Raw genomic sequence first — 144179 nt, 5'->3', positions numbered from 1 at the left:
CAGGTGCTCAACAGAATCCAAATTTTAGGGGCACCTGGGTGGCTCAGTGCACCTTAAAGAAAATTCAGTCTATCAGATTGAAGACAGAAAACAAGGAACTGAGAGATTTCAATTATAAGGTTGATGGGATAAAATTCACTATATAAAGTAAAATTCACTATATAAAGTAAAATTCACTATATAAAGTTTTAAGACTGTTAGTCTACAGAGTTTTTGCAACAATAAGAAGCAGACCTAGATAATATAGGCTATTCATATACAAAGGAATGGACAAGTCATAACAGGAAGACATGACCAAAAAGAAAGTTATGTAATGGATTTTAATATCAAAAATAAAAATGAAATGGTAGGAAAAAAACTATCTCAATAATGCAAATGGTGTGGGAGAGATACTTTCTGTTATAAAACAATAGCTCATATAATATTGTAATAACATATATAAATATAGCAATATATAGTGTCACAATATTTAAAGCAGCAATTTTATAACAGAGAAAAAGAACAATGATTACAGATAAAGAACATAAAGTTCCGTCTCTTAAATGAATAGCAACATTTCTCTACCATTCTCTGCGCAGGATCTCCATATTTGCATCCAATTTCACTTCATCTTACTGAATGAAATCATCATCATAGCAATTACTGTTTCCTCCAGCATCAGTTTTTGTTTTTTTTTTTTTTAAATCTGGTAGAGCATCCCTGTCAGCACAAAAAAGCTTTTTTTTTTCTCTCATAATTTCAAAATATTCTCAACACTGTTTTCTCATTATGTACAACTCTATTTTTTTTTTGTTCTTATTTGCAACCAAACTCCTCACATTTTATCATAATATCCATTTGTCTCTAATTCCTTGTCACCCATTTTCCCTGTACCACCACTCTAATCAGGCTCTCTTTGCAGGTAACCAACAGAAACTCTAGCGTTAAGATAATAATGTGCTTCTATGTTGCCATAATTTGATGCCAAAATTCAGTCCTGATGTACTTCTGAAATTAACAAGGTGATTCACTCCCTTTTTTATAATAGACTCTTACCTTTGCTTGTTAGATACCACAATTTTCTCATTTTCTTCCTTTTCTTAAAAAAAAAAAAGAGATTTTATTTATTTATTCATAAGAGATACAGAGAGAGAGACAGAGGCAGAGGGAAAGACGTAAGCAGAGGGAGAAGCAGGCTCCATGCAGTGAGCCTAATGTGGGACTCCATCCCAGGACCCTGGGATCATGACCTGAGCTGAAGGCAGATGCTTAACCGCTGAGCCACCCAGGCATCCCTTCTCATTTTCTTCTTACCTCAGACTACAATCCTTTATTTTATTTTTGCTAGCTTCTTTTCTAAATATAATGATCAAATCTTTGCTACTATTCTCTGTATACATTTATGTTTTTGGTAAAGTTATTCAGTCTCATAAATTTAAATACTGTTTTTATGCTAATAACACTAATTACTGTAAACTCAAACTTTTCCTTGAAAATATTCTTGATTCTTGATTCTTTTTATCTGGGTGTCTAGTAGACAACTGAAAAGAATGTCCAAAAAATTCTGATTATTAGCCTCCAAACAACAACTTACTGAATTTTCTCATTCTCTTATACCTCCTATTGAATTTATCAACAAATCTTATTGCCTTTACTTTCATAATGCAGTTAGAATCACACCAATCAAACATCTACCCCTGAAAACTACAATATCAGAGATGAAAAGTATACTGATTAGAATTAACAGTAATTTAGATATTTTAGAAGTAAAGATGAGTGAACTTGAAAACATACTATCCAGAATCAAACACACAGTAAAAAAAAAAAAAAAAAAAGAAATGAATATATAAAAAGAAAAAAAATACAAAGAATATTTGTGAATTTTGGTAGAAATTCCAAAGACCTAATATGCATGTAATTATAATCCCTGAAAGAGAAGAGAGAGAGACATGAAGTAGTGTGGTGGTTAATTCTGTGCCAACTTGAAATATTTTGGAATTAGAATAACATTTAAATAGTTGATTCTAAGTAAGAAGATTGTCTTTTATAATATGGTGGACTTCATCCAATCACTTAAAGGACTAAAGAGAACAAAAAACAAAAAGATCTGCCTCTAGGGTGCATGGATGGCTCAATGATGAGTGTCTGCCTTCAGTTCAGGTCATGGTCTTGAGGTCCTGGGATCAAGTCCTGCATCAGGCTCCCTTCAGAAAGACTGCTTCTCCCTCTGCTTATGTCTCTACCTCTCACTCTATGTCTCTGAATAAATAAAAAATCTTAAAAAAAAATCTGTCTTTCTCAGTAAGAGGAATTCTTCAGCAGACTGACTAGATTTTATTTATACCACTATCTCTCCTGGTTCTGTCAGGCATAAATATATGATATTGCACTACTGACTTTCTTGCATCTCTAAGGAGTTTAATGAAGACCACTAGAAGCAGTTGCCTTTAGCTGGCAAGATAAAAAAAAATACACATTTACTGTTCTATCTCAGAGGTATATCACCTCTCTACCCTTATGTGATAATTTAAAATTTGCAGAGATCTTGATTACCTTCCCTTTCACATGGTGTCATACTGGTCCATTACACTGAGGACATACTGATTGGACCTAGTGAGCTAGAAACAACTACTCTGGACTTATTAAGATATCCCCAAGGCTGGAAAACAAATCGAACAAAAAATCAGAAGTATTCTACCTCAGTGTAACATCTAGATGTCCAGTCATGTGGGATATGTCAAGATATCTCTTGTAAGGTGAAGCATTAGTAGTTATATCTGTGCCCTCTCTACCCCTGCAACCAGAACAGAGGTACAACACCTGTAGGAGGCCTCTTTGGGTTTTGGAGAATAGCATTATTCTTCATTTGAGTGTGTTGTTATTGACCCTTGATTGAGTGAAAGGCTTCTAGTTTTGAGTGCAATCCAAGATAAGAGAAAGGTCTGCAAAATGTCCAGGCTGTTTCACAAATTGTTCTGTCATGTGGGCTACATGATATAGTGGCTTCAACAAATTTTTTTGTTTTTATTCAACAGTGTTTAAAGTGGCAGTGACAAATAAGGATTCTCTTTGAATTTTGACAGGCTCCTAAAGATGAATCAGAGTACAAGCCCTTAGGGTTTTGGAGCAAAACTGTGCCATCCTCTGCACATATATATTCTTTATAGAAACAGCTTTTGACCTGCTACTGGACGTCAGCTGACTGAATGCTTAGTCATGGGCCACAGAGCTTCATGTGATCTGAGCTGCCCATCACCAACCAGGTGTTATAAGACTCACTAAGCCATAAAGTTGGCCACACACAGCAGCACTCCAATGCAAGTTAATCTATACAAGATTAGGCCAAAGCAGACCCCAAAGACACAAGTAAATTATATGAAAAGTGATTCAAATGTCCATGGTCTCCATTCTTGCCACATTATTTTCTCTATTTCAGTGTCTTAGATCAGGTATTACAACAAATTATTGTAGATGAGGTGACTTAACAAACATATTTCTAATAGTTCTGGAAGCTGGAAGCTGAGATATCTAAAATAACGGTGTAGGCAAATTTGATTCTGATAAGAGCCTGCTTCAGAGTTTGCAGATAGACATCTACTCCTTATGTCTTCATATGGCAGAGAATGAAGAGCAAAATCAAACTGTCCTTTTTCTTATTTATTTATTTATTTATTTATTTATTTATTTATTCATGAGAGACACAGAGAGGCAGAGACATAGACAGAGGGAGAAGCAGGCTTCTTGCAGGGAGACTGATGTGGGGCTCAATCCCCAGACTGGGATCACACCCTGAGCCCAAGGCAGATGCTCAACTACTAAGCCACCCCGGCATCCCTGTCCTATCTTTTCTTACATGTGCATTGATCTCATTCATAAAGGATCCACTCTCAAGATCTATTTACCTCCCAAGGAGCCCACCTATAATATCACAATGGGGTTTAGGATTTCAACATTTCCATTTTAGCGTGACACAAACGTTCAGTTCATAGCACCTAGTCTGCACTTATGAAATCCTTCTATCAGTTGACCAGGAAGAGAAAACTTGGGCCTGGTTTACAGATAGCTCTGCATGATGTGTATGCATGACCAAAAGGAGAATAGACTCGAACTTTAGCCACTTTCTCTAACATTCCTGAATGATACTGAGGAAGGAACATTCTGCAAGAGGACAGAACTCCAAGCACTTCACTTTGCTTAAAAGGAGAAATGGCCAGATATGTTATTTTATACCATGGTATGGCCATGGCCAATGTTGCAGCTGGATGGTCATGGACTTGAAAGGAAAATTATTGGAGAATTGGTGACAAGGAATAAGGAATTCCAGGTAAGAGGTATCTGGATTGACTTTTCTAAATGGCAATATATATATATATTATATGCCATATATAATGCCATGCCATATATATATGATATACATGTATATATGAAGATATGTGTGCCCCATATCATTGCTCACCTGTGACCTCATCAGAGGAAGATGTTAATAATACAATGGGTACCCCGATGAGCTTATGACAAAAATGGCCATCATAGCAAGGATAGAGGTTATGCAAGGCTCAGTAACAGACTTCCATGCACCTGGCTACAACCACTGCTAACTGCCTAATTTGCCAACAGTAGAGACCAACAATGAATCTTCAATATCACACCATTTTCCAGGATGATCAGCCAACTACCTAGTGGCAAGTTGATTACACTGACCACTTCTGCTGTGGAAGGGGAAATCTTTTGTTATTAATGGGATAGATATTTACCCTGGATATATATTTGGCTTCCCTACATGCAATACATAAGAACTGCTATTTGTCCACTTGTGAACACAATGTCCTATCTACTATCATGTTATTCTATACAGTATTTCTTCTGAACAAGGAATTCATTTCATAGCAAACTAAGAGTGAGAATGGGCCCAAGCTCGTGGAATTCACTGGTTTTATCTCATTATCCTCCATCTCAAAGTATCTGGCTTGATAGAACTGTGAAATGGATTCTTGAGGATCCAGGCACAGTGCTACCTAGGGGGCAATATCTTGCAACGCTGGGGCAAGATTCTCCAGAAGGTTCCATAGGCTCAGAATCAGTGTCCAATATATGGTAGTTTCTCCTGTAGCCAGGATATGCAGGTCCAGGAATAAAGATCTGGAAATGGGAGTGGCCCAATCACTATTACTCCTAAAGACTCACTAGTAAAATGTTTTGCTTCCTATCATTGCAATCTATGCTTTGCTATCATAGAAGTCTTAGTCCCAATATAGTAAAAGTTGAGACTACCACCAGGCTATTTTGGACTCCCCATGCTTCTAATTCAATAGGCAGGGGAAGGAGTTACTATATAGGCTAGGGAAATTGATGCTGACTTCCAAGGTGAAATTGGAGACCCCTGGGTGGCTCAATGGTTGAGCAAGCTGCCTTGGACTCAGGGCATGATCCTGGAGTTCTGGGATCGAGTCCCACATCCGACTCCTACAGGGAGCCTGCTTCTCCCTCTGCCTGTGCCTCTACCTCTCTCTCTGTCTCTCTTAAAAAAAAAAAAAAGGTGAAATTGGATTGCTGCTGCACAATGGAGAGTGGGACTATGTCTGGTGTACATGAAATCCCCTCGGGTATCTCTTTGTATTACCATGCCATGTGATTATAGTTAATGAATGAAAAACTACAATTCTATTCCAACAGGACCACTGTTGGCCTAGACACCTCAAGAACAAAAATATAATCTTCAGTTAACTTAGGAAGGCTTAGTGTCATTTTAATTTTAATGAATTTCAACTATTAGTTTTTCTTTTCATAGATGGTATTTTGGGGGTTTTGCAAAAACCCAGTAGCTAATCCAATGTCATAAAGATTTTCTCCAATATTTTTGTCCAGAAATATTATGGTTTTACATTTTGCATTTAGGACTTTAATACGTTTTAAGTTAAATTTTAAGGTGAGAGATGTGTATCTAGGTTCCATTTCTACACATGGGCATCTAGTTGTTCCATTTGTTGAAAACTCTGTCCATTGAATTGCCTTCATCCTTTTTTCAAAAATCAGTTGACTATGTTTAGGTGAGCTCCCTATCATGTCCTATTCATCTACTTTTTGTTTATTCTTTCAGCAATATCATGTGCTCCTGATTATTATAGCTGTATAATCTTAAGATTGGGTAGTGTAAACAACCCAATTTTGTTCTTTTATGTTGTATTGACTATACTGTGTCCTTTGCTGTCCCATATACATTTTAGAGTCAGTGTATGGATATCTTCAAAATAGTTTTCTGGGATTTTGATTACTTTGAGTCTATAGATCAATTTGGGAAGAATTGACATATTAAACATATCAAGTCTCCTAATCCTTGCTTCAAATCTATGCTTCAATATGCAATCTACGCTCAAATCTATACAAAATATATCTCCATTTACATAGTCTTTTAAAAACTTTTCTTTCTTCAGTGACTTGTCATTTTCCACATGAAAATCCTATGCATACTTTTTAGATTTAATGAATGTTATCATTTTTTTTTAAATTTCAAATTCAATAGTTTACTGCAAATGTATAGGAAAAGCAATTGACTTCTATGTTTTCTTCATTGAAAAGTGTTTCATGTACAATAAATACAATTTTTATTCTTCCTTTCCTATCAGCATGCTTTTTTTCCCCCCTATTGCACTAGTTCAGTCTTCTAGCATGATGCTGAATGGGAGTAGAGAAGGAAGTCATCTCTCCTAATTCCTGTTTTAAAGGCAAAAGTGGCAGCTTCTCACCATCAAGTAAGATGTGTGTATAGGATTTTGTGTGTAACCCATTTTTTATGGTAAGGAAGTTTCCCTCTATTCCTAGTATTTAGGAATTTTTTTTTTTTTTTTTTTAGGAACTTTTTATCACAAGTAGTTTTGAATTCAGTTGACTGCTTTCTACACATCTTATTATTTTTTTTTCTTATAAAATCTGTTAACATCATGAATTACATTTATTTATTTAATTATGTTGATCCAGGCACTTATTGAAATAAACCACAAATGGTCATTATGTCTTCTTATCTTTTTATGTGCTACTATATTTTTGATATTTTGTTAAGGATCTTTGCATTATGTTCATCTATAATAGCACTTGATAGTTTCCCTCTAGTTAGAAAAATATTTATTACTAATATATGAAAGAGATAGTATTGAATACATTTATGTACTAAATAACAATATCACCATGAAAAACATATTATGAATCAAAATAATTTTCAATAAAAATTGGGTAGTACATTATGTATGAATGTCTTAAATTCAACGAGTATTTTTAATGTGTCTATTATTTAAGAATACTATTTTATGTAGTGTGTAAATGTATGGATTGGATGGATTACCTTACTAAGGTAAGGTGATGTAGTTTGGTTAATCGTTACTATTTCCAGAACAAAAATCATTTTCTCTGGAGTCAGAACATTTAAGAAGCATTTAAACCATTAAACATTTACATCCTGACTTTAACACTGTATGAACCTTGGGAAATTCTTTGCTGTTTCATCTGGCCAATAGAACAAGCAATCCTGTTTCACTTATAAGATTTTTCTGGTATTATTTAACATATGTATTTAAAACACCTAACATGCATCTGGTACATAATAAATGTATATTCATTTATTCAGCAACCACTTATTGAGTGTCTGTTCTTCTGATATAGTTAATAGGCATAAATTAAAAATAAAGAAGCCATTATCCTAGCTCTAAAGATGATGATGGTTAGTAATTACAAACAGGTTAATTTGATGAATAAATTTTGTAGCAATTAATCAAAGCCCTTTATGATTAAAATGAAAAGGAAAGATATAGCCTCTTTCCAAGGTTTTGGCAATTCACCTACCACAAACTGTATTTATAGTATTAGCTCTGAAATTTGTGAAAATATGTGTTTGGGAAGATGTTACTTACTGACAGAAATTGTCTTTCTCCTAATCTAGATGAAAAATACGTTTAAAGAAATGAACTGTAGGCTCTTTTAGTTTTGATGCCGTATTGTCATAATTGCCAAACAAATAACTGATTGACCGTATAGCTAAATCTTTTAAACACTTGTAAATGACAAGTTTAAGTTATCTGAATTTTAAACAATATATTGAACTAAGTATACATTTTTAAGAGCCTAATAGTTCAATGAAACTTGAAAAGAAAAAAAAATAAATGATCATTTAGTACAGTTGAAGGATTATGCTACTGTACAAGGGAACCAATTTAATAATTCTGTTGCTATGTATTTTTTGAAGTTCCTTTATATTGTAAAATTTGAATTTTAACAAGGATTTTTATCTAATCTCAAATCCTTGAATTTTAGAGTTGTAAAATTACATATAATAGTATATTTATTTTTATAGGAACGGAAACCTAAAATGTAAGGGGACTTAGAAAGTAGGAAATAGATTAAGAAACTGATATTGCAAAATATTAAGTGAAGATCATGAAGGAATGTACACTAAATCTTTCCCATGCTTTTTGATCAAAATTTCAGGTGAACTTTTATCTATATGTTTTCATATAAACCACTGTTTTCATATATATTTAAGTAGCAGGAATAAATGGAGACATTGTTGTTATCAGTGTATTGATCTCCCGTGGGTGGCTGCATACAAGCAGTAATGCATTAGACGAGAAACAGGTTGTTTTTCTGCATTAGCTACGAGGTGTCAGGACAAGTAAAACAATGACAGCAATATTAATATATCACCTCCAGGTGACAGTAGAAATAAGAAAGCTATTGATTTTATAACATCTTTAAAATCAGGAATAAATCATTGTCTCATGAAGAAAGAGACATATTTATTTATTTAACACCTGGCATTTTACATGATTTATATGTCATTTATATGAATGCATTCTATTTTCCACATTTGCAATTTAAGAGTACAAATAGAGGCTTCCTTTGCAAGATGATAATGCAAGCAGATGAATTTTATCACCCATAATTTTTTAAAAGTTTAAAGGAAATGAACATAATAGGAAAGAAAAAAACAATAATAGATAAATGTATAGCTTGAAATTCGGAAAGAATATTGTCCACAGAACTGTGATTTCTAATTATTTCTGTAAACTATCAGAATTGCATTTAGGGAGGGGTCTATTTGACTAAAAACAAAACAAAGCACAAAAGACAAGACATTAAGGTTAAGGACTTTCAGCAAATGCAGGACATTCAATACAGTTCAAATAGAAACTCAAAACAGGAGAAAACTTAAGATAAATTTACATAAAAATATAGGCAACTGCTTTGGTGAGAATTCACAAGTAGAGATAAAACTGTCTGTGTCATGTGTAAGGTTATTACAAAGTAATACTTAAGAGGAGTTTTGAATTTCTCTACCAAAATAAATGAATAAATGAAAATGAAGCTATTTCTACAGAGTATAGGAAAATATTACAACTTAAGTTTTATCTAAACAGATTTTGAGTATGATAATAAGCAGAGATGGAAAACAAACAACCAAAAACTCCAACTGAGGGAAAATATAAAATCAGAGCTAAAGTGTTTGTTGTTTTCCTTCCTCCTCTTCAGATGTCAGTAATGAAGGACAGTTCAGACTGATCTAGTGTTTTCCTAGGCTAAGTGGAGAGAATAGAAACAAGATATTTTGACCATCACCTTTTGTTAGCAACCTCATGACCCTGGTCATATTTGCTGAACATGGACCCATTTGTGCACTGGCTTTACTCTAACTCTGTCACTTGGAACCTGTTTTATGTTTTCATAGTACTACAGTTGTAAAAACAATGGGAGCCTATATCATGATAATTGATCTAGTCATTAATCTGGGGGAATTTCCATATAAATGTGTCTTGAAGTAAAACTAGATGTGATTTCGATCATGAGTATAAGCAAGGCATTTAATTTAACAGGAACAGCATAGGCAAAAGCTCTCTGACAGGCAGACAAGACTTCTTAAAGAGAAAGGAGAGGAAGATCCCTGGGTGGTTCAGCAGCTTAGCGCCTGCCTTCGGCCCAGGGCATGATCCTGGAGTCCTGAGATCGAGTTCCACATCAGGCTCCCTGCCTGAAGCCTGCTTCTCCCTCTGCCTGTCTCTCTCTCTGTGTGTGTGTGTGTGTGTGTGTGTGTGTGTGTGTGTCTCATGAATAAATAAATAAAATCTTTAAAAAAAAAAGAGAGAGAGAGAAAGGGGGTGGTGGTACAGAATTTTTGCATGTTATAGAACAGAAATTTTCAGAGCCAGGAAAACCTTCAGGAGAATTTTCTATAACTGATTAATATTCTGACCTGGAAAATTGACAAGACAAGAATTTTGCCTAGACCACATAGAAAAACAGCAATAACTACACTGTTTTTGATTCCAAGTTTAATATTTTTATAGTCTCACCAAGGTAAAGATCATCAGGTGACCTGTGTTTTGCATAGCTATATACAGATGACTTAAGTGTTTTTCCTTTATAAATTCTAAGACTAAAGCTTCTTTATGAAATGTGATCTTAAACTATATTGTTAAAAAGGAAATATCAATTCAATGTATTTTTAAGAAATGTATATTTTTCAATAAATATCAATAACTAGATGAAAATGAACCTCTCTTCTTCCATTGCCTGCACCATAAGGTTTGCTAACTCTCCACAGCTGTAGAAATTTAAATAACTGGCATGTGGGGACAGGGTGAAATTTAGCCTTTTCAAGCATATTTTTTTTTTTTTTTTTTTTTTTTTAGCAATGACATATTGTCTCATCAACACATCTAGGAGCTTCTATTTTTGAAATGCTTCACTTATCACTTGTGGAGTGTTGAAATGGAACCTATTTTTTCCCTAAAGAGAACATTGCTTGCAAAGACAGATTGTCTCATCTGCATTAAGAAACTGTCCCTCATGAACACTCTGTCTATTGAGACAAGCACATGCTTTCTCTTTGCAAAAATTGAATATTTAAAAATGGGAACTTTTACTTCACTCTTGAATGATGATTTTTGTTAGACGCTAATAATTTATCTGTTTTGCCTTATACTCCTTATGAAATCTAATTGTTGTCCTTAGAAAGAAAAGGTCATACTTCCATATAAAGATGATTTGAGATGGGCAATGTAGAAACCGACTATTGAGATTGCAGGTGAAACTTTCCTTGGGCAGTTAGTGCCCTCTCTCCCTTAGACCAAAAGAAAAAAAAAATGTATTCAGAATCTAGTGACAAATTATTAAGGCATGTACAAATGGGGAGAAGCTAAGGGACTTTGGAACACTCTAGTCAATGGAGTTGCCCCTTCTTGGCATAGAAATGGCCTGAAATACAATGGAGTGGGAGCAAGCGTGGCCTCTAGTAGCAGGAAGTCCAGGCTCAAACTTCAGATGAAAACTCATGATATAGTCTATCACTATAACTCTCACTCTTTGTGTGTGTGTGTTCACCACCCCTCTCCAGACACAGAGGTTTTGTGAGTATTAAATGTGCTTTAGCATACAAGGTATTTAACATATGCTTCTTAGGAAAGAGTAAAATATTTGTATGGCTTTTTAGCAGAAAGTTTTTTATTTAAGTATGATATTAATTCTGTAAATTCTGAAGGTATAACTAAAATACTCAATATATTTTGACCAAATGAACCTCCATGTAATCAGCCATATAACCAAATTCAAATAAAAATTCCAAACATTCCCAGTACCCTTGTGGAGTGTTGAAATGGAACCAATTTTTCCTTAAAGCCTCTTTTATAACTTCTTGGAGTCCTACTCCTGCAAGCTTAACCACCATCTCGACATCTATCGATTTCCTTAGCCATATAATAGAATGAATAAATAACTTTAGCAAAGTATCAAGTTATATAAAAAATTATGCTTAAATACTTGCCTAAAAACGTAAATGTTACATATACTATAGGTGTAAAATTTCAATTTGAGAAGTAACCCTTGGAAATCAGAGGAGACAAGTAGAGTCAGTGGAATAATCTCATTTTTTAAATTTAGAGATTAATATAAGTCATGTAAATTTGTTAAAGTAAATTTAAAAAATAAAATAAAAAATTAGATATTAAGATATTTAACTCAATCATATAAGCTCAAAATAATTAACCAGATGACTTAAAAATATATAAATATTAAAAATTAGGAGTTAGAAAAAGGATATACTTTTACCAACCTATTTATAGTGTCTGTTTAAAATCACTTAAAAGTTTTATATATATATATATATTTTTTTTTTTTCTCCTGATTTCTATTGGGATGGAAGTTTTTCCATTCATTTTGCGGATCATTTAACTAATTCCTTTACTCTATCAGAATCATTGGTTATATTTTTATTTTATTGATTGTCTTTAAATTTTAAAACAAATGTTTAGCTCTAAATATTCTAACAATTGTATGGTTACTTTTACAATTAATTAATATTAAACAATAGGTCAGTTTTAGCAGTGGGTGACCTATTGTTTACTGTATCTCAGGAGTCTTCCCAATATTTATGTTTCCTTTTCACCAAAAGCTGCAGTTAATATTTTGAGGGTTTTAGAATAATGAACAATATTACATGTGATAGTCATATTTGAAACCTGTGTCTGGACTGAGACTGGCTTGATCATTTAGTAGCTCTGCGAACAGAGGCAAAGTACTTAAAGTCTCTCTATACTTTGATTGTTTGTTTTCTTTTCATTTGCAAAACAAAGTACTTATATCAGAGGACCATAAGCTATCTTCCATGTTTCTTAACTAACTCTATGCTTTTGTCTGTCTGTCCTCCTTTAGAGTGTATAAATTCCTCCAAATTTGTGTTTTTGTCTATTTAAATTGTGAATGTGCTTCATTCACTCTATCTTTGTAAGAAGACAGAACATTTTTAATTTGTAGAATATATAGGTAAGATGGAGATACATGTGTAGTTGCAAAGACAGACATATATGAATATATATTTATATCTTCCAATGTTTCCATTGAGTTATTTTTCATAGATATCTGTTCTTTTTTTTTTTTAAGATTTATTTATTCATGAGAAACAGAGAGAGAGAGAGAGAGAAAGAGAGAGAGAGAGAGTCGGAGACATAGGCAGAGGGAGAAGCAGGCTCCCCGCAGGAAACCCAGTGTGAAAGTCCATCTGGATTCCAGGATCAGGCCATGAGCTGTGAACTGAAGGCAGCCATTCAACCACTGAGCCACCCAGGCATCCCTAGATATCTGTTCTTATGTTACTTTTAATTATTTTTGTTTCATGAAGCCTTTTTCTGTCTTAGTCATTATCCCTTAGTTATATTTTTGGTTACCTTAAATGAATTTCTTTTAAAACTATTGTTAGATGCAACTAATTAATCTATAATTAATTAATCTAGGCTGAAATTATGTCGTGGTTATTTATTTGCATTGTTGGCTTTCATAACATTAGATTTTTTTTTCTGGGAACTTAATTTATAAGTTCCTATTTAATGAGAGAAGGTGTTGTTATTTCTCTCTGAAAGTGTTAGATAGTTGTCTTCTCTCAATCACTAACAAAGAAATAGATGTTATAATACCAGTTGATGTTCTTGTAATTTTATGATATTAAGTTATTAAACTGTCAGTTAGGAACTGCTACTAAGTTATTGTTGTAGTTTGGTTCACTTTTTTATTTCTCTTCTCTTTTCCCTCTCTCTCTTCCTTCTTACCATCACAGGAATCAAATCTTTATTTCAATCTGACAGCTCTCATAGGCTCTTATAGTTCTCTTTCCCTCTTTTTTTTTTTTTTTTTCATCTTTAGCCTTTTTTCCAGTAAATCTCTTGTTCTGCTAATATAATTTTGGTATCTACTTCACAGAATATGAGGACAAATGCATTGGATATTCCTTATGAGGACAAGTTATTGTGTCTTGTATCTTCTACCTCTAAGAATAAAACAGTGATTGGCAGGTCTCTTTGATTTATGGATTCACAATATATTGCACTTGAGACTACTATCTCAGCGCACTTAACAAATCAAGTGAAAGAATGCCATTTTTGAGTGGCTGCCAGAGGAATAGCTAACTCTGTAGCAGGTCCTGGCCATAGTATAAGCAGTCCTAGTCTAGGCCGAGACGATTTGACATGATCTTATACTGCTAGAGAAATCTATGGTAGATAAGATTGTCTTTCCATCAATTTACACTGATGATTTCATGGAGAATACTTTATGACCAATTGTTAGAGGAGAAAAATAAACCAAATCTGATTCATGTGTAGATCATTTCTGTGTTTGTACAAGTTGACAGTCAATTTCTTTTGTGCTGTAGCCTCACCACTGGTGGTTTAAAAGAATGTGATCAGAGTGAATTTTCGTGTGTGGCAATGGTAATCCACCCCACGTGGAGGATGAATTGCTTCAATTTAGGTTATACATGGACTCCTCTACTGTCCAGAAGCCTCTGTATTAAACTACTCTAGGTTTTGCACAGTGAGTTAATGGATCTCTTTGCATGGTGGCAGATCTCCATAGTCATGGTGGTAAAGACAAAAACAGTGCATGTGCCCAACACCATAAGCTTCTTCTCACCAAGGCCTATTTAGGGACTGCTGCTGAATGTTTAATATATCAGTAGCAGAGATCAATGTTGAACCGTAGTAAATATCATCTCTCAAGGAGATCAAGTAGACCATTGGTGGTAAATTGATTGCATCAAATGCCATACAACTGAAAAATATTCCCAATGTGGTTTTGCTTTTCTGATATCATAGAAAACTGCTATTGGTACCACAATAAGAGATGGTTCATGAAATACAGGACATTAATTGTCTTTGGAAAAAAATAGTAGGTAAAATGTTTGAAGAGGTCATGTGACCACAGAGATGGCTTCTAATGTATTGGTAATATAGTGGATACAGGTCCATTAATTTTACTACTATTTTAAATGGTATATACTTTTATGCTTTTTTATAAATAACATGTAGAAATAATATTCACTTTAAAAATTAATTTAGGGTACACGTACACACAGTATATGTGTATATTTTGCTGTACAGATTCCCTTTAGGACTGAGATACTCTTTGCATCAGCTACACTAGCAGAGTAGGTATGTGATTGATGGCTCTCAGTTGGGTGGCTCTTTGTATAACTGCTCCATGCAAGGTCATGTCTTATCTATAAAGGGAGTTCATATTCATGGACTGGTCTATGTGGAGGAAAGGGGAATCATATAAAGATCTGGCCCCTTTGCTTAAAGCCATCAGAGTTCCAGAGCTCCTTGTAGGCTCTGCTGAGAATTATTGCAATGAAATCGCCATTCAACTTCTCCATCTTCCCAATCTTACTTCCTTCTCTTCTTTCAGGAGTTGATCCGTAGGGCAGTATCCAAAACACTTCCCGCATGCAAGTCTCTACCCTAGAGTCAATTTCCAGAAAACCACCAAAGAAAATGAGGGTGAAGCCTAATTTTTGTATCCTCTGTTCAAGAAGACTTAATCAATTGTTAGATGAAACATTGCATAACTAATTAGAAATGTTTAATGAGGAGTTATCAATAAGTGCAATTGTAAATATGCCACGATCTTTTTTTTAACAGTACGAGAACATTGTTTAATTTTTCACGTACTTCCCTATTTAAGATTTTGTTTGTAGAATGAGGAACAGTCTAATATGTTTCAATCAACTGTATAAATTATAGGTATCATAGATAAATTATTAATTCCCAAAGAGTGTTAAAATGCAAGACAGTTTGGAGGGGAGAAGGAGTGTTAAATAAATCAATGGTGATTTTAATAAACTAGAAGCTTTTAGGTACTAAATCTGTCTGCATCTGATCTGAATTGCAATTACCTGTCAAAAATTCATCCATCATCACAAGCTCCAAACAAACTTTCTTGGCAGCAGATGTTTGAGGAAAGCTATTTCGTATGGGAAATTTTTCTTCTGGTTTACAACATCCTCAAGAATGACAGAAATTTCAGGGAACATTTCAGTACAACTCAGCAATAATCTGTTAGGTGAAAAAAATCATGGTTTACATAGTTTATATGATTTATAAATACATGTTTTATACATAAGCCATTTATTCTTATATGAATGGTTTGATTTCTGTTGTTTTTTTTTTATTTCTGTTGTTTCTAATATCCATAATCTTTTATTCAAATATTTTAATATTTTCTAGGAATACCTGAAAATGTATATTTTAACAATGGATTTGAATAAAAAATTTTCATTTCATAGTATTTCTCATGTTAAAATTTTTAAGTTGTATTTTGATAAAATCAATTCACCGTATCAGTATTTTACAATCTCTATGCATAACTTAGTAGAATTTAGGGGATGTCATCTTCAGTTACCTTTATAAAAACAAGATCTAGAGACATTATTGGTTAAATAGCAAACTACTATTGTTTTTCTTTTTACTATTGTTAACCTTAGTTCCTTCAATTTATTCCTTTTTTTGAAAAAGAGTATTGCCACTTTGAAAATTTTGCCCCCGGAAAGTGCATTTCTAAGTCAATTTTTAACTAAGAAGTTTTTTTTTTTTTTTTTTTTACTACAAAAAAGTTTTGTGGGATATATATATATATATATATATATATATACACATATAGTTTGTTTACATGTATATATGTATATATAAACAAACTGCCTGCTACATAGTAGATTTTAATAACTATTGGTTCTTTGGTATATCCACACATTGAATGAAAGTATGCTGTTGCTGCTACTGCTGCTTCTTCTTCTTCTTCTTTTTCTTCTCCTTCTTCTTCTTTCTTCTTCTTCTTCTTCTTCTTCTTTTCTTCTTCTTTGCCCACTTGATTGCTTGTGATCACATATTCCTGATAGTATTTATTGCTTTGTGAGGAAAACCCTAATATTTTATGACATTAGGGCAAAAAATATTTTTCTCAGATATTAATAAAAAAATATAAAGTATTTTTCTCAGATAAGTCGAAGAAAGGCATATGCGTAAATTTATATAAAGCATGTAAGTCTTCATAATTAAAAACTTCTGTTTATCAAGATATAGCATCAAAAAAAACAAATACACATATGACAAGTTGGGAGTAAATGTTCACAAAACATAAAAAGAACTAAAGTTAAAAATTAAAGACAACAAAAATTTCTAATAAAATGAATAGGAAACAATTTTAAATAACATTTGTAAAGAGTACACTAGTGTCCAATAAACACGAAAAAATACTTAACCTTATTAGTTTTAGAACATTATAAATTGAAACCACAACCAGATATCACTATGGCCACCATATTGGTTCAAATTAAAAAGATTGAAAAGATAAAAAGGTGAAATGCTGGTGAGTGTGGGAAGTAATTGAAGTGCTCCATTTTGTTTTTGAGAACATGAAATATAGCAATCACTTTGGAAAAAGTTCCTGCAGTTTTAAAAAATGTATATAAAATTAAATACACAACATTTTGAGCCAGCAAGTTTGTGCCCAAGCTTTCATAAAGATAAATAGACGTATTTGTACAAAAATAGAAGAAAAATAAAAACCAACACACCAGCATAACTCATAATATCTCAAAACTAGATATTGGGTAACTGTCAATCTACAGAGAATTGGTAAATAAAACCTATGGTATATTTATACAATAAAATAGAAATATAAAGGAATAGACCACATATTAAATTTTGCTTGGTTTTGCAAACAAAGTCTTAAATAAGGAAATATGTGGTTTAAAGTCAAGCAAAAGTCTTCTGTGGTAGAAACAATCAAAATGATGATTGCTTCAAGGTGAGTGAGCAAGGTAAATGACTGGAAAGGGACATGAGGAAGCTTTCTGAGGTGACAGTAATATCATTTTATTGTGTCAGGGGTGTAAGTTACAAAGGCATATGCTATTGTCAAAACTGGATATGTATCCTTAAGATTTATTCAGGAAACTATATGTAATTTCATCTAAAATTCTGTGCAATATATTAAATTCTATTTAACAATATGCATGGTAAAATATTTAACAGGTGTCTGAAAATTACTTAGAAAAATATCAAAAAGGAAGATGAAATGTTAAATGAGTAGCAGGATTAATAAAAATGTGATAAATAATGTAGTAAAAATTAGTAAAAGGTGATTGAATGCTTGTTCTAAACTCTTTCATCTTTATATAAAGAAGTTAAGGGACTGTGGTTTCACCACATGGAGTAACCAATCCATTGCTTCCGGACCCTCCCTTTTATAACCCAAAATGCCTTTACACAATAAGCAACAAGTGTAGAAAGACTCTGAAAGTTGGAGAGCCGGTAGACAGCTCAAGGGTATCAGCACTTGAAAAACATGCTTATGAGTTCCCCAGTTTTCTTTATTGTCTTTCATATAGTGCAGACTCTGCAATAGCCTCCATCTCTGTAATGACAAAGGACACACGAAAAAAGAAAAACAAATTGTAAAAACCTTTGTGCTCCAGTGAAATTACTTAAAAAAATGATAGCCTAATAATGGAAAACCATTTTTGACAATAACTGTCCCACCCCAGAAAAATAGCACAACCCATTCTCGTGGTTTCAGCCAGGCTAACTAAGTAATAATTATGTAATAATTAATGTAATAATGAATATTGAGGAGAAATAGATGACAGACAAGTGGTAAAGAAAATTAACAAAGACAAAAATTTGTTCCTCAAAATATCAATATAAAAGGTAAACAGCTAACAATTCTGAGAGAAAAAAGGAGAGAAGAAAGAGAGGAATATATGGATCACTTTATGACAAACACATTTCACAACTTAGGGAATATGAATTTGAGATAATACAGAAAATTTAAAAACCCTATATTTGCCAAACAAACAAATCCTTAATTCATTATCAAAAGTATTGCCACTAAAATCTATAGGCCCAAATAGCTTTCCTGATGAATTACTAAAATAAGTAATATAGAAAATGTCCTCAAAAGAGAGAGAACATATACACACTACATTCATGAGATCTGCATTAACATTGTACAAAAACTTGATAAAAGGGGTGTATGCTATTTATAAATCAATTACCTTCACAAATACAAGTATAGGTTTTTAACAAATTATAGAAAAATCAAATCAAGCAATATGGAAACAAGATAATATGTCATAGCTAAATGCTGTTTTTCCTAGGAACATAAATTTGGAATAGCATTAAAAAAGATACTTAATGCACTTTGACGTACAAGTAAAAATTTTTGAAATTGTAGATTATCTCAATAGAAGAAGATGAATTTGATAAAATTTGCTATCTATTCATAATAAAAAAAATTCTAAGCAAATTAGGAAGAAAATGAATTTCTTCAATCCAATAGAGTCCATCTATTAAAAATGTAGAGCTATTGTTATGTACAATGAAATGTTAATGTTTTCCTTAATAAAGGTAACAGGTCAATCAGATCACCTCACCAGTTCTTTAACATTGTACTGGAGCAGTTATCCATTGCATGAAAGCAAGGAAAATAAGTGAAAGATATATACATAAATATGGACAAAGTAAAACTCTCAGAAATGAAATGATTGTCCATATAGAAATACCCAAGGAATTACAAGAGAAAAAATATAAACAAATAGGGAATTTAGAAATGTTTCAGGTTAAAAAAAAAAGTGAACATCTAAACATATATTTTATTTATATAAATTAGTTTTAAATAATTTAAAATGAAAAAAATTCTAAATCTCTTGACAATAGTATCAGAAAATCTAAGAATTTAAGGAACATATTTTGCAAAATATTTTCAAGATTACTAAAACTATAAAACATTGATGAGAGAAATTAATGAAGACCTAAATAAACAGGAAATTATACCATGTTCATGGGTTGGACACTTGATATATTTAAGATGTCCATTCTTTCCTAAATGATCAATGTTTTTGATCACTGAACATTTTTCTTATTATGGAAATGAATAATCTTTACATTTATATTAGAATTGTATATGTCCTAGAATTTCTAAATGAAGTTTCTAAAATAAACATGAATTTGGAGGATTTATACTGCTACATGTCAAAACTTTCTACAAAACTGATGTGCTATATTTTCATGAGAACTAAAAATTGTTAATGTAAGAGAAGAGAGTTTAGAAATAAACCAGCAAATATATGGACAATTGATTTTGACAAAGGTGACAAATAATTCAGTGAAGAAATTAAATATCTTTTTAATTGTGCTTGAATAACCAATGTCTATATTGGAAGAAGATTATACTTTTCTTGCACCACACACAAATATTAATTTGAGCAAACTTATAAACCTCAGTTCAGAGTTAAAAATTATTCAGCTTCTGTAGAAAAGTAGACTTTCTTTATGGCTTCTGATTAGGCACAATTTCTGAAACTGAACCCAGAATGCAGCAATATTAAAAATTACAAACAAGTTCTCATTGAAGTAAAAATTTTCAACAGAAATTTTCATTCGTTGTTGGTGAGAATGCAAAATGGCACAACTTTGGAAGACAGTTCGGGTATTTCCTACAAAACTAAACATACAATCCCACAATTGTACCTGAAAAGATCTAAAATCTTAGGTCTACACAAAAACCTACATGTAGATGTTTTGTTTTGTTTTTTTTCTTTTTTTAGGTTTTATTTATTTATTCATGTGAAATGCAGAGAGAGAGAGAGAGAGAGAGAGGCAGAGACAGATGGAGAAGCAGGCTCCATGCAGGGAGCCCAACCAGGGACTCGATCCTGAGACCCCAGGACCATGCCCTGGGCTGAAGGCAGGCACTAAATCACTGAGCCACTCAGAGATTCCCTGCCTGCAAATGTTTATAGCAGCTTTATTTATAATTACCAAAACTTCGAAATAAACAAGATGTATTTCAATAGGTGAGTGAAGAAATAAACTGGGGTACACTCAGAAAATGGAATATTATTCAGTCCTGAGAAGAAAATAGCTTTCAAACCAGGAAAAGTTACGGAGGAATGGTAAATGCATATTGCTAAATGAAAGAAACCAATTTGAAAAGGCTAGGTTCTGTATAATTCCAGCTATATGACATTCTGGAAGGACAAACTGTGGAGACTAAGGAGATAGTGTTTGCCAGAGTTTTAATGAGGAGAGAGGAAGGAATAAATAGGAGAAACACAGATTTTTAGGGCAATGAAACTATTTTGCCTGATACCACAATGGTCAATATATGACATTACATACTTTTCCAAACCTATAGAATGTATATAGCACAAAGAGTGAACCCCTAATGTAAATTATGGATTTTGGCTGATAATGAAGGGTCAATCAATGTTAGTGCAGGGATATGATAAATGTCCCACTCCGGTGGGGGATGTTGATGGTAAATGAGGCTAATGTAAGATGAAGAGAGAAGTGTTGGAGAACATGGGGTATATGAGAACTTTCTGCACTTTCCACTCATCTTTACTTTGAACCTAAAACTTCTTTTCAAAAATTAAAGTATATTAATTTAAAAAATCTAAAACTTCTACTAATCAAAGACTCTACCAAGTAAACGAGTAAGGTAAAAAAAAATGCTAAATATTTGTGAAACACATACCAACAGAAGGGACACACTTATAATACATAAACAACTCCTCCAACTCAGAGTTGAAAAAAACAAAAACAAAAACAAAACAACAATTCAGACTGTACCTGCATTATCTTTTTGCTCTAGAAAGTAATGGAATCCTCAAAGAAAGGCCAAAAGCACAAAGAAGCCATCTTGAACAGATTTCCTCTGACTTAATCTAGGATAATATGAATATCAAAATATACAATGACAGAATGAGACTAAAACCCACTGAATTGGGAAAAAAAACCCCTATCTTTATTTATGTAGATATGTCAATAATAAAGAGAGGAAAAATCTTTTAAGGACGAATGTCAGGTATATAATCAAAATATCCTAAAATCAGTGGATGAAAGATTGTTAAGAAACGATATGTTTCCATAGTTTCAAAATGGACTCCCCGATAGTAGATATTAATTACAAAGAGAAAAATAATCTCATGACAGTGGTAAAACCATGAGAATAATACCTTAATCAAATCACTAAATTAAACATCACCAATAATAGGATGAATCAGATATCATTCTTCTTGATATGATGTACAAAGAAAGATAGACAATATTATTTTTGCAAAATGTGTATAAACTGAGTTGAGTATAAAGGGACATTTTCTAAAATTATTGCCAAGATCAAAGAAGATGAAGAAAGGCTAAGGAAGTGTTTCAGATCAAAAGAAATTGAAAATACATAGCAAATAACTGTAATTCATGAGCTAAGAATGAATCCTTGGGGGAAATTTTTTAAAAGTTCTATATTTTACATGAGACCGTTAAAATTAAAATGTAGTGTAGATTAGATAATATTGTACCATTGTTAATTTTTCTGATTTTGATCATTGTGCTGTAATAGTGCATTGACTATTTGGACCACTATTCTTGTTTTTGAAGAAAAAAAAAGCTACACACATGAAGGTATTTATGGTTAAATGGGTATGTTTCTAACCTCTTTTCATGGTATTTTTCCCTTTGCTGAGTATTGCCAGTGTGTGAAACTGACTCTATGAATGGAAATCACACAAAGCCATCTTAACAATCAGGAAAAATCACTAATGTCCTGTGACCTTTAAACATTTTTGTAAAAACATTAAAAATTACTTTATTCTCACTCTAAGGAAATACAAATTAGTAAAACTAATATTTATTTCATACATTTTAATTTAAAATATTTAAAAAATTACAATTAAATCAGTTTATTTGTATAAAACTTATCAAGAGATAAAAGATACAGCTTAGGGAATATTGTCAATGATATTGCAATAGCATTGTTTTTTTTTAATTTTTTAAAAATTTTATTTATTTATGATAGGCACACAGTGAGAGAGAGAGAGAGGCAGAGACATAGATAGAAGGGAGAAGCAGACTCCATGCACCGGGAGCCCAACGTGGGATTTGATCCCGCGTCTCCAGGATCGCGCCCTGAGCCAAAGTCAGGCGCTAAACCGCTGCGCCACCCAGGGATCCCCTGCAATAGCATTGTATGCTGACAGATGGCAACTACACAAGTGAGGAGCATAGCATAAAGTGTATAGTTGTGGAATCACTATGTTGTACACCTGAAACTAATGTAACATTGTGTGTCAACTATATTCCAGTAAGAAAATAAATAAAAATAAAGACCAACAATAAAAAAAGATTATTAAGAGAAATTTGAACAGTGCTTACCTTATCATATTATTCACAGTACAAAAAAATCACATTTTTATGTCTTAACAAATTGTTATTCTACTTCCTAAATTAGGATTGGGTTCTATATTTTTATCCTTTGTCCTTTCAACAGTGTGAAATACTCTGAAGATTCTTTTAATGTGACTTTTTCTTTTTTTGTTAGCCACCATCCTTTCTGGCATATCATCCTTTTTCTCACAAACACTTGCCTCATTATGTCCATAAGTTTACCTTCACTGACTTCCTCTGGCTGCATATCTTGTCTGTCAAATGTCGGTGAAGTTAACATCCCATGCTAGCTTCTTCTTCTATGACCCCATTTGTGTTCAATTTGAACTTCACTCTAGCATTATCATGTTTATTTTTTGTTGTTGCACTTTCAATTTTCTCTTTTGATAATCTATTTTTATAGAATTCACATGGTTTATCACTGGGAGATAGAGTGATACAACTACACACTTGTCTGTTTGTGAATCAACTGTATAACAGATGCACAGCCACAAACACTGTCAGATTTGAAAGAAATGACATGATTGGTCACTGATCATCATGTGCAGGCAGTATTTACCTTGTGTAGACTGGAGAACTAGCAGTAAAATTTATATTTTTTGCAGTTATACAAAGTTGGTATCCCATCATCACTGTTGCTCTGAATTGCATTGTTTGGAGACTGGTACGTTTTAATGAAAACATGATACCTGAAATTCAGTCTCAGAGAAACCATAAAGCACAACTGCTTCTGTGTGTGTGTCCAAATGTGTTTTAATTAACAAGGAGAGAGGGAGAGAAGCAAAATATAAGCAATTGTTAATCCGTAATAATGTCTTTTCTTAAAATTTCCTTTAAGTCTCAAATTATATCCTAATAAAAAGTTATGATAAAGAAATAAACAAAGGAAATGAGATACTACTTTCCTGTTTAAGAACTTTACTAATGCGGGGCACCTGGATGGCTCAGTGGCTGACATCTGCCTTTGGTTCAGGTGGTGATCCTGGGGTCCTGGGATCAAGTCCTGCATCAGGCTCCCTCCCCACAGGAAGCCTACTTCTCCCTCTGTCTATGTCTCTGCCTCTTTCTCTGTGTCTCTCATGAATAAATAAATAAAATCTTAAAGAAAAAAGAACTTTACTAATGTAATGGGATATTTCTAATATTACAATTTGAAGAATTTTTCATATTCATCAATTGTATTGCCTTTTTAAGAATATTTTATTTATTTATTCACTGATCTAGTTTCTCAGGACAGAATTTACAAATTTACTTGATTCAAGTAGTGATAATCAAATCATTTATATATATTAATTCTAAATTACCAAGTGACTGGGTTTATCTCCATTGTGGACTGTCTTATACTGACATATGGATGTATTATATCCTGAAGTTACTGTGTAATAGCAATCTTGCATTTAAATACCAAAACTAAAAATTCCAGGAAGAGGTGAAGAGCATAGAAAGTTAAAGTTTTAGTAGAGATCCCATATGCAATTAGAGATATCATTACTAAAGTGCTAAAATAATAAAGCAGTTGCTCAAAGTATAATATTGATTGTCAATTAGTGCTACCTTTCTATCTAGCCAAACAGATTAGATGTGTAAGAAGTCTTCCATTTTCTTAATATTTCCTAGGGGAAAAGAAAGAATTTTTGATATTCATAAATTGTATTTCCTTTTTGTTCCAAAATTGGTTTGTTCCAACTTTTTCTAAAGTAGTTTTTCAACTTGATCATGTTTTCTATTTTTATTTTATTCATTTCTTTAATCCAAGTATCCAGCACTACAATCGAAGACATCTACCAGAATCATATTTTTATGAATAGAAAGCATTGATAAGGCTCATATAAATATTTGTCCATAGTGGTGTTAATTTTAACTAATAGTTTTTATTTCTTCTGCTTTATATTATTTATAATTGAAAGGCCTAAACATTTTTATACATAAATAATTGGAATTAACTTGAACTTAGTACAAATTGTAAACATCTCAATTATTTTATGAATATTTTAACTTGTACCTTTGCTCATCTAAATATATTTTTCTTTTCCATTTTGTTTAGAACTTTTTTTTTGTAATGAAAACAAAACCAAAAAGAACAAATGTATAGAAAGGGAACATATAGTCTTGTAACAACTTAGGAAGTAATGTGCATGCCATGAACACTCTTTTCCTAACCAGGTTTCCAGTTGTAGGAATGGCTGTGCAGTTTGTACTAACTCTATTTACAGAAATTAGATGAAGGGACATATCTTGTCAGTATTTTGGTCCTCTGGGAGGAGAACTGGCATACAATGGCTGATTGGAATGGGAGAGTGTTGAAAGGACTGAGTATCTTGCTTCTAATTTATATACCTCTGGAAGGATTATCCCATCTCCAGGGCTTAAATAGGATTGTCTGAGGGCACAATTGTGACTTCTCTGTAGTTTTATTTCTTCCTCACCCAACCTGCTTCTCTCAGGTGTTATTCCATAGTACATGCCATAATTAAACCACCTTAGCACAAATCTCATTCTCAGAACCTGTTTTTGAGTGACCCAACTCAAGATGAATAAGGGTTAGATCCCTGAGAGACAATTTAACTAGTATAACTGTGTTCTGGCATTCCTTAAAACTCCTTGATGTTTAAAGCTGTTGTCCATCTCTCTATGCAATAAATATCATGACTATGAGATATAGCAGAGTGATGTATCATAAAGATGGGAGAAACTATGCTAAAGCAATGATCCATAATTTTTTTTTAATCAAAATCACCTGTAGACCATGATAAACCTCAAGTTGTAGGAATTCACTCCCAGAATTTCAGATTCAAATGATCTGTGGTGGGAGCCAAAATTTGCATTTCTAACAAATTCTCAGGTGATGCTGATGCTGCCATTTTGGGGACCACATTTTGAAAAACACTTCTTTTTTTTCAGTGTAAAAAAATTATTTTTTTATTTGTATTTTATTTAACAAGGTTAAAAGAATTAAAAATATCCATCAATAGGACAACAATTACATGTCTTTCATCAATGAGATGAAACTATGTAAGATCACATAAGATATTCAAGGCATATTGTGTCATTAAAAAGTATCTAATAGGGGATCCCTGGGTGGCGCAGTGGTTTGGTGCCTGTCTTTGGCCCAGGGCGCGATCCTGGAGTCCCGGGATCGAGTCCCACGTCGGGCTCCCGGTGCATGGAGCCTGCTTCTCCCTCTGCCTGTGTCTCTGCCTCTCTCTCTCTCTCTCTCTCTGTGACTATCATAAATAAATTAAAAAAAATAATTAAAAAAAAAAGGCAGAATGCTGTGTATATATACTGGCTATTCCCACAGCATTTACAAAAAAAGTAATAAATACATATCCCTCAACCTTATATCAGTGATACACACTGAGAAAATCTACATAGTTTGATAGTAATCCATATTTATGAAATGCATTGATAAAATCTTAGAAAAATAAACCCCAAATCAATATATATATATATATATATATATATATATATATATATATATTATTTATCTCTGGAAAGAAGAGTAAAATTTGGAGGAAGTTACACCAAAATAGACCTTTATTTTATCTTCATTATTAATGGTTTTTATAAAATATTCATGTAATTTAAAATAAAGTTTAAATCTATCATTCTTTACAGTTTGCTAGAAATCATTTAAATTCTGTAATGTTGACTGTAGTCCAAGTGTTCAGAATGGGGTGGTACAGATCCAAATTACAATTTTATTTTGTTCTAGCTTTATTGGGGTACACTTGACAAAAAAGTAACTATATTTAAGGTGTATATATCATGATATTTTGATATATATACACATTGTGAAAAGATTACCACAACCAAGCTAATTAACATATTCATCCTCTCATATATTTACCTTTTAATATGTATGTAGTGAATATTCTTAAGATCTACTTTCAGTAAATTTCAAGTATACAATAGAGTATTATTAACTATAGTCACCATGCTGTATATTAGATCTTTAGAATCTATTCATCTTACATAAATGAAACTTTGTATCCTTAGACCTCTGATCTCCCCTTCCCCAACCCTAAGTCCCTGACAACCATTATTCTACTCTCTGCAACTATGAGTTAGCTTTCTTAGATGCCAACTTAAAAGCTATCATGCAATATGTGTATTTCTGTGCCTGGCTTATTTCACTTAGTAAAGTGTCCTGCATAAACTATAATTTTAGGAGGATCAGAAAGATGGAAAAACTGCGTTGGGAGGAAAATACTCTTATTAAAATGCCAAAAATATAATAACCATGATAGGAACATTGACCTCTAATAAAGCATTTGTCTCATCATTGAATTATTCCCACTTTTACAGGTGTGATCAAGCATGAAAGTTTGTTTTCTTTCTTTTTTATTTTTATATATATATATATATATATATATATATTTTTTTTTTTTTTTTTTTTTTGGAGTTCCATATACCAACATATAGCATAACACCAGTGCTCATCCCGTCAAGTGCCCCCCTCAGTTCCTGTCACCCAGTCACACCATCCCCCATTCTCACTGGTGTGAGGTGCTATCTCATTGTGGTTTTGATTTGTATTTCCCTGATGGCAAGTGATGCAGAGCATTTTCTCATGTGCGTGTTGGCCATGTCTATGTCTTCCTCTGTGAGATTTCTGTTCATGTCTTTTGCCCATTTCATGATTGGATTGTTTGTTTCTTTGCTGTTGAGTTTAATAAGTTCTTTATAGGTCTTGGATACTAGCCCTTTGTCTGATAGGTCATTTGCAAATATCTTCTCCCATTCTGTAGGCTGTCTTTTAGTTTTGTTGACTGTTTCTTTTGCTGTGCAGAAGCTTTTTATCTTGATGAAGACCCAATAATTCATTTTTGCTTTTGTTTCTCTTGCCTTCATGGATGTATCTTGCAAGGAGTTGCTGTGGCCAAGTTCAAGCTCAAGTTCTTGTCTCACATTTAGATCTTTCATCCATTTTGAGTTTATCTTTGTGTATCGTGTAAGAGAATGGTCTAGTTTCATTCTTCTGCATGTGGATGTCCAATTTTCCCAGCACCATTTATTGAAGAGACTCTCCTTTTTCTAGTAGAGTTTCATGCGTTGTCGAATATTAGTTGACCATAGAGTTGAGGGCCCATTCCTGGGTTCTCTATTCTGTTTCATCAATCTGTGTGTCTGTTTTTGTACCAGTACCACACTGTCTTGATGATCACAGCTTTGTAGTACAACCTGAAATCTGGCATTGTGATGCCCCCAGCTATGGCTATTCAGGGTCTTTTCTGATTCCACACAAATCTTAAGATAATTTGTTCCAACTCTCTGAAGAAAGCCCATGGTATTTTGATAGGGATTGCATTAAATGTGTAAATTGCCCTGGGTAGCATTGACATTTTCACAATATTAAATTCTGCCAATCCATGAGCATGGAATATTTTTCCATCTCCTTGTGTCTTCCTCAATTTCTTTCAGAAGTGTTCTGTAGTTTTTAGGGTATAGATCCTTTACCTCTTTGGTTAGGTTTATTCCTAGGTATCTTATGCTTTTGGGTGCAATTGTAAATGGGATTGACTCCTTAATTTCTCTTTCTTCAGTCTCATTGTTAGTGTATAGAAATGCCACTGACTTCTGGGCATTGATTTGGTATCCTGCCACACTGCCAAATTGCTGTATGAGTTCTAGCAATCTTGGGGTGGAGTCTTTAGGGTATTCTATGTAGAGTATCATGTCATCTGCGAAGAGGGAGAGTTTGACTTCTTCTTTGCCCATTTGAAAGCTTTTTATTTCTTTTTGTTGCCTGATTGCTGAGGCTAGGACTTCCAGTACTATGTTGAATTGCAGTGGTGAAAGGGGATCCCTGTCATGCTCCTGTTCTTAGGGCAAAGGCTCCCAGTGTTTCTCCATTGAAAATTATATTTGCTGTGGGCTTTTTGTAGATGGCTTTTAAGATGCTGAGGAATGTTACCTCTATCCTTACACTCTGAAGAGTCTTGATCAGGAATGGATGCTGTATTTTGTCAAATGCTTTCTCTGCATCTATTGAGAGGATCTTATGGTTCTTGGTTTTTCTCTTGCTGATATGATGAATCACATTGATTGTTTTACAAGTGTTGAACCAGCTTTGCATCCCAGGGATAAATCCCACTTGGTCATGGTGAATAATCTTCTTAATGTACTGTTGGATCCTATTGGCTACTATCTTATTGAGAATTTTTGCATCTGTGTTCATCAAGGATATTTGTCTATGATTTTCCTTTTGGTGGGCATCTTTGGTTTTGGAATTAAGGTGATACTGGCCTCATAAAACGAGTTCGAAGTATTCCATCTCTTTCTATCTTTAGGAACAGCTTTAGTAGAATAGATATGGTTTCTTCTTTAAACGTTTGATAGAATTCCCCTGGGAAGCCATCTGGCCCTGGACTTTTGTGTCTTGGGAGATTTTGATGACTGCTTCAATTTTCTCCCTGGTTATTGGCCCTGTTTAGGTTTTCTATTTCTTCCTGTTCCAGTTTTGGTACTTTGTGGTTTTCCAGAAATGCATCCATTTCTTCTAGATTGCCTAATTTATTGGCGTATAGCTGCTCATAATATGTTTTTAAAATAGTTTGTATTTCCTTGGTATTGGTGGTGATCTCTCCGTTTTCATTCATAATTTTATTAATTTGAGTCTTCTCTCTCTTCTTTTTAACAAGGCTGGCTAAAGGTTTATCTATCTTATAAATTCTTTCAAAGAGCCAACTCCTGTTTTTGTTGATCTGTTCCACAGTTCTTCTGGTCTCTATTTCATGGAGTTCTGCTGTTATCTTTATTAACTCTCTTCTTCTATTTGGTGTAGGTTTTATTTGCTGTTCTTTCTCCCCTTCCTTTAGGTGCAAGGTTAGCTTGTGTATTTGAGTTTTTTCCAGTTTTTTGAGGTGTTAGTCTTGCTTTTTTATCCAGTCTGAAACCCTGCGTCTTTTGATGGGGTCATTAAGCCCATTCACGTTCAGAGTTACTATTGAAAGATATTAATTTAGTGTCATCATAATACCTATTCAGAGCCTGTTTTTGTGGAATATTTTTGGGGGGCATCCCCTTTCTTTTACAGTCCCCCTTAATATTTCTTGCAGAGCTGGTTTTATGGTCACATATTCTTTCAGTTTCTGCCTATATTGGAAGCACTTTATCTCTCTTTCTATTCTGAATGACAGTCTTGCTAGATAAAGTATTCTTGGCTTCATGTTCTTCTCGTTTAGAACCCTGAATATATCCTGCCAGCCCTTTCTGGCCTGCCAGGTCTCTGTGGAGAGGTCTGATGTTAATCTTATATTTTTCCCCATATAAGTTAGGGATATCTTGTCTCTTGCTGTTTTAAGGATCTTCTCCTTACCTTTGGAATTTGCAAGTTTCATTATTAAATGTTTTTTTTTTGTTTTTTTTTTTCATTATTAAATGTTGAGGTGGTGAACAGTTTTAATTTATTTTGTGTATAGGGGGATCTCTCTATCTCCTGGATCTGTTTGCCTGTTTCCCTTCCCAAATTAGGGAAGTTATCAGCTATGATTTGTTCAAATATGCTTCCTGGTCCTCTGTCCTTTTGGTGCCCTCTGGAACCACAATTAAATGTAGTTTTTTCCTTTTGAGGCTGCCATTTATTTCCATTAACCTATCTTCATGGTCTTTTGATTGTTTTCCTCTTTTTTCCTCAGCTTCCTTCCTTGCCATCAACTGGTCTTGTCAGTCACTCTTTCTTCTACCACCTTAGCCCTCATTGTTAGGACCTCCAGTTTAGATTGCATCTCATTTAATTGATTTTTAATTTCGGCCTGATTAGATCTAAATCCTGCAGTCATGCAGTCTCTTGAATCCTTTATGCTTTTTTTCCAGAGCCACCAGTGGCTTTATAATTTTGCTTCTGAATTGGTTTTCTGACTTCGAATTGTAATCCAAATTCTGTAACTCTGTGGCAGAGAGTACTGTTTCTGATTCTTTCTTTTGTGGTGAGTTCTTCTTTCTAGTCATCTTGTTCAATCAGAGTGGCTGAAAATGAGTTGTATTGGAAAGAGCCAAGATGTCCTTTGACAGATGAATGGATAAATAAAATATGGTATATTATGTGGTATATATGTAATGGATATGTTACATATATATAACATATATGTTATGTATATATACATATATACATAATGTGTATGTATACACAATGTAATATTTCTCAGCTATCAGAAAAAGGAATAGTTATCATATACATTGATGTGGATGGAAGTGGAGAGTATTATGCTGAGCAAAATAAGTCAGAGAAAGACACTGATTGTATTGTTTCACTTATATGTGGGATATACGAAACAGTGCAGAAGATCATAGGGGAAGGGAAGTAAAACATAATGGGAGTCATCAGAGAGGTAGAAAAACCATTAGAGACCCTTAACTATAGGGAAGAAACTGAGGGATGAGGATTGGGAGGTGGCTAGGGGAATTAGGTAATTGGACGATGGTCATAAAGGAGGACATGTGATGCAATGAGTACTGGGTGTTATACACAACTGATGGATTATTGAACACTACATCTACAACTAATGATGTACTAAATGTTGGCTATGAATTTAAATAAAATAAGTAAATATAAAGGAATCAATATATAGATACTGGGTAATTAAAACAAACATGAGACAAAGATATAAATACCTTTCTCCAAAATGAAACAATACCTCAATTTTTTTTTTCATTATGACATCTCAGTAGTACTAACTAGGTACCTAAAAACTATAATAAACTAATATAAACTTTATAGAATTTAATTTGGTAAAATACCTTTACACCATTCATCAAGTCTCATACTAGTGGTATATAACTATTTTGAAAACAGGGACACACTTAGTGATAAATCAAAATCAACCAACCCATGGCAGTCACAAAATATTTATTGTGCATTATATAAACTATCTATCTATCTATCTATCTATCTATCTATCTATCTATCATCTATCTATCTATATTTATTTATTTAAAGAATGATGGGGTGCCTGGGTGGCTCAGTTGGTTAAGCATCTGCCTTAGGCTTAGGTCATGATCTCAGGTTCCTGGAATGGAGGGCCTCATGGGGGGAGGGGTGCCCAACATAACAGACAGATTAGAGCAAGAAACTGGATTAAATACTTCCACTATATCAAAGAACACCATTTGTGGGAAGCTGGCCAAGAGTAATACCATCAATAAACTGTACTTCACAAAGCATTATTTTGATTCTTTCAAAATAAAACTTTCAGGGAAGGAAATATGACAATCCATGGCATGAAATACCACAAAAAAATTGTGTGATTCTTTGAAATGCTATAAAATATTAATAAGATAAGCTTTCACAAAGTGTGTGGGGAGATGCAAAGAATAGGTTTTGAAACATGATTAATAGGTTCATGTCTAATGAGAAAAGGCTAAAAAAATCATAGTCATTAGTTATTCAATAAACATAATGCCACACATTGCCTTAGGTACCATGGATATATTGACAAATAAAATGGAGAAGTATGTTATCTTCACAGAGCTTGCATTCTGGTGGGAGAAAACAATTGCACACAAGAGCAGACATATACAAACACAAAAATATGAGTAATATTTGTAATTGTTTTGGAAAAATTAATATGAACCAAAACTCATAATCTCGTTTAAAAACAAAAGAAAATCAGAAGAAAAATCCACCTATTATTACGAGAATATAAGCTTAAAATAAGCATTGTGTTGTAGTTTATATCTAAAACATTGTTGAATGACAACATTGAACAGAATATCAAAAAATAAGGAAGAGTTATACAAAAGTAAAAAAATATATATATCAAAAGAAATGTTAAAGAAGAATACAAACAGAATAGATCAATCTGATAGGGTCTGTGAATTTGAAGGAAATAATTATATAACAAAGTAGTGATGATATACATAATACATTCTAATAAAATGGTAAGGTAATGTTTTTTTTTTTTTTTAAGTATAGGAGCAAAGAAAGTGTGGGTTTTTTAAGAGAAGCAATGAAGGAGCCATTAAAAATCCCATACATCCTTATAATTGTTCTTATAAGCAATTTAAAAATTTTACTATAGATATGGATTGTTAAGAAGTATTACTAAGGATTTCTTTTGGAAAAATAAATCTTTAAATATGAAATAGAATCATAGAATTTTAGTAAAACTATCTGAAACAGTAAAAATGGGGAAGTCTGATAGTAAATATATATCCCATTATAAGAGGAGAAATGATTAAAAATATAATAAGAAATCAAAAGAAAGAGTGAAGAGAATATCCTGAAAACTATGATAATTAATTTTGTCTATGAAGAAAGCTTTTACTTTTTACTTATTTACTTTTATCTACGATAGTCACACAGAGAGAGAGGGGCAGAGACACAGGCAGAGGGAGAAGCAGGCTCCATGCACCAGGAGCCCAACGTAGGATTCGATCCCGGGTCTTCAGGTTTGCGCCTTGGGCCAAAGGCAGGCACCAAACCACTACGCCACCCAGGGATCCCTATGAAGAAAACTTTTAAACAAAGGCTATGTAGATTGTTTTAAAAAGCTTAGCGTCATTGAAAATAGGTTTGGGGAGATGAGTGAAAGCCTAATTGGGGCTTCTTAAAATTTTGTTATATTAAAGTGAAACAATCAGGGCGCCTGGGTGGTTCAGTTTCCCGGGTGTCCGATTCTTGATTTCTACAGGGGTCATGATTTCCTGGGTGGTGGAATCAGCCAGGTGTGGGGTTCTATACTCAGTGAGGGAGTGTGCCTAAAAGATTCTCTTCTTCTGCTGTTCCTCCCTCTCGCATGTGTGCATGCTCTCTCTCTAATAAATAAATCTTTTTAGAAAGAGAAAGTATAAATTTGATTAATTGTGTAGTTTATTTTTCTTTAGCAATAGAGATTGCATTTAACAATATATATGACAATTAAATTGTGAAGAAATACTATTATGTAAGGAGAAATTGGAAATAGTAATGCTAAGTCTTTATTTAAAAACTATATTCAAGTTTGCACAAATTATTAAGAATATGTGTTGCATGTATTTGAACTTAGCCTCACAAATGTTTGATTAATCTTGATTTAAATTATTTTCTCCTATTTAAGGCATTTTATAATGAATATTCTATGCTCAAGTTTCAAATTATATTTTTTTCTATTGTTTGCTTTTGTAATGTGAGAGACATTTGCAAATCCTTTTGATATTTCTGTGAAGTCAGAAGATTCTTTTTTTTTTTTAAGATTTTATTTATTTATTTATTCATGAGAGACACAGAGAGAGACTCATAGACACCGTCAGAGGGAGAAGCAGGCCGTGCAGGGAGCTGATGTGGGACTGGATCCTGGGTCTCCAGGATCACATCTGGGTGAAAGGCAGAGCTAAACCACTGAGTCACCCGGGCCCCCCAGAAGATTCTTATACTAACCCTAAGGCTCTGGAATATTCACAAAATAATTTGTTTCTATTCTAAGTTATGTGTTATGTTATGATTATGTTATTTTGATGAACTTCCTTTAGGGAATTTGTATATTTGATCATGTATCTAGCAGTTGAAATTTAGTAATGAATTATTTTACTTCAATAGGGAAGATTAAAATCAAAGGTATGTCATTACTGGGCAGCCCCGGTGGTGCAGCGGTTTAGCGCCACCTGCAGCCCGGGGTGTGATCCTGGAGACCCGGGATCGAGTCCCACGTCGTGCTTGTTGCGTGGAGCTTGCTTCTCCCTCTGCCTGTGTCTCTGCCTCTCTCTCTCTCTCTCTGTGTCTCTATGAATAAAAAAAGATATATATATATATTAAAAAAAAAGGTATGTCATTACTGACATTTTATCTCTGTAATTAAAATACTAGAAATCATTTTTATATTGACAAGTTTAGTATAAGAAATGCAAGCAAAAATTTCTAACTCCTTTGTGAGGAAAAATCCTGCAGAATTTTCATTTGAACGATGTTTCTTTCTTACATGGCACAGATTGAACTAGCTGTCCTTCTTTGTGGTGGTGGGGTTAGAGCCAGATAAACAGAAGTTACATACAGAAAAAAGAGATGTTAAAAGAGACCTATCCAATAGAGCAAGTAGTCTATGTCTGTATCTTAACAATCAAACTGTAACTGACAACTTGAAAACATGTTGGCATAAAAATTTTATAAATGTTTTCTGGATCCACTGTTATGTGTCATAAAGTCTATGCCAAGCATCATAGGTGCCAATGCATCTTCAAGATAGACACTTACTTCTTGTTTATTCTTACTGATGTATAAAGACTTAGACCAGAAATACTCAGTTTAAGGGCTCCTGGGTAGCTCAGTTTGTTAAGCATCTGCCTTTGGCACAAGTCATGATCTTGGGGTCTTGAGATTGAGCCCTGTATCAGGATCTCTACTGAGAGAAGAGCAGGGACTCTGCTTCTCTTTCTCCCTCTGCCCCTTTCCCGGCTCATGCTCTTTCTCTTGTGCACTCTCTCTCTTAAATAGAGAAAAATTTTAAAATGTTCAAAAAAATAAAAAATAAATAAAAATACCAGAAATACAATATGATATGGCCAAGTCGGGTTCCATCAGGTATGCAATCTGGTTTAATATCTGAAAAATAATTAGTGCAATTCAACATATTAAAAGATTGTAAAAAGTTAAAGATTTTAAAAAAGTTAAAGATTATTACAATAATTCAATAAATATTAAATCATTTACAGTTTCATACCTATTCATGCTGAAGACTTTCAAGAAATTATGAATAAAATGGAACTTCAAGCTGATGAAGGAGATGTACAAAGCACTTGAAGTTAATATCATAATAACAGCCTGAATACTTTCACTGTGAATTCAGAAAGAGTAAAAATATTTACTTGCATGTCTGCTATGCTTTATTTTATTGAGATAATAGCAGTAATGCATGAAAAAGTATTACCCTTATGAAGAATTGGAATAAAAAATAAAACTGTTTTATAAACAGAATATAAAATTCTTTATGTGGGAAATCTGAAAAACCCACAAAAATCTTCTAGACATTATGGAACGTAGCAAGATTGCAAAGTACTAAATCAACATAAAGACAAATATTATATTACCATACTATAAATAAATGGGTGGGAATTAAAATTAAGAAAAAAAAACCTTTCAATTTACTATATCATGCCAGAGCATGAAATAATTAAGGGCATATAAAATACAGGGATTTCCTTTACAATGAAAAGTGCAAATGTCACAAAGAGAAATTAAAGAGAACCTAAATATAAATGAAATAAACAAACCCTGAAGTAGACTCATCAAAGAAGAAGAGGAGGAGAAGGAGGAAGAGGAGGAGAAGGAAGAAGAAGAAGAAGGAGAAGAAGAAGAAGAAGAAGAAGAAGAAGAAGAAGAAGAAGAAGAAGGAAGAAGAAGAAGAAGAAGAAGAAGAAGAAGAAGAAGAAGAAGAAGAGGAAAGAAGAAGAAGACTCAAAAAAATTAGAAAAAAAGAGGAGACATTACAACTGATAACATAAAATACACAAAGGATCGATAGAGACTACTGTGGAAAACTGTATGCCAACAAATAACCTAAAAGAAATGGGTAAATTCTTAGAAATATTCAATCTAATATGAATGAATTATGAAGAAATAGAAAATCTGAACAAAAAATTACTAATAAGGAGATTGAAACAGTAATCAGAAACCTTCCAACAAGGAAAAGTTTGGGATTGATGACTTCACAGGTAAATTCTACCAAATATTTAAAGAATTAATACAGATCCTTCTCAAACTCTTCCATGAAATAGAACACTTCCAAACACATTGATTGTTAAAATATTCAATACTACCCAAAACAGTCCACATATTCAATGCAGTCCCTATGAACATTCCAACTGCATTTTTCACAGAAATAGAACAAACCTAAAATTAATATAGAATTATAAAGGCCCCAAATAGCCAAAGTAATCCTGAGATAAAAGAACAAAATAGGAGGCATCACATTTCCTGATTTTAAACGGTATTGCAGATATATAGTAATCAAGATAGTATGGTATTGGCATAAAAATAGACACATTGATCATTGAAACAAAATAGAGTTCAGAAATAAACCTATACAGATATGGTCAATTAATTTAGGACAGAGGAAGCAACAATAGGGAAAGGACAGTCTCTTCAATAAATGGAGATTGGAAAATTGGTATCAAGTTGCAAAAGAATGAAACTGGACCACTCTCTTACACCTTAGACAAATACCAACTTGAAATGGATTAAAGACTTTAACACAACACCTGAAGCCATAAAAGTCCTAGAAGAAAACATAAGGGGTCAGCTCTTTGACATGGTTTTGATAATAATTTTTTTGAATCTGATACTAAAAGCAAGGCAATAGGGATCCCTGGGTGGTGCAGCGGTTTAGCGCCTGCCTTTGGCCCAGGGCGTGATCCTGGAGACCCGGGATCGAATCCCACGTCAGGCTCCCAGTGCATGGAGCCTGCTTCTCCCTCTGCCTGTGTCTCTGCCTCTCTCTCTCTCTGTGACTATCATAAATAAATAAAAATTAAAAAAAAAAATAAATAAAAGCAAGGCAATAAAAGCAAACATATAATCATGTGGGACTACATCAAACTGCAAAGCTTCTGCACAGCAAAATAAACCATCAACAAAATGAAAAGTAATCCTACTGAACAGGAGAAAATATGTAGAAATTTTATATGTGTGCTGAGGGATTAATATACAAAATCTATAATGAATTCATAAGTCCACAATAAAAAATCTAATTAAAAATGGGCAGATCTAAACAGACATTTTTCAAAAGAAGATTTACAGATGGATAACAGGTACATGAAAAGATGCTCAGTTATCAGATAAAGAACTAATTATCAGAAAAATGAAAATTAGATATCACCTCATATCTGTTAGAATGACTATTACCAAAAAGACAAAAAATAAATGTTGGTGAGAATAAGGAGAAAAGGAACCCTTGTCAGCCCTTGTGGAAAATAGCATGGTAGTTCTTTAAAGAATTAAAAAATAGAGGGGTGCCTGGGTGGCTCAGTCAATTAAAAGCATCCGCCTTCATCTTAGATCATGATCACAAGGTCCTGGGATCATGTCCTGTGTCTAGCTCCCAGCTCAGTGGGGAGCCTGATTTTCCCTCTCTCTCTGCCCCTTACCTCTGCTCATAGCTTCTCTCTATCTCTCTCTTAAATAAATAAAATCTTTAAAATTAAAATAAGAAATTAAAAATAGAATTCCATTTCTCACTCTCCAAAGGAATAAAAAATACTAACTCAAAAGAGGTATTACCCCATATTTATTGCAGCATTGTTTACAACAGCCAAGATATGGAAACAACCTAAATGTCCTATGAACGGAAAAATGAATAAAGACAATGTAGTGTGTGTATATATATATTTCCACACATATATAATATATTATATATATATATTCCATACATATATGCATATACATACACAATGTAATATGAAAATATTTCCTTCATAAAGAAGAAGGAACTTCTCCCATTTGCAACAACATGGATGGTCCTTGAGGGCATTTTGCTAGGTAAAAAATGTCAAACACAAATACTAGATGATCTCACTTATATGTGGAGGAAAAGAAAAACAAAAAATCCATAGACACAGAGAACAGTTAGGTGGTTGCTGGCGTGGTGGTGGAGGGGTGGGCAAATGGGTGAAGGAGATCAAAAGGTACAGATTTGCAGTATAAAATAAATAAGCCCTGGAGACGTAATATGTAGCATGGTGACTTTAATTAATGTTATTAATACAATATTATTGTATCGTGTATTTGAAAGTTGGCAAAAGAGTAATTCTAAAGGTTCTCCTCGCAAGAAAAAAAAATGTAACTATGTTGGTGATGGATGTTGACTTATGTGGTGATTAGTTTGCAATATATACATGTATCAAACCATTAAGCTCTACGTCTTAAACTAATATGTTTTATATCAATTATATATCAATAAAAATAAATAAGTAAATATAAAATAAATAAATATAGTACATATGTATATGTGAACTGATACCAATTCAGTATTTGTTTTTTTGTAACATAACTGTCAACTATAGTAAACTGCTTATGTACAGTTCTTTTTTTTTTTTTAAGATTTTATTTTCTTATTCATGAGAGACTGAGAGAGAGAGAGACAGGCAGAGACACAGGCAGAGGGAGAAGCAGGCTCCATGCAGGGAGCCCGCGTGGAACTCGATCCCGGGTCTCCAGGATCAGGCCCTGGGCTGAATTCAGGCGGCGCTAAACTGCTGAACCACCCGGGCTGCCCATGTACAGTTCTTTTTGTTGTGAGTCTTATTTCTGAAGTTATTTAAGCCAATAATTTTTTTTCTCTTACCTTTCTTGGTGAGATCATTTCACACATTCCTAATATGGTATATTCTCTCTCTCTCTCTCTCTCTCTCTCTCTTTTCTTTTTACAGTATGTATTCCCTCCTGGGATGCCCCAACCTCCTAATTTTTTTTAAAGATTTTATTTATTTATTCATGAGAGATAGAGAGAGGCAGAGACATAGGCAGAGGGAGAAGCAGACTCCTCACAGGGAGCCCAGTGCAGGACTTGATCCTAGACTCTGGTATCAAGCCCTGAGCTGAAGGCAGATCCTCAACCACTGAGCCACCCAGGCGTCGTCCTATTTTTTTTTTTTTTTTAATTTGTATATTATAGGTTCATACTCAGTGCTGGAAATTTTTATATGTTTCACAAAATATATAGTGTCATATAATTGCTGTTAGAGTATCACATAGGATAGTTTCATCTCCCTGAAATCTGTTCTATGATAGACCTGTTCAATTTACATATTCCTCAAACCTCTGACAACCATTGATCTATCATCTCTATAAATTGCTTTTCTACAGTACTATATAGCAAGCACACAAAATGTAGCATTTTGGAGTAGCTTTCTTCACTTAGCAATATACATTTAAATTTCATCAATATTTTTGCATTTCTCAATAGTTCCTCCATTATATGAGTGAATAGTATTCCAATGTCTGACTATATCATACTTATTTATTCACCTATTAAAGAACATTCTGGTTACCTGAAATTTTTGGTGATTATGAATAAAGATGCTATAATATATATATTCACATGCAGATTTTTGGATGGACCTAGGCTTTCTATTTATTTGGTATATCTAGAAGAGTGGTGAATTGAATTATAAAACTATATACAGTTTTGTAAGAAAATAACAAATTTATATACCATTTTTATACCCCCATACATAAAGAATGAGAATTCCTGTTGCTCCACATACACTCAAGCATTTGTATCATTAGATTTTGTTTTTAAGCCAACTTAATAGTTATGTAGTGGTATCTCTTTCTTTTCTTCCTCCCTCCCTCCCTCCCTTCCTCCTTCCTTCCTTCCTTCCTTCCTTCCTTCCTTCCTTTACTTCTTTCTTTTAAAGTGTATTTAATTAATTTATCTTGACCTTTATAAAATAGTTGATGATTTAAAACAAGATTAAAAAGAGAGAGAATACATTTTGAAGTGTGATAAGTTAACGTGTTGCTTAAGTAATAAATAGATATGGGCATGATTAATTATTTCATTAGTTTTATGGTGAATGATGAAATTTTACAAACATCTTTAAATGAAGTTTGTTATACAAAATTTTAAGAAAAACTTATTTTCAGGAAAAAATTCAATGAATTTTGTACTCAGCTTACAAATATCCCAAAGATAATATTTTCACCAATTACTGGGATTTGAGATATAAAAATAATAGCTGGGTCATCATCATATAATAAAATAGCAGTGTCATCATATTACTCATCAAATCAGGATTTATATCTTCATTGAATTTCCCTTAAAATAAAATACACAAATCCATACAGTTATATATGTCTCAGGGTAACAACCCTGAGACAAGGTGCTCAAAATCATTAGGTCATTTTACTCAAGTCTACAGAATCATCCTTTACATCCATTCCAAAATGCTGAATTATTAGCATTTCAATTTTGTTTTAATTAACATTTCTCTAATGACAGATGATATTGACCAGTTTTTCATATGCTTCTTACCATCCCTACATAATCTTCGGTAGGTTGCCTGTTCAGATCTCTTGTTGCTTTTTTTTTTTTTTTTAATTGAATTGTTTGTTTTCTTATTGTCAAGTTGAAGTGCTGTTTATATATTTTGGAAACCAGTCCTTTATCAAATATGTTTTGCAAATACTTTTTCTCACTTTCTTTTTATTCCCTTTAACAATGTCTTTAACAGAACAAGCACTTCACAAACATTTAATTTTGGTCAAATTCAACTTATTGTTTTCATGGATCATGTTTTGAGTGTTGTGTCTAAAACCTTATCTATCCTAAAGATAGATACATTATCGTTCATTCGTACATTATCTTTTAGAAACTATAATTTTGCACTTTATATTAAGGTTTATGATCCACTTGAGTTCATTTTTGTGTAAGGTGCAAGGTCTCTGAATACTTTTGTTGTTTTTATTGCATATGATCATGCTTTAATCTAGCACCATTTGTGAAAAATACATTTTTTCTCTACTTAATTGACTTTGGGCCTTTGTCAAATGTCGGGTAACCATATTTGTGTGAGTCTCTCTCTGGGTTCTCTATTTTATTCCATCATTGATCCATCTGTTTATTCTTTTAATGACATTGGGCTTTCTGAAAGGAAGTTTGTTTTGTTCATGTTCTAATTTCACACTCACAACAGTATTTTGAGACCTCATAATTTTTGTTGAAGAGGATTCTTTCTTTTTTGTATTTCCAGTATGATTTTGTGTATCTTTGGAAATGTTTTATTGCTTAGGAGTGCGGTTGAAGTTATAAAATCATCTTTGCCCAGTGTTTTAAGGGTCAAATTAATTAAGGATCAAATTTCTTCATTTACCACAGAATATTATCAAATTTGTATTGCTCCTTGAATTTCAGTTTGTAATTGCACAGTTTTAGTATTTGATCCTTATATTGTTTTTCTAGGGCTGCTGTACCAAAATACTGTAAGCTGAGTATTAAACAATAGAAATTTACTGTCTCATGATTCTGGAGGTTAGAATTCTAAAATCAGAGTGTAAGCAGTGTCATTTCCTTCTGAGAGCTGTGCAAAAAAAAAAAATCTGTTAATGGCTCTCTCTTAATAGTTTGATAAATTTTTGTTTCACATATGTATTTGACTTTGCTACCCCCTTGGAGCCTATTTAATAATGGCAACCGGATAGGCTTCCAGGTGCTTTTAATTTTACCTGGCTTAACTGTGGAAATGTAATATAGTTGCCTAACCCTTTCTGGTAGTGTGTGCTTTGTGTTTTGTTTGTTCTATTTGTCTATTTGCTGGTTTCTTTTGCTTCTTTTGGCTCAGGGTGTGTCTGTGTATATATATATATATATATATATATATATATATATATATATATATATATTCTACTTGTTTTGTAGTCACTATTTACTGTGCTTTATATAAATATTACAATATTTGAATAAAGAGTATTTACATTCAGAGAGTGGTTACATTTTAGTAGAAGGTTAGCTGTGAATAAATTTGAGAGACAGAAACAAAATGCTTAAAAAGATATAACTTATTTTTAAGAAAACTTTCACTCTTACTTAACTTTATAGATCTGAGATTTTCTCTCAGTTTTTATTCTGGGCTGTGGGGGTAATTGAAACAGAAATAGAACCACACCCTGCTCTCAAAGATCTTCCAAAATATGTAAGTGAAATTTACATTATAAACAGGTTTTAAGCAAATGTGGTATTACACCAGAGACAATAAGTCAGTCTTGTGAACATTGTAGAAAAACATTCCCGAGTTTAAAAGCATTCTAAATGTCCTATATAATGAACATTTCCATGTTTAAACAATGTCATGAGTATTTAGGAATGATGTACATATCAATCTTATTTAAGGAAGAAAAGCAAAATGGGAAACTATAGGGACTTAATCACTGTTTTTTAAAAAGATTTTATTTATTTATTCATGAAAGACAGAGAAAGAGAGAGAGGCAGAGACATAGGCAGGGGGATAAGCAGGCTCCATGCAGGAAGCCCAATGTGGGACTCGATCCCAGGACTCTGGGATTATGCCCTGAGCCAAAGGCTGATGCTCAACTGCTGAGCCACTCAGGTATCCTGGGACTTAATCATTATTGTAAAGGATTGTATCTCCTCCATTTGGCATTAACATTAGCCATAACATAACATAACATAACATAACATAACATAACATAACATAACATATGTGTAGGAAAATTCAAAAGTTCCTGTCATTTTAAATAGGATGAGTATGGAAACCTTAACTTTATTTGCTTATATTTGATTTTTTTGGATGGGAGAAGAGTATCTTGGTCTTGCATCTTGCCTGTAGGAATATTGGAACTTCGAGCCTTTCTGCCCTTACAAAAAACACATCAAAAATTATTTTGACTCATGGTATATGGTGGAATAAAAACAAGATTTTATTTTCCTTGGTGAAAAATTAAGGAGGGTCTTGAAAGAAAAATAGTGGGAATTACCAGTTAGGTTTCAAGCCTGACAGCCGATTCTTAAAAATTGAGTCCATAAAGGGATGTGTAAACTTGCAAAATGACCAGAGAGCATGATGAGATGAATCTAGACCAATAAGACTGCATTTACAGGAAAGAAGCCTATTTTTTTTTTTTTTTTAAGATTTTGTTTATCTATTCATGAGAGACAGAGAGAGGCAGAGACAGAAGCAGAATCCCTGCCAGGAGCCTGATGTGGGACTTTACCTCAGTGTTCCGGGGTCATGTTGTAACAGACACTGCTCAGCCACTGAGCCACCCAGATATCCAGAATTCTGCTTCTTCTCATTGGCATAAGAAAGGCCTTAGGGCTCTCTGTATCAGCATTTACTATTCTTTACTCACCTACCATGTCACAGGACTAACTGTGCATTCCATTGGCAGAATTGGAATTCTGATTAGAGATGGAGTTTCAGAGAAAATAGAAGTATTTAAAAAGTATCAATTTACTAATATTTGTTTTATGCTACTTATGTGGAAAATTAAATGGGACTGGAGAAGAATAGAGAATTTATTAGAATTTTTTAAAATACCAGTTCCTATTATTTTTCTATATTGATAAGTACTGAGTTTATTCCATATGTTTATTAATTCCTTGTTAATAATTCTTTAATAATTATATATAATTATGTTAATTATTCCATGTGTTAATTTATTCCATATGTAATTATATGTGTAAGGTGTGTGTTGGTATTAATGATTCAATGAATTGATTCATATAAATGATGTCATGCATGTAGTAAGTACTCAAAAAATTTTGATGTTATATTATTAGGAACCCATGTCAAATGGTCTCAAATTTTCACTTGCACACTTACTTTTTCAGGAATAATATAGCCTTGTCAAAGGAAAATTGCACTGGGTAGATTTACACAGGCAAGGAAGACTATTCAAGACCATTAAAATAGGGGAGGGATACTGGACTTTGACGAAACAAAGCAATTAAAGCTGTGGTGAATTAAATGGAGAGCACTAGAATATATTACTGGGAGTTAGTTCGATATGCCATTTGTGTTTATTAATTGTCACTTTTGGTAGTTAGCCTCCATAGACTGGGAGATTAGGGCACTATCTCCTTTGATCATTATTTTTCAAAGGAATGGCTGCCAGATCCTTAAGAAAGACATCCCCTGTTTTTGTTTGTTTGTTTGCTTGTTTTTTTGTTTTTTAATGGCAAAGGCTGGAAGAAGATTTACATACAAAAGGAGCTGAAAAAGAATTTACAGTTAAAAGTTTTCTAAAGTAAGTGCTTTGAGAAAAGGGAGATCAGGGACCTATCATCAGGAGAAGTCTGTCTACAGTTTCCTATAGGTGAGAGGAACATTAAGGCTGTTTTGGGCGCCCAATGTAGAATATGTCATGGGGGGGGGGGGGGTGTTGCTGTTTCTTCTGAACTAGCCTTAAAAGGAAAAAAAAAGAGACTTTTTTAATGCTAATTGGGATTGAAATATATTGGAATTCACAATAACTTGTGAACACAAATAATTTTAAAAGTGGCAAAGTATTTATTCTAGATAAAGTAATACTCACTAAAAAAAGTTTGCCAAATGAAAAGGTCTTTTGAGAATTTAAATATATCATTCATCTGTGTTTATTTTAAAAGTACTTATAAGTAAAAAACATGATTCTTTTGCATTCTCTTCTTTTTATTATTAAGAAATGTCAATGATAAGAGAGGAAAGGTGCAGGAGTCAGTGCAAAGTAAATAGAGCAAATACCAAAGTTAAAGCAAGGATTTTTATGAACTCTGCTGAGCAGATAAATTATACCTCTGAAGCATCTTCTATATTCATCTAATGGGCATAGCTTAATGTAATGGTTGCTTAATGTTTATCTAGAGTAATGCGAAGATATTGCAGTAATGAGCTATTTTAAAGCATTTTAATGACAATCTAAGGAACTATGCTGATATCTTTAATAGATTGGAAGTGATTAAATGCAGAATAACACTACATTAAAAGTGATCTAGAAATCCATGAGGCATGTCCTCAGTAAAACATCATCAAGCCAGTTTTCTTCAATTGCAGATGACTGAATGTCAAAATGAAAGGTCAAACTATACTAGATTTTAAACTTAAAAATACAGCCTTCCCTGGAAAACATATGTAGCAAAGTCAGGAAGGTAAAAATAATTCTAAATTCACTCAGGGAAATATAAACATGGTCATTTAAGTCTTCAAATGAGTTATTTAGCATAAAGGTCATTGTCTTCAGATCATAATGGCTTAACATATGGTACATGTTATATATTTGTGCTTTTTTCTAAGATGAATGAAATTAGGCAAAAAAAATAACATTTAAAAATGAGAATATAGCAACATCAAATTCTTCCATATTTAAGTTCTTGTATTTGTCACTACATTTAATTAAAATATGAGTACAATTAGATTTTATTTTGTAGTATTTCCACTAAAATGGGATTAAGTATTGTCTATAATCAGTAACAAATGGCAATTAATAGAAACTGAAACATATCTCATGCTTGGATTGGAATAGTCTTTTACCATTCTCAAGAAGTCATTTTGGAAGTCAGAAGACACTTAATATGGCCCCCTGCAATATTCCCCAAATCTTACTTGGTAATTAGAGCTATAAAAGAGGAATTATACATAAATTTCTCAGTAGGAACAAAAGTATGTCAGATGCTTATCCGGGCAATTTATTCCAACCATGTTTGTTTAAACGAAAAATATTTTTTTCTAAAACTTTTAAAAATAAGTAGATAATTGAAAATTAAAAAAAAAATCTTTCCACTGCCATATTCTTGTGTGGAATATTATTCATATGGAATATAAGACCAGAGAAGAGATTATAAGATGGTGTGGGTTAAAGCTGGCCTTCCTTTTGTACCCAAGAATATATATATATACTTTTAATTTTTTTAATTATTTTTTTTCTTTATTTATTTATGATAGTCACACACACACAGAGAGAGAGAGAGAGAGAGAGGCAGAGACACAGGCAGAGAGAGAAGCAGGCTCCATGCACCAGGAGCCCGATGTGGGATTCGATCTCGGGTCTCCAGGATCGCGCCCTGGGCCAAAGGCAGGCGCCAAACCACTGCGCCACCCAGGGATCCCCCAAGAATATATTTTTTAAAGGAAGAATCAAACAACCTATATATATGACAAATATAAACTATCACTGTGCAAATGATATGTTTAAAGAAACACAATAATTCTATTATGATCTATTTCAAAAATACCACTTTGAGAGCTAAAAGTATTACATTTGAGTATTATTTTTTACCCTTCTCATATTGTTCTTTCATGAGCACACATACTAACTATACTACTTCAGTCATTTAAAGATATTCATTGCCATGCATGTATTTCATATGCAGAATAATATAATCTCAATTAATTTTTTGATATAGCCATTGTACTCTTCACTTGAAGAAAAGAGACAGTTGAAAAATAAGTGACTATCCTGAGTGATTATAGCTTTTTGAAGATGTTAAAGTATAGTGAAATGAACAATTTAAAACAAAAACAGTTCTTACACTTGGAATAATAATCCTCATGCCAGGAAGGAGTAATTTTCATAGTGAGTTATATGATGATTCCAAATATTATTTTTAATATTTAATCAGTTTCCTTCACAAAATATTTTTCATTATAGAGCAAACTTACATTGGGCTATATATTTCTAAAGAATACTCAGTTTATCTTATGGGTAATAGAATTATTGAATTATTAATGTAAAATAATGTTGTGGACATATTAACCATCACAATCTCAACTACTTGCACAATGTTTTAATTAAAGTGATTTTACAGGTTATCTCAATTTAATTTCAAAATAACTGTTGGAATATCAGGTATACAAATATTCACAGGAATACATGTATAATTTCATATTTTACATACTATTTTTTTGTTTTTTTGCTAATGTAGTCTTTTTCCTATTCTTCAGCTGACTAATTCTCCTTATTCCTATTGTTAGTAAATCCTTTTTAATTACTTTATTTTTTGAGAATAATTGGCATTTAACTTTGTAAGTTTAAAGTGTACAGCATATTGATACCTTTATATGATTTCCAGTGTAGCATTAGTTGACACCTCTAGTGTGTCACATAATTATTATTTTTTCAAGTGATGGGATCAATTACGATCTAATCTCTAGAAATTTTAATATTTCTGACATAGTTTTGTTGTCCATAATTAAAGTACTGTGTATTACATCTGTGGAACTTATTCACCTACTAGTTGAAAGTATGTGACCTTAAACATCCCTCCCATTCCCCCACCACCCAAGCCCTGGTAACTACGCCAACACTCAATTTGGTCAAGTTTAGGTTTTTTAGGTTCCATATCTGAGAAAGATCATGCAATATTTGTCTTTCTCTGTTAGACATATCTTACTTGTGACATGAATGTCCTCAAGTTCAATTCATGTCACAAATGGCAGAATTTCCTTATTTATCATCGGTGAATTGTATTCCATTAATCTATTCATCTTCTTTATTCATTGATGGACGTAGGTTATTACCATATTGTGGTTACTGTGAATAATCCTGCAATAAACATGAGAGTGTATATTTTTCTTCAAAAGCCTGTTTCATTTCCTTTGCATATATACTTAGAAGGGAATTGCTGATCATATATGGTAGTTCTATTTAAAATTTTTGAAGAACCTCCATATTGTTCTCCATTGTGCTGAACCAGTTTACAACCCCAGTAATAGTGCAGAAGGGTTCCCCTCTTCACATCTTTGCCAACACTTCTTATCTCTTGTCTTCTTCATCATGGCCATTTTTACAGGTGTAAGGTGATACTCATTGTAATTTTTATTTGTATTTGCATTTCCCTGGTACTTTGTGAGTTGGGTATCTTTTTAGCTACTTGTTTGCCATCTGTATATTTTCTTTGGAAAAATAAAGTACTCATGCTCATTTTTAAAAGTTGGATTGTTGTTCTTGAGTTGTAAGAATTCTTTACAAATTTTAGGTATTAACTCATTGTCTAATATATAGTATGTAAATATCTCTGTTCCATACATTACCTTTTCATCTTTTTATTTCTTTTGCAGTAGAGAAGTTTTTAAGCTTGTTGTAGTTCCATCTTTGTTGTTTCTGCTTTTGGTGTCATATCAAAAAAATCATTGTCAAAATGATGGCTTCTTTCTTATGTCTTTTAAATAGAGTTTTATGGTATTAGGTCTTAAGCTTAATTTTGGATCCACTTCAAGTTAATATTTATGAGTGGTTTTAATCAGATCCCACCTTATACCAGTGAGAATGGTGAAAATTAACGAGATAGGAAAAAAGAGAGGATGTGGAGAAAGGGGAACTCTCTTGCACTGTTGGTGGGAATGCAAACTGGTATAGCCATTCTGGAAAACAGTGTGGAGGTTCCTCAAGAAGTTAAAAATAGAGCTACCCTACAACCCAGCAATTGTACTACTGGGTATTTACCTCAAAGATATAAATGTAGTGAAATGCTGGGACACCTGCACCTCAATGTTCATAGCAGCGATGTCCACAATAGCCAAACTGTGGAAGGAGCCATGATGTCCTTCGACATGAATGGATAAAGAAGATGTGGTCTATATACACAATGGAATATTACTTATCCATCAGAAAGGACAGATACCCACCATTTGCTTTGATGTGGTTAGAACTGGAGGGTATTATGCTGAGTGAAATAAGGCAATTGGAGAAGGACAACCATCGTATGGTTTCACTCATATGTGGAGTATAATAAATAGTGAAAGGGATTATAAGGGAAAGGAGGGGAACTAATTGGGAAAAGTAGAGAGGAAAAAAAATATATAAGAGACTCCTAACTCTGGGACATAAACAAAAGGTTGTGGAAGCAGAGGTGGGCAGGGGGATGGGGTAACTGGGTGACAGGCACTGAGGGGGGCACTTGATGGGATGAGCACTGGGTGTTATACTATATGCTGGCAAATCAAACTTAAATAAAAACAAAAGTAAAAGAAATATTTGTGAGTGGTTTGGATGGGGGTCCAATTTCATTTTTATTTTTATTTTTTATTTTTTTTTGCATGTGGCTATTCAGTTTACTCAACATCATTTGTTGAAACTATCCTTTCCCAGTGTCTGGCTCCTTTATCAAATATTAGTTGACAGCATATTTTTTTTTCTGAGATCTCTATTTTATTGGTCTGTCTTCTTTTATACCAGTATACCATTTTAATTACTGTAGCTTTACAGTATAGTTTGAAATCAGGAAGTGTGATGCTTCTGGTTTTGTTCTTCTCTCTCATGATCGCTTTAACTATTTTCCATCTTTTGTGGTTCCATATATATTTTAGAATTGCTTTTTATTTCTCTTAAAAATGACATTGAAGGTCACCTGGGTGAATCAGTCAGTTAAGCATCTGCCTTCGGCTTATGTCATGATCCCAAGGTCTTGGGATCGAGTCACACATTGGGCTCCTTGCTCATTGGGGAGTCTCTTTTTACCTTTACCCTTCTTCCTTGCTTGTGATCTCTCTCTGTCTCTCTCTATCACATATATATAAATAAAATATTAAAAATGCCATTGGAATTTTGATAAGAATTGTGGTGAATCTATAGATGGTTTTGAGTAGTATGAACATTTAAATGATATTAACTCTATCAATCCATGAATCCAGGATGTCCTTCCATTTGTTTTTGTCTTCAATTTCTTTCAAAATTTTGTAGTTTTCATCATACACATTCTTGGTTTAGTTAAGTTTATTCACAGGCATCTTAATGTTTTTGATACTATTGTGAATGGGAGAGGGATTTTTTTCAGATATTTTCTTGTCAATGTAAAGAAATAAAACTGATTTTTGCATTTTGATTGTATATCATGAAACTTTACTATTGATCAGATTCAACAGTTTTTTAAAATTTTATTTATTTTCATTTAAAAATTTTTTTACATTCAATAGTTTTTTAGCTGAGTTTTTGGGATTGTCAATATACAAGACCATGTCATTTGAAAATAATTACTATTTTACTTTCTTTTTAATTTGTCACGCCTGGTGTCTGTAAGTAGGACTTCAGTGCTGTGTTAAATAAAAATGGTGCAAAAGTGCATCCTTGTCTTCTCTCTGATCTTATAGGAAAAGCTTTCAATTTTACCCCGAGTATAATGTTAGCTGTAGATTTGTCATATATGACCTTTATTATGTTGAGGTACATCCCTCTATGCCCAATCTGTTGTGTTTTTATCATGAAAGGATGTTGAATTTGTCATATGCAGAAAAATCATGTATTGAGATACTCATATGATTCTTAACCTTCACTTTGTTAACGTAGTATATTGCATTGGTGTGTGTGTGTGTGTGTGTGTGTGTGTTGAGTCATTCTTGCATCACAGATCTAGTTAAATTCCACTTGATCATGCTGTGTGATCCTTTTAACAAGTTCTTGAACTTGATTTGCTAATACTATGTTTAGAATATTTGCATCTGTGTTCATCAAGTATATTGACCTGCGATTTTTCTGGTAGTGTCCTTATATGGTTTTGGTATCAGTATAATGCTGGCCTCTTAAAATGGATTTGAAGAGTTCCCTCTATTCAATTGTGTAGGAAGTGTTTGAAAAGGATTGGTGTTCTTTGAATTTTCGGTAGAATTCACCAGTGAAACTATCTGGTCCTTGACTTTAGTTGAGGACATTTTTATGACTGATTCAATGTCATTACCACTAATTGATCTGATAACTGTATTTCTTCCTGTCTCAGTTTCAGTAGGTTGTATTCCAAGAAATTACCCATTTCTTCCAGATTATTGAATTTTTATTGTTTTTCAGTAGTGTCAATTATAATTTCTCCTCTCCTATTTTTGATATGAGTCTTTATTGTTTTGAGTGTTGCTAGAGTTTTCAATCTTTCTTTTTGAAAAACTAGTTGTTAGTTCTGCTGATCTTTTCTATTACTTATCTTGATTTCACTTATTTATTTCCTTATTTGTGCTAACTTTGGGTTTTATTTGTTTTTTTTTTTCTAAGTTTCTTGAGATTTAAAGTCAGTTCTTTGAGAATTTTTAAATTCAATATGCACATTGACTGCTATAAATTTCTCTCTCAAATCTGTTTTGCATCATCCTATAGGTTTTAGTATGCTGTGATTCCATTTACATTGATTTCAAGATAATCTTTTATTGCCCTTTCATTTCTTTCTTTATCTATTGTTTGATCAGGAGTAAGTCATTCAGTTTCCACATGTTTGTAGATATTCCAGTTTCCTCAAGTTATTGACTTTTAGTTTGATATTACTGTGGTCATAAAAGATACTTGGTGTGACTTTAATCTCCTTAAATGTTCTAAGACTTGTTTGGTGTCCTAAACTTGGTCTGTATTTTAGAATGTTCCATATACTCTTGAGAAGAATGTGTATTCAGATATTGGATTGAATATTCTACAGATGTCATTAGGTCTGTGTAGTCTAATGTATGGCTCAAGTCCATTTCTTGCTTTTATTTAGATTAATCTATCCTTTGTCAAAAGTAGGGTATTAAATCCCTTACTATTGTTGTCTTATTGCCTATTTCTCTCTTCATATCTCTTAGTATTTGCTTAATATATTTATACACTCTGATATAGGGCATATATGTATTTATGGTGTATTTTCTTGCTGGATTGATCCCTCAATCATTATATAATGACCTAATTATCTCTTGCTCATTTAAGATTTATATTTAGTCAATTCAGAAAGCACCCTCTACTATTCTTCTATGCATTGGATGATTTTATATATATATACATACATATACATATATATGTATATATGTATGTATATAAATAAATATATATATATATATTCTCACCATGTACCATCTCCTTCTAGCCCTGATTTTATTCACTGAGATTTTCTGTGGTCCCATTATTTTCTCTAGTGGTCTAGGTTAACCAAATTACCCTCTTCTAGACATGGAGGCAATCATAGATCTGCCAACTCTTTGAAAATCCTTTTATTTCTTCTCTGGCCTGACTGAAAATTTGGATCATTCCTATTGCTCTCACCATGTTGGAAAATTGGGGTAAAGAGTGGTTCTATGTGACCCACTCTGCCTAAAATCATAAGCCATCATCTGTGTTCTACTGATTCATCCTATTATGAATAGGCACAGGGAAATCCATTAACCACAAGATCTCACCTGAGGGTGAGTTCATTTATTTTAGTGTATTACCAGCCATATCTGAGAGCTGCATCTTGTATCCACCCAGATCTAGGTTATAGGTAGGGTTGGATACAGAGTCATCACCACTGAATCAAAATCTCTCATATTCCCTTCAAACTCTTTGCTTTCTCTGGTTTGGAAAATGGTCTACAGAAATTTTTAAAGAAGTATAATATGCATGAAGATAAAAAGTCCAGAGTGTATTCTATTTTCTTTATCAAAATAACTGAAATTGCTAAAGCTCAAGAATAAAAGTTTAAAAATACTCTGGTGCCAATGTTAGTTCTTCCATTTAAATAAGAAAGCAGCTACATACAAAGATTTTGGAATAGGAGTAAGGCCTTATCTTTGGTAAGCCAGATCTTTGGGTAATTTATATGAATTCATTTCCAAACCTTTTGATGAATTTTTAGTAGAAGAGTAAGAAGCAACAAAACTAAGAATAGTTTATTCCTATGAAATAATAATACAAAAATTCTGTAGTTCTTATGTTATACAGTCATTTTTTTCAGGTCATTCATATATGAACTTATACAATAGATCTCAGGGACCATATATAAGAAGAGTACTCTTTTGATCTCCATCTTAGAGATGGGAACTGGGGCACAACTAATTTCAGCAATGTAGTCACACAGCTAAGTAGCTGGCCAAAATAATTCTATGCTAGCTTAAAGTAAGAAAGCCAAAGTATAAAGTGTTGGCAATCCTGACATAATGCACAACATATTAATGTGTATTATTAGAAAATAAGAAATCCCTACCACTCAGTGTTCCAAGTGGGAGGAAAAAAATGTACAATGTAAAAAGAGTTTTGTTGGTCCCATGGGCACAGTTATAAAAAACTAAAGCCAATCACTTACGAGGAACAGAAACAGTGGTTAGATTATGTGTATATGCTCAGAATCTCTGACAAAAAGAATCTTTAGTTTTCATACTGCTCCAAAAGGAACTCTTTCCTGAAACCTTAGAAAAATAAAATGGCTCCTTCTGATTATAATTTATGTCATGTGGCATAGTAACAGATGGTGTTGAAAGGACCTTATGACTAATATCTGTGTTTTATTATTTGTACTTTCAACTTTTCAAAAAGATTATACTTTTCAACATTTTCAAAAAGATTATACTTTTCAGAACCAAATTAAATTAATAGAGTTTGCCTCATTTGATGACCTAGTTATGCGCTTTGGGTGTTGCTGATGATTTTGGTTTTCTTTTGGTATTTTAAGATTATTATTATTATTGTTTAGAATTAGATAAGAGAGCATATGACATGCCAATATTTAGAGGAAATCCCACTTTCAGTCTCCTACCATGTCCCTGCACAAATCTGTTGATCTAAAATTTGATAGAATTTTGTTCATCTTTCCAATTCCAGAGCTAAGGAAAAAAAATCATATGATCATGTAATTCCCAAATCATGTCCCCTGTGTGTGGCTTCATGGATACCTTAATGGAAAAGTGAGAGAGAACGCATTTAGCAGGGTCATGTAGTTGCCATTTTAAACCTGATGATAGCAATTTTGAGTATAGTTATTACATAGGGCAGAATAAAAACAGGACACAACCACTGAAATAATGAGAACCGTGTAGTTCTTAAGAAGTAAGGCATATATTTTGGACCTTGAAATACCAAAGTCATGAAGGCTCAGCTATCTTATTAGATAGCCAAGGGAAAATTCATTTAAAGTGCAAAGCTTAAAAAATAAAATAAAATAAAATAAAATAAAATAAAATAAAATAAAATAAAATAAAATAAAGTGCAAAGCTTGCATTTTATCCAGGCACTTTCTTAAATAGTGAGGTGAAACATCAAAATCACCTTGAAGTAAAAATCATAGGGGATATAGGGGTAATTAAATCTGAAAGTTAAAAAGATAATCTTTAAATTTTGCTAGAGGGATTCTTAAATAATATAGATTAAATATTTTAAAATATTCTAATGATTGAAATATTCTATATTTTTAAAGTAATACATTGAAAGCATATATGTAATTTGGCTGACAGTTAGTAAAATATTTACCAAATATCTGAGGACATAAAATTATATAGAATCAATTAAAATGTATGGGGGGGGGTAATACAGCACTATTTCAGGTAATGCATCAACATATACATAAAACTAAATAATTTTTAAAACTCCACATCATTATTAGGTTCAACTCTGATTCCTCATGTACTAAAAACTTATTGAAAAACCATTAAAACAAACCACAGTTTTAATCAATTAAAAATATGACCTTATCATATACAACTATAATGTATTGCATATAGTCAATCATATTTTCAGGTAAATTTTTATTAGGAATTTTTTGGCAACCAGGTATTTGTGTCATAAACTTATAAAACAGTTTTTTCAAAGATTTATTTATTTGAGAGAGAGAGAGAGGAAATAAGTAAGTAAGGGAAGGGAGAGAAACAAACAGACTCCAATGCTGAGCATGGAGCCTAACCCGAGGTTTGATCTCATAACTCTGAGATTATGACCTGACCTGAAATCAGGAGTCGGATGCTTCACCAACTAAGCCACCCAGGCACCCCAATAAACAAAGTTTTAAAAATTGAAGTAAAATCCACAAAATATCAAAGTCACTATTTTAAAGCATATACTTAGTTACCTTTAGTATCTTCAAGATGTTGTGCAATAATCACTTCTATTTAGTTTCAAAATATTTTAATCACCCCAGAAGAAAATGCAATAGTCACTAAGCAGTCAGTTCCCATTCTCTTCTTTCCATGGTCCCTAGCAATCACCATTTTGTTTTCTGCCTCTATGGATTTAACTATCCTATATATTTCATATATATAGAATCATAAATAAATGGTCTATTTCTTTTTTTTCACAGCATATTTTTTAAGATCTGTCTTCTTTGTTCTATGTGTTACTGCTTCATTTCTTTTTTATCTGAATAATATTCCATTCTACATTTATGCCAGATTTTGTTTTTCCAATTTGTTAATGGACATTTGGATTGTTTCCATTTTTTGGATATTGTGAATAGTGCTACTGGACATATGAGTAAAGTTTGAGTACCTGTATTCAGTTATTCTGAGTATCTACCTAGAAGTGAAATTGCTGAATTATAAGGTAATTTTGTACTTAACATTTTGAGGAACAACAAAATCTCCACAGTAACTATACCATTTCATGTTACAGCCAGCAATATACAAAGAGTTTCAATTTGACTATATCTTCCCTAATTTCTTTTATTCTCCTTTTAAAAAATTATAGTCATACTAGAAGATATAGTCTCTAATTGTGTTTTTTTTAGTGATTTTATTTATTTATTCATGTGAAACACAGAGAGAGGCAGAGACATAGTCAGAGGGAGAAGCAGGCTCCTCACAGGGAGCCCAATGTGGGACTCGATCACTGGACCCAGATCATGCCCTGAGCCCAAGGCAGACGCTCAACCACTGAGCCACCCAGATGTCCCCTTTTTTTTTTTTTCATTCTTGTTCCAGTGACTGGGTAATATCAAATGACCTATTTTCTAGTTCATTGATTTTTTTTTTTTTTTTTTCTGTTTGGTCAGAACTGTTGTTGAAGCTCTGTATTGATTCATTGGTTTAGTCCTATTCTTCAGCCTTAGGATTTATTTCTATTTGTTTTTTGAACTAAATTTTTAATGCATTGTTTTACTAATTTTTAGTTGTTCATTTCTTCTATTTCTCTGAAATCCTTTAAGATTATTCTGAATTATTTGTCAGGTACTTGATAGATATCCATTTCTGCAGGGTTATCAGAGCTTTATTAGTTTGTTTTGGTAATGTTATATTTACATGATTCTTTGTAAATCTTGATTCCTTGCATTGTGTTTGCACATGTGAGAAAGTGGTATCTTTATAGGTTCACTTGAGCAGGGAAAGACCCTCACCAGTCAACTCATTTAAGGAGTACTGGATAGGTTAGCTGATAGTTTCCATGAGCAAATAGAGTCTGCTATTGGGATTCCTACTGTCCATGCTCTCAGATCATAGGGGTGCCATTGGTTGGGCAGAGTGTTCAACTGGAATCACTAGATGGACTCCCTGATCAGGTGGGGCTACTGGCTATGGTCTGCAGTAAGGTGGAGCCACTAACTGGACTCTGTAATCATTTATGGCCAGGTGATTTGCAGGCTGTGTTCCCCAATAAGGAGTCAACACTGATTGGAATCTGTGATTTAGTAGGGTCATGAGCTGGGTTCTGCAATTACTCCTTGTTAAGCAAGGTCTTTGAATTGAAGGCTGAATTCTGAAGTTGGGTTGAGGCCATAGGATGGGCTTCATAATCAGGGAGGCCTTTTGTTGTGTTCCACTGTTAGTCAAGGTCACTGGCTGGGGTCTCTTGTTGGAAGGGACATCTACATTTATCCAGCAATTGTGTGGGGCTAGATACTGTTCTCCATTGTCAACTGGGTTGGTGTTTGGTCTCCTTGCCTGGACAAGGTCACAGGCTATATTCAGCAATTGGGAGGGGCTATAGTCTGGGACCCACTGAGTGTTAATTTTGGACTGCACTAGGTTGGCTGATATCTGTGATGAAGCAATAGCTCGACAGTATCTGAATGGCTTAAAGTACCTCATCTTCATGCCTGGGGACTCATTTCTGACTGCTGGGTTTACAGGGACCTTTCTATACAAGATTTATTATTGTCAAACAGGCCATCCCTGGCTTACTCATATGGTGGTAGAAGGGTGTAGAATAGGAAGAAAAGATTAAGCCCCAGAGCATAAGCACTTGTCATGTGTCTGCTAGCATCATAATTGCTAAGGACTGTGATATAAAACAAGTCATAAGGATAAGACCAAATTCAAGAATCAGAAGTAGACTTCATCTCTTCCTGAGATAAACTGAAAAATTTTGTAGATATTTTCAATTTGCCACAGGATTTTTTTCCAATTTACTTACAAAACAACCTTAAGTAGATTAGAAATGCCATTATATTTATCTGTGTATCTGAATGTTTAAGGGTAATTGAAGGCCTAGTGAATGTAGTCTATTATTCCTGTGATTTTGAATGAAAAACATGATGCTTTTATCAAGGAAATTGCTGGCCATATATGAAAAACATTCATATCTATGTTAAAAATAATCACTGTGTCTAATGAACCAATGTCCCTAAGTTTCCAAAAAATTTTTTTCTTAATGATATTTATAAGAAATCTGCAAACCTTTTCTTTTTCCTCTTTAAATAATGGTGGACTTTGAAGATGATTGATAAAGTAAGTCTGAGTTACCAGATAAAATTTGCTGTGAATGTTTTTCCACTTTCTCAATTTCTAAATCAGTAGACTGATGTAGAGGTACATATATGGTTATTTTAAACTCGCACCATGTCTTCTTAGGGTTATATTTACACTTTTGATACTTTGAGCACAGCCATAATATTATGAAACTTCAAGTGGCAGTCATACTAGAGGAGATAGTGCATCATGGACTACTTTGACAAAATGTAAATGGAATATACACACCATGACCTAAATTCTAGATCTCATCTGTGTTACTGAATTTTTGAGTATTAATAAAGCTTAGTGAAAAGCATTGGAGCAGATTAGATAAATCAATCTATTTGAATAGCTAATATTAATCATCTAAAATGGATGCATAAAGAAATTGCCAAATAACAAGGAAAAGTCTAAATGCATTAAGCAGTGGATGGTAAAAATCTTTTAACAAAGAAAGATTAGTAAAATCGTTTAAATCACTTTATTGTCTAAAGTTGGAATTCTTAAATTGAATATTTAAAATATATGACACCCACAAGTTTGGAAAAATATATATTTGCAGATTTTTGGCGAAGTACTTGATAACATGTCAAAAATACATATCACATTGCCTGATCATAATGTAAGTTTATAAGTGGTGTTTTATAGTCTATCATGGAGAACAAAATACAATTTTTTTTACAATTAGAAAAAAACACTGAGACCAAAGGTTCTCAGATAGGGGTAGATGCAGAAATTTACAGTAAAATAGTAATGACATGAAGTTGAGATCAATGAAAAAGTATTCAGGAAAGGATCTAATAAATACTATATTGGTTTGTCAGCTTTTTCAGATGAACAAATTCAAGCATCAATGAACTCAGACTATTTTTATGTGAAGAGATATATCCATTTTTATACATGTGGACATTTGGTTCTAAAAAGTCTTTCTAGTCCAATTATCAAAATAACAGGAATTAGTAGTTGGGAGTTTTAAAATCTCCTCACCAAAGTAATTTAGCCATTTAGAAGAAAGCTGAAATCATAATTCACTTTTTATTCTTAGTTGGTGATAGATTTATGTAGTTACTCTTATTTAAACATTCTAGATTGAGTTTTTACAGTCCAACCAGGGAAGAAATTGAACTGACCATATGGAAATTCAATTACAAATGTTAATACAAATGGCAAAATAAAAATATTTATCTCTAGAGGAAATTTTTCCCAGTGTATGACGTACATGAACAGCTCCATTTCTACCTAAGTTTATAATGGTAGAATGGTCAGTCAGACTGATATATTTCATTTATACATCCCAAGTACCAAATAATTTCAAGTCTTGTATAGTTTTTATATTTCCATATTTAATTGATAAGAAAAAAATAGCTCACAGATTATTTAAAATCAGCAACTAATGACAATTATGTGATTAAATATAAGGGCCCTGGCTTTTGTTTTCTGTCAAACAACCTTGAGCTTAAAGGGCATAATGGCAACAAAACTTTGAGTGATTAAAAAAGGCCATTTGGAATGTGGTAAAATCAACTTTAAAATCAAGGTTTACTATTGAACAACTGATTTATCGTATTGAGTTTCTTAACCCTATGAATAATGTGAAGGTCTAAATTTTGGGGAAGAAGCACCTGAGTAGCTCAGTCAGTTAAGCAGCTGCCTTCGGCTCAGGTCATGATCTCAGGGTCCTGGGAACTAGCCTCATGTCAGGTTTCCTGCTCAGCGGGGAATCTGCTTCTCTTCCTCCCTTGGCACCCATTTGTGTGCCCACGTTTTCTCTCTCTCAAATAAATAAATAAAATCTTTAAAAAAATAATTGGAAGGAAAAATCCTGATGAACAAGATGTCTGACATACCTTAAAATCCATATACCACAGCATAAAAGCTCTATACTCCTGACGGATTAATGAAAGGGTTCCCATTGTGGCACTGTGTTTTAGAAAATGCATAAACCAAGTGGTTACAATAATTTTTTAATAAATTGATCTGTAAGTTACTGGCAGAAAATCAATAAACTCCAAATGAAAAATAATAATGCAATAACCACACTCAGCTTCAACCTGAAAACATGTATAATGATCAATATGATAAACATTCCATAAACCTGATTAAAAAAAAAGAGATTGAATAGTACATTCATATAGAAAGGTCATTTTGCCAGCTAAGTGTTTTCTGCTAATACTGAACATCCATTTTCCTTTGGTTTTAACATATTTCTGTGTCCTGGGAATGCAAACATTATATTTGTTTTTGGTGTTCAAAATAAGTCACAGGAATGTGAATACATTTTTATAAGCAATTATTGTACATATATTTATCCATTTTGTATATTTTCAGGGGAAATATATTAAGCATTAAATATTATAAATTAACATGTGTTTAATAGTCTGGCCTGAAAAAGTGGAAAAAAATAAATTTGCATTATTATATAATACCTTTAATTAATAGTAGGCATGTTGTAATCTGTATTCTGTACTTCATCCCTATAGGAGACTTACTTTCTCAGTAAATAACCATCAATATTTATACTTCAGATAAAAATCAAAAAGCAGTTCACTATATTCTAAATAGAAATTTATACAAATTGTAAAACAAAGCTTCATGATTTATTATTTTTAAATTTTATATTATTTTGTTTTTTAAAAAGTCTTCATCATCAAGATACCAAAGCTCTACCTCCAAATTACATTCTGTCACATATTGCCTAGATAAAGAGATGAGAGTAGAGAGGAATCTTAAAAAATAATCATGATATTCTTGATAAAGTGGTATATACCATTTGTGTTGAAGTTCTCTCTATAAAATAACACTTGAATAATATCAGAGATAAAAACTTGAAAGTTGGCATAGCCTCACTTATTCTGGAATACATCTAATAACTTCAGAGCATTTTTTCTTATATTATTGAAGTAAAGTATTATGTGGTTAAAATATACAGGTGGTGTTGTCAGCCCAACTGAATCTAGATCAACCTCTGAGTTTATGACGTTGGGAGATTTTTATTAAGCTCTTTTTCATTTCATTTGTGTAACATCTTAGAAAGGCTTTTGAGAATTACAGCTATTGCTTGTAAATCCCTTTGCTATATCATGAGTATTCTTTCAAGTCTAGATAATTTAATTATAGTGTATATGATATGAAACCTATTACTGTTAAACTCTTACCTCTTGGTCTGAGTTCTTCTCTTTGTTGGGGAACCAGTACATACTTGATGAAGAAAAAGACTAAGAATATCAGAATGAAAACATGAATAAATTCCTCCTGTTCTCACGGCCTTTCTAGCAAAAAGCAAGCAAGCAATCTTTAAACATATTTTGCTAGTAAAACTTTATGAATGTTTTGCTCAGGGAGGTATCAAGATAGTACAGGAGTATAAATTAAGTCTACCTCGGGATACTGGATTAGGCTACTCTGATGAAATGACAATTAAGTTGAGATATAGATAAATAAATGAGTTGTGAGTTAAAATATGTGGGGTGGGGTGGGAAGAAACAACAACAATATTACAAGCTGCAAGTTTCATCTTTGTCTTCATATTAGAATTAGTTGGGAGAGTTTTTAAAAATACTACTGTCTAGATAGCACCTAGGGTTAATTAAATCTGAATCTCCCTGGATGGAACCAAGCATGAATAACTTTTTAATGGTTCTAAAATGATCTCAATGTGCAATGTACAGCTTTCAGATCTACTAAGCTAAAGAAATTTTTTTTGAAAGTAAAATTTTAAAGAAACTCAGAAACTATTTGAGTTATACTAAAATATAGAATGAAAGAAGTGTTAGACAAGTGGGCACAAATGTTAAGTTTACTCTTTATTCATAAGAGTATTTCAGTTATTCAATAATGAATAAAAGGTAATATTAAAGTCTCTTTTATTGTATTTATAACTCTTAACACCTTCATATATTTTCCATTATTATACTATTTCATGTCTTTTTAATATTCCATTTGCTTTATTCTGCATACATTTGTTTGAAGATGCTTTTATATTGTATTAATCATAATATATCACAGTGCCCAAAGCAGAGTAAGAATAGCAGAGAAGAGTGAAATATATTCACCCCACTTGTCCCCATCTGACAAATGTGTGCGATACTTAATAAAGAATGTTATAATGATTATAATAAGCTTGAATCTGTAGCATACCATAGATAGAATACTGGATTTGAAGACAAGAAACCATGTCTGAAATAACACCTCACAAAGTAAATTTGGAAATTTGGACAGACCGCCCCTTTAATGTGAGATAGGTAAAGGAGAGGAGTGCTATGAAGGTCTCTTTGAGGTGGCCAAATTGTGGCCTTTCTGAGAAATTTTTGTTGTTGTTTTTTCTTAGTTTTCTTTCTGTAATATGATGCACTTTTTCTAATCTTTTTGCAATATTACAAATTTACATACAAACGGTTAACACAATATTAGCACTTAATGGGACGATAATGAAGATAAACTATAATATAAACATGCGTTCTTAATCATATCAGTTCATCTCAAACTTTATCCTGAAAAATATATTTTTTGACCTTGTGAAAGATAATTGTTTTCATTAGCTCTGACTTCGACTCTATAAAGCAATAGGCTATTAACAATGCTGTAGGAATTGTGGGATAGTTATGGAAATACTACAGTTGATCATGATTTTATAATGCTTTGAAACACACTTCAAAGAAATGTTATAAAATAGTACAGACTATTAAGTATATTTTCTTTTGTGACGTATATGATCATTATTCATGTTTATTTTATTTGAAAATATTTTTAAGCATGCTTATATTGGACACTGTTCTAAGGCTTTACATTTATTCAGTTATGTTTTTCATTAAAATTCAATAAAATAGACACTATTATTAGTGTCACTTTACAGATAAGAAAACTCATACAAGAGAAGAACTATATGTTGTCCACTAACACACAGCAGCAGACAGCATTTATTGAACTGTAGACTTCAGAGTCTATGGAGATTATTTCTTTTTTTTAATTATTTCTATTTTAAGTTTACTTTTTGCTTGAATATTTTAAACATTGGGTTTAAAAAGAGTCTGTTTGAATTATTGATAAGGAAAGATTAATTAACCTACCGTATGTCAAATGGGGTGCTAGCCATTACAGTTCAGTGATGAATATGAAAAAATATTTTCACTTTTTTCAGAGAGCCTTCATTCTAATGGGGCATCAGCCAAAAGCAAGCAAATAGATGATACATGTAGTGCAAAGGAAGTTGATTATAGGTCAGGATATAGAATGTTTTAGGTGGGAGTTTACTTGACATACAGTAATCAAGGAGATATGTCTCTAAGAAGAACTACTTAAAATGAGCTTTAAGGAGAAAAGTAGGGAAAGACTATGAGGAACAGAAAAAGGCATTTCATCCAGATGAAACATACCTAAAGGCTTTGTGACTGGTGTGGCTGTAGCAAGGTCACTGGGGAAGGCATGAAACAGGATACGGTTGAACTCTGCATGTCCTTAAAAGAGGCTCATAAAATATTTGATTATTTTCATTCCAACAGGAATCAATTCAAAGTTTTTTGTTAGTTTATTTTGTCTTATTGTTTCACTCAATAAATTGTTTTTCCTGTATTTTATAAGTTTTCTACATTGATAATTTTATAATCAGAAAAATATTTCAGGGCTTCTGATTATAGTTTAGACATATAAAGAGCTTCGGGAAATTCATTAGGATAGAAAAAGATGAATGAATTAAAAAATTAATAACTTGGCCTCAACTGAGAACAAAACATAGAGCAACTATCACCCTAAAATCTAGATGGAATGGTATATCCAGAGAAACAAAGACCTGATTATCTGGAACAGAAGTTGCAAAAAGTCACAAAATAAAACACTTAAATGGCAATTTTGACAACTTTCTGCAAGCTCCTTATAATCCAGTATGTGGCAGAGATATCCTTGGAGCCACAGCCTTAGAGGAGCCACAAACTTTTATGGACTTCACCTCCAGGAACTCCATCAGGTTCTCACAGTGAGGCTCCAATATTCTTTCAGGGCTCTGGCAAGGAGAATGGAAAAGGGGCCATTGTGAAAAATCTTGGTTTTTCTCCATAATTCCAAGGCAAGGACTTTGAGCTTAGAAAGTAGAATCCGCCATATATTATCTCTGTAGCCTTCATGTCACAATAGAGCACAAAACAAGGAACATGGGTTCAAGGAAATAGACTGGAAATGGTAAGTTAGGGAAATGAATGGGGGCAGGGGACATAAAACAAACACACTGGATCACTGGAGAAATGACAGAAGCTCTAGTGAAGACTATGACTAAAATAGCCTTAAATTCCCCTCAACCTGATTAAACTGTACTCAAGCTTCTTCCTGACTCTGGGAGTCTGACTTCTTTTTCTTACAGCATTTATTTTATAAAACTTGTAATTATACATTTTTTTTCTCTGTCCCTTTGAAATGTACATCTTAAAAAAATAATAAATTATTTAAAAAGTCTCTTGCCAGGATTTTCTCAAGGAGCTGGGAACTACTCCATTGAAATGTAATCATTATTAAATTCTAGAGAGGTTATTTAATCTCTACAAGGCTTAGTTTCCTCACAAAAGTAATAATATAACTAATTCAGTGTTTATGAATATTAAATATTGTTCACACAGTCAACTATAGGAACTCAGTAAATAGTGGGCAGTGTTATTAGCAAATATTTTAAGAGAGACAATCATTCATGTATATGAAAAGAGAAACCACAAATTTCATTGTACTTTGAAAAATAAATATATAATATATAAAATCTATATTGCAAATATAATATAGTTTTAATATGTAAAGACAGCAAGGAGGTTCAGAAGCTAAGGGGAATAGAAGGATCCATGTTTTAGAAAACAAAGAACTATAAAGAATTGAAATATATTTTGAAGTTGCTTTTCCTGAAGGATATTTATTGATCCTGGGATCAGCCAAACAGCCTCTGTAAAGAAAAATGGAGTTTTAGTAGTTTTGTTTTGTTGATTTATGTACATTTAAAATTTGCAAACTGATGGGTGAATTTCTAGAAAAAAAAATGTGGAAATGAGTCAAAATTTTTCCAGGGCTAAATCTTGGACAGAAATATAAATGAAACATAGACTCGGCCTTAATAAAACTGCTATGATTCCAACCTGTCTCTGATAGGATTATGTTAAAAATCACCCAGTATTTCTGTCAGTGTTAATCCTTCTTCAAGATCATTATCTAGATCCTCAACACTTTTTACATATGACTCCCATGATTCAAGAGTTCAATCAGTACGCCAGACAGGCCTTTACAACTCCAAGTGAAAACTTATAGTAGAAGTATACCTAGAGGTGATGTATTCATCTGCATAAGCAGATAAAAACTTTATAGAATTTTGATTAATATATTTAGGATAATATAGGAAAATATGTAGAAAATAGGCAAAAATATAATTTTACCAGAGAATTGGATTCTAGAAATAATAATGAAAATAAACATCTTTCAAATAAGAAAAATAACTACAGCTGAATAACTCAATGTGTTAATATTGAAATAACTCAATGTGGGTTAAGAATGCCAGAATCTTAGGATTAGTGAACTAGAATTCAGGTTGCTAGAAATATCTAAACTTAAAGAAAAAAACAAACAGAAAATAGAGAGCTTACTGAAGAGTTCTAATGTAGAATCAGAATTAGGTATAGTTTGGAAAGGGAAAGAATAAGCAGAAGACTTATTGGAGGAAATTATTTTCCAGGCTGAAAGAAAAATATAAAATCGCCGATGCTTAAGCACGTCTAGGGAAATTGCTTAGACCAATTTGGTCAAATAGAAAAAAAAATTATAAAACAGCAGGAGAAACAATTCTTAATAGATTCTAAAGAGTGACAATAAGATCTATCTAAATAAAAAAAATGTTATATGAAGAAAATACCACGACCTCTTTATAGTACTAAAAATAATTTCTCTTTTTTTAAAGAAATCCCTTTCAAAATGGAGGATGAAATGATTTCATGCAAACCAACTTTGAGAGAATCTGTTACAAGCAGAGCAACAGAATACTAAATACACAGTTTACTAAAAGATTTATAGGAAAGAATAAAGCGATAGCAGGAGGATTGAGGGAAACACAGAATAGAATGAAGAACAAGTAATAGGTAAATATGTGAGATAAAAATCTCTGTGTATATAGAGATAAATGCTGATTTAAATTATATGTACAAATAAAACCATATGGAATCAATAACATAAAATGGAAGATAAAGGCAGGTGGATTTTTGTGTTCTATAGTTTTAATGGTATATGGAAGTCATAAAAGTATTTTTTATACTGTAAAGATCAAGAATGTCTGTTGTAAATCCAAGGTAACCATTAAAAGAAGTAAAGATATATATAATAAGTTAATGGAGAAAAATGATAACAAATGTTCTCACGTCAAAAGAAGGCAGTGAAAGAACAAAAAGAAATTATTGAAAAATTAAAATATAAATTGATGTAATAATATATAAACACAAATTTATCAGTAAATGAATTATAAGTTATTGGATTAAATACACCAATAAAAAGATTGTATTGCTATAAGGGATTTGAATATATGGATAGGTAAAACTAGGGATGCCTGGGTGGCTCAGTGGGTTAAGCACTAAACTCTTGATTTTCACTCAGGTCATAATCTCTGGGTCAAGAGATCTAGACCTATCTGGGGCTCTGTGCTGAGTTTGGAGCCTGCTTGGGATTCTCTATCTTCCTCACTCTCTGTCCCACTCCCCAGCTCATGCTCTCTCTCTCTCTCTCAAATTATTTTTTTAAAATTTTTATTTAATTATTCATGAGAGACACAGAGAGGGGAGAGAGAGAGAGAGAGAGAACCAACACAGCAGGCCCCTCCCCCAGAAGATCAGCTTCGGACAGGGGAAAAACAAATAATTGACCAAGCAGCACTGGAAAGTTCCAGGGGAAGTCGAGGTATTTACAGTATACAGAATCAGAGGATACTCCCCCTTGTTTTTTGGTTTCTGTTTGCTTCCCCCCTTTTTTTCTTTTCTTTTCTTCTCTTCTCTCTTTTTTCTTTTTTTTTTCTTTTTCTTTTCTTCTTTCTCTCCTCTCTTTTTCTCCTTTTCCCAATACAACTTGTTTTTGGCCACTCTGCACTGAGCAAAATGACTAGAAGGAAAACCTCACCTCAAAAGAAAGAATCAGAAACAGTCCTCTCTCCCACGGAGTTACAAAAATTGGATTACAATTCAATGTCAGAAAGCCAATTCAGAAGCACGATTATAAAGCTACTGGTGGCTCTAGAAAGAAGCATAAAGGACTCAAGAGACTTCGTGACTGCAGAATTTAGATCTAATCAGGCAGAAATTAAAAATCAATTAAATGAAATGCAATCCAAACTAGAGGTCCTAACGATGAGGGTTAACGAGGTAGAAGAACGAGTGAGTGACATAGAAGAGAAGTTGATGGCAAAGAGGGAAACTGAGGAAAAAAGAGAAAAACAAAAGATCATGAGGATAGATTAAGGGAAATAAATGACAGCCTGAGGAAGAAAAATCTGTGTTTAATTGGGGTTCCAGAGGGCACCGAAAGGGACAGAGGTCCAGAATATATATTTGAACAAATCCTAGCTGAAAACTTTCCTAATCTAGCAAGGGAAACGGGCATTCAGATCCAGGAAATAGAGAGGTTCCCCCGTAAAATCAATAAAAACGTTCAACACCTCGACATTTAACAGTGAAGCTTGCAAATTCCAAAGATAAAGAGAAGATCCTTAAAGCAGCAAGAGACAAGAAATCTCTAACTGTTATGGGGAGAAATGTTAGATTAACAGCAGACCTCTCCACAGAGACCTGGCCGGCCAAAAAGGGCTGGCAGGATATATTCAGGGTCCTAAATGAGAAGAACATGCAGCCAAGAATACTTTATCCAGCAAGGCTCTCATGCAGAATAGAAGGAGAGATAAAGAGCTTCCAAGATAGGCAGAAACTGAAGGAATATGTGACCACCAAACCGGCTCTGCAAGAAATTTTAAAGGGGACCCTGTAAAAGGAAGAGGAAGTCCAAGGAAACGATCCACAAAAACAGGGACTGAATAGGTATCATGATGACCCTAAACTCATATCTTTCAATAGTAACTCTGAACGTGAATGGGCTTAAGGACCCCATCAAAAGGCACAGGGTTTCAGACTGGATAAAAAAGCAGGACCCATCTATTTGCTGTCTACAAGAGACTCATTTTAGACAGAAGGACACCGACAGCCTGAAAATAAAAGGTTGGAGAACCATGTGCCATTCAAATGGTGCTCAAAAGAAAGCAGGGGTACCCATCCTTATATCAGATAAACTAAAGTTTATCCCGAAGACTGTAGTGAGAGATGAAGAGGGACACTATATCATACTTAAAGGATCCAACAAGAGGACTTAACAATCCTCAATATATATGCCCCGAATGTGGGAGCTGCCAAGTATATCAATCAATTAATAACCAAAGTTAAGACATACTTAGATAATAATACACTTATACTTGGTGACTTCAAGGTAGCACTTTCTACAATAGATAGGTTTTCTAAGCACAACATCTCCAAAGAAACAAGAGCTTTAAATGATACAGTGGACCAGATGGATTTCACAGATATCTACAGAACTTTACATCCGAACGCAACTGAACACAAATTCTTCTCAAGTGCACATGGAACTTTCTCCAGAATAGAGCACAAACTGAGTGACAAATCAGGTCTTAACCGATACCAAAAGATTGGGATCATCCCCTGCATATTTTCAGACCATAATGCTTTGAAATTACAACTAAATCACAAGAAGAAGTTTGGAAGGACTTCAAACACGTGGAGGTTAAGGACCATCCTGCTAAAAGATGAAAGGGTCAACCAGAAAATAAGAGAAGAATTAAAAAGGTTCATGGAAACTAATGAGAATGAAGATACAACCATTCAAAATCTTTGGGATGCAGCAAAAGCAGTCCTGAGGGGGAATTACTTCGCAATACAAGCATCCATCCAAAAACTGGAAAGAACTCAAATACAAAGCTAACCTTACACCTAAAGGAGCTAGAGAATAAACAGCAAATAGATACTACACCAAGCAGAAGAAGAGAGTTAATAAAGATTACAGCAGAACTCAATGAAATAGAGACCAGAAGAACTGTGGAACAGATCAATAAAACCAGGAGTTGGCTCTTTGAAAGAATTAATAAGATAGAAAAACCATGAGCCAGCCTTACTAAAAACAAAAGAGAAAAGACTCAAATTAATAAAATCACAAATGAAAAAGGAGAGATCACCACCAATACCAAGGAAATGCAAACGATTTTAAAAACTTATTATGAGCAGCTATATGCCAATAAATTATGCAATCTAGAAGAAATGGACGCATTTCTGGAAAACCACAAAGTACCAAAACTGGAACAGGAAGAAATAGAAAACCTGAACAGGCCAATAACCAGGGAGGAAATTGAAGCAGTCATCAAAAACCTCCTAAGACACAAGGTCCAGGGCCACAAGGCTTCCCTGGGGAATTCTATCAAATGTTTAAAGAAGAAAGCATACCTATTCTACTAAAGTTGTTTGGAAAGATAGGAAGAGATGGAAGACTTCGAAACTTGTTTTATGAGGCCAGCATCACCTTAATTCCAAAACCAGACAAAAGACCACACCAAAAAGGAGAATTATAGACCAATATCCCTGATAAACATGGATGCAAAAATACTCAACAAGATAGTAGCCAATAGGATCCAACAGTACATTAAGAAGATTATTCACCATGACCAAGTAGGATTTATCCCCGGGACACAAGGCTGGTTCAACACTTGTAAAACAATCAATGTGATTCATCATATCAGCAAGAGAAAAACCAAGAACCATATGATCCTCTCATTAGATGCAGAGAAAGCATTTGACAACATACAGCATCCATTCCTGATCAAAACTCTTCAGAGAGTAGGGATAGAGGGAACATTCCTCAACATCTTAAAAGCCATCTAGAAAAAGCCCACAGCAAATATCATTCTAATGGGGAAACACTGGGAGCCTTTCCCCTAAGAACAGGAAAAAGACAGGGATGTCCACTCTCACCGCTGCTATTCAACATAGTACTGGAAGTCCTAGCCTCAGCAATCAGACAACAAAAAGACATTAAGGGCATTCAAATGGTCAAAGAAGAAGTCAAACTCTCCCTCTTCGCAGATGACATGATACTGTACATAGAAAACCCAAAAGACTTCACCCCAAGATTGCTAGAACTCATACAGCAATTTGGCAGTGTGGCAGGATACAAAATCAATGCCCAGAAGTCAGTGGCATTTCTATACACTAACAATGAGACTGAAGAAAGAGAAATGAAGGAGTCAATCCCATTTACAATTGCACCCAAAAGCATAAGACACCTAGGAATAAACCTAACCAAAGAGGTAAAGGATCTATACCCTAAAAACTACAGAACACTTCTGAAAGAAATTGAGGAAGACATAAGGAGATGGAAAAATATTCCATGCTCATGGATTGGCAGAATTAATATTGTGAAAATGTCAATGCTACCCAGGGCCATTTACACATTTAATGCAAACCCTATCAAAATACCATGGGCTTTCTTCAGAGAGTTGGAACAAATCATCTTAAGATTTGTGTGGAATCAGAAAAGACCCCGAATAGCCAGGGGAATTTTAAAAAAGAAAATCATATCTGGGGGCATCACAATGCCAGATTTCAGGTTGTACTACAAAGCTGTGGTCATCAAGACAGTGTGGTACTGGCACAAAAACAGACACATAGATCAATGGAACAGAATAGAGAATCCAGAAGTGGACCCTCAACTTTTATGGTCAACTAATATTTTATAAAGGAGGAAAGACTATCAACTGGGGAAAAGGACAGTCTTTTTAATAAATGGTGCTGGGAAAATTGCATATCCACATGCAGAGGAATGAAACTAGACCACTCTCTTGCACCATACACAAAGATAAACTCAAAATGGATGAAAGATCTAAATGTGAGACAAGATTCCATCAAAATCCTAGGGGAGAACACAGGCAACATCCGTTTTGAACTTGGCCACAGTAATTTCTTGCAAGATTCATGCATGAAGGCAAGAGAAACAAAAGCAAAAATGAATTATTGGGACTTCATCAAGTTAAAAAGCATTTGCACAGCAACAGAAATAGTCAGCAAAACTAAAAGACAACCTACAGAATGGGAGAAGATATTTGCAAATGACATATCAGATAAAGGGCTAGTTTCCAAGATCTATAAAGAACTTATTAAACTCAACACCAAAGAAACAAACAATCCAATCATGAAATGGGCAAAAGACATGAACAGAAATCTCACAGAGGAAGACATAGACATGGCCAACACGCACATGAGAAAATGCTCTGCATCACTGGCCATCAGGGAAATACAAATCAAAACCACAATGAGATACCACCTCACACCAGTGAGAATGGGGAAAATTAACAAGGCAGGAAACCACAAATGTTGGAGAGAATGTTGAGAAAGGGAAACCCTCTTGCACTGTTGGTTGGAATGTGAGCTGGTGCAGCCACTCTGGAGAACTGTGTGGAGGTTCCTCAAAGAGTTAAAAATAGACCTGCCCTATGACCCAGCAATTGCACTGCTGGGGATTTACCCCAAAGATACAGATGCAATGAAACGCCGGGACACCTGCACCCCGATGTTTCTAGCAGCAATGTCTACAATAGCCAAACTGTGGAAGGAGCCTCGGTGTCCATTGAAAGATAAATGGATAAAGAAGATGTGGTCTATGTATACAATGGAATATTCCTCAGCCATTAGAAATGACAAATACCCACCATTTGTTTCGATGTGGATGGAACTGGAGGGTATTATGCTGAGTGAAATAAGTCAATCGGAGAAGGACAAACATATGGTCTCATTCATTTGGGGAATATAAAAAATAGTGAAAGGGATTAAAGGGGAAGGAGAGAAAATGAGTGGGAAATATCTGTGAGGGTGATGGAACAGGAGAGACTCTTAACTCTGGGAAATGAACTAGGGGTGGTAGAAAGGGAGGTGGGAGGGAGGTGGGGGTGACTGGGTGACATGCACTGAGGGGGGCACTTGATGGGATGAGCCCTGGGTGTTATTCTATATGTTGGCAAATTGAACACCAATGAAAAATAAATATATTTAAAAAATTAAAAAAAAATCTTACCATCATTAACAAGGTAGCCATTTTAGCGATTTTGCTATTTTCTAAGTATTTCTACTCTGACTACAGATTCTAGTGGAGAAATATATCCTGTGATTGGCCTCTAAACACTACTAAGCCTACTATAAGTTGGGCTTGGGTAAAACTCTCAACAATTGTAGAAAGTTCCTTCTTTCGTAAATCATAGAGGAATTCAACTATCCAGAAACTAATATTGATTTAGGAGTCTTTTGATAATTTCTGATAGTTTAGTGTATTTTCCTTATGTTAATACATAAACACCTAGCTAAATTGCTTCAGGACATTTGGCAGAAGGTTTGGAGTGATGTAGCATTCTGTTTTTTTACATTTTTATTACAGAGTCTTGCTTAAATTTTTCAGCTTTACCTGGGTTCCATCTGGGACTGTGGATTGACTCAGTAAATAATTCAGATGTGGGGGCAGGATTATTTATTGTATTGGCTCAAGTCAAACTTATCTTTACATTGTCTTAAGTGTCTGATGGTTGTTTCTTCTCTTGTTTGTTATTTAAAAATTGGCTTCCATCTATTTTGTCCCAATAGTGCAAATAGATTGAATCACTCTGATACCACTAAAGTGCTGCCTGTTGTAATAATTTTGCTTTTATTTAATGGCATGTTTTTTATCTGACCATTGCCACTCTGAATTCTACTGTCTTTATTGAAAACAGCTGATTTTATTTTATTTTATTTCATTTTATTTTTTTTTTAATTTTTATTTATTTATGATAGTCACAGAGAGAGAGAGAGAGAGAGGCAGAGACACAGGCAGAGGGAGAAGCAGTCTCCATGCACCGGGAGCCCGATGTGGGATTCGATCCCGGGTCTCCAGGATCGCGCCCTGGGCCAAAGGCAGGCGCCAAACCGCTGCGCCACCCAGGGATCCCCGAAAACAGCTGATTTTAAATGACTGCCCTGTACCTGTCTCACAGCCACAAAGTGCTATTCAAAGATGATAGGGCTATCTCATAGTATGATTTTCAATGTTCTCTATATTATATTAAATCATTTTATCAATTATTTATTGAATGCTACTATATGCCAAGCTCTATTCTAGACATATTCAATAGTGAACCAAACAGACAAACAAGATGTGTTTTCATAGAGATTACATTCCTTTTGAGGAACTCAAATAAGAAAAAAATAAAGTACAGAGTAAGTCGGAAAGTTACTGTATGTATTTTGGAAATTTAAAAGAAAGCAAAAGGTGATGAGAAGTATTGAGAGAGTACTATGTAATTTTAAATGAGATGCACAGGAAAGGTCTCACTGAAAATGTGGCATTTAAAGCAAAACCTGAAGAGATGAGAAAGCAAGCTATGTGGGAAATTGAATTTTGTGTATGTATGGATGGGGGCAGTTTGTGCCAAAAGAAATATCAAATGCCAAGACCCTGAACTAAGACTTTCCTGGCATGTTTGAGAAATAATGAGTTAGGTGTGGTTGGAATTGAAGGAGAGAAGAGAAGTTAAATAAATAAGTAGAGGTTGGGGAATAGATCATACTCAGTTCATCTCAATCTTGTTTCCATTACCACCTCATCACTATCTTGAGGAGTTTTAGAAATTTTGTATTCTCCAAATGGACACTGGGACTAATGAGAGGGTAGTTTAGCATTTCAAAATCTTTATCAATGTCTTGTTGATTTGCCTCCAGTAGCCACATATGTAAACTTTTGGGTTTGACTTTTTCCTATTCAGGCTATTTTGTGTATCATCACTGAGTAGTAGTCCATGAATAGATGTCCTACAATTTAATTAGACACTCTTTGAAGAGATCTGGCTGTTTACAGTTCGGGGCTATTACAAATAAAGCTGCTATAAGCAGTCAAGGAGAAGGTTTTGTTTGGCCATGCCTTTGTTTCTCTAGAATAAATGTTTAAGAGTTCAATTACTGAGATGCATAGTATTTGCAGGTTTAATTTAAAAAAAAAACAACAAAAACTGCCAATCTGTTTTTCAGGAAATCTAAACAATTTTACATTCTGCAGAGCAATGTATGAGTGATCCATTTTATCAACAAACTTGCCAGCGTTTACTCATATTTTTTTTTTAATTAATATGTGGTTTCTGATTTGTTTTAAGTTTACAGAAAAATTGAAAAAAAAATTCGTATATCTCCTGTAGATCTTTATATGCAGATAACATTAGAGGGTACTTTAGCAATTTCCAAATGATAAATTCACTCCAGCAGCTCAGCCTCCCTAAGGCATTAAAATCCTTCCTCCACAAATTTCTAAGGAATTTCTGTTAACTTTATGTTACGGGGGCAGTCATTGAATCCACATTTACAGAACTAACCCAGCAAATATGAAATCCTTGTCGTACTACAATACTAGCATATTAAATTCAGATTTTTCAGATAAGTATACTCATACATATAACTCAAATAAAAGTATTTTTGTCTTCAGTGTGTCTCAGAATCAATTTCCAGTTGTGTTCCCGACATTTTGCCTGTGCATGAAATGTATTCCTTTTTCTGTATAACTTTTTCTATATTAAATTTTGACTTGTAATTTACACACTGATCCATGCTGGTATTAAAGTTTAGTTATAGATCTGTAGAATTGAGGAGTAGTGGAGGTGAACTTAACTTTTTGTAACCTAACACTCAATAGACAATTAGGCAGAATGATTACTGAGGCTGAAGCACCATCATTATGCAAAAAGAGAAAAAAAAAAAAAGACTGGTAAGAAAATCTCATTAATCATGTATGTCTTTGGTTTTTGAATACTCTCATGTATTTCCATTTCAATTTATGGAGTTCTGGTGTTTCTAAATCACTGCCTTATTCTTTATTTACTAAAGTTTTAAATGATGTGAATTCAACTGATGCTAAATTCTGGCTCAGTATTCCAGGTGTGAGAGAGAATTTATTTTGATGTTCTTTTAAACACCCTAGTGCCTGAGGCAGACATTTAGACACCTGAGTTTGTCATTCTCTTTAACTCGGCAGCCTCTTATGAATATATATATATATATATATATATATATGAATTTGCAACAGTCCTCTAATTCTTCACAGTCTTGATAGCCATCTATGGCAGTGGTCACTTGGTTCCCCAGGGTTTGCCTATAATAGGCATTTCATAAATACTGCTCACTAATAACATTTTAGTTAAGCATTTTGCTACTTGATGACATTTACTGAAAAAAAATCTACTCTGCCCCCCCCCCCACTGCATTACACATGCAATTTCATGGCAATTGAGCCCAAACTAGAACAAACCACCTGATCACAAATTACCTCTTCTCAAATGCCATCTGATTCTAGTTTCTGACACTTGTCTGTACTAATTTTTATATCAATCAAGCCTTTTGTGGTTAAGTAACTGAAACCAATGTTAGCTAACTTGCAGGGAAGCAATATTGTTTTACTTAGAATTCTCCAGAGAAAGAGAACCAATAGAATATGCAGAGAAACAGCAATAGACTTCTCTGAATGCCTGGGTGGCTCAGTGGTTGAGCATCTGTCTTTGGCTTAAGGGCGTGATCCTGAGGTCTGGGATTGAGTCCTGCATCAGGCTGCCCGCAGGGAGCCTGCTCCTCCCTCTGCCTGTGTCTTTGCCTTTCTCTCTCTCCTCTCTGTGTCTCTCATGAATAAATAAATAAAATCTTAAAAAAAAAGAGAGAGAAACACAGACTTCTCCAGAGAAAGAGAAGGTATAGCACATCTATATAGTCTTTGTCTCTCTCTGTCTCTCTCTCTTTCTCTCTCTCTGTCCTATTTGTGAAGGTTGCCAGTCTAGTCTGAAATTTGTAGGGGAAACCAGCAGACTAGATATTTAGGGAAGAGCTACAGTCACTCTAGTTTGAAGGCAAAAGTCCTTCTTTCGCAGGAAGCCTCAGGCTTTGCTCTTAAGGCCTTCAATTGATTGGTAAAGCCCAACCACAGTATGCAGTATAATCTGCTTTATTCAGTGTATGGATTTAAATGTTAATTACATTTAAAAAATACCTTCTCAGCAATATTTGGATTGGTATTTGACCAAAAACTGAGTGCCATGGACTAGACAAGTTGATATAGAAAATTGGCTATCAGGAATATTTTGGAATATACACATATATGGAATATATGTTCGAATATAAACATTTAAAACAAGGAGGTTTAAAAGTCAGGTTCAGTAATAAAAACTAGCTGAATACTAGAAGCTGCAGCTTGCCCACCTATGTTTGCTTCCATAAGGATTCAGGCTATCCACAACTACTAAAGGCATTATGGACTGTCACTCTGGTGCAAACTTCATCTGCTTTGAACTATCAAAGCCATCACTCAGGCTACTCTGCTCCACCTATAGGCACATTACCATAGGGAGAAACTTTGTGGTCTTAACTTTCTTTCATAATTTCAGTTATTCCTTCATTTGATTAAACTTATAAATAAATTACTTTATTTCAGAATGCTGTTGAATATTAGCATGACAGATTGAAACAAAGATCTCTCATTTTTTGGAGCTTGTATTCTAAAAGGGAGTAATAGGGCAGCCTGGGTGGCTCAGAGGTTTAGCGCCACCTTCAGCTCAGGGCGTGATCCTGGAGAACCAGGATCAGAATCCCACATCGGGCTCCCTGCATGGGGCCTGCTTCTCCCTCTGCCTGTGTCTCTGCCTCTCTCTCTTTGTGTGTATCTCATGAATAAGTAAATAAAATCTTAAAAAAAAAAAAAAAAGATTTAGGGGAAGAGGAAGATATAGCAAAGAGGCTATAAGGAGAGGTCATTTATATAGGAGCCACTTGCATAAAACAAGAAAAACTATGTTCTCTCCTTCAGTGTTACCCACACAGCAACCAGAGCGATCTTTTTAAACATAAGTCATTAAAATCCACTTAAAATCCTCAAATATAACTCCATCCTTTTCAGAGTGTATTTAAAAGAAAGAGAAGTAATAGCTCTTTAAAATGCCTCAAAGAGGGGATCCCTGGGTGGTGCAGCGGTTTAGCGCCTGCCTTTGGCCCGGGGCACGATCCTGGAGACCCGAGATCGAATCCCACGTCGGGCTCCCGGTGCATGGAGCCTGCTTCTCCCTCTGCCTCTCTCTAGCTCTCTCTGTGTGTAACTATTGTAAATAAAAATAAAAAAAAAATGCCTCAAAGAAGACAAGAACAAACATTGTGCATTGGTTGCTTTTTAGAAAATGATAGTTACTGTTGATGTTGACAAGATTGGTTTCAGTGGAAAGGCATGGGGAAAAATCCTGACTGAAATAGAGTCAAGAGAAATTGGAAAGAATTTATAGTCATCGTAGTCGAGCAAATCTATCAAGGACTTCTTTTAAAGGGTAGTAGAGAACCAAGATGGAAGCTTGAAAAGGTGAAATGCAATTAAATAAGGTTCCTTTTCTTGTGGGAGAAATCATAACAATGATCTAATAGATAAAAATTGGTGCCACAGGGGCTCTGTTAGCTTTGCTGGTGGGGCAATATTCTTGTGTTAGCAACTAGATATGTGACCTCGTGTAAAAATAGAAGGTGAGAGCTTGGTTAAAATCAACAGTTCATGTATAGAGACAGGAAAAAAAAAAAAAACTGGTGGAATTTATGGGCAAAGATGCAGGTAGGTTGCACATTAATCTCGAATCTGTCATGAGTTTGTGTGATTGGAAGAATCCAGGTCAACAAATCTTTACTAGACATGCAAGCTAGACTGAGAACTCAATTATTTTGCATTTTTGGCTTCCAGGGTGGGAACTGGTATTTGACTTCCACAGTCATGTAACAGGGAAATTGCTAAGGATAAGAATGCAGTTCAGATTCTGAAAGACAAAAATGAGAACTTTTATAGTTACTGTCTTTTGCAGAGCAGCACTCGATTTCCCAGTAGTGGTTCTTGGTCTTTTCCTGATTGGATTTAAGGTACCCTTCCAGAGCTCCTCTGCAAACATTCAGAGCCAGACCCCAGGCTGCCCACAGCCCATGGTTTTACTTCCCTAAGCTATTTTTTGGGGACCTCCTTTTCTAATACTTACTTGTTTTAACCCATGTAACTCCCTTTAATATTTATAAATTGTTTATAATTATTGAAGATTTGCTCTTCAGCTTATATTCTTTACTTTTTTTTTAGCCGAGCCATCACTTTATAATATTGAAATATTATCTGTAATTATTCTATATTTGAGACACAGAATGATTTAAAGGTCCTCTAGTGACTGGAAAATTTGCTGATTTTTGTTGTTGTTAATGCTAGATATTCCCTGGTGATAAAACTTTTCCTAACCTTAGCAAACTTTTTACTGAAGGTCACCAGCCAGAGTTTCAGGGATTCATTTATTGGCCAGTGAATTTCTTTAACATAGGGTAGCATGAATTTATCTTATATATAGGTACAGATTTTCTCTTGCTTTACTTGCCTGCTGGATCTTGCCTTGAAGCCTTGTTCAAAATATCATGTCTTTTGTCATAAGGGAACAAAATAAACATCCACATCTCTCTCTAATCTCTATTTAAAGCTAATCTTGGGGTACCTGAATGGCTTAGTGGGTTAAGTGTCTGCCTTTGGCTCAGATTATGATCTCAGGGTCCTGGGATCAAGCCCCAAATCTGGCTCCCTGCTCAGCAGCGAGTGTGCTTCTCCCTTACCCTGCCCTCTGTGATCTCTCTTGCTCTTGCTCTCTCTCAAATAAATAAAATCTAAAATAAAAACAAAAACAAAGCAACCTGCCAATCTTACCTAGTAGGGGTGGCATGGGGTAGAGGAAGGATATCAAAATGTTTTGTTTGAGATTTGGTAATTACGTTTTCTTACATTGTCTTTTGGTTTTTCCGTAGTCTGCTGTGAATCACTAACCAATGAATCCTTCACTTTCTTCTTTTTTCAACTGTTTAGTATATTTCAAATAATTCTGTGATTATCTAGAAGGTGTAATTCTCCTTCACCTGGTTTAAGCACTGATAGATTTTTCTTCATTCATTTTTCTTTTTTTGTATAACCACTCAGCATGCTTGATATCACAGAATAGTGTTATTGAGAAACTTGTGGAATGTATTAATGATAAAAATTACAGCTGGTAAAAGCCAAATATTTTTGACTTAGAATTCATCATAGGTTTTATTTATAGCAAAACATTTCATATTTTAGTGGGATTTTTCTTCTACTTTATAATTTATTTAGAGAGGGAAAGAGAGAGTGGGAAGGGGCAGAGGGTGAGGGTGAGAAGCATAAGCAGACTCCTCATTGTGAGCAGAGCCTTAAGGGGCTCAATCTCACAACCCTGAGCTGAAATCAAGAGTCAGGTGATTAACCAACCGAGCTATCCATATACCTTAGTGGAAATTTTAAGGTTTATCAAGTGCGATGCCAAAAATTCACTTTTAATTATTTACTATTATAGTCAGTATATTTTTACAGAAATGTATGCAAAATGTAGAAATTGGAAATATTTAGAAAAATAAGTTATGGAAATATAGTCTAAAATCAATGTTTTTGTTGTTGTTATTCTGATATACATTTAAAAAATAGCACTGTAGTATTTAAAGTTCACTTTTGCCATCATAAAGTCATTTTGAAGATTTCTATTGCAAACTTTTAAATATTCTTCACATTCAAGGTGATTTTAATGATGGTATTAAGTATATTTTATATAATTTGTACTTTATATTATAGTTTATAATAAAATAACAATATATAAAATTGATATAATTAATATAATATTTATAATATATGATATTTATGTTGACTGTGTATACTAATATACACACACTTATCTTAAGCAGTTTCTACAGTCTTCTATAATTTTTACTTTAGAAAATGAAATATTAAGAATATCTTAAGTGGCAATTTTAGAAAATAGAATTTTGGATAAATTATCGAGTTTCTAAATCTACACTAAAGTCTTCAATTTTCAGAATAAATTTCTTTTCCACTACAAATCAATAAAGTCATTTTCTGTTTTTCAATTTTTTAAGCAATGTGCTCACCATGATTGTTTTTCTCACCATAAAATTTTTAGTCAATGATGTCTGTAGGTTACAACTATACCTCAAAAACTAGAAAGGCCACCGAGAAATAAATAACAGGCATATTTTAAAAGGCATGGTTAATATTAAGTTTAATTTAATTAAGGTTAATACAACAGGAATGAAATATATATTTATTGAAAGGAAAAGGACCTTTGGAATGCACAGATCCTACAGCAAATATATTGATTATTCAAGATAGAATTTAGTAACGCTGCAACTATTATAGATAATCGTAATAACTAAAGCTTTTCCAGTCATTTTATGATGTATTTGTATCAACCAGGTATTTTTTTTTTAAAGATTTTATTTATTTATTCATGAGAGATGGAGAGAGAGGAAGGGACTTAGGCAGAGGGAGAAGCAGTCTCTCTGTGGGGAGCCGGATGTGGGTCTTGATCTAGGACCCTGGGATCACAACCTGAGCCAAAGGCAGATACTCAACCACTGAGAAACCCAGGTGTCCCAACCAGGTATATTTTTTAAAGAGATATTCTCAGTCAATGGATTTTACTCTGCTAGATTTCCTCATTATTGTTCATTAATTATATTATTTCACTTATGCAATAATTTTCTCACTTTTTCTATAAGGTTTCATGATGTTTCAAGTTATATGATTCATTTAGGCTAGAAGATGTAACATTAATATTACATTTAAAGCATTGCTAAATGACCTTACATATTTATAAGGTGCATTCAACATGGAAGAACTGGTTGTATCTTATATTCTGATGCAAAATGTGAGGTATTCAAATTTAAACATGTTTGAGAATGAAATAAAATATGTTCCATATTATGGATGGCATTAAAAAATAATTTTTATCTTGAAACATTACATATGAAAATAAATCCATTTACCTGATTAATTTTCTAGCTCTTCTATTAAGACATTCAGTACTATTTGATCTTTAAATGTGAGTGAATTTATGGAATTAATTAACTGAAATCATTATAGCACTCAAACATTACAGAGCACTTACCTATATAATTATCTCATTGACCTTATTTGATGTGATATAATAATCTAGCTCTTGACATAAGATTATATTCCTCATGAGAGAATTTTGAATATTTATTTATTTATTTATTTATTTACTATTTTACCATGAATGGTGAGGATAGTAAAGAAGTTTGAGGAAACACAACAAAATACAACTAAACACCAAGTCTTCTGGTTCTTATCTGAGTTATTAAAGAATATATCTTAGTATTAATAAATTTTGTCTAAGCAAATAAAATGTGCCATAGGTGTTGCTGGTGCACTCCAAATGTCCTGTCATTATTTAACTTTTTTTGTCCAATCACATTAAGTTAAAACTACCCACTTTTTATGCCTCTTTCCCCGATGGTGTTTTCTGTCTCTGCAATCTGGCATGTTCATGTCACATGGGAGTGCCAATGAGTTAAGATAGTTCTGGTAGCAGCTCTTGATTAGTTACTAATTGGAATTGATAAGTATATATCCCAGGCCCCATGCCTCCAAGTGAGTTAACTTAGCTGTGTGCTCTAAATGGAGTACCTTAGTGTCAAAACAGGATTTATCCTCAATTGTTCATGACAGTAACTTGCTTAATAAGGAACCGTGTGTTGGCTTCCATTCCTTCTCTAATTTCTTCTGTTTCCTCCTAATGTTTCCTGGACCACCTTCTAAATAAACCAATCTTAAGAAAATCCTTATATCACAGTCTGCTCCTGAGGAAACTCCAAATAATTCACTCACTTAAACCGATAAAAAAAACCACATCCAAATTTCTGTCAAATAGAACAATAAATAAGCTACTGAAATAAGATTGCTTTTTATCTAAGAGTACTGGGAGAATTAGATCAGTAAAGAACATTCTCAACTTTTAATATCTGTCAGAGAAAGTACTAAATGAGGATCCTGGTCAGAGGAGGAGATTCTCTCATGGATCTCTTTATTTCCTGGAAGTTAATGTATTCTACTCATACTTTTCCCATTTTAAACAAGGGACTAATGATAAAATCCTAGATTATATAAACCATTAATCCATCAGTAAGCAGTTTCTACAGTCTTCTATAATTTTTACTTTAGAAAATGAAATATTAAGAAATGATCATCCCCTCAAATTTGCCATTCTTTGTCTGATTCAGTATCCTACTAAGCTTAAAGTGGCTATGTGGAATTCTTAATTTCCAGCTTAGTGCAAATAATGTTTTGTCTTGTAGTAGAAATTTTTCCTCCTCAATAAAAAAAGAGACCTCAAATCTAATAAAACTTGTAAATTTCAAAGAGTAAAATTTTAAAAGAGAGAATTTAGGGAACAAAGGAAAGTGGCCAAGTCTTCTTCCATACCTTTGGTTCCCAGACCTGTGTATTCTGGCTTTTATGGGAGAAATGTACCATATATTGGTTGCTAGTTCAGGGCTTTTATGGAACATGGGATGTGCTTTGGGGAGTCTTGTCACTCAACTAATTCTGTTTCTGAATCTTCAGTAGTTGATTCTATAATTTTAGCTGCCAATTTTTTAAAGGTAATCGACCATTGCGGGCATGAGCATATTTCTTAGGCTGTACCCTTTAGAATCAGTAACATAGAGAAATATGATGGTAAATAATGTACTCAGTAATTTCAGGAACTGTGCTTGCAGAAGAACTGTGGACAGTACAACAGTATATTCCAATGAGAAGATGTTCTCTACCAAGTGAAACAATCTCCAGGCAGCTGGGAGATTCTAGATTTTCTTGCCACATTTCCATAGATTCTATCAATAAGAAATCTGAACCCAGATGGATTTAGATATTTTATTACTCATAGCACCACAGGAAGTAAGAGCTTCATATTTGTATCAGTTTCTTGTTCCCCCTCAAGTCTCACATAGTTGAATCAGAATGAGCCCATGCAAATGCTATATGCAGAGATCTTTTTTTTTTATTTTAATTTTTTTTTTTTCATGAGAGACACACAGAGAGAGGCAGAGACATAGACAGAGGAAGAAGCAGGCTTCATGCAGGAAGCCAGATGTGGGACTTGATCCAGGAACTCCAGGGTCACGCCCTGAGCCAAAGGCAGACGCTCAACCATTGAGCCACCCAGGCTTCTCTATCTTTGTTATTTTGGTTAGTAAACAAATATGTCTTCTGGCCCAGAAGAAAACTCTAGATTTAGCTTTCAAGGCTATTTGCTATGGAGACATCCTTGAAAGATGTTGCCATAAGACATGTGCAAGTACTATGAAGCATTTCCTTCAACACACTCCAAGATGGAGTCCAATGTAATTAGTGTATCACTAGGCACTGATAAATTGTGTTCTACAAGATGATTAGTTTGGTTTCTGTTTCTTAAAAGTTGGGCACTCAGCAATTAAAAGGACCAGATAAATCGTGATATGCAGAAGCCTGTATTGCTAGCCCATGCATTATTTCAATTGCGGTCCTGCCACCATTACCACTTTGTCAATGACAATATTGAGGAACGCTGGGGTGGAGAAAGAGAGCAAGTGATACTAAAAGTTTGAGTCCTATTGCTCCTTTATTATTGTTAAAGTCTTCATCTGCAGGGCATGTCTTTTTCTGGTCATCCTTATTAATCTTATTATTAAAGACCCATCTTTACACCTATTATTCTTATTATTAAAGACCCATCTTTACACTTATTTCCAGAGCCTCTTGTCACTGTGCCTACAGTCTTGTTCCTCCAACACCCTTGCTATGTAGGCTAACGATTAGTGACTGTCCATAGATTTAAGTGGACCCATAGCTCTGGTCAACTCTAATTATAAACAACCAGACACATACTTCACAGGCTTGCTCATTCTACTTTAGGATCATTGCTGAATAGGAGGATAATGTTATTGAAGTCTACATGCATGGTGCTAGCATTCCTCAGACATCTATATGTGAAAGCCACATGAGGTTAAATAGGGCTTAGTAGAAGGAAAGGTGCCAATACAAGGGCAGTGGGGAATATCTGTCAGGCACTTGATTATGCAACAGAATCTGCTTAAATCTAATTTAATCTATATTTTACTTTTACATAGTATTGAAGTGCTGCTGTATATAATCCACATTTTAGCTTACTGGATCAGTTCATGAGTGGAAGCTCAGATTTCATGGCCTTGTGGTGATACAAGTTCAGGAACTTAGTCTTTATCTGGCTCAATAGTAATCCTGGAGCTATATAATTAAGAATAGAATAGTTATCTGGAGAATTCCAGAAGCTCTGTACATTGAACATATTTGCTACAGAAAAGATAAGGGACATTGTATCTCTTGAGTTATTAAGCCAACTTGACAGAGTTTCTGCCTTGCTATCTGGTCCTGTTGAAGAATGTTCTCTTGCTTTGGGCCCCAATAAAAACTGGTAACAGTAGTCTTCCTCTAAGATCTCCAAAAGGATTGACACAAGAAGCCCAGACTACAATGTCTAACCCAAGTAAGTCCCATCAATCTTTCACTCCCCTCTGTATCTGGACAGAAAAATAAGTGAAAATTTTTGAATAGCCTTAGGCCAGGAATTACTCCATTGTGGCCAGAGAATAAGAATAAATGCTAAACACTTGAAGAGAGGGAAATGGAGTTTCAATGGTAGGATAGCTGTTGAAGTTGTGCAGGTGGGAAAGGAACTGATGCTACACTCTCAGGAATGGATATATCACCATGACTTTTCTTTTTTTTTTTAATGGCTCATTGGAGCCTGAATAGATATAAATAGATATATAGTCTATGATTTTAGTCGTGGTAATTCTAAAGTTATTTTATACATACTAAAATATATTTTTAAAAAGCCTTCTTCATTCTCCTCAAATAGATGAGTGGCTAGTGCCATGTTTCCCAAAACCTATTTTGCATAACTCTAGACACACAACGTTCCTCACACATACGCTTAATATTAACAAATTGGTGATTCAAATTAATGCATATTGCTTTAGCAAATGTTTTAAAGTCTGCTGGAAAAAAAACCTTTCTAATCTTGTTGATCCCGTAATTTGGAAAACTGATGAGAACATAGAAACTTTTTTCACTAAAATTCTTGTTGTATAACTACTAACATTGAGACACTTTAGGAAACACAGAATAATAGGAATTGATATTTTTATTGCTATATAGAATTATTCTATGAGGAAACACCTGTAAGCAATTATCCATCTGGTATTTGATACCAGTGGATATCAATCCAGTGGTTTATTAGAGTAATTTGTGGAAAATTGCCTTTGCCCGTGCCCCAGCAAATGAGTATGATTATATAAATACAAAGGTAAAAGCTAGGTTTTAAAAAATTATCCATGTATTTAATATTTACACTTATTAAACTATCATTTACTGAAGTGTGTGAGCCTTTTCTCAAGTAAAGTGAATGTTTTAATCTTCAACTAACATTTTTCCCCTTGATAAAATACATAATTTTTCAATGGAAGTTAATGCTCTAATGCAAATATACAGTGATTAATTTCCATGAATCTGAGAAAAAAATAACAGCTATTCATGATATTCAAAGCAACTGCTATGTCTTTTCTTCATAGAGTTTGTGGATCATTGGAACACAACATTCAGAGGCCTGTGAAACTGCCTTAATGATAACTGCTCATATGCTAGGGTTTCAGAATCTCTGTGAATACAGAAATCAATTATGTGAACAGATGCAACCAAGTTACTAGATTTTCTGCTCACTGGGATATCACAAACATTTAAATTTGATAAAGTTAATTCAGAAATATGTACTTTTATATGCAACAATAAGTTAACATACATTCATGAAAATTCAAATATAGAAATCAAGTCTTGGTTAGTGATTAAAATGGCTTTTTATAGCAAACTGATAAAATAATTTCATTTCCACGCAAGATTCTAGAGATGGAAACAGCATTGAAGCAAAAATAGGCTGAATTATTCTCACCAGTCATCCAGCATTTGTTCATGTGAAATCTGGTTTATAAGAAAAATAAAAGCAAAAAGTTTTCTAGAATCAAACTTTTTGAAGCCATACATGTAATATAACAAAATCTGTGATTCATAATATCAAACTGTTAAGTAAAACTAAATTTCTAAAAACTAGATTCTTGAGTGCCTGAGTGGCTCAGTTGGTTAAGCAGCTGCCTTTGGCTCTGGTCATGATCCCTGGGTCCTGGGATGGAACCTCACATTGGGCTCCCTGCTCAGTGGGGATTCTGCTTCTCCCTATCTTTCCCCCTGTTCATGTTCTCTCTTGCTTTTCCTCTCTCTTTCTGTCAAATAAATAAAATCTTAAAAAAATAATAATAGCTAGATTCTTAAGTGTTTTTAATTCTTAATTTAAAAAACACAAAAACATACCATCACATTGTAATGTGATTCACTAAAATATTTCTAAAGAGAAATCATAGAAGTAAAAAAAAATTAAATGGCATTAACTTTATTAATTTTCATACTGTTGAAGTACCTTTTGTTACCTCCTTAATAGTAATAACAATACCTCTGCTACTTTCAGCTGGCATATAAAGAAAAAAATTGAGAAAGATATTACAGCTATTATATAAATAATACAAGAATTATAACTTTACTGTCAGATGTTATCAATGAAACAATGCAATTAAAATATGTAAAGTTGGGGTGCCTGGGTGGCTTACTTGGTTAAGTGTCTGTATTCTGCTCAGGTTATGATCCCAGGGTCCTGGGATTTGAGCCCCATGTCTGGCTCCTTGGTCATCGGGGAGCTTGCTTCTCCCTCTTCCTCTGCAGGTCCCCTTTTTTGTGCTTTCTCTCTATCAAATAAATAAATAAAACTTAAAAAAATATATGTAAAGTTATTTTAGTTAAAAAGACTTTTAATTGAAATTTTCCTAATATCCCAGACTCTAAACAACTTGCCATCTATAAATCTTACTAGAGTTGACTAAAATAAAATAAAATGCCATGTCTTTAAATATCTTCAGGCCAATAATCTCTCCATATTTAGAATCAAAGTACTGTGAGACAATTACAATATTTTTAGTAATTTTCCTGACTCGGTGGGTCTAAGAAATATGGTGTTGAATTATTCCAAGGTCTCAACAAGGATCTTATATGTGTACATTTGGCATTTTTCTACTCTTAATTCACTTATTAATATGCATGACTTTTGTTGAAAGTCACAGATTGAGAAATAATTTTATTGTCGAACCCCGTAAGTCCTAAACACTTTGTATTTTCTCTAAAATCTGCTAGAGACCTAAACTGTTCTTTGCTCCTTTATCCCTCTTATTTGTATCATATGCAACAAAACAAATTAGTTGGCCTTTTTAAATGTTCTGCACAGAAATCCCATGCAGAAATCCCCAATTGATCACATATCTCCTTTTCTATGTTACCACAAGTGATAGCGTTGCCAAATGTTCTGGCAGTACATGACTTGCATCTCTTTTTCTCCAGACTCTATTAATAATTTATTCACTGTCCTTAAGTAATTCTCTAATGGCTCTTTGAAGAGCTTTCAGTTTTTATTTGCTGCCCACTCCCTAATGTCACATATGTAAATTGTCACGTCATCCCAATTCCAGTTACTGGTTTCTGTTTGAGTTCCTATCGCTTTGTAACAAAATAGCCCAATAATATTAGTAGCCTTAAAAACCAACATTTTGTTTCTCATATGCATCTCATATGCATTCTCTCTTATGCTAGATGCATAAGGACCAATATTGTACTGTTCTACTTCACAAGGACCCTTATTGTAGGGTTCCACTAAAATGAGATACCTACAGTAGTCAAATTCATAGAAACAGAATGTAGAATGCTGATTGCCATGGCTGAGGGAAGGAGGAATAGGGAATTATAGTTTAATGGCTACAAAATTTCAGTTTAAGAAAACAAAAACCAGGACACCTGGTGGCTCAGTGGTTGAGCATCTGCCTTGGGCTCAGGGTGCCATACCAGACTTCCGGAAATAAGTCCCACATTGGGCTCCCTGCAGGGACCCTGCTTCTCCCTCTGCGTATGTCTCTGTGTGTCTCTGTGTCTCTCATGAATAAATACATGAAATCTTAAAAAAAAGAAAAAGAAAACAACAACAAAAAAAATCTTCCAGGGATTCACGTATGGTGATGGTCAGGCAACAGTGTTAATATACTTATTGCCACTGAATTGCACATTTAGAAATGGTTAAAATGTTAAAATTTGTGTATATTTTACCACAAAAAAACTGAAAACATGTTAGACCTATATGTTATCACATGAAAAGATATTCAAATCACCTAGTTAAGTAAATACTTAAGATAACAACATATATGTTAAGAAGTGATAAGCTTGTAAATGTGTGGGAAGAACCAAACTGATGATAGAAGAGAGATGAGATTTTGCATTTATATTTGCTGACACATTATTCCTGATATAGTGCCACAGGATTTGTATCTCAATGATAAAGTATTTCTATCTATCCTTACATTTGAAAAGAAAAATGGCAATGAATAAATCACTATAATATAACATATTAAAAATAAAATATAAAATATAAAAATATGTTATTAAATATATTTATATTTATTTAAATTTATTAATATATTAAAATATTAATATAAACCTTTCTGATAAAATACACATAATAACAATAAAAATTTTAAAATCATGCAACTGCAGGAAAAAAAACCGTGTTTAAGGAAATTTCATCACACTTATTTTTGTACTTTCAAGAGAATGGATGTATCTCCCTCCCTTTCTAATATTCATAAGAGGTAAATATTAGAGTTAGGATGCTAATCAAGAAATATTGATATAGGGACACCTCAGTGGATCAGCGGCTGAGCATCTGGCTTTGGCTCAGGATGTGATCCCAGGGTCCTAGAATCGAGTCCCATATCAGGCTTCCTGCAGAGGAAACTGCTTCTACTTCTGCCTGTGTCTGCCTCTCTCTGTCCATTTCTCATGAATAAATAAATAACCTTAAAACAAGAAATATTGATATAAAACTGCTACTTTTTGTTTTGAAACACCGTCATGCATGACCTGCCTCATGGAACCAAAAAGTTGGAAAACGGGGAAAAAAAACAAACACTAGAAGGGAGACACTAGAGGCAAAAACCAAGAAGTGTTAGGGACTTTGGTGTCATATGAACCATGGAACACAAAATTCCAGGGAGCTTCAATATCAATTCAGGTTTTGTGTTACTTTTGTCTTCATCATGTGTTTGTTGATCTCAGTGAAATAGTTTAACACCAAAAAGAACTAATGTGCTTAACTACATCAAATTGCTCTAAACTACAGCCCTTTGAAAATGAAGATGTGAGCCCTTGATCTATTTGGATCAGTGTCTGGTTGATCCTTCTTAACCCAGTTTAATCTGAGGACATAGTTCTGTCGACTTGTCTTAGACTCCTGCCAAATCCCTGATATATTAACTCTCCTTAGAGAAGCTATCTTAAGAACTCCTGCTTCCAAAGAACTTGAAAACCTGTAGGTTCATACCTAATGTTTCTGCAGTGATGGTAACAGGGGTGGAGCGGTTCTGTAAAAAATCGCTCATAGTTTTTGTAGCTTACATTCTGCTAATCATTGTGTCAAAGAACTGATGTTCTTTTATAAAGCAGCATATAGAAATGTAGACATTTAGTTGTTTAATTTATCTATCGTAACTTTAAGAATATAAAAGACTGCCGTAGCACTTTGGGCATTTATATTATTGCGATTCATGTTATTTAATGGCAACCCTGTCCCCAGATAACAATAATGATCCATTCCAAAATATCAAACATACTACATTTAAAAGCTATTTTCTGACTAAACAAGAATTGTATGATAAGATTATTTTCCTAAAGAAAAATAATTATATTACAATAATTATTTTCCAAAATAATTATTTTCCAAAATAATTATTTCCCAATAATCCATGATAAGATTATTTTCCTCACCTGTTTCTATTTAAAATGTGGTTCTAACTGGTTAAAAGGGTGAAATATATCAATGAGGAAAAATTTGAAGTAAAAATACCAGTTTAAACTATATAAACCTGAGCGCCTGGGTGGCTCCGTGGTTGAGCGTCTGCCTTTGGCTCAGGTCGTGATCCCAGGGTCCTCCCCATAGGAGCCTGCTTCTCTCTCTGCCTATGTCTCTGCTTCTCTCTGTCTCTCATGAATAAATAAATAAAATCTTAAAAAAAAAACCCAACTAAATAAACCTTTCTCAATAGTGCAGCCATGAGGTAATTGAAAGATAGACATACAATCTCTCCTTCTCTTGCTCCCTTTTACTCTGCTCTCTGACTCTTTTGTATACAATTTTAATTTTATATAAATAAAAGATCAGTAACAGAAATAGTTATTGATATATGTGTACAACAAAGCCATTTTTCACTAACCCTTTTAACTAAACAATTTTCATGCCACATTAATATAATTTTTCCATATCTCTCTCCAAATCATGATAGTTGCTCACAGCATGCTGAATGACTATTGCATTTGTTACAAATTGGGGGAAGCAAATACCAGTAATCAAGTGGTATTTATGCCTTGGGATTTCAGACTCCATCAGTTAAATTCTGTGAATAACTAGAATCCGTTATACTTTTTCTGAAATGAAGTCTGTAGGCTTTTCAACAGCAAAAGGAATTCTGATTTTCAAAACTATACATAATGCTTCTTAAAAGCCCTTGAATGTGAATCATTAAGAGAAAGTTTATGATGTAGAAGAGATAACTGTAAAAGTTTGAAAAAAACTCATAAACGTTAGGAGTTTTAAAAACAGTTTGCAATGTGAGAGCACTTGTTCTTGTGTTTACCTTTGTTCCAAAGGCCTTGAGTAAATACTGTTAGGTGCAGCGTGATTGTAATGAGTATATTCCTCTTGTTAGTGGTAAGATCAGAAGTAAACAATGACCCATTTCTAACTTTTGGATAACATTTTGTCACCCTTACAAAAACAAATGAAATCAGCTAAAAAGCATTTTCTATCTCTGAGCATCAATGTGTAATAATGTAGCCATTCTAGCTGTCCTTGGCCATAGAGGAAGGAGTCAGGATTATGGAGGATGGCAAAGGGGAAAAGCTGGCAGTATTTGAAGACACCTTTGAGTCACTAAATTAACCAAACCCAGCTCTGCTTAATAATATCCTGATCTTTTTAAAACAGTACATGTTATATTGTTTGCATTTCTGTTACTCTGAAATGATTCTAATAAGTACATGGATAGTAGATCAACGTTCACCAAAAAGTTGACTATGTATTAGATCCACTTGGAGTGAAAAAAAAAAAAAAAAGAAAGAAAGAAAGAAAGAAAGAAAAGAAAAAGAGGAAAAGAAAAGCAATACCCCAGCTGCATGTAGCACAAGGTAAATCATAACCTTCAGAATTCAGTAATTTAAAAATTCTTCAATTTGACTCCAAGGTATAGCCAAGGTTGAGGGCCACTGAGGTAGAGAGGTAAGTTTCCTCTGCAGTTTTGTAGGTCTCTTTCTTCAGCTGCCTCTCTCTGGTAAAATGTAGGACTGGTTTGAAGGTCTGTGTAAATCATAATAGTCTTCTCTGGAAATTAGGGGAACAGAAGCTCTTTGTTGATTTTTCTTTTGGCAACATCACTAATGGACAGTGTTTACTTTTTAAGAAAATTTTAAGAAAATGTATACTGCTTTTATTAAGTAGTATATCATTTCTAACGGCTGTTGTATATGTTATATATTCTTTGGTAGAAGGGATAATCAAAACATATGTTTATTAGGAAATTATTTAATAATGATAATTATTATAAGTGCCTTGGGTCCATGTCAGCTTTTTGTATTTAAAAATAACACAAAAGAAAACAAAATCTAACATGAAGATTTACATGAGTTCCACTGAAGAAAAAACCCTACTCTTACCATTATAGAAATTTAAAATATGGTACCCTTGACTCTATACCTTTTATTGAAATCTAATCCCTGTTTTCTAGGAATGCCCCAAATAACTGATTCATTAATAGATTTTTTTTTCCTTCTTCAGAACTGTTATTTATTTTATATGTTCATTGCTGATTTTGGAAGGAGTGCTATGAAGTGCATTATATTCATGTTGGAATAATTTCATGTTTCATTGTATATTATAAAACTATAACTGTAATTATGTCAGGGATAATTAGTTATTTAACAAATATGAGTAAAACTATAATAATAATTATATATATATATTATGTGTATATCTGTACATATGTGAATATATGAAACATAAAGTAGGTAAATTGATAAGATATTCTAACCAAAGATTTTTTTTTTCCTAAGTGAGTTATCTCTTCATTTCTCTAGGTAAGTTGTTTTCACAAAAACTACTTGGGTAGATTTGCCTTGGTTCCTCTGGCTACTTTAATACTCAGATTATTTTATGCTAAGATGTAAAGTCCCAATAGGCTTTTTGATGTGTATTTACTTTACAACAGCTAAAAGCCTGCGAATACAGAAGTATTGCATCATCTTTCCATTTTTCCTTGCTGAAAACCAGGTACGGAGTTTGGACATGCCCAGCCTTTTTGGCAGAGCTGGCCACTTCATGGGGAGAGAAGTTATACAAAGCCAAATAGATGCTGACTGGCTGATGTCCCCTCTGTTGGCTAGTACTGTGCATATGTGGTGCTATTCCAGGGGCAACTGGCCAAGAAGGTGACCAGGGTAAAGGAAGAGTTTCCAAGTGTACTTCTTTACATAAGCTTTACAAGTTAGACCCTGAGCTCTTCCAAATTGGGGATTAGCATAGGGCTTTTTCAGGGTTATTTTATTAAATTTCCATGATTCAATATTGTTTTTGGTGAAGGGATAGTGGTAGTTAACTCTTGGTGACTTTCTTCAATATTCACAGTCCACCAGAAATCCTTAAACTGTACATTATGGGGGCTCAGTCCTTTAAGCACTGCCTTCAGCTCAGGTCATTTCCTTAGGGTCCTCGGATGGAACCCTGCATCAGGCTCCCTACTCAGCGGGGAGTTTGCTGCTCCCTCTCTTGCTCCCTTTGCCCCTCCTCCTCACTTGCACTTGCTCTCTCTCATCTCATAAGTAAATAAATGCTATAATTAATTAATTAACTAATTAATTGTACATTGTGAAAAGCATCTGCAGGAATTTTCCCACTTTAATATTCTTTAGTAATTTACATTGTTATTTCAGAGCAAAAAGTTAGATATCTAGGCAAATTTTTAATGACTATCTATGGTGTACTTGTGGCCATTTAGTCTTATGTGTTATTGTCTTATATTGTTTTTACTGTGTTTATTACATTTTAACATTATGTACTTTTCATTTCTAGAACTATGACATAGCAGAATGTATCATTTACCTTTAAATTTCTCTTTGGTGTAGCATGCTGTCTTCTTTTATTTAAATATTTTTAAAAAATTATCTTACTCTTCCCCACAAAGAATCTGAGTAGATTTTCATGCTTATAAGTATAATTCAGAAGTAAATGGTACACCAATCGCAACACATACCGATTAATTATAGTATAACAGTTAATATCTCAATTCTATGTTTATAAATTGTATACATATGAAAGTATTTGAATTATTTTCATCATCACTCTACATTATATTTATTTTAAATTCATGGAAAATTCAAATACACAAAGTTCAAGAATATTGTAATTAATGTTATACACATTACTCAAGTAAAAATATGAGACTTTTTATATTTGAATCCCCCATGTATCTTTCCTGTGTATTTCCCTTCCACCTCCACCTTCATATTAAATGTTTTTGTTTAACTACATAAAAAGTAATTCCTATTAATATATGCTATTGTTTTGCATATTCTAAATATTGTATATTATCATTTCATAAGAATTTTCCTGCAACATTTAAAAATATATCATTGTTGAGTAAATCAGATAACTTTATAAGATGTCGATTGTTTGTGTTGATAAATAGTGTTCCACTTTATATTGGTATGACTTATTTAACTATTTTTTTCAACATTTACCTCATTTCTCTTTTCATTTTTGTTTATTTTTTATTGAGGTACAGTAGACATGCAGTATTATATTAGTGTCAATTACAGCATAGTAATTTATATACATTATATTTGTACATTTATATACATTATAAAATGATCATCATAAATTACCATCTGTCACCATAAATTTATTATATTACTGATCATATTCCCTAAGCTGTACTTTACATCCCTGTGAGTTATTGATATTACAATTGAGAATTTGTACCTTTCAGTGCCCGGCATATGTCTCACCCATAGAGACATATCTCCTTCCTTTTTGGCAATCACCAGTTTGTTCTCTGTATTTATGAATTGGTCCCTGTATTGCCTATTCATTTGTTTTGCTTTTTAGATCCTACATATAAGTAAAATCATGCAGTATTTTTCTTTTCCTGCCTGACAAATTTTACTTAGTATAATATCCTATAGGTACATCCATGTTGTTACAAATGCAATAATTCTTTATTTTTAATGGCCGAGTAATATTCCATTATATATAAAGATACCATATCTACTGTATCCATTCATCTATCATTGAACACTTAGGTTGCTTTCATATTTTAGCTCTTACAAGTAATACTGCAGTGAACATAGGAATGCATAAATCTTTCAAATTAATATATTGTTTTCTTTGGAAAAATACCAAAGTGAAACTGCTGGATCATATGGTACCTCTACTTTTAATTTTTTGAGAATCTGCCATACTGTTTTTATAGGAGCTGTATCAATTAACATTCCTACCCAAAGGCCGCAAGGGGTCCCTTTTTTCCACATCCTCACCAACACTTATAATGTCTTGTGTTTTTGATACTAGACATTCTGACAGGTGTGAAGTGATCTCATTGTGGTTTTGATTTGCATTTCCCTAATGATTAGTGATGCTGAGCATCTTTTCATGTGTCTGTTGGCCATCTGCATATCATTTTTGGAAAAATGACAGTTCATTCAGGTCCTCTGCTCATCTTTAAATTGAATTGTTTGAGGGTTTTTTTTTTTTTTTTTTTTTTTTGGTATTGTGTTATGTGAGTTCTTCATATATTTTGGATATTAACCCCATACATTTCATGTTCAAATATCCTTCCATTTAGTGAGTTGTCATTTTATTTTGTTGATAGTTATCTTCTCTGTGCAAAAGTTTTATAGTTTGATATAGCCCTAGCTGTATATTTTTGTTTTTGTTGACCTTGCTTAAGGAGACAGTTCCAAATATATATATATATATATATATATATTGCTAAGACTGAGGTTGAAGAGTTTACTGCTTATGTTTTAAGAGTTTTATGATTTCAGGTTTTACACTTAGGCACTTAATCCATTTTGAGGTGTGGGTTTTTTGTATATGGAGTAAGAAAGTGGTCTAGTTTCATTCTTTTGTATGTAGCTGTCTGGTTTTCCCAACACCATTTATTGAACAGACTGTCTTTTCCATATTATATATTTTTACCTCTTTTGTCATAGATTAATTGATTATATAAACATGAATTTATTTCTGGGCTTTCAATTCTATTTCATTGATATCTGTGTGTGCTTATGTGGCAATATCATATGCTCTTGATTACTATAGCTTAATAGTATAGTTTGAAATGATTGAGCATCACAACTCAAGCTTTTTTCTTTCTCAAGATTGCTTTGGCTATTTAGGGTCTTTTGTGGTTCTGTCTAAATTTTAGTATTATTTGTTTTAGTTCTGTGAAAAAATGCCATTGAATTTTGATAGAGATTGGATTGAATCTCGATTCCTTTGGGTAGTATGAACAGGATAAAAATATTAATTCTTTCAATTCATTAAAATGGTATATCTTTCCACTTATTTATGTCATCATCAATTTTTGTTTTATCAGTGCCTTATAGTTTTCAGAGTATAAGTCTTTTACTTTCTTGGTTAAATTTATTCCTAGGTATTTTATTCTTTGTGGTGCAATTGAAATTTGGTTTATTTTCTTAATTTTCCTTGTCGATAGTTCATTATTATATACGAACAGAACAGATTTCTGCATATTATTTTGTATCTTGCAACACTTCTGAATTCCTTTATTTTAATAGTTTTATTGTGTAGTCTTAATGGTTTTCTATATAGAGTATCATGTGTTTTGCAAATAGTGGCAATTTTACTTCTTCACCAAATTGGATACCTTTATTTGTCTTGTCTGATTACTGCAGCTTGAACTTCCAGTATATTGTTGAATAAAAGTGGCAAGAGTGGATGTATTTTTCTTGTTCTTATTCTTAGAGATAAAGCTTTTAGTTTTTCACTATGGAGTATGATATGCCCTGGGTTTGTCATATATGGTCTTTGTTATATTGAGGTATGTTCACTTTTATGCCCACTTTGTTGACAGTTTTTATTATAAATGAATGTTGAATTTTGTCAAATGCTTTTTCTGCATCTATTCAGATAATCAGATAATTCAGATAATTTCATTCCATTAAAGTGGTGTATCACACTGCTTGATTTGCAAACATTGAAACAACCTTATATCCCTGGAATAACTCCTACTTGATCATGGTGTATGATCCTTTTAATGTATTGTTGAATTTGGCTCACCAGTGTTTTGTTGGTTTTTTTTTTGTATCTATGTTCATCAGGGACATTCACCTGTACTATTTTGTTTTGCTTTGTTTCGATTTATTTTGGTGGTGTGTTTGTCTGGTTTTGAAATCAGGGTAATACTAGCTTTGTAGAAGGACTTTGGGAGCATATCTTCTTCTCTAATTTTTTGGAATAGTTTGATAAGTTTATATATTCTTTATACCCTGGGTAAAATCCACCTGTGATGTCATCTGGTCTCGGGATTTTGTTTGTTGGGAGTTTCTGCCTACTGTTTCAGTTTCATTGTTAGTAATCAGTATGCTCAGATTTTTCATTTCTTCATGATCTTTATGATTTGATATTGGAATATTGTATGTTTCTAGGAATATATCCATTTCTTCTAAGTTGCCCAACTTGTTTCTACAGGTTAGAAAATTTTTCTATTATTTATTTGAATACATTTGATACCCCTTTCTTTCTCTTTTTTCCTTTTGAGACCCTTATACTACAAATAATTTTATGCTTGATGTTGTCCTAGAGGTCCTTGAACCTGTCCTCATTTTTTAATTCTTTTATTTTCCCTTTCGCTGTTCAGTTTGTGTGATTTCTACTACTCTGTCTTCCATATCAATGACCTGCTCTTTTGTATTATCTAACCTGTTGTTGATTCCCTCTTGTGTATTTTTTATGTCAGTTACTGTATTTGTTAGCTCTTATAGGTTCTTTCTTACATTTTCTCTCTGTTTTTTGAACTTCTAAATGGATGTGTTCAGCCATTCTTCTCTTAAATTTAGTGAGCATCTTTAAGATTATTACTCTGAGCTCTTTATCAGGTAGATTGCTTATCTCCATTTTGTTCTTTTTCTGAGTTTGTTGTTGTTGTTGTTTGTCTTGTTCTTTCTTTTGGAACATATTTCTCCCTCTCTGCATTTTGCCTGACTCTCTGTTTCTATGTATTAGGTAGATCAAGCATGTCTCCCAGTCATTGAAGGAATGGCTTTATGTAAAAGGTATCCTGTGAAGCCCAGAAGTGCAGTTACCCTGGTCATCAGGACCAGGCTGGTCAGGAGTATACACTTTGTGGGCTGCATCTGTCTCCCTGTTGTGGGTTTGCAGTGACTGTTGTGAATGTCCTGGTGGGTAGAGCCAGGCTCTGAAGTGACTGGCTGTGTGACGTGACTGACTATTGTAGGTACACTGGCAGTTGGAGTGGTTCCCCTTGGTGGGGGCCACTTTGGAGGTATACCAGTTTTTACTGGTGTGGCATGGTGGGAATCACTTTTGCAGGTTGCCTGCTAGAACAGGCAGATTGGCCTGGGTGGGTCTGTAGAGGAACACCAGACTGGGGTAAGCATTGTTAGCAAGGTAGATGGAGAGTAATAAAAATGGACCTCACCAGTGCAGGATCAGATAGGTGGAGGAAAGTTTAAAAAAAAAAAAAAACACCCTCTAGCACTTCCAGTCCTAGATCTCCACCCCCCCCCCACCTCTGCACATGCCCTAAAATAAGTCAATAAATTTCCATATATGGCCCTGGTGTTGTTCAGACTGCTGCCTTTGTTCTGGGTCTCAATAAAGTGAGTTTGTGCATCAACTGTGAGAGTGAAGTTTCAGTTTCTCTTACTCTGCCATCTCTCCTGGAATTAAGTGCCACTGATTTTCAAAACCAGACATAATGAGTGCTTATCTACCTGGTACAGGTCCCCAGGGTGTGGGTGCCTGATGTGGGATTTGAAGCTTTAGCTCTTCAAGAAGGACCCTTACACTTGTGATATCCCTCCTATTTGTGGCTTACTGCCTTATGGGCTTTGAGTCCTAACTTGACTGCTTCTCTGCCCCTACTACCTGTTTCAATGTGGCTTTTTCTTTATGACTTTGTCTGTGGTTGAGCTGTTCTGCTAGTCTCTAGATTGTTTTCAAAGAGTAGTTCTATGTGTAGTTGAAGTTTTGGTGTGTCTATGGGAGGAAGTGAGCTCAGGATCTTCCTACTTCACCATCTTGGTCCAAACAATGTTTTTTTTTAAGTTTAAAACAATGTCATTTATACTATAATAGTACATTTCCCCATTTATGCTGTATGAGAGTTATGCTAGCACGTATAAATTGAAGACTGATTTTTGTATTTAATGTATGTGTATTTATGCACATGTTAAATTTTAGTACGTTTTGCTAAATTGTGTCTTAATGTTTACAGACATTAAGCTTTGTCAGTTTTATAAGTGTAAAATATTGCCTCACTTTAGTTTTAATTTTCAGTCTTGTTACTAGTGAAGCTTGACACATATTTAAATTATTATCTATCTAAATTTCTCTTTTTCTTGTTTATTCAGAACTTCAGACCATTTTGTCTGTTTTCCTTTTTGAGTTTTAGAATTGTTACCATATATGTATGTTTGTGTTGTTTGTCCTGATATCTGTATATGTTTATATATTTACATATATATTTCTAATATCATATGTTGCAAACATCTTAACTCTGTGATCCTCATGTCTTATCTCCAGTAGTTTATAATAGAAAAGTAGGCTATTTTATTAATATTCTCTGTTTAGGTTTTTTTGCTATTTGTACTTTGCATTATCTTTTTAAGTCTAGAGCTTCTGTTTTGTTTTTCTTCTAAACATTTTAAACTTTTGCTTATATATTTTTCTGTTATGCACCATTTATTGAATCACTATTCTTGCTTCACTGTTATTCAAAGGCACTGTGCTATGTGATTTTTTCATATATAGTCAAATTTGCTTCTGGGCTTGATTTCTGTTTTGACTTCTGTTTGGTTATTTCTCTTCTAAATATTCTCTATTTTTATATTTAGTGTTTATTTTTTATGAAATTGAGATATAATATTATATTGGTTTTATTTTGTTTTCTTGAGATTTTATCTATTTATTCATGAGAGTCACAGAGAGAAAGGCAGAGATTAGGCAGTGGGAGAAGCATGCTCCCCATAGGGAGCCTGATGCATAATTCAATCCCCAGACCCTGGGATCATGACCTGAGCCAAAGACAGATGCTCAATCACTCAGCCACCAGGTGCCCTGTTATATTAGTTTTAGATGTGCCATAAAGTGATTTAACATTTATATACATCATTACAAAGTGATCACCATGATAAATCAACTCTCTATATGTCACTTTACAAAATAGTTACAATGTTATTAGCTACATTCCTTATGCTGTACATTGCATCCCCACTCATCTTTATTTTATAACTGTAAGTTTGTGCTTTTTGATCTCCTTTCCTTATTTTGCTCATATCCCTATCTCCCTCTGCTCTGGCAAACACCAGATTGTTCTTCATATCTCTGTGTGCTTTGTTTTGTTGTTCCTTTATTTTTAGATTTCATGTATAAGTGAAATCATATGGTATTTGCCTTTCTCTGACTTATATCACTTAACACAAAACCCTCTAGGTCTACCATGTCGTTGCAAATGAGAAGACTTCTTTGTTTTTAGTAGCTGAATAATGAATATCTCATTGTACATATATTCCACATCTTAACTCATGCATCTATCAATGAATATTTGTGCTGCTTTCTTTTTGTGGTTATTGTAAATAATGCTGCAATAATCATAGGAGTGCATATATCTTTTCAACTTCATGTTTCTGTTTTCTTCAGAAAAATACCCAGAAGTTTGATTGCTGGGTCATAGAGTAGGTTCTATCTTTAATCTTTTGAGAAATCTCCATACTGTTTCCTATAAAGGTTGTACCATTTTGCATTTCCAACACTGCACAAGGATTCCCTTTTGCCACATGCTTGCCAACACCTGCTATTTTCTGTCTTTTTGATACTAGCCATTCTGACAGGTGAGAAGTAATACTTCATTCTGGTTTGTTTTTCATTTCCCTGATGATTATCGATGTTGAGCATCTTTTCATGTGTCTGTTGGCTATCTGTATGTCTTTTCAGAAAAACATCAATTGAGGTCCTCTGCCTGTTTTTAAATTGGATTATTTTTTGTTTTATTTTATTTTGTTTTGTTTTGATATTAGGTTGTGTGGACTCTTTATATATTTTGGATAGTAAACTGTTATTGATTATATTTGCAAATATTTGCAAATATTTTATCCCATTCAATTAGATTGCCTTTTTGTATTGTTAGTTTCAGAACTGTCCAAAAGCTAAGCTAGAGAACTGTGTGAATTATGAAATAATTTTGAAACAGTCAGTCATTAGTTAAGAGACATTAGGAAGAGTGCTAAAGTGCCTCCAACCTTACCTTTTTGCAGAGCCTTGAACAAAAAGCTCGTTGATTATTGCCTTTAGATCACTGGCCCCTCCACAATGTAAATGGCCACTAAAGTTCTCTGCAGTGAGAACACTTTTTCTTATCATTGTCTTTAGATGTTGCCCTTGAATGGAGCTCTAGGATACAAACAATCAAGTTTTGGCTTGAACTAACATGCAAAATTTACTTACAGGGAAAGTAGCCAGGTTTGGGATGCTTTTTAAATTTTTTTTATTTTTAATTTTTTTAAGATTTTATTTATTTATTCATGAGAGAACACACACACACACACAGAGGCAGAGACACAGGCAGAGGGAGAAGCAGGCTCCATGCAGGGAGCCTGACATGGCACTTGATCCCCGGTCTCCAGGATCACACCCTGCGCTGAAGGCAGGCACTTTAACTGCTGAGCCACCCAGGTGTCCCAGGGTGCTTCTTTTTTTTTTTTTTTAAGATTTTATTTAAGTTCTGATTAGTTAACATATATGGTAAAATTGTTTTCAGATATGGAATTTAGTGAGGCATTACTCACATATAACACTCAGTAGCCAGGTTTTATGTTTTTTTTCCCTTCATCAACTGGTCACAGGGATATACCCATAAGTGCATTCTGAGGGAGAGCATTTGCTGAAAGAGTAAGAGAGTTATAGAGATAAGAGAATCTAGGTCACCTTCTGAGAAATCCTTCTGGACTTGTTAGGGGAAGTCCTATCACAGATATGCCACTATGACAGTAGCCAGAGCTCAGAGAACTCTGGTCTCATTGTTATTTGATGTGTGGTTCTCTGTTGTGTACTATATAATACTACAGTTACCTTCTTTTGTATGATATTTACTACAATGTATAGTCAAAGTGGCAGTGTCACTGTAGTGCAGACTATACTTGCTGCAGAACCTTCTCTTAGACAAAACAAAAACAAAAACACAACAAAAGAAAGAAGAATAAAAGAAAAAAAATGGTACCCTTCAAAGTAGATCAATAAATGAACTAAAAGTGTATTCTCAAGTTGGTTTGTTCTTCCTAAAAAACCCAAAGTGTTCCAATCTCAGTCACCCTTTCTTAGTCTCAAAAAATTGGTGTTGCAGTAATTGTTCTTATTTTAGAAGAAGTCAACTGCCATGCCTCAGACCTCCCAATCAACATAAATTTTTTAAAAAGATTTTTAAAATTTATTTATTCATGAGAGACACAGAGAGAGAGACAGACAGACAGAGACAGAGACAGAGACAGAGAGGCAGAGACACAGGAGAAGCAGGCACCATGCAGGGTTGGGACTGATGTGAGACTCAATCCTGGGACTTCAGGATCACACACTGGGCCAAAGGCAGGAACTAAAATGCTGAACCACCCAGGGATCCCCCAATCAACATAGATTTTATCAGTGCAACAGAATTTTGAATTTTTGTAGGGTTTACTTCCTTTGTCATACTGTTTTACCAGAATATACAGAATGCTTCTAACCTCCTATCTTCCAGGTGCAATAACATGATGTCATCAATATAATGGTTCAATTAACACTCAAAAAATGCCTAGACAATTAAATTCTCCTCAGATTTTATTGTGACAAAATGGAGAATTAACATAGCCTTGTGGCAAGAGCGCAAATGAATAAAGTTGTCCATCCCAGGAGAATGCACACTGTTTTCGATCTTCCTTCCCGATAGGTTTGAAGATAAAAAGCTTTGATGAGATCAACAGTATCACACGAAATACCTTACATAGGTTATGTTGATGTATTCCAAGAATACCATATACAGCATTGAAACTGCAATTGTGAATATAGGGATTTTTTTAAAATATACATTGCTATGTTGTGTCTTTATTTCCCCACACAGGGCCAGAGTGGTGAATAAATTAGAACATAAGAAAGATCACAGTTTCTGCATCTGTTTAGTCTGAAAATTGCATTAATATATTTTCTGTCACTCCTCTTAGAATGCAGTATTGTTTTTGATTATTTTTGTATATATGCTGTTGCAAGTGGGGTTCTTCAGGCTCTTTCAACTTTGCCTTTGCTACAATGATAGCTCTTACTCCATAAGATAAAGAACCAATATGAGGCTTCAGTAAATTCTAAGTCTTTCCAACTCAATTATACTTTTAAGAAAAGATGGAACATTGGGTGTGTCTGTGTGCCTATTTAATCCACAATAGACATCCAGGGCCAGGAATTCATTTTTTTCCTATGTTCTACTCTAATTCAGGGCCCAAGGTTAGCTCAGTCACTTTAATAGCTATAAAAAAATTAGAATTCCCATTTTACCAATGTAAAGTGGGCAGAGTGCCTTTTGGAAAAGGCCTAAAGCAATTGCTACATTTGCTCTGACATTGCAGATTTCTCCAGGGGGAAATGACCTTTTCTTTATTCATGTGTTTTGTGTCAGAACTGGCTTAGGATGGAAGATGCTTGAAAGATTTTGACTTTCCTTTGAGGCAGCCAATAGGATGACTATACTCATCCACACTTGATTTTTTTTTATTATGTAAAAAAAGCAGTGGTCTTTTGAGCTGACTTACTATCTTACACCAAGAAGGCCATTGTTTATAGCTATACTAATATAACTCTGTAGATCATGCTCCTATACTTGCCATTAGGATACTGTTGATTACCTACAAATTACATTTGCCTTGTTTTTTGGTAGTTAGATGATGTCAATCTGAGATATGTTACCCACACTTATACTAGAAAGATGTACCCACAGTATTTCTTACTATTAGCTCCAACCAGCAATAAACAATAGTGTGTCCGATTCTCAGTGATAACTATTAACCTTCCCTACCAAACCAACAACATTTCTCTTATTTCCTTAGTAAAGGAAGAATCTTCCATGCCCTAATAGTTTCTTGTTAGCATGACTACTTGTAAGCCTTTTAATTCCTTGTTCAACACTAAGAAATCACCTAATTTACTATAGCCCTTCATATTCTTCACTTGCTGGGTAGCCATCTCCAAAGCATTTTTAAGATTGGCTCTGGGTGCCCATATTATATTGTTAAACCCTTCAATTATGGAAGAGTATCCCCTTATCAACCACTCTTTTACTCATCCTTCGTGTATGCTACCCATTCCCCCTCTCTATGGCACTACTTTGCTAAGGCTTTTTCCAAGTCATGCTCTCACAGTTTCTAGAAGTACAAAATAATAACTATATTTATGAATAATCTCTTTTGTCTCTCACCAGATCTAAGATCTTGACTATTACATTTATTTTGGTTATTGGCTTAGTTGAACCTATCATTTTCTTCCACACTAAGTTGTGTTTTCCGCAACCACTTACTCTCATAGTTCTTATAATTCACATACTTTGTATCCCTTGAATGCCAAAAGTATCATAAATCCATGCAGTTCCATTTACTTCTTTCACATCCCAATTTAGCTTTACCATTTGTATACACTATGTGGAGAATATCATTCCTCTTAACAATAAAAAATCTGTTTCCTACTGTCATCTGGCTAATTTAATGGCTGATCAAAATTTAAAAATCTCATCTTTAATGTTTACTTCCTGGATCCTTTCCAGTACCAATTGTCTTCAATTATATTCCCTCAAAATTATTTAAGGAAATATTCCCATTGAAAATCAATAAAGTAGAGGTAGCAGGTTAGCAAAATGAAGAAACTAAACTATAGTGTAATTTCAAAGGATTGTCTCGCCTGATCCTGCAAGAGAACTATGAAATGTGAGCCTTTAGAGTTGTCATGATCTGAAAGTGATCCTCACATCCATCAGATACTGAATAAAATAGAGATCACATGCAGTAAATATAAAAACCGAGGGTTACTAGTTTTCTGCATTCATGAGCAAAGTGGGCTTTAAAATATGCTTCAATTCTTTTCTAACAAAAGTTCCACAAATAATTGTGGTTGAAATAAAGAAAATATTGAGGGCATTAAAAATTGTTAAAAAGCAACAAAAGCAAAAATAAAATGAGATGACATCAAGCTAAAACCCTTCTGCACAGTAAAAGAAATCATCAACAAAATGGAATGGAAGAAAATCTTTGCAAATCATATATCTAATAAGGGGCTAATAACAAAAATATATAAAGAACTCATACAACTCAATAAACAAAGCTAAAACAAAACCCCAAACAATTTGATTAAAAAATTGGTAGAATACGTGAATGAACTTTTTTTTTCCCAAAGAAGACATACAGAGATCAATAGGTACAATGAAAGATGCTCTACATCATTAATAATCAGGGAAATGCAATCTAAACCACCATGAGATATTGTCTCACACTTGTTAGAATGGTTATTAGAAAGACTAAAAATAACAAGTGTTGACAAAGATGTGGCTAAAAGGGACACCTCACACACTGTTGGTGGGAATATTAATTTGGATAGCCAGTATGGAAAATAGTATGGAAGTTTCTCAGAAGATTAAAAATGTAACTGTATTATCTAGCAATTCCACTTCTGGAAATATAACTACCCATCCCCACATCTTGGGTAAATACTTAAATCTATAATTGTTAGCACATAAGTGTTTTTTTTTTTTTAAGATTTTATTTACTTATTCCTGAGAGACACAGAGAGAGACAGAGAGAGGCAGAGGAAGAAGCAGGCTCCATGCAGGGAGCCCGATGTGGGACTGGATTCTGGGACTGTGGGATCACACCCTGAGCTGAAGGCAGATGCTCAACCACTGAGCCATCCAGGCATCCCAAGGTATTTTTTTTAAAAATAAGCCATAGGTTTATGTTTGTAAATAACTGACAAATCATTTTGTGAAGTGAGTGTAAAATTGGATTAAAAAAAAAAGTTAGGGGGCAACCCCGGGTGGTTCAGTGGTTTAGCGCTGCCTTCAGCCTAGGGCATGATCCTGGAGACCTGGATAGAGTCCCATGTCAGGTTCCCTGCATGGAGCCTGCCTCTCCCTCTACCTGTTTCTGCCTCTCTCTCTCTCTCTCTCTCTCTCTCTCTCATGAATAAATAAATAAAAAATCTTAAAAAATAAAAGTTATTCCAGATATGAATCCTACATCAGATTTTTGGTTTGCAAATATTTTTTTTTCCAATCTGTACTTTGTCTTTTCATCCTCTTGCATAGACTTTTGAAAAGAAAAAAATCCATTTTGAGGCAGTAGAATTTAGAAAAATCTTCCTTTTATGGATAATTCATTAAGATGTTCTATGTAAGTAATAGCTATCAAACTCTAGTTTTGTTTTTTTCTTTAGAGATTTTATTTATTTATTCATGAGAGACACAGAGAGAGAACAGGCAGAGACATGGACAGAGGGAGAAGCAGGCTCCATGCAGGGAGCCCGATGTGGGACTTGATACCGATTCCAGAACTCCTGGTTCATGCCCTGGGCCGAGGGCAGACGCTAAACCGCTGAGCCACCCAGGTGTCCCTCAAACTCTAGGTTTTGAAAATATTCTCTGATATTACCTTCTAAAAGTCTTTTAGGTTGATGTTTTAATCTATATATAATTTGGAGTTTTTCTTTTTTATGTATGAAATATATGGTTTAAGTAGGGGCTCACTTTTTATTTTTTAATTTTTTTTGTTCAATGAATATCCAGTTAATACAGTATTATTTGTTGAAAATAGTATCCACTATCCATTGATTTGCTTTTGTATCTTTGACTGTATATCTCTCCCCCCACCGACAATTCACAGTCTGCTATAGTTATAAGATGTCAAATCATATAGATTCAATAGTCCCACTCTTCTTTCTTTTCTTCAAAATAGTATTAGGTATTCAAGTTCCTTTATCTTTCACTGTATATTTCAGAGAAATCTTGTCAACCTCTACAAAAATCTTGCTGAAATTTTCATAGAATTGTGTTAAAAATTTATTAATCTAGGGAGAATTGACATTTTATTTTATTTTTTTGAGAATTGACATTTTAATTGTAATTTCACATAAATATAGCATGTGTCTCCATTTAGATCTTTTTAAATTACTTTTATCAGTGTTTTTGTAGTTTTTGAATAGAAGTCTTGCATATATTGTGTTTTTACCTAAATATTTTACTTGTTTAGAGTAGATTATAAATTCCTGCCTTGGCCCTGATCTTAGAGGGAAAGCATTCAGCCTTTCAACTTTATGTAAGATGTTAACTGTAGGGGTTTTGGTGTTTTTAGCTACTCTTCATTAAGTTGAGAATTTTCTTCTCTATTCCTTGTTTTCTAAAAATTTTTCTCATGAATATGTGTTAATTTGTGTAAAAATGCTTTTTTTTCTGAGAATAGCTGCTTTTAATTTTGATAAATTCATATTTTATACAGTGTACATTTTGTATATTACCTAAGAAATATTACATATCTTAAGATCACAAAGCATTTTTCAAGTGTTGTCCTAGAAATTTTATCATTTTAGTTTCACATTTAAGTATTTTTGGTTCATATTTATATAAAGTTAGATATTGATTGAGATTAATTTTTATACAAAATGAAGTCCAATTATTCTGAGAATATTTATGTAAGTGGCCATTTTTCTCCTTTGAGTTACCTTGATCCCTTTAATAAAAAGCAATTGTCTCTAAATGTGACTCTATTTCTTTGTAATCTGTTCTGTTTCATGTTGACTTGATGACTATAGCTCTATACCAAGTCTTAAATTATGTACTCAAAGTAACTATATAATACCACTGACAAATTATTTTGTGAAGGGTTGTACAATATTTTTCTTTGTTCTTACCCAAACAATTGTTTTATACCTAAATTATTCTTTTTAGAGCTTGTTTTATTCCAATTCTTTCGCTTTTCTATATACATTTTAAAATCAGCTTCTTGGATTGGTATGTACAAAAAATGCTGAGTGGACTTTGGATGTGATTTTCAGTCATAATTATAGATTCTTCCCATTTACAGTTTTAACATCCTTTCTCCCTTTCTTTCTTTTCTTTCTTCTTTCTTTCTTTCTTTCTCTTTCTTTCTTTCTTTCTTTCTTTCTTTCTTTCTTTCTTTCTTCTTTCTTTCTTTCTTTCTTTCTTTCTTTCTTTCTTTCTTTCTTTCTTTCTTTTCTTTCTTTCTTTTTCTTCCTTCTTTCTTTCTTTCTTTTTCTTTCTTCTTTTTCTTCTTCTTTCTTTGTAATTCTGTGTTGTATGTGCATTCACACTTGAGTATTCTTGATGAAATGACCCTATTCTTATGTATTTCTCCTCTTTATCTGTGGTGAAATATTCTTTTCTAAGTGAGTCTGAAGCTTTAACCATTAATCACTGGACACATTACCAATATGACAAATCAGTACAAAGTAATTAGTCATTGCTGGATTGTCATTTTTCTCAAGAATACTTTTGATTTGTTGCCATGATAATTTTAGTCTTTTCAATCATTAAAGACATAATAATTGTGGAATTATATTTCAAATTTCAATATATTTGTTAAAAGTTTTGTTGTTAGAAAATTATTCTATTTCATTAAATATAGTCCAAAACTAAGTAAATACCTAAAGCCATCAATCAAGAAATATGTATTAGATAAAACTCTATTTGGTCTCTCTTACACTTCTTTAACATTTCCCTTTTATTCAGTCATTTGAGAAAATTCCTCATTTTCCTCCTTTCTAGGACAAATATGCTGTCTTGCCAATTTTTCAGTTTTTGTTTATTTTTATTTACATTTTCCTGTTATTTTTCATCCTAATGATTTCCACTGCATTGGCAATTCTCAAATCATCTCAATATTCTGTGTTTATTTCCCTTTTTATTTACAAAGATTCCTTCATTTTATTTTTTAGAAGAACTTCAAGAAGAAATTGGTAACTTTTCTCAGACTGATGTCCCTTTAGTGTTGCATTTCATAGAACTGATCTTTACTTGCCATTTCCTGATTCATTAACACTCCTGTCTCTGCAACTTATTTTCATGAATTTCAAACTACCCTATCCACTTCCTTTCTGCTTACTAAATTACTCCCATTGTAATTTCCCTTCTCATCTTGTCCCTCTACTTTCTCATTCCCTTTCTTTCATTTGCTATATATTCTTAGGCTTCTTCTATCTTCAGATGCTTACTACAATTTTATTTTAAGGTAAGTGAGTTGAAGAGGATTAAATTAAGAATGCGTTTGTTTCCATTCAAGATATCTGCTAAAAAATTGTCCTTTTACATGGATTCTTCAGCTTGTTCTTTGAATTAGGGTCGCCCTTCTGCACACCTGATAATATCCTATTTTTTTCTCCTTTCCTATATTCTATTTAAAAAAATAAAAGTTTTTCTGACATATTCCATACATACATTAGTCTTCTGTAATTAACATCTTTCTAAGTGTTAATTGCCTTAGGACCATGACATATCACTCCTTTCTTCTCAACTCTATGTTTAAAAATTTAGTAAATTGCTTTGCTTTCTTCATGTAACAGACACATTTTAAAATAATTTGGTGTTTTTGCATCATTTTCAATGAAATGATTTCATCTTATGTTTTCCAAAATCTATTACTTAAACATTTATTATTCTTTAGACTTCTATCTTATAAATATATATCTTACTAGAGTTTTGTTATTATATTGCTGTGTTTATAAGTCTTAGGCTTCCAACAAAATTTCAAATATTGATATTTTCTTTTTCATTTAATTGACTAGAATTTTCTAAAAACTATTAAATAATTACAGTAAGATAAGCAATTGTCCTTAATTTTTTAATTAAAATATCTATTCAGGGACATAAAATGGTCCATAGGTTATTTTGAGATATTATTATATTAAATGACCCATTCTTAAATTCCTTATTAGTCCCTCCATTCGTAAAATTTGTATATTATGTCCCATAATATGCCTCAATAAGAATTAGGTATTACATTTTAATGAATATATTTCCAACCTTCTTCTTTTAAATTTTACTTTGTTTCTCAGCTACTAAACAATTTTTACAGTCATATATGACCTTTATAATGTTGATGTACATTCTATCTTTGCCCACTTTGTTGAGAGTTTTTATTATAATCAGATGGTAAATATTGTCAAATACTTTTTCCACATCTATTGAGATGATCATATGATTATAATCTTTTATTTCGTTAATATGGTGTATCATATTGATTGGTTTGCCAATGTTGAACCATCCTTATATCCCTGAAATAAACCTATTTGATCATGGTAATGACCCTTTTAATATACTGTTGAATTAGGTTTGCTAATATTTTGTTGATTTTTGCACCTATGCTCAGAGATATTGTGTGTAATTTCCTTTTCTTGTGGTGCCTTTGTCTGATTTTGATACCAGGATAATGCTGACCTTGAAAAATGAGTTTGTAAGTCTTCTCTTCATTTTCTGGAAGAGTTTGAGAATAATTCACATTAATTCTTCTTTGAATGTTTGGTAGAATTTACTAGTGAAGTCATATGGTGCTGACCTTTTATTTGTTGGGATTTGTTTTTGATTACTGATTTAATCTCTTATTAGTGATCAGTCTATTTTGCATTATTTAAATAACTTTTATTTTAGTGGATTAACATCATATAACATTCTGCCAAATTAGCTAGTATTTCGTTTCTCAATATTACATCCATAGCCATTCATATACAGTTTACAGAAAAGAGTTTTATTTTTTTAAAGTAATTTAATCGGGTTTATAATAAAGAATTTGATAGCTTTCTTTGAAGTGTAATTGACATTCAATATTATATTGGCTTCAGATATTTAAGTAGTGATGTGACAATTCTATACAGTTACTCAATACTCACCACAGTAAGTATAATCACCATTTATTACCATGTGAATTTATAATGTTGATTATATCTCCTATGCTGTATATTTCAGCTTTGTGACTTATTTGTAACTGGAAGTTTGTACCTCTTAATTTGCTTTGCCTATTTTACCCACCCCTCCACATCCCATTTGTTCTCTGTATTTAAACTACACCAAAAAAAAAAAAAAAAAAGTTTTGTACAGCAAAGTAAACCATAAAAAAAAAAAGCTAATCTATTGAATGAGAGAAAGTATTTGAAATGATAGATCCAATAAGGGGTTAAAATTTAAAATATATAAAGAACTTATACAACTCAGTACCAAAAACAAATAACAAGCTATTCAATTAAAACATGGGCAGAGAATCTGAAGAGACATTTTTCCAAAGATGTGCAGATAGCCAACAGACACAAAGATACTCAACATTACTAAGTATCAGGAAAACACAAATAAAACCACAGTGAGATCACCTCACTCTGGTCAGAATGGCTAGTGTCCAAAAAAAAAAAAAAAGAATGAAAGAAATCATTGTTAATGAAGATGTGGGGAGAAAAGGGATCCCTCATGCACTATTGGTGAGATGGTGAGAATGTAATTGGTGCAGCCACTGTGGAAAGGAGGTTCCTCAAAAAATTAAAAATAGAAATACCATTGATTCCAGAATTCCATTTCTGAGTATTGACCCAAAGAAAATGAAGATATTAATTGAAAAATACCATTGATTCCAGAATTCCATTTCTGAATATTGACCCAAAGAAAATGAAGATATTAATTGAAAAAGATATATGCACCCTTCTGTTTACTGCAGCATTATTTATAACAGGCAAATAGAGAAATATCCAAGTTTCTATTCATAGATGAATAAAGAGTCATATATATATATATATATATGATAAAGGATATGTTACACATGCATAATGAAATATTATTCAGTCATAAAATATGAATCATGCAATTTATGACAACATAGATGGATCTAGAGAGTATAATGCTAAAATAAGTATGCTCAAATACTTTTATGCTGAAATTAGTCATACATAGACAAATACCATATGATTTCATTTGCATGTGGAATCTAAAAAACAACAACAAAAATATTTTGCTAGTTTTTAAAAAGATTGATTTATTTATTTTAGAGAAAGAGAGAGCAGGGAGGGGCAGAGGGAGTATGCTACAGAGAGAGAATCTCAAGCAAGCTCCCTGCTGAGTGTGAAGTTCACAACCATGAGATCATGACATGAGCCAAAGAAGCCAAGAGTCAGATGCTTAACTAAATGAGCCACCCAGATGCCCCAATATTTTGCTAGTTTTATTCAATACAACTTTCTTTTAATCTCTGCGATAAATTACATAAGGAAGGTATGATAATGTATTAATGAATGTTGAAATCATTCACACTAAATATAATCTTAATTTGGAAATTTTAATATAATTCCATAATATCTTATTCACAATTAGCCTATTATATTTATTTTATTCACAAAATTTTAGATAAGTCTAATTTTCTCTAGAAATTAATCCAGTTATCAAGATTTTTAAATTTAGAAAATAATGGTTTTTATGAAATTTCCATATATTTATCATTACTTCTTGTTTATTTCTTCTTATGTTCTCATATATGCTTTTTTTCTTAGATCTTGTATTATTTTTATAATAAAAAATAGCAATTTGTTTTACATCCTCCTCTGCCTAAACACCCACAATGTTCTAACAAAATATATCCACATTTGGTGTTTGGATTCAAGTTAGTTTTGGATCTAAATCAAGTTACAATACATTTTTTTCCCTCTTGTACTTCTTTTGGTTTAACCCATATAAATGGAGCACTAACAATTTCTTTTTTTTTTTAACTGATTCACTGACATCATCTCATGCAATCATATATAGAAATATTTTAAAGGCCAAATAAGTACACTGGTGGCAAACTAAAATCAGAGTCCTATGAGTATTATTTCCAGTATGTTATAGCATAAAATACAGAAAGGGAGATACAATTAATATTGTCTAATGTGCTTTAGAATCTAAACAAGTACAAACAAGTGTCTTTCATTTTCAAAACAGAAGTCACAATTAACTAATTTAAAATCATAAATATAAATATGATAGTTTTATTTGTAAATCTCTAAAATTCAGTGTTAGCCAGATTTGGACTGATGTCGATTCCGAAGTCATTCAGACAGAACACTACTTATGGCTTTTGCCTGAAATACCCAGATGCTACAAGAGAAACCAAGTCTTTGCCCCAAATTATCAAGGCACTTAGAACTGTGTGTACTGGACCATAAAATCAATTAACAGATGTTTTCCTCAGCTCAATAGTACTTTCTTATTTGCATACAAAGCATTACACATTCTGTTATATAGAGGATTCTCTTTTTTTTATTACAAGAGGAAATGTATTGGCTTTAACCCTTTCTTTCTTTTATCATAAAATCATTTCTTTTTCTTTTTTATTTTTTTCATTTCTTTTTCCATTACAGTATTTACTTTTCAGTTCTATGATCATAAGCATAGCCATAAGAATATAAGTTAAATGTTGATACCTAAATGTGTTGTTCTTAAAAATTCCAGATATAGTTTGGAAGATATAAATTTCATAAAGTTTAAATGCAAAATTTTTTTCATTAAGATGTTTGACTTTTTCTGCATGAGAATAACTTTTACATTTAGCCTGATTCATTGATTTTTAATGTGCTTTCACATTTGTTTTATTATTTCTCACATATTACCATTCAATCTCTATGAAACATACATACACACACACACACACACACACACACACAGAATTATGTATGCATATATTCCCTACCAGAGGTGCTCTCCAAGGCACATTTCAAAAAGTAGGAAAAAACTTCTCATTAATGCATTTTTTCACCAGAGATCAATCTAAATTTTGTTATAATTTTATAACACAAAAATTTTAAAACACAAAAATTGAGTGTATACTTGAGCAGAATTGAATATAAACTATGGTAACATAGATAAAAATAGAAAACTTCTTAATAAAATACAGGAGAAATCAAATATATATGTTAACAGAATATTTGCAAAAAAGATAAGATAGAGAATGATTTATGTTGTATTCATGTAATTGGAAATTGTTTTTATGAAATAAAGATATCCATAAAACCTTTTAATAAATACCCACATCTGTGTCCAATACATAACATTAAGTAATATTTTTAATGTCTAGTCACATCTGAGATGTCATAGAGGAGAACTTAAAAGGCTAAATATGTAAATGTTCACACAAAGACCTATTTAAATGAGGATATTATAATTCATTATTATTAAAAATACCTGTATGATAATTGTCAAACTGACCTGAATTTCCCTTAATTAACTTTATACATTTAAATACATTGAAGAAGCTTTATGATGAAAGAACATGAGCTTTTGTGGTGGAACATCTTGAGTGAATCCTACCTTTAAAAATGTAGTCCCTGTGACCTTAAGCTCTTAATTTCAGCTTCTTTATCTATTAAACTAGGATTTTAATAATATATGTAGATCTCAAAAAAAGTACAATATTTCTAAAGCATTGGAGCCATCAAAGGTTACTATTTCTCTTAGAATGGCATTTGCTATATGAAAATAGTCCTCAAATAAACCATTTACTAATAAGCACACACTTTTGATTTTTCCATTTTTTTCATATTATCAGAAAGGATTTATAATATTTACTTTACATGAATCTTTAAATATGTTGTAATAATTATTTTAAAAATGATGGATTGCATATTTTTCAGAAATCACAAAGAACAACTCTTGATTCACAAACTTTATAGATAATATTAAAAACATTTAATAAAGATTTTTATGGATAATAAAAAGCAATACTAGCTTCCTATCTGAACCTTAGCCAACGCCCATGCAGATTTACTAATATTCTAGCGAAGAGAAATAAATAGATATGGTGAAAACAATATTATATCACTTGATATTTATAATTTAACCTAGATTTATGTTAAAATTAATAACATCTCACTAAATAAGGGCCTTCTTTTTCATTAATTCTTATAAATTATCTGGAAAATACTAAGGTAAAATCACTTCTTCAGCTATTAGAAGTACCAGAATTATCAGTAACCAACCTAGTGGCACTATACTTGTACAGTGCTCTATTTTTTTTAAGATTTTATTTGAGAGAGAGAACATGCAATAGAGAGCACACACAAGTTGGGGAGGAGGGGTTGGTGAGGAAGAGGGACAGGGGAGAGAAGCAGGCTCCTGGCTGAGCAGGGAGCCCAATGTGGGGCTCTATGCCAGGACCCTGAGGTCATGATCTGAGATGAAGTCAGACACTTAACCAATTGAACCAGCCAGGTGCCCTGTGTAATACTCATTTAGAAGACACATAAAAAGAGGCTTTGGTGTTGCCATATTTATCTTTGCAATGAGAGTCCATAAATGTAAAACTGATCACCTCATTTCTATCAAACAAATCTAGTTATCAAAAAATGTACTCATTTTGAAATTGGTAGGAGAAATCCTGAATTAAAGCACAATACCTTGAGGCAGCCTGGGTGGCTCAGCGGTTTAGCGCCGCCTTCAGCCCAGGGCCTGATCCTGGAGACCTGGGATCGAGTCCCACGTTGAGCTCCCTGCCTGGAGCCTGCTTCTCCCCCTGCCTATGTCTCTGCCTCTCTCTCTCTCTGTGTGTGTCTCTCATGAATAAATCAATGAAATTAAAAAAAAAAAAAGCACTCTAACAATATTATAGGAAACAGCAATATGGTGAATGCTGTGAGGACTGCCTCAATCATACCCATTGTAATGAACCAATAATTTTAAAAACTTAAATGACTACATAGCAGGAATAGGTTTACATGCACGTTATTAAGGACACTTGGTGGCTCAGTGGGTTAAGCATCTGGCTCAGGTCATGATCCCAGGGTTGTAAGATCAAGTCCTAAATGGGCTCCATACTGGACATGGAGCCTGCTTAAGATTCTCTCTCTCTCTCTCTCTGTGTCCCTCTGTCTCCCCCCCCCCACCTCTCTCTCTCTCCTTTTCAAAAAAATGTAAAAATAAAAAAATCACTTTATTGGATTTAGATATTTTATTATATCGAAAATTATTTGAATATTACATTAAATTTGAATATCAAGTATTCTACATATCACCAGTATTTTACTTCTTAACAAATTAGCTTTACGAACCACAGTCATCTGTGCATTCAGGTCAAGAAATATTGTTCAATTCATGATTATATTTTCATAAGATATGCAGTAGGAGCTTTTGAGTTTTCTGTTAAAAATCTGAAGATGTAATTCAGTGCATTCAGTATGAAACCCTGGGGAACTCTAAAAATAATCAGAAGCCATCTGGCAAATATTGAAATAATTGAAGAAAAGAGAGGTTTGAGAAAATAAAACTTCAATATGCGTGTCATTATGCATCTAAGGAAACAAACAAAGTTTCTAAATTGCAAAAATTCTGTATATATCATAGAAGATATCCTTTTAAATGCAGATATTGAGAAAAAATCATATTAATTGAATAGTTGATTCTTTTTTAATTACATGGATGGAATAAAATCATTGGGAATACTCGCCATCAAATTTAGAATGAAGTTGATTTCACTTCTTCCGCATTTTTTTTCAATATTTAAAGATATACTTTAAGTAATTGAACCTGTTTTGAAAGAAAATTAGGTCAGTCGTGGTCCTAGGACATGTTTACTGTCAAATTTTCTTTTTTCCTATTTAATACTTTGTGTAATGTTCAGTGATTGTTCAGAAACTATGCTAATGAAAGCTGCTTCCTTTAAAATCTAGAACTGAAGAGAAGTAGAAAACTTGAACAATTTACATATGAAAACTAAACAAAACATTTTGGGCCACAAGATGTCACTGTAGCTCAAGCAAGACACAATTTTCTTGGAATTAAATAGAAAAGAGAATATATTGGACTTAATTTATATATTTAATCTGCTTTTGATTATGTTCCAGATTTTTTTTATAATGGAAAATAAAATGAAGATAGAGCAAAGAATAATTTGTACCTGGAGTAATTTTCATCTAATTTTCTAGGAGTTGTGGTGATAGATGTTAGAGAAAATAACAAATCAGTTCCTTAACCTTTATGAAAAAAGAATTACAATGAACAATTATAACAAGAACAAATGAGTTGCTGCTTCTTAGTCTTGATTTTTATTTGTATAGAACAGAGTAATATTCAAGATATGAGGTCTTAATTTAGACTTCAGGGGTTTATAGCTGTGTTTTCTCAACTACTTTTAGACTAACCTATGGCATTCAACTGTAAGATGAGAATAACATAATTATAGGGCTCCCATGGGCTAAATACAAAAGCTTATATCCAAGCCTTAATATAAAATTAGTTTTTTTAAAAGGTTTTATTTATTTATTCATGAGAGAGACAGAGAGAGAGAGGCAGAGACATAGGCAGAGGGAAAAGCAGACTCCTTACAGGATCCTGATGTGGGACTCGATCCTGAACCCTGGATCATACCCTGAGTCAAAGGCAGATATTCAATAGCTGAGCCAACCAGGTGTCCCATATAAAATTAGTTTTTAAAATTTGTTACCTTTTATTTGAGAAACAAGGAAACTTATATATTCCAATCACTTTTATTTATTTTTTTTATTTTTTTCACATTTCTAATGTCTCTTATTTTGCCTCAAGTTTAAGATATGTAAGTTTGAACACAAAATGGATTATAAAGCCCCTGTAACTATGAATCTTGTCTTCTCATACTCCCCTCTTATCCAAATCAACTATTATTGCAATAAATACATGGCAAGAATCAAAAGTTATAGAGCGTTTAATTAGAATTCACTTATCTCATGCCTATTTAAAAGAATGTTTAATATTTGAACTGTCAAAAACATAAGTACAATATTTTGCTACTATAATGTAATAATAGTTCACAGAAAAACATTTTTCAAATGTTTTAGATTTTAATTAAAATATTTAATAATATCTTTGGTAATGAATTTTAAATCTTAATACATCACATAGTTATAGATTTGGAAATTTCAAACTCAATTGAATAAAATATAAATTAATCTTTAAATTATATCTAAATATATTACTGATGAATATTCTAAAATTGACCTCTATGTTTGCAAATTATTTTTCAAATAAAATGGAAAATATTGCATTTTTTTGTATAATGTATACAAAAATTTGATAAACTCACTTTAAATTGAAATGTTATAGATTAACAACTGAAATTTTATAGATCCTGTTTTCCCATTGATTTACTTGCCAAAATAGAGCTAATCAACAAGATAAACAAGTTTAATAATAGAAGTGAAGAAAAGGAATGAGTGTTCCATTATACAACATATTCTTGGTCTTACCTAAAATGTCTATTTTAGAAATTTTTGTGTTTACAATTCTGAATATAGAACATTATATAACTGAAAATAAAAATCTGAAGTTAACAAGTATTTATTGATATTCCACTATTTACACAGTGTCTAATATTGTAGAAATAAATATTACTAAGTAGTTGGTAATTACATAATAATAGATAGAGGTAAATAAAACTGGAGAAATGTAGTTTACAATAAAATAGAAATACGGGGGCACCTGAGTGGCTCAGCCAGTTAAGTATCTGACTCTTGATTTCTGCTCAGGTCATGATCCCTGTGTGGGCACCTCTGCCCCTCACTCTGCTCGTGTGTACTCTCTCTCTCTCTCTTTCTGAAATAAATAAATAAATCTAAAAAATATAGAAATATAAGTAAGTATAAATATAGAAAATAAACCTCATGTCAAAAATACACAGATGTTAAGAACACGGTTTCCAAGGAGCATCATAATACTATAGAGGTGTCAATTGAATCTTAGACAGTAATAAAAATTAAAGCTAGTTTTTGTAAGCCAGACAAAAGGCAAAGGATGTTATATTATCTCAGTTCATTCTCAAAGGAATACCATGAAGTAGGTATTATTCATTTTACTGATGAAATAAATTCTCAGAGATGGAAAGTAATTTGCCAAGGATTTCTCAGCTGCTTATAAAACAAAACAAAATGACACATATGATATATCAAAACCTACATTATCTTTTCTAGCAATTAATACAAAGGACAAATCCCATGAGACAGTCACTGAAATCATGGCAAAATTTAAAATAAGAAAGGACAGTAGTGTATTACTCTTAGTATAGTTTTACATGATAGTAAATATGAACTGTTATAAATAGCTGCTTAAGTTGATTTCACATGTTGAATAAAACAGTACAAAATCACATATATTGTTATTTTCTTTTTTAAAAAATATATTTATTCATGAGAGACACAGAGAGACAGAGAGGCAGAGACACAGGCAGAGGGAGAAGCAGGCTCCATACAGGGAGCCGATGCGGGACTCCATCCCGGGACTCCAAGATCGTGCCCTGGGCCGAAGACAGGTGCCAAACCACCGAGCCACCCAGGGATCCCCTATATTGTTATTTTCAATGAAAATTACTAGAATGTATTTTTACAGCAATCAATATTAATAGTTATATAACGATTTATAGAGTCATACTTTGGTATATAATAAATTTTCTGTTTAAAATTACTTTGGGAGCAGTGATTATATTCTATAATATGGATTTTTAGAGTCTTGTGAAATGGTGTACATATGCCATATATATTATGCTTAGTTTTATAAATGTGCATCTTCTGAGGCCAGTGCAATTGAGTGTTAAAAATATTCTTATGTCTAAGATTCCTTTCTTTATTTTCACTCTTGCCTAATCCCTGTGAAGTAGGATGAATAAGAAGTTCTTTACATCAGTTTCACAAATTGGAATCTTCAGACTCCTGGTAATCTGCCCATGGAAGAGGCAGACAAAAGGAGATTGAGATCAAGAGAATGAGTGAATGATCAGGAGAGGGAGGTCATTTCTTTATTGTAATGTGAAATCCACAAGTCAGTGATTACATGCTGGTGTATGTACAACACACACACACACACACACACACACACACACACTTGCCAAGTAGCAATTTTATGTCTGGTTCTCAAACTTGAATGGATAGTCAAATCATCAACTGATGTTTGAAGGACCCACGTTGAGGCATAGAATCTAAAGAAATCAAGAACAAGGATACAATCTAAGTGATAATCATCCAGCATGTACTTGTCCTGTTTTCAGATGATCAGCTTAAGTCAAGAGGAATTTTTAGTGCTTACAAATATTTCAAGTGATTTTTCCAGACCACCCCCAGCATTAATTTCAGGATCACAGCATTGTAGTTCTGGAGTTTCAAGGTAAAAGAGTGAACATCACATTTTCTTGGGAGTCAGAAGATCAAATGTGAGTTGAAAGAGACCAAGTAAAATGTTTCCCAGTTAGAGGTTTTGTTTTTGTTTTTTTTTCCCTCACTAGACAAAGTATGGGTTTTAATACTAACTAGTTGTATGGCCATGGTATGCTATCTAAACACTTGAACTATGTACTACACATTTCCAAAATGGGGATAATAAATTTACTTTGTTGGATTCGTATATTAATTTGCCAGGTAACATATGTGATGTGTAGAATATAATTCCTAGCATAAAAATTTTCTCACTAAATGAGAATATAAATAATGCTCATATTGGAATTATGTTAACCAACCATATATTTAGAATACAGTGCTTTGTGATATAAATGTTGAGGATGTTTTGGTATTGTCTTAATCTATTGTAACATTTTTAAATGAAATGTCTGTCTAAAAAAAGTAATGTGGAATAAGTTGTGAAGATTACATTTACCTCCCTGTTTGCATTTTCAGAAAAGTTAGAAAATAAGCCAGATGCTTGTGAATAAGTCTTTTGAAAATTCTTAATAAAACAAAAAAGACAAGACAGATATTAAAAGTGCCATGGGGATTTCCTGAGAGAAAATATGTAGTAAACATTCAGCTACTATGTAACCTATAAAAGATATATTTGGGGTCAGTATAAGTGAGAATCTTTTTTTTTTTTCTTTTTGTATTTTATTGCTTGAACAAGTAGCAATTTTCTTTATATTTTTATCTTTGGCTTTCATCTTACTTATGGACATTCATCATGCCTGCCCTTCCAATTTCACTAAAAGAATGCCAAAAAATCCTCCCAAATGGATGTTATACAGTATTATCTTCTTTTTAAACGTGAGCTTTCTGTTTCAATATAATAATTCCTAGTAACATTAAGATGCTCAAAGAACATCATTTTGTTCACAAAATGATTTCTTTTTAAGACCTTAAATTGGGATCCCTGGGTGGTGCTGCGGTTTGGCGCCTGCCTTTGGCCCAGGGCGCGATCCTGGAGACCCGGGATCGAATCCCACGTCGGGCTCCCGGTGCATGGAGCCTGCTTCTCCCTCTGCCTGTGTCTCTGCCTCTCTCTCTCTCTCTCTCTCTGTGACTATCATAAATAAATAAATAAATAAATAAATAAATAAATAAATGACCTTAAATTGATGGGAAAATAAGCAATTATTAATTAACATGAGAATTTAAAATTTTTTATGCTATTCCTTTAAATTTCAAAGTTATTTTAGTAATTCAATTAATATGAGTGCTCTACATACATAAATTGAAAGGTTGGGAAAGAATAAAGCAGTAAAGGATAAAAAAAAGAAAACAGAAACGTAGGATAGATATGCTGTTGCTATTGATGACAAAATCCCTGTACTTAATGTAGAAATAAGGTCTTTGCAGATGGTGAGGAGTTAGGAAAATATGAGAAGAAAAATAAAAAGAGAACAGAAATAAATCCTAGTTGCAGGATTCTCATATTCTTTAAGTTTAACTTGTTTTTCTTAAGCCTAAGATATGTTTCCCTCCATATATAACTTAAATTCAAAGACTTGAAGTAGCAACTGACTAAAGCTGAATGTGACCCACAGCCAGCCAGCCTTATGGCAAGGTTTTCTGAAAGTCATCTATTTGTCTGCAAATCCTTCTATTAATGATAGACTCTATGAGTGTTATTTTGGCTGTAGTCTAGTAGAATCTAGCTTAATGTATTTGCTCTGATGTAAAAAATCAACGACATCAGGCGGAAACCATCAGCTAGGAATAGTGAGCTGAGGCAGAGGAGGGAGGGAGGGACTGAGAAAATGAATTGGGGGTTTCCGAATTCAGAGGATCAAAAATAGATTGATTCAGGTTGTTGATGTTCTTCCAAACAAGCACTACTTTGTCCCTTGCTATTGTATCCGCTGTTATTTTTTTTCAATTTTATCCAATGTTGAAATAGACACTCCGTACTCCCTTCTTAGCATCCCTCTCATAAGTTATCAAAATTAAAAGAGTACTCTCATAGATAAATAAATAAAATCTGTAAAAAATTAAAAAAGTAAAATCAATTTTTAAAGAGCATGTCATGCCCTTATGAAGTTTTTCACTATAGAGTAAATAATAAAAATATCTCCTACTATGTAAAACCTGCAATGTATGTGTTTTGTAAATTATCTATGGATATTGTTAGTGGAAAAGTAATGTTTTTCAGTATCTTATAAATGGGCTATATGCCCTTCCACCATAGTTTGTTTGAAATGAAAAAAAAATATTTTTTAATAATAAATTTATTTTTTATCGGTGTTCAATTTGCCAACATACAGAATAACACCCAGTGCTCATCCCATCGAGTGCCCCCCTCAGTGCCCATCACCCATTCAGCCCAATCCCCACCAGCCTCCCCTTCCACCACCCCCAGTTTTTTTCCCAGAGTTAGGAGTCTTCATGTTCTGTCTCCCTTTCTGATATTTCCTACCGATTTCTTCTCCCTTCCCTTCTATTCCCTTTTACTATTATTTATATTCCCCAAATGAATGAGACCATATAATGTTTGTCCTTCTCCGATTGACTTATTTCACTCAGCATAATACCCTCCAGTTCCATCCACGTCGAAACAAATGGTGGGTATTTGTCATTTCTAATGGCTGAGTAATATTCCATTGTATACATAAACCACATCTTCTTTATCCATTCATCTTTCGATAGACACTGAGGCTCCTTCCACAGTTTGGGTATTGTGGACATTGCTGCTAGAAACATCGGGTGCAGGTGTCCCGGCGTTTCATTGCATCTGTATCTTTGGGGTAAATCCCCAGCAGTGCAATTGCTGGGTCATAGGGCAGATCTATTTTTAACTCAATGAGGAACCTCCACACAGTTTTCCAGAGTGGCTGCACCAGCTCACATTCCCACCAACAGTGGAAGAGGGTTCTCTTTTCTCCGCATCCTCTCCAACATTTGTGGTTTCCTGCCTTGTTAATTTTCCCCATTCTCACTGGTGTGAGGTGGTATCTCATTGTGATGTGGATTTGTATTTCCCTGATGGCAAGTGATGCCACATTTTCTCATGTGCATGTTGGCCATGTCTATGTCTTCCTCTGTGAGATTTCTCTTCATGTCTTTTGCCCATTTCATGATTGGATTGTTTGTATCTTTGGTGTTGAGTTTAATAAGTTCTTTATAGATCTTGGAAACTAGCCCTTTATCTGATACGTCCTTTGCAAATATCTTCTCCCATTCTGTAGGTTGTCTTTGAGTTTTGTTGACTGTATCCTTTGCTGTGCAAAAGCTTCTTATCTGGATGAAGTCCCAATAGTTCATTTTTGCCTTTGTTTCTTTTGCCTTCGTGGATGTATCTTGCAAGAAGTTACTGTGGCCGAGTTCAAAAAGGGTGTTCCCTGTGTTCTCCTCTAGGATTTTGATGGAATCTTGTCTCACATTTAGATCTTTCATCCATCTTGAGTTTATCTTTGTGTATGGTGCAAGAGAGTGGTCTAGTTTCATTCTTCTGCATGTGGATGTCCAATTTTCCCAGCACCATTTATTGAAGAGACTGTCTTTCTTCCAGTGGATAGTCTTTCCTCCTTAATCGAATATTAGCTGACCATAAAGTTGAGGGTCCACTTATGGATTCTCTATTCTGTTCCATTGATCTGTGTGTCTGTTTTTGTGCCAGTACCACACTGTCTTGATGACCACAGCTTTGTAGTACAACCTGAAATCTGGCATTGTGATGCCCCCAGATATGGTTTTCTTTTTTAGAATTCCCCTGGCTCTTCGGGGTCTTTTCTGATTCCACACAAATCTTAAAATAATTTGTGCTAACTCTCTGATGAAAGCCCATGGTATTTTGATAGGGATTGCATTAAACGTGTAAATTGCCCTGGGTAACATTGACATTTTCACAATATAAATTCTGCCAATCCATGAGCATGGAATATTTTTCCATCTCTTTGTGTCTTCCTCAATTTCTTTCAGAAGTGTTCTATAGTTTTTAGGGTATAGATCCTTTACCTCTTTGGTTAGGTTTATTCCTAGGTATCTTCTGCTTTTGGGTGCAATTGTAAATGGGATTGACTCCTTAATTTCTCATTCTTCAGTCTCATTGTTAGTGTATAGAAATGCAATTGACTTCTGGGCATTGATTTTGTATCCTGCCACACTGCCAAATTGCTGTATGAGTTCTAGCAATCTTGGGGTGGAGTCTTTTGGGTTTTCTATGTAGAGTATCATGTCATCGGCGAAGACGGACAGTTTGGCTTCTTCTTTGCTCATTTGAATGCCTTAAATGCCTTTTTATGTCTGATTGCTGATGCTAGGACTTCTAGTACTATGTTGAATAGCAGCGGTGAGAGTGGACATCCCTTTCGTGTTCCTGATCTTAGGGGAAAGGCTCCACAGCTCCCATTTGCTGTGTGCTTTTTGTAGATGGCTTTTAAGATGATGAGGAATGTTCTCTCTATACCTACACTCTGAAGAGTTTTGATCAGGAATGGATGCTGTATTTTGTCAAATGCTTTCTTGGCATCTATTGAGAGGATCATATGGTTCTTGGTTTTTCTCTTGCTGATATGATGAATCACATTGATTGTTTTATGAGTGTTGAACCAGCCTTGTGTCCTGGGAATAAATCCTACTTGGTCATGGTGAATAATTTTCTTAATGTACTGCTGGATCCTATTGGCTACTATCCTGTTGTGAATTTTTGCATCCATGTTCATCAGGGATATTGGTCTGTAATTCTCCTTTTTGGTGGGGTCTTTGTCTGGTTTTGGAATTAAGGTGATGCTGGCTTCAAAGAATGAATTTGAAAGTACTCCATCTCTTTCTATCTTTCCAAACAGCTTTAGGAGAATAGGTATGGTTTCTTCTTTAAATGTTTGATAGAATTCCCCTGGGAAGCCATCTGGCCCTGGACTCTTGTGTCTTGGGAGGTTTTTGATGACTGCTTCAATTTCTTCCCTGGTTATTGGCCTGTTCAGGTTTTCTATTTCTTCCTGATCCAGTTTCGGTAATTTGTGGTTTTCCAGAAATGCGTCCATTTCTTCTAGATTGCCTAATTCATTGGCGTATAGCTGTTCATAATATGTTTTTAAAATCGTTTGTATTTCCTTGGTGTTGGTAGTGATCTCTCCTTTCTCATTCATGATTTTATTAATTTGAGTCTTCTCTCTATTCTTTTTAATAAGGCTGGCTAATGGTTTATCTATCTTATTAATTCTTTCAAAGAACGAACTCCTGGTTTTGTTGATCTGTTCCACAGTTCTTCTGGTCTTGATTTCATTGAGTTCTGCTCGAATCTTTATTAACTCTCTTCTTCTGCTGGGTGTAGGATCTATTTGCTGTTTTTTCTCTAGCTCCTTTAGGTGTAAGGTTAGCTCTTGTATTTGAGTTCTTTCCAGTTTTTGGATGGATGCTTGTATTGTGATGTATTTCCCCCTCAGGACTGCTTTTGCTGTATCCCAAAGATTTTGAATGGTTGTATCTTCATTCTCATTAGTTTCCAGGAAACTTTTTAATTCTTCCTTAATTTCCTGGTTGACCCTTTCATCTTTTAGCAAGATGACCCTTAACCTTCATGTGTTTGAAATCCTTCCAAACTTCTTGTTGTGATTTAGTTCTAATTTCAAGGCATTATGGTCTGAGAATATGCAGGGGATGATCCCAATCTTTTGGTATCGGTTAAGACCTGATTTGTGACCCAGTATGTGGTCTATTCTGGAGAAAGTTCCATGTGCACTTGAGAAGAATGTGTATTCAGTTGAGTTTGGATGTAAAGTTCTGTAGATATCTGTGAAATCCATCTGGTGCAGTGTATCATTTAAAGCTCTTGTTTCTTTGGAGATGCTGTTTTTAGAAGACCTATCGAGTGTAGAAAGTGCTAGATTCAAGTAACCAAGTATAAGTGTATTATTATCTCAGTATGTCTTAATTTTGGTTATTAATTGATTGATATATTTGGCAGCTCCCACATTCGGGGCATATATATTGAGGATTGTTAAGTCCTCTTGTTGGACAGATCCTTTAAGTATGATATAGTGTCCCTCTTCATCTCTCACTACAGTCTTCGGGGTAAATTTTAGTTTATCTGATATAAGGATGGCTACCCCTGCTTTCTTTTGAGGACCATTTGAATGGTAAATGGTTCTCTGACCTTTTATTTTCAGGCTGTAGGTGTCCTTCTGTCTAAAATGAGTCTCTTGTAGACAGCAAATAGATGGGTCCTGCTTTTTTATCCAGGCTGACATCCTGTGCCTTTTGATGGGGTCATTAAGCCCGTTCACGTTCAGAGTTACTATTGACAGATATGAGTTTAGTGTCATCATGATATCTATTCAGTCCCTGTTTTTGTGGATTGTTCCATTGGACTTCTTCTTAAAGGGGAATTTTGAGAGTCCCCCTTAAAATTTCTTGCAGAGCTGTTTGGAGGTCACATATTCTTTCAGTTCCTGCCTGTCTTGGAAGCTCTTTAGCTCTCCTTCTATTCTGCATGAGAGCCTTGCTGGATAAAGTATTCTTGGTTGCATGTTCTTCTCATTTAGGACCCTGAATATATACTGCCAGCCCTTTCTAGCCTGCCAGGTCTCTGTGGAGAGGTCTGCTGTTACCCTAATACTCCTCCCCATAAAAGTCAGGGATTTCTTGTCTCTTGCTGCTTTAAGGATCTTCCCTTTATCTTTGGAATTTGCAAGCTTAACTATTAAATGTCGAGGTGTTGAACTGTTTTTATTGATTTTAGGGGGGGATTTCTCTATTTCCTGGATCTGAATGCCTGTTTCCCTTCCCAGATTAGGAAAGTTTTCAGCTAGAATTTGTTCAAATGCATATTCTGGCCCTCTGGCCCTTTCGGCGCCCTTGGGAACCCCAATTAAACGTAGGTTTTTCTTCCTCAGGCTGTCGTTTATTTCCCTTAATCTGTCTTCATGGTCTTTTAATTGTGTGTCTCTTTTTTCCTCAGTTTCCCTCTTTGCCATCAATTTGTCTTCTATGTCACTCACTTGTTCTTCCACCTCTTTAACCCTTGCCGTTAGGACTTCTAGTTTAGATTGCATCTCATTCAAGTGATTTTTAATTTCTGCCTGATTGGATCTAAATTCTGCAGTCATGAAGTGTCTTGAGTCCTCTATGCTTTTTTCTAGAGCCACCAGTTCTGTATAATAGTGCTTCTGAATTGGCTTTCTGACATTGAATTGTAATCCAGATTTCGTAACTCTGTGGGAGAGAGGACTGTTTCTGATTCTTTCTTTTGAGGTGAGGTTTTCCTTCTCGTCATTTTGGTCAGTGCAGAGTGGCTAAAAACAAGTTGTATTGGGAAAAGGAGAAAAAGAGAGGAGAGAAAGAAGGAAAGAAAAGAGAAAAAGAAAAAAGAAAAAAGAGAAGAAAAAGAAAAAGAAAAAAAGAAAAAGAAAAAGAAAAAGAAAAAGAAAAAGAAAGGAAGGGGAAAAAAAAAGGATGAGGCAAGCAAACAGAAATCAAAAGGAAAAAAAGAACCACGGGGGAGTATCTTCTGACTTTGTATACTTTAAGTCCCTTGACTTCCCCTGGAACTTGTCCGTCTAGCTGGTCTTCTGGGGGAGGGGCCTGTTGTGCTGATTTTCAGGTGTTAGCACTTGGGGGAGCTGCTCTGCCCCTGCCTGGTGCAGGGCTCAGTGGGGGTTGTTTACCCCGTGAGGCCGCAGGAGGAACAGCCCCAGTGGCGGGGCCAGCTCTGGAGCCCTGGAGTCAGCCCCCGCAGTAGCTCCGGAGCTCTCGGTCCTCAGGGCCTTGGAGGCTCCGGGGTGGGGCCGCTGATCTGCTCAGCTCGGGCAGGAGCGTCCTTGCTGTCCTGGGCCCTCCCGGCCTCTGCCTGTCCCGGGGGAGGCCAGATCCTGGGCTGTGTCTTGGCGCCCTGTGGTCCTGGTCTGCGCTGTTGGATTCGTGCTCCCGGCCCCGCAGCCCAAGCCCCTCCGTGCTGCTCCGGGTCCCACCGTGCGCGCTGCAGCCCTTAGGGAGCTCGGCGCACTCTCCCGGGGCGCAGGTGCCTGTTAGTGTCCCCGGGAGCCCGAGGGCATCCCCGCCCTCCTGGGGTCCTGCTCTAACTCCCCGCGAGCCCCTTTCCGCCAGGGAAGGTTGGTGAAGCTCCTGCCTCTCGGGGCCAGGGCTCTCCTGTCCTGGGGTCACTCGGCCCGGCCTCAGCCCGGCTCCTCACAGGGCCCCTCCTCTTTGGAGGCCTTTTGTTTCTTTATTTCTTCCCCCCCCCCCCCCCCCGGTATTCCTACCTTGCTAGAAGTGTGAACTCTTCTCACTGTAGCATTGCAGCTATCCTCTCTTTAAATCTCAGGTCGAATTCGTAGATTTTCAGGATGATTTGAAGGTTATCTAGGTAATTTGGTGGGAACAGGTGACTTGGGGACCCTACTCTTCTGCTATCTTGTCCTTCCCCCATATATATATATATATATATATATTAAAGATTTATTTATTTATATATTCATGGTAGACACAGAGAGAGAGAGAGGCAGAGACACGGGGAGGGAGAGGAAGCTTCATGCCAGGAGCCCAACGTGGGACTCGATCCCAGGTCTCCAGGATCATGCCCTGGGCCAAGGCAGGCGCTAAACCGCTGTGCCACCCAGGGATCCCCGAAAAACACTATATATTAAATAAACAGATTATAGATTTTTTTCCCTAAAATAGTTGTATTTTTTAAGAAAACCCATTAATCATATCTATTGGTTTGCATTTAATATAAAGGTTATTCAGTTAATTATTAGGCTGTGATATTTGAGGTAATTTTCAATGTGATCATGTGGTTGTTTCAATCATTTAATGATGCATAGCAAACTACCTCAAAATCATTGGTTCAAAACAACAGTGATTTGTCTCTTCATAATTTTTCACCTGGATCTAGGTTGTCAGGGATGGATGGTTTGTATTCCCTCTAATATGCTGTTGGCTGGGCTGGCTCAATTGGTCCTGGAGGACATGTGCCTCCACTCACATGTCTGACATCTCAACTGCTTGCTGGATGGCTGGAATAGTTTGGGCCTCTCTCTTTACTTAAATTGTCTTTCTTCCTGCCATTCCTACAAATGGTTTGCTCTCCTGTAAGGAATTAGAATTCTTTACATCACAGCTGAATGCTCAGGTAAGACAGGAAACTCTAAGCATCTTAATATCTGAGCACTGAAGTCACACATTGTTATTTTCACATATTCTGTTGGTCAAAAGAAGTCTAGAATAGCTCAGGTTCAATGGAAGGGGAATGAATTCTTGTTCTTGATAGGTCAAGCAGGACAAGAACAAAGGTATGGAAGGAATTATTGGTGGACATTATGCAGATAACCCGCTAGGTGGTTCAATTGTTAATGTATTTTAAATTAATACATAGTTTGAGGTTAATGAAATATATTTGCCTGTGGCAGAATAATACTGCATTTATTTTTTCTTGCCCTCTTATTTCTTGATATTTCACATTATTTCTGTTCTATTGTCTTTATATATGGGTCATGACTGAATTAAGTTTCTTAGGAGCTATTTGACCTTATGTTACTTTTTCATATGTGACTTTTAACTGCCATTAGAGGAAGATGATAAATTTTATTGTGTAAAGAATAATTCACATATGTGCTGTTCAGATTCCCTTTGTGTGTAGAAAGTTAGTTATAATTGTTGTGTATGTTAACTGCAGTGGGAAAGTGAGGGAAGCAGGACTGGGTAGAGGAAATTCAATAATGATGTAATCACAGCAGTGTTTCAGCAGATACTAAGAGGAGTTTAGGAGCTGAATAAGAAGTGTCTTGACTTTAGGCAAGCCAGCTCAACCATTAGCCCCTGCACTAGAGTTATTATCTGTGATCTTCTTTGGATAGGGAACTATCTTTAGCTAAAGGCAAGTTCCAGAGAGGGAATTAGTGGAGAGCTTTTGTCTGCCAAGCCTTTAAACAAATGAAGGATACACATTTTAGTTCTAGAAGGGGAGATAATCTCCAGGTGTAATATTCCATTGTGTACTACAAGAAAAAGCTGAAAGAATTGATTCAATGTATATAAGGAATTAGCATATATTAATTTCACTATATTGCACTGCCAATAATAGTGACATAAAACACCGAATATAGCATATTCATATTAAAACAGAAGTTCTAAAAGGCTTCAACTTCATAGCTTTTTGGAGAAATATAATATAGTAACCAAAGTAACTAGATTAATCTCTCTCTCTTCTCTCTCTCTCTCTCTCTCTCTCTCTTTTTTCTTTCTGGTCAGTAGTCAAGTCTTTCTGGTAAGGAGAAAGAAAAAATCTAATTTTACAAAATTGTATTTCATAATTCAAAATTAATCATTCTACTAGTACGAAGAATCCTTGAGATAAAAATTAAAGGAAGTATAATTATTTCACACAAGAAATTAAATTCCAGTTAGAGGCTTAGGTGATACAAGATAGCTAAGCCTACATCCTCTTTGTTATCTATGCTTTGTTATACTTTGTTCCTTATGATTCAATATTATGATTAAATAATTTAAGTTCTATTACTGTTAGATGAATTAGCTATAATATGCAATACTGATAATCTTATAAAATGTTCATAGTATCAAACTTTTAAAATGATCAGAGTCAAAAGGGTGGCTTCTTTGAAAGAATTAGAAAAAGAAAATACTAATTATGCATTTTTGTCTTCCATGAATAGTCAATGTAATTATTTAAGGTATTAATAGGAAATTCAATTTGTTAAATATCAAATACCTACAACTAACATATGTAATGTTGAAACCTGAATGCTTTCCCTGATAGTAAAAAAAGAAGGCAAGAGTGCTTACTCTCAATACTGTTAATCAAAAGAATACTGGAAGGTCTAGTGAACACAATAAGGAAAGAACATAAAATACATACATATTAGAAAGGAAGAAATTAAACTATTATATGTGCAAATAATAAGATGGTCTACTTAGGCTAGCCCAAAGGATTTCAAAAAAAACCAAAAAAACAAAACCTAGATTTATTTATTTATTTTTTTAAAAGATTTTATCCATTCATAGACACAGAGAGAGAGAGAGAGAGAGAGAAGTCACAGACAGAGCGAGAAGCAGGCTCCACGCAGGGAGCCTGACGTGGGACTCGATCCAGGGTCCCCAGGATCAAACCCCGGGCTGCAGGCGGTGCCAAGCCGCTGCGCCACCGGGTCTGCCCTAGATTTATTGAGTTTAACAAAGCCTCATGATATAAGATAAATCTATAAAAATCAATTGTATTTATATACGTGCAATTAGCCCATGATTTGTTAAAATTAAATTTTCATTATTTTTGGGATTCCTGGGTGGCTAAGTGGTTAAGCGTCTGCTTTCAGCTCAGGGTGTAATCCCTGGGTCCAGAATCGAGTCCCACACTGGGTTCCCTGCATGGAGCTCGCTTCTCCCTCTGCCTATATCTGCCTTTCTCTTTGTGTCTCTCATGAACAAATGAATAAAATTAAAAAAAAAAAAATCCGTATTGTTTATGACCTCTCAAAAAAGTTGAAATACTTAGATGTAAATCTCAGAGAATATACATAGAACTTGTATGCTGAAAATAACACAATACAAAAAGGACTAACCACATAAGTTCTAAGTAAATGGAGAAAAATTCCATGTTCATGGAGCTAATTTTTTTTTTTTGAAAAAAAAATAAAGGAGGAATTAAGCTACCTAATATTAAGAACTACATTACAGTCTCAGTAATATATACTCAGTGGTACTGGTGGAGGGATAGATACCTAGATTATATGAACAAAATAGAAAAGCCAGAAGTAGACCTACACAAATATGGCCACTGATTTTGACAAAGGTTAAAAAGAAATGTAGGGATGCCTGGGTGGCTCAGCAGTTGAGCGTCTGCCTTCGGCTCAGGGTATGGTCCTGAAGTCCGGGATGGAGTCCCACATCGGGCTCCCTGCGTGGAGCCTGCTTCTCCCTCTGCCTATTTCTGCCTCTCTCTCTCTCTCTCTCTCTCTCTCTGTGTGTGTCTATCATGAATAAATAAATAAAATCTCTAAAAATAAATAAATAAAAAGAAATGTAACGGAGGAATGATTGCTTTTCAACTAGGGTATTATAAAATTTGAGTATTTATAGGCCAAAAATAAAACAACTTCAATCTAATGCTCACATCTATGGAAAAATTAATTTAAAATGGATTTAATGAAAAATTAAGAAAAACTATAAAACTTTTACAAGATAATATGGGAGAAAACCTTCTGAACTTAGAACTTGGTGAGGATCATATCTTACCATGGTAGAAATGCATGAACCATAAAATAAAAAATCTATATATCAGACTTCATCAGGATTAAAAACTTTTGCCTCTTTGGCAAAACATTTATCTATTTAGCATTTATTTATTAAGAAGATAAAGAAAACCATACAAATTGGAAAGAGATGTTTGTAAACCATGAATCTAACACAAACATGTAACTATTATGTATAAAGAATAGTAAAAACCCAGCAATCCAATCTGAAAATAAGCAGAATATATGAAGAGACATTTCAATAAAATAAGTAGAACTGCTTCCCATTAGGTGATAGCTACACTATGGTACATTCATATGAAATGCTACTCAGCAACAAAAAGGAATGAGCTATTCACTCAAAAACTCGGATTAATCTTAAGGCCATTACATTTAGTGAATAAAATAAAAATCAAAAGATGAGATGCAGTATAATCCAATTTATATAACTTTCTTAGAATAGCAAAATTATTGGCATGGAGAACAGGCTATTGTTACTGGATAGGGATAATAGAGTTGAAGAGGGTTGTATGACTAAAAAGGAGCTGGTATGGTGATGGAATAATTCTATATCTTGATTCATGATGGTCATCTCACAACTCTATATATAAATATTGTGGAAACATCAGTTTCCTGGTTTTTATATTGTATTATAATAATGTAAGATGTAAGCAATGGGGGAAACTGAGTGAAGGAGCAGGACATCTTTTTATTATCTTTGCAACTTTCTGTGAATCTGTAATTATTTCAAGATAAACACTTTTTAAAAAGTAAATAAATGGCTTTTACTTCTGACTAAGGTCAAAGTAACAAGAATTTACTACTGTGTTAAACATTTCCAAAATGGATAAAATATATGAAACAACAGCTGTAAGACACTGGAGAGGTGGCAACAAAGAAGAGTGATTACTGAGAAGAAAAGCAAATGCTTAAGTATGATTGTCCCAGTTTACTGCCTGCTGTGTTTCTAGGAAATGAAACTGGGGCATGTTGGTTGAGGGAATTCAGGCAAAGCTTGGTAGACTCCTTGGGTTAAGGAGATGGTGCCAGAGAGGCCATGGCAGCAGGATTTCCCAGGCAGAATCCTGAAAAGAGAGAGAATCCTAAAACTAGAGGATGCTAAAGTTCTCTGTACACTAGAGTTGGTGCAGTTTAACCCATGGGTGTGAGGAATCTTTTGAAGAAACAGTAATCAAAAAGATCACAGGTAGCAGTACCTGTTGCTAACACAGTTCTTAATATGATGATTATTTCCTCCACTTAGAATGAAAACTTCAGTATTTACACATTAGGTAGAGTACCCAGTGACATCTGGCCAGAGTAAAAAGGAATAATAATTGATCCTAGACTAAGAACTGCTCCAGGCTCCTCAAATCTTAAAAGTAAGACCAAAATGTGTGTAACTTCTCCCAAGTAACTAAATTATATACTTTAATATAGCTTAATTTTTTGTAGGAATACCTAAATAGCCAGCACCAAACAAGCAGAAACAAAACATAGTATCTGGCAATCAAGGAAAAATAACTTGGAATGCAGCAGGCAAAATAGTAAGTCCAGAAACAGAGGGTGCACTAAATGAAATAGACACAACTAATACTCATGTTAGCAAAACTCAGTAGAAGAATTAAAGTGCAGTCTCCCAAGGGATAAGCAAGGCCCTGTGTGCAGCAGAAAACTTTTCAGTTTTCAAAAATAATTCTTTGATATGTAATTTACAAATATTCTAATCGTATAACAAACATATTTCATGCTGAAATATTAGCTTCATTCCCCTTGGATATTAGGAAAATGACAATATCTACTATTAGCAGTTTAACTCAAATAATATTGGACCAATGTACAAACTTTCAGTTATGAATGAGTTCTGGGGATCCAATGACAGCATGGTAACTACAGTTAATGTATACTTGAAATTACTATGAAAATAAATCTTAAGTGTTCTCAACACACACACAAATGATGACTAGAAGGGCTGATGGATATGTTAATGTGCTTGAGTGTGCTAATCTTTAAAAAAGGTATACTTATATCAAAAGACCAACCCGTGTGCTTTAAATATATACAATATTTTTTATTTTCAATTCAATTCAATTATTTTCTTTTATGAAGGGCCAGTTTGTCTCCCCCATTATTCTATTTGATTTTTTCTACTGCTTTTTTCATTTTTAAAAATTTATAGTCTTAATATGTTGTAGATATGATACTATGTAATGACTGTTCCCAAATGACCTTACCATGTCAAGATTTTTGACTGCTGCATGTGAGTCAAGGCTCAGCTTGCTGCTGAATCATGTTAATACTACCCTGGGGAGTTTGGGAAAGTGCCAACTGCTTTCTTGGGACAGAGAGGTGTTGTGGAAGATCAGCTTCTCCCTCAGCCCTGTTGAAGCCTTGGACTGTGGGGTGCATTTGTCCTATTGGTGTGAGGTTGGAGAGGAGGCTGGGTGTTGGTCACAGTATGTTTTGTTGTGTGCTACCCTTTTCCCAGGTCTTTGTCTTGGGTAGATAAGATTTTTTTTTTTTTTTTTTTTTTTTGGATTTTGGGCCCACTGGTGGCTCAGTGGTTGAATGTCTGTCTTTGGCCCAGGGTGTGACCCTGGAGTCCTGGGATCGAGTCCCACATCAGGCTCCCTGCATGGAGCCTGCTTCTCCCTCTTCCTCTCTCTGTGTGTCTCTCATGAATAAATACATAAAATATTTAAAAAATTTTTTTTCAACTTTGTTTTGTTGTTATTTTATGGTCTGTGCTTGTTCCAGTTTGGAGGCTCTTTCCTGGATACACAGGAAAACAGTGAAGAAACCCAAGGAATTCATTGCCATGTTGTTTGTTTCTCAAGTCCTGAGTTCCATAGCCAGTTGCCTTCTTCTTTCCCATTTTGTTCATTTGGCTATATCCAGACTTTGTAATTGTATGGGTGATTATCTGAAAGAGGCTACTCCTACTTTGTGGAAGCAGAAATCAACATAAAGTTTTGAGTAACCTTTGAATAATCTCTGTGTCAAGGAAATTGGAGATAGAAAAATAGATATTCAGAAATTTTGAATAACTTCAATAATTTCAAATTTATGATTTATTTTCTTCTAAAGATTTTATTTATTTATTCATGAGAGACAAGAGAGAGAGAGGCAGAGACACAGGCAGAGGGAGAAGCAGGCTCCATGCAGGGAGTCCGACGTGGGACTCGCTCCGGGTCTCCAGGATCACGCCCCAGGGGGAAGGCAGGCGCCAAACCGCTGAGCCATCCAGGAATCCCCTATGATTTATTTATTTTCTATAAAGGCTTTCATTAATAATTAAAAATCCTTTTTTGATTTTCAGAAAAAGTATTATCTCCTTTAGGAATGATTTGAAACAGTGCTCTCCCTGATTCAACAGACCTTTTTCGACATATCTGTCTAATGTTTATATTAAAGAGTATGTTTTTATGTCTTTCCTTTATACAAAACTTTGATATATATTCTGGAGCCACCATCTTTTCTGAATGTTGCTATTATGGTACAAGTATGTGCCGCAGTTGATCTTAATTAAATTCTTGGCTTTTTTTCTTTTTCTTTTTCTTTTTTTTTTTTTTTAGACCAATATCTATGGGCATGGTAACAAACAGAAGGTTATATTTGAGAAAAATAAATTTCTTCCATACATAATAAAAGTTTTATTTTTCATTACTATTTCCTCTTCAATTTCAGTTTTTTTTTCACAATTGGCATGAACTAACACTCCCCTAAGTCCAACAGATCTTTCAAGTACCTAAAATGTAACATTTTAATTATCTTTCATCTTTTTTACTACCTTAATCCTACTAATAAACTTCCAATTTATTTTGAGTGTACTATTTTTAAAAAATTGTTTTTAAATTTATTTTTGAGATATAATTGACAAATAAGTTTGAACTGTACTATGTATTTGATACATGTATACCTTGCGACCTGATTATCACTGTAGAGTTAGCTTACACCTCTATCAGGTCACAAAATTATCGTGTAAGTTTTTTATTGTAATTCCTGTATAGTTAACTTACAGTGTTTTGTTTCAGGTGTGCAATATAGTGACTCGACAATACTATACATTACTCAGTGCTCATCATGATAAGTGTACTCTTAATCCCCAACCTCTCTTTCACCCATCCCCCACCTACCTATAGAGTTTGTTCTCTATAGTTATTCTGTTTCTTGGTTTGTCTCTTTCTTATTTTTCCTTTGCTCATTTGTTTTGTTTCTTAAATTCTACATATGAGTGAAATCATATGATAGTTGTCTTTATGACTGACTTATTTTGTTTAACATTATGTTTAGTGTAATCTTTATCCCTAGTTGCACTACCAAGGGATATGTTGCAAAATGAAACTCTTTCACATATTTTATATTGATCATGTTCTTATGTTTCTTTCTTTTTTAGTTTTCTTTTTCTTTGGATTTATAAAGCGTCTTTTTTTTTCTTTTTGAGGTATAACATACATTATGTTAGTTTCAGATGTACAACACACTCAATACTTGTATATATTGCACAATGATCATAGTAAGTCTAGTTAACTTCCAATATCATATATAGTTACAATATATTTTTCTTGTGATAAGAACTTTTAAGGTCTACTATCTCAGTAACCTACAAATATTCAATACAGTATTATTAGCTCTAGTCACCATGCTGTATATTTTATCTGTACATCCCCCTGACTTACTTATTTTATAACTAGAAATTTGCAACTATTGACCTCTTTTATCAATTTGCCCCTTGTCCCTATCCACTTTTGTTTTAATTTAAATCCCACAGATAAGTAAGATTATACAATACTTTTTTTTTTAAAGATTTTATTTTAGAGAGAGAGAGAGTGCATGAGCAGGGGAGGAGCAGAAGGAGAGAGAAAATCTCAAGCAGGATTCACATTGAGCACAGAGCCCAACACAGGACTGGATCCCACCACACTGAGATCATGATCTGAGCATCAAGAGGCAGATGCTCAACTGACTGAGCCAACTAGGTACCCTAAGATTATACAGTATTTCTTTTTTTCTGTCTGACCTATGTGACTTATCATGATGCCATCAAGTTCCATCCAATTTTTCTTCACAAATGGCAAGATCTTATTCTTTATGACTGAATAGTATTCATATATATGTATATGAATACTACATATATATGAATAGTATATATATGTGTGTATATATATGTATGTGTGTGTGTGTATATGGATAGCATACCATCAATAGACATTTAGGTAATTTTCATATCTTGGCTATTGTAAATAATAATGTAGTGAAAATAGGGGTCATATATATTTTCAAGTTAGTAGTTTTATTTCTTCAGATAAACCTGAAAGTGGAATTGCTGGATCATATAGTAGTTCTATTTTTAATTTTTTGAGGAACCACCAGACTGTTTTCCATAGTGACTGCATCAATTCATATTCTCAACAACTATGCTCAAGAGTTCTTTTTTTCTCCACATCTTTGACAATACTATTATCTCTAGTCTTCTTGAAAATAGACATCCCAACTGATATGAGATGATGTTTCATTGTGTTTTTGATTTGCATTTTCTTAATGATCAGTGGTGATGAGCAACTTGCCATGCATATGTTGGCAATCTATATGTCTTTGGAAAATGTTTATTCATATAAACTCATTTTTTAATTGGATTATTTGTGGGGTTTTTTTGGCTATTGAGTTATATAAGCTATTTATATCTTTGAAATGTTAACCCTTATCAGACATATGATTTGCAAATATTTTCTTCCATTTGGAAGGTTGATTTTAAGGATTTTTTTTTATTTTAAAGATTTTTGATCTTTTTTTACCGCTCAGAAACATTTTAGCTTGATGTAATCCCTCTTGCTTATTTTTGCTTTTGTTGCCTTTGCTTTAAGATTCAGATTCAAAAAATTATTACTGTGACTAATGTCAAGAAGCTTATTGTTTTTTGTCTGCTTCTAGGACTTTTATAGATTCAAGTCTTACATAAAAATCCTTAATACATTTTGAATTAATGTTATCAATGACATAGCATGGTAGTCTAGCTTCTTTCTTTTGCATATTGTCCAGTTTTCCCAACAACATTTCTTAAAGAAACTATCCTTTCCTCATTGTATATGTTGACTTCTCCATTTATTTACCCCTAAAATAATTACTTTGTATTTATGCCTTCCACTTACTTAATAGAATTGTGCAGCTAATGCAGTTTTGTAAATGAAAGAGCCTTAAAATTATAAAGTACTGTGTAGTTCAAGCTTTAATGAGATATTAAATATTTGGGGGTATTGCAAATTATAGTTATGTTTATTATCATGATACATAGAAATTAACAGTTGTTATATTTTCACAGTAATAGTGCAAAGACTGAGAAGACAAACATAATAGCCATAATATATAATGGAATATTGTAAGTACTTTGCATATTATAATTATTTTAATAAATTGTGCTGAATAAATGATAAGCTCTAAAATCATACTATGTGTAGAAATTTAAAGCTATATTTCTAAAAATCATGTAATTATTATAACCAGATACATGACAATATATTTACTTTTTTAGTTATTTATATATTTTCTCCAGAACAACAGTAAAAGAGTAATGTGCCAGTAACTCCAGGTGATAAATGAATTTTTTGTATAACTAATTAGATTTAAAACAAAATTATAAAAAATTCTTATCTCTGGACTTCAGAGTACATAATATTTATTAGCACATATGAAAAAATTTGTACAGTTGATGGACTAAAATATAGCTAGAGTATGCTCTAAAATTTTGGATGCCTTCTGGTATACTTAAACATATATCTTAATTATATTTCTCATTTTTATACTTTAATTTTCTTAAGTCAAACAATCACTCAAGAAATAAAGTTTAGTAGAAGGTATTGCACTACTACACAAAACTTCAAATTTTACTCCTATATATTTCTACACTTAATATCTTTATAAATATGAATGAGGTCCCAGAATTTAAATACACATATCATCACAATGTTTTAAATCATGGGGAAGAATAATTAAGGGAAGGAAAAGAGAACTTTTCCCCCTCTGTCACTCTCGGCCATATCCTACTTCTGTCCACCCTGAGAGGCAATAAGACTTCCATGCAAGGCACTTGGCAGTGGGCAAAAGAGTGTTAAGGAATACTTTTTCTCAAGTTACTAGTTAGAGTTGAGAGGCATTAGTTCAGCTCAATAATCTAAAGACAAAGGAGTCTCTATAGGAAAAAAAGAGAATGTCAAACTTACATCAAGCCCAGGAAACAGTAATCTTTGATATTCACTAACCTGCTTCATCCTCCAAAGTCAAAATACATGAACTGCAAAATGGAGGAGGCAGAGGAGACAGAAGAAGCCTGACTTCTTACTATTTCACAATAGTCTTCTGTTCATAACAGTTACAAGGTAAGGGAAAGAGATAATTGATAATTATATGAAACTAGATATTCTTATCTCTAGGGTTTTGGACAGGCAACACCAGAGAAGTTGAACTGATAAAACTTGTAGTTTTCTTCTATATTACTCTAAATTGTTTAATTTTTATGCCTTTTTACTATCTCCTCTATGTCTCTTAAACTCTTTTCAGTATTATATACTATTTCTTAATAATGATAAAGCCTATACCTGGAAACTTACTTACTTACAGTTTAATTTTTGTGACACTTATTTTATAAGTTAAGATTTGTACCTCTTAATATCCTTCATCTATTTTACTCATTTTCTCACTCTTCAGCCCTTTGGCAACCAGTAGTTTGTTTTCTGTATTTATGAGTCTGTTCTTATTTTTTGTTTGTTCAATCATTTAATTTTTTTAATCCAAATGTAAGTGAAATCACATGGTGTTTGTTATCCTTTGACTTATTTCACTTACTATAATACCCTATAGGTCAATTCATGCTATTTTAAATGACAAGGTCCTAATCTTTTTTATGGCTCTCACATACACACACACACACACACAGAAATCACACCTTTATTCATTCACTTATAAATGGATACTTAGACTGCTTCCATTTCTGGGCTATTGTAAATAATGCTGCAATAAACATAGGATGCATATACCTTTTCAAATTGCTGTTTTTTTTTTTTCTTTAGACAAGTCCCCAGTAGTGGAATTGCTAAAATTACTGTATAGTATTTCATTTCTTTTTATTTTGGGGGGAGCTTTACATACTGTTTTCCATAGTTGTTGCACCAATTTAAATTCCCACCGATATTCAAGGATTCCCTTTTGTCAACATCATAGCTAATCCTAATTCTTATCTTTTAAATTTTTTTAAAAATTTATTTATGATAGTCACAGAGAGAGAGAGAGAGAGAGAGGCAGAGACACAGGCAGAGGGAGAGGCAGGCTCCATGCAGGGAACCCGAAGTGGGACTCGATCCCAGGTCTCCAGGATCGCGCCCTGGGCCAAAGGCAGGCGCTAAACCGCTGCACCACCCAGGGATCCCTATTTCCTATCTTTTTAATGCTATTCATTCTGACTGAGGTGAGGTGATATTTCACTGTTGTTTTGATTTGCATTTACCTGATAATTAGTGATGTTGAGCATCTGGTCATGTGTCTCTTGGCTGTCTGTATGTTTTTTTTGAAAAAAAAAATGTTTACTCAGGTCCTCTACTCATTTTTTTAAATAAGATTGATCGTTTCTTTTTGTATGAGTTGCATGAGCTCTTTATACGTTTTGGATATTAAATACTTATTGGATATATCCTTTGCAAACATCTAACATTCAATAGGTTCACTTTTTGTTTTGTTGATGGTTTTCTTTGCTCTGCAGAAGCTCTTAGTTTTGATATAGTCCCAATGGTTTATTTTGGATTTTATTTCCTTTGCCTAATAAGACATATCCATAAATATGTTGCTAAGACTGATGTTCAAGAGATTACTGGACATGTTCTCTTTTAGAAATTTCATAGTTTCAGGCCTCACATTTAGGTCTTTAACCCATTTTAAGTTTATTTTTATGGATGGTGTAATAAAGTAGTCTACTTTAATTCTTTTGCATGTAGCTGTCCAGTTTTCCCAATATAATCTATTGAAGAGACAAGCTTTTCCTCATTGTGTATTCTTTCCTCCTTTGTCATAATTTAAATGACCATATAATTGTGAGTTTATTTCTGGGCTTTCTAACTGTTTTATTGATCTGTTTTCTTTTGTACCAGCATCATACTGATTTGATTACTGTACCTTTGTAATATACTTGAAATCTGGGATTGTGATAGCTCCAGTTTAGTTTTTCTTTTTAAAGAAAGAAAAACATGCTTTGTTTTTCTTGGACTCTTCATGGTCTTTGTGGTTTCATAAAAAAAAATAGAATTATTTGTTCTAGTTATGTGAAAATACTGTGGTATTTTTATAGGGATTGCAATGATTCTGTAGATCGCATTGGGTAGCGAAGGACATTTTAACGAATTTTTTTCCATCCCATGATCATAATACATCTTTTCATTTGTTTGTGTCATCTTCAATTTTATTCCTTAGTGTCTTAAAGTTTTAGGAATGCAACTCATTTACCTCTTTGTTATTCTTGTTGCAATGGTAAATGGGATTGTTTTTTTAAATTTCTCTTTCTGATATTTTGTTAGTATTGTATATAAGTGCAATAGATTTCTCTATATTAATTTTGTATCGTGTGATTTTACTTAATTTATTTATTATTTCTAATAGATTTTTAGTGAAGTATTTATGATTTTCTATATAGAGTATTATGTCATCTGGAAATAGTTACAGTTTTACTTCTTCCTTACCAATTTGGAGTACTTTTATTTCTTTTTCTCATCTGATTACTGCATCCAGGACTTCCAGTTCTATCCTGAACAGAAGTGGTCAGCCTGGGGTATCTTTGTTTTATTTCTGATCTTGGAGGAAAAGCTTTCAGTTTTGCATCGAGTATTATTTTTGCTGTGGGTTTTTCATATATGGCCTTTACTAGGCTAAAGTACATTTTCTCTAAACTCGTGTTGTTGAGCATTTTTATCATGAATGAATGTTGTATTTGGTAAGATATTTTTTCTGCACCTTCTGAGATGATTATTCATTTTTCATCTTTCCTCTTGTTAATGTGATGTATCATATTGGTTGATTTGTAAATATCAAGTCATTCTTATATCCCTGGAATATATCCCACTTGAATGTGGCGAATATCCTTTTACTGTATTGTTAAATTCAGTTTGCTATTTTTTTTTTTTTAAGATTTTTGTATCTGTGTTCCTCAGGGATGTTGGCTTATAGTGGGTTTGTTGTTGTTATTGTTGTTGCTGTTTCCTGTGTTTTTTAAAGTTCGTTTTTAGTGTCTTTGTTTTGTTTTGGTACCAGAGTAATGCTGACCTCATAGAATGAATTTGGCAGTTTTCCTTCTGCTTCAAATTTTTTGAAATAGTTTGGGAATAAGTATAAGCTGTAATTTCAGTTGTTGGTGGAATTCACCTGTAGATCCATCTGGTTTTGGACTTTTGTTTGTTGGGAATTTTTTGATTACCAATTCAATTTCATAATTAGTATTCAGTTTGTTCAATTTTTATTCATGATTCAGTTTTGGAAGATTGTATTTCTTTTTATTTTTTTTAAAATAGATCATCCTAATACATTTTCTCCTTCGTGTTTCTATTCAATTTCAGTCTGATATACTCGTTCTTGAAAAAACTGCTTATGTCTAATCTCAATAAAATATAAAGATGATCTTGAGTAGATAAAACACTGTCAAGAAATTGTGTTTATTTGATTTTCTTTCCTATATTCTATGTATATTGTGGTATTTGAGGTATGAATTAAATTTACTAATTTGAACTTGCTATTATAATTTTGTAACAATTGACATGACACAACTCTGCATCACAAATGTACATTTGCCTGTGTTAGAATGTTAATTTACTCAGTTAATTTTTTTCTCTTTGATGATCTGAACAGCATTACTATATCAAATATTGGTTTTCCTTTTTTTTAGTATTTTATTTATTTATTTATGAGAAACACAGAGGCAGAGACATAGACAGAGGGAGAAGCAGACTCCCTGTGGGGAGTCTGATGTGGGACTTGATCCCACCCGGGATCACAAACTCATCCAAAGGCACACACTCAACCATTGAGCCACCCAGATGTCCCAAATATTGGTTTTCTATTAGTGACAGAAAAGAAAAAGGACTCTAGCCATCATGATTTTGTTAGTGATCAGAAAATTCAGTAATAGTTGGGCAGAAATTTTTTCAGGGACTTAATTTGTTAATGTTATTTTAAAAGCCTAAATGTTGAAAGTCCCTACCATGTGATCAAAATTTTAATGAAATAATAGGTAAGATAAATTCTTCTTATTGATTAAAGAATAAGCAAAAGACATGTTCAATACTTAATTTACAATATAGATTTTCAACCTAAATGAAATCTGATCACTGGCTTATCAGGGATTGATCTTTGCCTTATATGCATTGTACAGGGCATCTCCAGCACCAGACTCCCTACTTACGGAATCTCTTTTACTTTGCTATATGCCAGCCAATACATGCAGAATGTTCTTCCCATTCTATGATCCTAATAAGCGCTGAGTGACAGCAGTTCCCAAACCACTTACAGAAAATGGAATTGTATTAGTGCTTTATGGTTTATAGCAGAAATACACATTTGTAAATTATAAAAGAGGGAAGTTAAAAAATCAATGAAATATGACAATGTATATTAGGCTGTCATTTTTATTAAGTGATTATTTTACTTTAATTAACATCAGAATGGTAGCTTAAGAATATTTCCATAATTTAAAAAGAAATATAGTGTACTTTAAAGCTCAATTCAAAATTAGAGAACTAATATTCTCACTACTTTAAGAAAATGCACTGCTCTTTGGAATAATAAAACTTGGTAGTAAATTATCATTTGTCTGTAGTCTCTATTGTTATGAATTCAGGTAGTTCTAATGGCTTTTAGAATGAATGAACCCTTAACAAGGGATTTGAAAGGTAATATAATTTAAAAGGCAAAGAACAGTCATTTCAGTTTAGAGTGGTGTAAAATGCTGTCAAGCTGATTCATGGAATAATATTAGAATAAAGCTCTATTCCATACCAACAAAGGTCTCCATTGTAACAAAGGAAACTAAGTCTCTATGATCATTCTAGCACAGTATTTGCAACACAATGCAATATTCTACAGATAATTGATAGCAGTTGTGAAAATAACAGAAAAAAAGTCCAACTTGCTTATGCATTTGCACTTTGAGCATTAAGGCAAAGCATGTTAGGTGTAAAAAGATACCAATGGCAAGAGTGATTAGATATATGAATAAGTTACATTTATATTTTCCAAAACTGAATACTTAAATCCAAAACTCTATATATACCCATTTATTTTCTTGTGTTCATCCAATCATTAAATAATCAAATGGAATACTTACTATGTATTCAGAAATATGTTCGCTGGGCAATTAAGACACACAGTTGATATGTCTTCAAGAACTTTATTTTTACTATGTGGCTTCCTAAGGTATAAAACAGAGTTTTCCACACAGTCCTATTCACAAAGTATCTGTTTGCTCCCTCTCAGTATTTCTAATTCAGAGGGCATTGTGGACCTCCACCAGTTTCAGCCATTGGACTAAACTGTCAAATAACCTTATATTTTCATCAAAGAAAT

Source organism: Canis lupus, chromosome 32 (genome assembly GCF_011100685.1).
Source record: "Canis lupus familiaris isolate Mischka breed German Shepherd chromosome 32, alternate assembly UU_Cfam_GSD_1.0, whole genome shotgun sequence".
Taxonomy (NCBI): Eukaryota; Metazoa; Chordata; class Mammalia; order Carnivora; family Canidae; genus Canis; species Canis lupus.
Note: the sequence above shows the minus strand (reverse complement) of the source record.